General features: G+C 45.1%; 1 protein-coding gene across 1 annotated transcript; it reads left to right on the top strand.

Annotated features, from left to right (window-relative positions):
* Positions 1 to 25,646: 25,646 nt before the first annotated feature.
* GOLPH3 (golgi phosphoprotein 3) lies at positions 25,647 to 89,544 on the top strand. Its single transcript, XM_030193001.1, has 4 exons — positions 25,647 to 26,208; positions 59,360 to 59,491; positions 70,226 to 70,340; positions 87,517 to 89,544. The coding sequence occupies exons 1-4, from the start codon at positions 25,996 to 25,998 to the stop codon at positions 87,939 to 87,941; spliced, it is 885 nt and encodes a 294-aa protein (XP_030048861.1). The 5' UTR covers positions 25,647 to 25,995; the 3' UTR covers positions 87,942 to 89,544.
* The last annotated feature ends 54,635 nt before the right edge of the window (positions 89,545 to 144,179 follow it).

Genomic DNA, 144,179 nt, shown 5'->3' with positions numbered 1-144,179 from the left:
TGCTTTGCATCCCCCCTTTTCAGCCCCAGACCCATTCTCCCACCTGCCCCAGGCATGGACCCATTCTCCCTCCTGCCCCCTTGTCAGACCCCAGTTCCAGCTTCAGACCCCTTCTCCCCCTGAGTACCCCCACCCCTCCCCAATCCCCTTCTCCCCTCTGAGCACCCCTCTCAGCTCCCCCACCCCTCCCCAGTTCCCTTCTCCCCTCTGAGAACCCCTCTCAGCTCCCCCACCCTTCCCCAGTTCCCTTCTCCCTTCTGAGAACCCCTCTGAGCTCCCTCCACCCCTCCTCAGTTCCCTTCTCCCCTCTGCGAACCCCTCTGAGCTCCCCCACCCCTCCCCAGTTCCCTTCCCCTCTGCGAACCCCTCTGAGCTCCCCCGCCCCCCCCAAATTCTCTTCTCCCCTCTGTGCGAACCCCTCTCAGCTCCCCCTACCCCCCCCAATTCCCTTCTCCCCTCTAAACTCCCCCACCTCCTTCTCCCATCTGAGCCCCCCCCTTTGTGGCGAGTGACAGAGCCCTCTTCTCCTGCTACCACCTTGCGTTTTTTTTTAATCCATGCAGCGACGCAGGCAGCGCCTCGTGTCTGCCCTGCTGTGTGCTTTGAAAAAAGAAAATCGCTTCGCTGGCGTCGGGCTGGCTTCTCTCGCTATGTCCCGCCCACTTTTGAGGTAACTTCCTATTTCCTCGAGGGCGGGACATAGCGAGAGAAGGCCGGCCCGACACCAGCGAAGCGATTTTCTTTTTTCAAAGCACACAGCAGGGCAGACACGAGGCGCTGCCTGCGTCCCTTGCTGAATGGATTTTTTTTTAAAACGCAGGGTGGTGGCATGAGACGGCGGAGCACCCCCCCACCCTCCGACACCCGGGGCGGACCGCCCCCCCTTTGTACGCCACTGCAGGCAAGTATGGGCCTTATAGAAGGCGCCACAAACATTGTGAACACCTCTCTTTCTAATGGGCAACTACCAACAGCATTAAAAAGGGCAGTGGTTCGCCCTCTGCTGAAGAAAAACAACCTTGACCTGGACAAACTTGAAAGTTACAGGCCAGTATCCAACATCCCATTTCTAGGGAAACTCATAGAACAAGCAGTCTGTGTTCAACTTAATGAATGGCTAGAAAGAGTAACTGGCTAGATCCATGTCAATCTGGATTCAGACCCAGTTATGGAACAGAAACGTCCTTGTATCCCTGCTAGATGACCTTCACAGAAACCAAGACAAGGGGTTCGCCTCGATGTTAGTACTGCTAGATCTGTCAGTAGCTTTTGACACTGGATCATGATATCTTGCTAGCACGACTGACAGAAACAGGTATCAATGGTACAGAACTTGATGGGTTCAGATCCTATCAGACAGGCAACAATTCATAATGTTTGGCAGCAACTCGTCACCACCATGGACACTGACCTGTGGGGGTACCACAAGGATCGATACTGTCACCTATTCTGTTCAATATCTACCTCAAGCCACTAGCTGAGCTGATTCGGTCAGTGGACACTCAGTTCTTCATCTATGCGGATGATGTGCAGCTACTCATACCCATTGAACCTAACTGGGATGGGCGGGACAAATTGTTTGTTCTTTTGGCCACTGTCGGAGACAGGGTGCTAGGCTCGATGGACCCTTGGTCTGTCCCAGCATAGTGATGCTTATGTACTTATGAACCTGACTTACCTACAGCCTTGAATAAACCGATTACTTGTCTATCATCAATTCAAGAATGGGCTAAACACAACAAACTTTGCCTGAACCCAAGTAAAACCGAGCTTCTCTGGGTCCCTAACACAAATGGATATATACCTGACATCAAAATCCCTTTTGGGAAGTATGAACCTCAAATCACAAATCAGGAACCTTGGAATACAGTTAGATTCAACACTTACTCTGATTCCCCAAATCCAAGCAACCTTCGAGAGCTGCTTCTACTATTTGCGACAGCTACGCTGCCTCTCTCCTTACATTGAGAAGGTAAATGTAAATCCAGTTGTGCATACCATGGTAACATCAAGACTGGATTACTGCAATACACTATACAATGGTCTGACTACAAAGGGCCTGCACCAGCTCCAGTTGATTCAGAATGCAGCAGCAAGACTCATAGAAGGTTGCAAGCGACGTGACCACATCACACCATTTTTGCAAAAACTTAATTGGCTACCAGTACAATACAGGGCTAAATTTTAAACTGTATGTCTGATCCTCAAGGCCCTGAAAGGAAATGGCCCCGAGCATCTGAAGAATAGGATGATCCTCCACACACCCACCAAGGACACTAAGGTCCTCCCAAGGACTTTCACTAACTACACTCTCTCCAAAAGACATTACACAATGTGATACCCGCAAGCGAGCCTTCTCCGGAGTTGCCCCCACAATCTGGAATGCATTGCCTAAAAGGCTCCGCTTAACACAAGACTACCTCTACTTCAGGAAGCAGGTGAAAGCTTGGCTCTTCAACCAAGCCTTTAATGGAAGAAGTAACTAACTTGTTAGTCTCACTCACACACAAGGATTGACTCGGGCTGCACATACTGCAGCGGGACGTGTTTATCCATTCCTAGCCTAACTGAGATAATATTTAACCATCTCTGACCTCATTTGCAACTTTCTTCAAATCAGTCACCTTACTTTCAAATTCTTCCTACTTTCTTACTCATCTATATGTTACAACTTTGCCTTACCCTTCACTACCAATTATAATGGTCTATTACGTATTGTGTAGTCATTGCCAGTAGTATACCATGCCATATTTTGCATTTACTTGAATATTTTTAGTGCTGTAATTGCCTATTGCTCATGTTTGATCTATTCTTACTGTACACCACCTTGAGTGAATTCCTTCAAAAAGGTGGTAAATAAATCCTAATAAATAATATAAATGGAGGAGATAGAAATAGGTTATTACTCTAACATGAGCAGCATTGGATTTAACATTTAGGTTCTCTTGAACCTTATGGCTTAAATACTATTGTTCGATGGACAGCGTTCTTATAAAGTATTTTTCATTGTTTTTTTTTATCCCGCTGAATGATGCCATTCTTAGTTCTTATTTTTATTGGTCCTTTGTGAAGGTATTGTATTTAAATAACAGGCGCCATTTTGTTTTTGTTTAGACACCATACACAATGACTGATTGATAATACTACCAGGTCATTCAAAAAATATACCTTTATTTATTTATTTTTTGTTGCGTTTAAAGTCAGTTCTTAACACAGGTTTTGCCCAATAGGTGATATTTTGGCAAGGTCTCCAGAAGAAGCTACTTGTGGAACAGGTCCCCATCTGGACCTTAGCCAATTTGCTGAAGAGCATTCAGTATTCTACAATGAGAGTACATAACATTTAATCGTTTGAGGACTGAATGGTGTCATCTTTACTTACAGTGAATTCAGTGTCCAAAGCCAAGTGCTTTTTCAATATATTTATCCTGGTAGTTCTATAGATGTAAAATAAAAAAATTGTTTTGTTGGAGCTATCAGATGATTAGGGGAGGTTTTTAGACCCATGATTACTTTTGACCATCTTCATTGCCCAGTGGCCTCATTTATCTGGGAGCCTTAATATTGTTGGCAACAGTATTTATGAGGTCTTTTCCTCCCTCATTTTTACACTTATTGATAGCATTTTTATAGCATCTTGCATATTCTTGTATTTATTTGCGTTATTTAATATAAAAATAAGTACACATTGACCTCCAGAAAAAGGACAATGAAGAATCAATGGAGCAAAGGATACTACGCACTCTTTTCATCTTCACTGTACAGTTTGTCCTGACTGGAAGTGGGACTACGTTACTGTGTTGAATATACAGAACACCTCTTATTACAATTATTTAAGAGTTCTGCAATTCCAGTGACTCCTGATGCAGGCGTGTTGGGTCTTCTCAATAAAGAACTCTTCATTGTCCTTTTCTGGAGGTCAATGTGTGCTTCTTTTTATTAAAAAAACAAAGGTTTGGATAAGTTCCTGGAGAAAAAGTCCATAGTCTGCTATTGAGGCAGACATGGGGAAGCAACTGCTTGGCCTGGTCTTTATAGCATGGAATGTTGCCACAATTTAGGTTTCTGCCAGGTACTTGTGACCTGGCTTGGACACTATTGGAAACAGGATACCGGGCTAGAAGGACAATTGGTCTGACCCAGTGGCTATTGTTATGTTCTTATGTAACAGCAAACCCAGCCTGCGTGTGCACAGGGAGAAGCCACCTAGTTAAACTGTCTGGCTTGAAGCATCCATGGCACCAGATTAGTCCCCAAGACTGGAGCCCACGGCTCAACTGAGACAAATTTAGGGTCTGCATGTGGAACTTCGCCCAAGGCAAGACATCACCACAGAACCAAGATCCTGAGCATAATCCTATGCCCAGGGAAGAGAGAGAAGCTTGAGAATTTGCTGTCTGAGCTTCAGCTGACAATGCTGAGGCAGGAAAACCTTCCCTGGGGTATTGATGCATAATCCCAGAAACTCCAGGATCTGGATGGGGGTGAGATGACTCTGCTGTAGTTCACCACCCAACCCAGCGCAGAAAGAAGAAGGCAGGACTGTCTGTGTACTGCGAAGACTCTCTTGATAAGAAGGCACCCAAATTAGCCAGTTGTGCACGTAAGGATGTACCTGGATCCCTTGCTAGCGGAGAAAAGCTGCCACCACCACAACTTTTAAACATGCGTGAGTGCAATGGTAAGGCCAAAAGGCATGGTGATCTCCCAGGATTGCAAACAAGAGACATTTCCTGTGAGGAGGCCAAATTGGGATATGAAATGAGCCTCCTTGAGGTCCAATGAAGTGAGAAACTCACCTGGCTGGACCAAGGCTATGACATAATGAGAGACTCCATGTGGAAGTGCAGTGCTCTGAGACTTGTTCACCCCTCTGAGATCCAGAGCCGGGCTAAGAGAGTCTTCTTTCTATGGGACAACAGGGTATGTTCAATGATACCTGTTTATATGTGCCATGGCTGGTATAAGGTGTGTGGCTACTGTGTGTGTGGTTACCATAGGGGTAGAGCCATAGATGGTGACCCCCACCTATAATGAGTACCGGTACCTTTTTTCGTACAAAAAAAGCACTGCAAATAGGACAACCCTGCGTCTAAAGTAGGGAGAAAATCTCGAGGCGAGTACAACGTGGACAATTATAGAATCCACGATAAAGAAGCCCTGATCCAAAAAAAGAAATTGCTGCCTGAGACTTTAACACAGCTTGAAAGGCAAGCTTCTCAGCAGCCTCAAGCTTGCGTTCACATATATCCTTTAATGCAGTGCCGCCTTCACCAGGCATAGTGGTATGTTAGTAAACACCGTAATAAGGGCATCCACCTTAGGCAGAGAAAAGCTTTCTGTTTCGCAGGATTTGGAGAATGTTCCTCCTTGGGACTCAGAGATTTTATCTGTGTATTCTGACTGTCCTAGTTCTGCTGATGGCCCTGACTTGGACATTTCAGAGGCAGACGGGAGTGATGATCCTGTATAGTTCTCTTAGTTCCTGGCATAATAGATGGAGTAGGACTTGAGGACTGAGAAGCAAGGGAAGAAATGTTTAAAGCCTCCATCGATTTTGTGAGGAACAGCAGCAACTCTCTCAAAAACAGGAGTGGAGGAGTAGCCTAGTGGTTAGTGCAGTGGAGTTTGATCCTGGGGAACTGAGTTCGATTCCCACTGCAGCTCCTTGTGACTCTGGGCAAGTCACTTAACCCTCCATTGCCCCTGGTACAAAATCAGTACCTGAATATATGTAAACCGCTTTGAATGTAGTTGCAAAAACCTCAGAAAGGTGGTATATCAAGTCCCATTTCCCTTTCCCTCTCTATACTACGTTCTCATTCCCTTGTACTGACCTGTGTTGCAAGGTGCTTGAATTCGTTGCTAGAGAATGTAGTAAAATCAGTTAGCTTAGTGGGGGTTTAAAAAAAGGTTTGGATAGCTTCCAAAAGAAAAGTCTATAAGCCATTATTGAAATAGATTTGGGGAAAATCCACTGCTCAGGGCCGGTCTTAGCAAGCCTGTGCAAACCAACTTGATGGGGCCCCACCCCAGCTCCGCCCCCACCCTAGCTCCAGGGCTGGCCATTCCCTCCGAGCTCCAGGACCATCCCCCCTCCCTCTGAGCTCCAGGGCTCCTCAGTCCTTCCCAGCTCCAAGGCCTCCTCCGACCCTCCCTCCCAGCTTCAAGGCCTGTCCCTCCCTCCCTCCCTGCCAGCTCCAAGGCCTGCCCTCCTCCCTCCCTCCCTCCCTGCCAGCTCCAAGGCCTGCCTGCCTACCTCCCTCCCTGCCTCCAAGGCCTGCCTGCCTCCCTCCCTCCCTGCCAGCTCCAAGGCCCTCCAACCTCCTCCCTGCCAGGTCCAAGGCCTCCCTCCGACCCTCCCTCCCTGCCAACTCCAAGGCTCCCCACCTTCCGAGGCCTCCCTCCCTCTGAATTTTAAAAGCTACCTCGTCAAGTTACAGGCAGCGGCAGGAGTAAAAAGCGTGCGAGCTGCTCGGCGCTTTAGGAGCCTTCCTTTCCCTCGCTCAGCTGGTCCTGCCTCGTGGAAACAGGAAATGAGGGCAGGACCAGAGCTGAGAGAGGGAAACAAACCATACTTTGGGAATGTGATCACATGATTTCCAACTCCAGGTGGGCAGGCTGGACCTGGAAAAAAAAGCAAGTGCCATCCTCCCCTTTGCATACCAAATTAGTTAGAGCTGTGTCTGTCTTCTGCATTCCAACTTATTGTTGTATTTACAAGAAAAGTTATTTTCAGTCAAAGACAGAGTTGAAAAACAATCTTTAAAATTCACTTCCATTACAACACTGCATAGCTGAACTGGTAGGTTCTTTCCTCATGCACTATCCACTACCCCACCCAATTCTGTTTGTACAACCAAGCATAAATTAAAACTCTGTGGAGGCAGGCCTCCCTTACGCCTGCTTGGTTGTTCAAAAACACAGCAATATGTGGGGGAGCAGATGGTGTGGCACGGGCAAGAGCACTTCTGCTGAAGGGGCTTAGGGACCACTGCCAGCCATGCACCTTAATGGGGGGAGGGGGGCTTTGCAAGAGTCCACACTCTACTGTAAAATTACTGTGGAATTTTGTAATCAATGAGCATGCAAATTACTGTGTTAAAATTGTGGCAGTAAGCTGCAGCTCATTGATAAATATCACCTTTCCTGTCAGTGCCTCAGCAGTGATAGGCTCAGGCACTGTCAGGAAAGGTGCCATAGGAGAAGAAAAAAAAAACCTGCTGGCACCCAACCCCTATGCCAGTCTAGTAGGCTCCATTCCTTTCCCTGACTCCTCCCCTTCACAACCATAAAATATAAAAATAACCTGGTGATCTGCCCCCCCCCCCCCCGACATCAACGGCCCTCGTGGCCCTCTTGCCTCCCCCTGACTAGACTCCCATCTCCAATTTTAAAAGAAAAAAATTCCTGATGTCTAGCAGCACCCTGCAACATTTCACCAGCCCCCACCCCCAGAGCTGCACCTCAAAAGAGGCACGATTGATGCTCACTTGCTCCTGCCTGCACTGCCATCTTCAACATGGCAGCACCCTGGCCCATGCAGTGTCAATTTGCCATATAAGGGAATTGAAAAGAGGAGTACCACAAGGGTCACTTCTCTTGCCTACTCTCTTCATTTGTATTTGGTTCCCTTGGCAAATTTACTTCCATTTGTTTTGCTGATGATATTCAACTTGTGATTTTTATGAAATACAATCAGGAAGATGTTTCTGAACTCAATAACAAACATTCATTCATGACAAACTAGATGGGCGAATACAATTTGATCTTGAATGTTGACAAGTCAACTGCAATGTGGATTTCTCATAATCACAGCTCTTATGAACATGTCCTGAAATTTGTGCCAAACATCTGTTGTTGTTGTGTGAAATAAGTACTCTAGGTTTTCATTTAAATGATGCATTGAGGTTTTATCTACAGATTGGTAAAATTATAATTTGAATGATACATCAACTGCAACCAGTCTTGACTAAATGCAATTTGGTAGCTCTAGAGGCCTGCAGATTCTGCACCAAAACTGGCTTGAAATCTGCTGCATTTTCAACTGAAACTCTCTGCTTCCCACACCACCTAACTGACCACTTCCCACCCCTGCTGACCTGGCCCACATCAGTAGGCCCTCCCTGTGCTTACCTTAATAAGTCTTGGTGGTCTAGTGGCCTCTTTGGGGGCAGAAAAAAAACCCCACTCTTCCCGTCCGGTGCTGATGCTGGTTTAAAATGGTTGGCAAGAATGCCCATGGCAGCCTTGCAAGACTGCTGTGGGAAGTCCCAGCAGCCAGTTTGAATTTGGCATTGGCATAAGCAAGAGCAATCTCAAACTGGCCGTCAGTAACTTCTGTGGCAGTCTCGGCAGCCATTTTAAACCTGCAGCGTCTCTGAACAGGGAAGAGTAGGGTTCTTTACTGACCTCAAAGAGGCCACTCAACCAGGCTGCCTTAACCCAGTCCTTGGGGCACATCAAGTCCCATCGGATCATTGTGTATATTCTGTCGTCCTCTAGAATAGTTCATGCATTCATTACTAGCAGACTGGATTACTGCAACTCTCTTTTTAATGGCTTGAGTAAGACCAGCCTTAGTCAGTTGCAGTTGGTTCAAAACACGCAGCTAGGATGATAACTGGGAGCAAAAGGAGCGCTCCTATTAGGCCTGTTCTCTATCAATGACAGTGACCCAGTAGATGCCAGAATTACTTTTAAATCAGTCTGTTCAGTGTTTAAATACTTTCATTTTAATTTTCCTTTGTACCTTGTTAATAAATTGACAAAGTACATTATGAAAAGGACACTGCATTCAGCCCACAGACTCTCTTCAGTTACCTAGATTCAATAGATTAAAGTTTTCAACAAAGACAATGTTGTTCAACAACAACAATGTTGGCCCTTTGTTGTGGCACTCTTTGACAGAAGAATTGCATAATGCTGCTTCTTATTTCAGAAAGCTTTGCTGTTTCAGCAATATTTCAATTATTTATATATTTTTTTGCATGTAGGCTGTATTGTTATACTGCTTGTTATTAATGTCTTTGTTTGTAAACTACTTTAACACTCTGTACAAAGTGGTATTTAAAGTAATCAATCCAATCCCAAGTCCCAGTCCAAAGGGGGGCCACAACCTGCACTAGTTTGTTTTTGTTTTAATATACCAATATTGGGTGAAGAGGAAGCAGAAGGAAGCCTTGCAGAAAGTGGTCAGGGGCAAGATGGTCAGATTGGAGAGAGAGAGAGAGAGAGAGTGCTGTTAGACATCCGCTCCCCCATCAACCAACCCTTCTATGCTGCCCCAGACCTGGTGAAAAGATTCACATAATAAATCTATGTGGAAAACTCTTTCCCCCCATATGGTGGTAGAATTCTTATTGACTGCAGTGGCATGCATTCTAATATGGCCTGTACTAATGGTTTCTGTGTAAGATGATCCCCCAGTGATGCTAAGTCTCACTCATTAGGAGTGTGTCATAGCAATTTGAAAGCTCTTTCACTCTCACTCTCTCTCTTTTTGAGCCCTATTGTCATCAGAGCTTCAGTACCAGTGCATGATCTTGATCACTGTTTTCATGAGTGGGAAGTCATAGAGAAGTAAACCAAGTACTCCAACCGGTAGGAAGAAATCTGAGCACACCTTCCTGCCCCCTGCTTCCTTTTGCCCCCCCCCCCACCCCCCCCCCCCCCCCCCCCCCCCACATGTGCTCTGAAATTGATGTACATGTTTATAACGGCTGGGTTTTAAGACAATTTTCAGCTCAAAACATTTATCCAAATTGTGCCCCCACTTTTTGTTCTTTGAGAGGCTCATTTAATGCTGCCTTTTTTCATAGCCAAAGCAACTCTATTCTTAAATCATTCTAGCTTTATATCTGATGTACTGCCCGAAAAATCTCACTCTTGGCAAGCTCAGTTTTGGTTATGTTTAGTTTCAGATGGCAGTGCCACATCCAGGCAGCAATGTCAGACAGGCAGACTGCTACTTGGGCCTGGATTCCTGCTGGATTTTTTTTAATGTGGAGAGGTAGATCTGGGAATCATCATAAAGGTGATACTGAAAACCATGGGTGAAATCAGAGCGCCAAGGGAAAAAGTATAGATGGAGAAACGAAGAGGTCCCAAGACAGAGCCCAAGGTACACCAACCGCTAGCGGGATAGAAGTGGAGGGGGATCCACCAGACTATACACTAAAAATGTGATGGGGGGATAAGAAGAAAACCAGGAAAGAACAGAGCCCTGAAATCCTCAGACCTGCCAAGTCTCCCGCATTCAGCGGGCCATCTCCCGCCAAAACGGGAAAGACTCCTGCTGAGATGTAATTGGTTTTTCTTACCGCTGCCACTGCTTCTCCCAATGTAGCAGCAGCGGGGGGAAGCAAATGTGGAGCCGCAGCACTGCCTTCAGGCATGTGCTGTCAGTTCTGCTAGTCTTCTGCCCCTGGAACTCAAGGTTGATGTCAGAGGACCAGCAGAGGCGACAGCACATGCCTGAAGGCTGCTTCGGCCCCGCGTTTGCTTTTTTTTTTTTTTTGCAGTTGCTGCACAGAGCAGAGGCTGCATCGTGGAGGGAGACTGTCAGGATGAAAGTTGAAGCTAATGGTTAGTCTCCGTTTCTCCTTCACAAAGTAAGCAAACGGAAAACCTCTGAGCTGCTGCATCAGTGGCGTAGCCAGAAGTCAATTTTGGGTGGGCCAACAGGTTGGATGGGTGGGCACTAGACAGTGGTGTGCTGGTAAATGTTTAACAACAGGCTCTCTCCCCAGTCCACCTCTACACCCCCCCCCCCCCCCCCATCCACCTGTGCACCTCCCCTCAAAATTGCAGAGCTGGCTATAGCCGGGGAGAGAGCCTGGGGGGGGGGGCAATGCATTACTCTCTCCAGGAAAAAAAAATTAAATGATCCCAGGTTCCAATTTAATTCATGTTTAATGTGGGATAAAATGCCATAAATAAGTAAATAAATAAATATAAACTTTTAATGTTGAGCACCTGATTCTCAAAGTGGACATATTCCAACACTATAATGAAAATAAAATGATTTTTTTTCTACCTTTGTTGTCTGGTGACTTTTTCTGATCATGCTGGCCCGTATCCGATTCTGCTGCTATCTGTCCTCTTAACTCCGTTTCCAGGGCTTCCTTTCCATTTATTTCTTTACGTTCCTCCTTTCTCTTTCATTTCTTGCTCTATATCCATAAGTAAAGCTGGGTCCTCCGCAGACTTGACTGTCCAGTGATCCAGCTTCTGCCTATTTTCTTCATCCATGTGCAGTTTTTCTCCTTTCTTCCTTTTCCCTCATCTCATCTCCTTCCTCACTCTTCCATCCCCTCCATCCATGTCCAGTATTTCTTCTCTCTCCCTTCCCTCTCTTCCATCCATATCCAGCAACCTTCCTATCTCCTCTTTCCTCCCCTCCATCCACGCATGTCCAGCAACTCTCCTCTCCCCTCCAGCCATCCATACCTAGCAATTCTTTTCTCTCCCCTGCCCCCTCTATCCATCCATACCCAGCAATTCTCTACTCTCTCCCCTTGTCCCCTCCATCCATCCATCCCCAGCAATTTCTCTTCCCTCCCCTGCCCCCCTCCATTCATCCATCCCCAGCAATTCTCCTCTCTGCCCTGCCCCTATCCAGCCATACCCAGCAATTCTGTTCTTGCCCCTGCCCCCCTCTATCCATCTATACCATACCCAGCAATTCTCTTTTCTCCCCTGGCCCCTCCCTCCAGCCATCAGCGATTCTCCTCTCGCCCCTCCCACTCCCATCCATGTCCTGCGATCCACCTGCCCGCCCGGAGCCCTCTTCTCCCCCCCCAAAAAATTTACAGTGCAGGCTGAGCTCCATTCCCGCATCTGCCTCACTCTCACGGCAGCGCTTCCCAAACGCTGCCCACCGCCGCCACGATCGCAGGATTTACCTCCCTCCGTCTCAGCAGCAGCGGTAGCGAATCATACACGCTGCCTCCTTCTAACACGGAAGCGACGCTTCCGGGTTAGAATGAGGCAGCATGTATGATTCGCTACCGCTGCTGCTGAGACGGAGGGAGGTAAATCCTGCGATCGTGGCGCGGTGGGCAGCGTTTGGGAAGCGCTGCCGTGAGAGTGAGGGAGGCAGATGCGGGAACGGAGCTCAGCCTGCTCCATCCGCTCTGCTGCCTCCACTGCTGGGTGGGCCTGGGCCCACCCATGGCTACGCCCCTGTGCTGCATCCATGTTGTTGTTGTTATATTGTTGGTAGCATTTTTTTTTTGTTACTTATCTCACTTATATTTCAAACATTGCTGGCTTGTGCAGTATACAGATGTACACAGAGGAAGTATAATAAGGGAATATCTTTACAGAGGTAGAGTACGAATTTGTTAGAAAGTGTAATCAGTGTATCATTTGGAGGGGCTGGTTATAGGGAGTGGAGGAGTGGCCTAGTGGTTAGAGCACTGGTCTTGCAATCCGGAGGTGGCCAGTTCAAATCCCACTGCTGCTCCTTGTGTAACCGGACCTAATCAGCAAGTAAATCAGGAGGCCGGACGCTGACTTCCAAAGCAAGGCAACTTTTATTAGCTAGCTGTCACAGTACTAAGTTCAGACTCAGGATACTGCGCCCCGAACGTCCACCTGACACTCGTTCTTATACAAATTAGTGGTCACGCGCATAAACACACCATACATCACACATACACATGCGCAGTACATGCACATGCGCAATACATTAGTAGTTCTGTAGTTCTCACAGAGAAAAGATACGTCAGTTTCATAGCTTTCATAGAAATTGTTACTTTGCAAGAAATGTAACTTATTGCAGTGTTTCAGCACATTCACACAATACAGCCTCTGTACATGGATCACGAGACTGCACGGACAGAGCCAGCTGTCCCCCTTAGAAACCTAAATTGCTGACTACTACAACTTGTTATCTAGCTGCTGGTTAACAATAGATGTTACTAGTAAAAATCCAAACTGCACAGTTTTAGGTTCTAGTTTAGGCTCATCATAGAAAAGCTGAGGTTTTGGTACAATGCAAAGGTGCAAGTGTGAATGCAAGGTCCAAATAGAAAATGCTGCTAGTGCAAAAGTCCACAAAAGTCCAAATAAAGGAAACTTACAAGTTTTGCCCCCTACAATTCCCCCTTTGATACTTTATCAATTGTCCAAGTGAAAAGTATCACAGCAACGGAGGGTGGTGTACATGTAGAGAAGTTCAAGAAGTGATGGGCCCTAAGATTCCTTTCGTGGCCGTTGAGTTCTTCACCGGGGTTGAGACGAAAGGTCCCTATTGGACACTCCCCCCTTTGTAGCCGGTCTTTACCAGGAAAGGTGTAGATGGCCCAGAGGGCAAGTCGCGCACAATATCTGGAAAAATACAAAAGAGGTTAGGTTAGTGTGGGAGGATAGAGGTGTGGTGGAATGTTGCTGAAGTTAGGGGTCATCATCAGAGGAATCAGGATCCTCCTCTACTGAAGGCAGGGAAGAATACATCTGGAGAGACATAATTTGCAGAGCTGCGCACTGATCAGCAATACGTTCCATGGCCCTGCGAGCAAAAGACAAAACACATGGAAGTAAACAGGGTAAGAACACAAGGCCCCCAAACAGGCAGACCCCGAAAAATATTAATTTCTTCCACCACGTGCCCCCAAAGAGAGAATCCCACCAACTATCACCTAGCATAGATGTCCATTTCTGGACGGGAACATGTGCAAGCTTTCTAATGTCAGTAGCTATATTTAGTACCGCAGCTCCAGTATCATCAATTTTCAGGCAACAATTGGAAGTATTCCACTTCCCACAGACCCCGCCTTCTTCCACAAGAAGGTAATCCAGTGCCAACCGATTCTGATAGATGGCAGTTTGCATTTGGGTTTGTTGCTTGGCTATTAGCTCTAAAGCTTCAGCCGTATGATTGGTAATGACTTCTACTACAGCTTGCAACCGGATAATACGATTTAACATATAAATAGGAGTGCGATACCCCCAAGACCCATCCTGGGCCCAGGTTGCGGGTCCATATGTCTCTATGATCCGCTCTGGAGGCCACTCATCCGATCCCCACCTCTGTTCCCCTCTGATGGGGAAGGACCTGCGGGAATGATGAGTTAAATCATCATACAATGGTGTGCCTAAATCTGCAGCCGCAGAGTGAGGCAGCAAGAAAAAACCAGGATAAATTAACCCAATAGTACAAGATCCTGACCAGGTACCCGGCAAGCAGGCATATGCAGTATATCCACAGATCCAGAATAACCCATCAGGTGCTTGCCAATGTGTCGAGCACCCCGAAGACCTGGGTTATTCCAGTGGCCTCTCAACTGAGAGACTCCCTGAAAGGGGTTAGATCCAGAGCAATTAAACAGTTGGATGGTATCAGTAAAATTATAAGGGAAAATATAATTTGTTGGCAACAGAGCCGGGATACCATGTAACAGCGGCCGGCCAGTATTGCACCTGAGTGCCATTAACAGTAAGGATGGAAACACAGGGAGTGTCTCCTACAGGACTAGTGAAATTGCCATCAGGATACCGAGAAATACATTCATGGCCTATCACCAGTGAGCTAAGGGTCCATTGGCCAGCACGCTGTGTATAGGAGGGGCGCTTAGTCCAATTCCAGGCTGCTAGTTGTTCTGGGGTCATGGGGGAACCTCGCCAGGGCCAGGATTCTCCCATCAAGGCTCCCCCACAAATCCAACAATTGGTAACGTTAAGAGCCCATCCAATGCGGGAAGTCAGATCAATAAACAAATTCTTCCCCTGCTTAAAAACATCATCAAAATCAGAAGTAAGGTGTACAACAGAGTCATATAAAGCAGTGCTACGGTTAGCCCCTGTATTGAGGGGTGGGGGAGGAACAGTTCGGGTAAGTTGTGCGACAGCTTTCTGCATCAGTAATTCCTGTACCATATCCTGTTTCCCTCCCCCGTCAGACAGGCCCCACTGTCCAGCATAGGTGGCACAAGCTATCAGTCTGCCTTTAGGACAGGTATGACAGGCGCCTGAGCACACTGAGCCAAACCGGTATGCGTGGGGCTTGAGGTTACCTATCCAATATTTCTTGTTGTTCTCTATGCAGACAGTGGGTGGGGCCAACCAACAGTCTTTGTGAATAGAAGTATGGGCGATAAACATAAGACCCCCTTTACGGGGTCCACTCCGAACCGGGGCAGTACAATTCTGACATATCTTGGAGTGGACTACTGAAGGGTAGGGGGCCGCTACAAGGAATACCCCCCCAGGTCAGATACCGGATAATTATCATTTGATGGCAAGGAATGGCCGCTGTGTGAACTTATGTGTGGGGGCACAGTTATTAACTCCTGGTGAGAGTCAACCGCAGAGGGTGATTCAGGTTCGGGCGGGCCGTCCACTTTCCCTGTGGTGGCGAAGCAGCAGCAGGTTTTACTCTGGTCCAATGTATCCAGACAGGAGTCCCTGCAATTTTAACAGCAGTGGGAGTGGTTAGAATGACAAGAGAAGGTCCCTGCCATTTAGGCTTTAAACAATCAGTATCATCCCATTCTTTTACCCAAACCTCATCTCCTACCTGAAACTGGTGTACTGGGGTGGTTAAAACTAATGGACTGGTGCTCTCAGTATATTGTTGAATGTCCTGCACTGCCTGTCTTAACCCTTTCAGCTGCTTGACAAGGGTACCTTCCCCTTGAATTTGCACCGTTGTTGGGACAGGAGGGCAAAGGCGGTGGTCTAGCGTACATCTTCTCATAGGGAGTAAGAACGGTGGCCCTGGGCAGACACCTAAGATGTAGTAGGGCCAGGGGTAAAAGATCAGGCCACTTGGCTTTTGCCTCCTGGCAGAGCTTAGCTAACTGATTTTTCAGGGATCTATTGGCCCGCTCTACCGCCCCACTACTCTGCGGTCTCCCTGCGCAATTCAGTTTCCAATCGAGGCCAAGTCTTTTACTGAGCTGTTGGGTTACTTCACTGGTAAAAGCAGGACCGTTATCAGAGTTAATCTGCTTGGGGAGTCCATACCTTGGAAGGAGTTGATGGAGGAGGAAAGAGGTGACTTCTTTGGCCATCTCAGTTCATGTAGGTATAGCCTCAATCCACCCAGTATATGTACATACTGCTACAAGGATAGCTTTAAAGCCCTTGGCTGGAGGCATGTGTGTGAAATCAATCTGGCAGACTTGGAAAGGACTGGTACCTCGTAAGATGTTTCCGGGGGCTGGGCCTGGCCCCGTCCTTGGGTTATTCCGAGCACAAGTGAGGCATTGACGAGAAGCATGCTTAGTCCAATGGGACAGATTATTGATGTAGTAGGTTTTTCCAAGTAATCGACTCAGAGCGTCTCGGCCGAAGTGAGTTTGGTCATGGGCCCCCTTGACCACGGTCCAGGCCAACGTCTCAGGTATCCATATTCGATCATCCAGTAACACCCACCAGCCTTGACACAGTTCCAGTGCCTCTCGTCGAGCCCACTCGTCCTCTGAAGGAGCGTAAGTTGGGGTCTCTGTTGGCAAGGGAATTAGGAGTAACATTTCAGAATTGGAAAAATAAGGAAGTTGGCTCGCCTTCTTTGCTGCATCATCCGCTCGCTGATTGCCCCGGGCAATGGGGTCCATTCTACTGGTATGAGCCTTACAGTGCATCACCGCCACTTTCTTGGGTTTCCATACCGCATCAAGCAGTTGGCAGATTTCAGTGGCATGCACAAGTCCCTTTCCTTCTGCCGTTAGGAAGCCGCGTTCCTTATACAGTGCCCCATGTACCTGAAGGATTAAGAATGCATATTTGGAGTCAGTGTAAATATTGACCACCTTCCCTTCTGCCCACTGAAGGGCTCTGGTGAGGGCAATCAGTTCAGCCTTCTGAGCAGAGGTTCCGGGTGGTAAGGCCATTGCCTCTATTACGTGGTCTTCTGATACAACAGCATATCCTGCTCGACGAACCCCTGCTATTACCTGACTACTCCCGTCTGTAAATAATGTAACTCCCCCTTACCACGGCTGATCCTTAAGGTCAGGTCTGCTAGAGTGGACAGTACCCATTACTTCTTCGCAATCGTGCAGTCTAGGTTCGGGAGCTGGCAAGAGAGTGGCAGGGTTCAAGTTGGTGGTATCTTGAATCTGTACTTCTGGGTTTTCACACAGTAAGGCCTGATACTTGACTAACTGGGAGTTGGTCATCCAGCAAGGTCCATGGCTTTCTAATAGGCCCCGAATGGTATGTGGAGCAGTTACGAGTAATGTTTGGCCAAAGGTGAGCTTATGGGCTTCTTTGATCAGCAGGCAGGCAGCAGCTATGCTCCGTAGGCATCCTGGCCAACCTTTTGCTACATTGTCCATGCCTTTAGACAGGTATGCTACTGGTCGTTGCCAAGTACCAACTGTTTGCGTTAGTACTCCAAGTGCCTGGCCCTTCTTCTCATCTACAAACAGGTGGAAAGGCTTTGTTACGTCTGGGAGTCCAAGTGCTGGGGGGGATACAAGGGCTGTTTTCAAATCAGCTAGGGCCCTCAATTCGTGTTTTTCCCACTGGAAGGGTTGGGCCTCGGATTCAGGCCCTTTCAGTTTGGCATACAGGTCTTGGGTCAAAACAGCAAAATTGAGGATCCATATTCAGCAATAACCAGCTGCCCCCAACAATGCCCGCAGTTCCTTTTGTTAGTTGGTGTGGGCTGGTCACAGATGGCTTGAGTACGGGGTGTACCGAGCCTCCGGGTACCTTCCCGGAGGCGAAATCCCAAGTACTCGACCTCGATCTCACATAGTTGCGCTTTTTTCCGACTGGCTCGGTATCCTTGCGCTTCCAGAGTTTTCAGAAGGTTAACAGTTGCCACTGCACAATCATTGTATGTTTCCCTGGCTACCAACAGATCATCCACATATTGGACAACGGGCCCATATTCAGTCTGATACGTTTTCAAATCATGGGCGAGTTGTTCCCCGAACAGAGTGGGTGAATTCTTGAATCCTTGCGGTAGCCGGGTCCAGGTAAATTGTTGTTTAGTTCCGGTCTGGAGGTCCTCAGCAAGTGGTATAGAGAAGAAAGCATCCTTTAAGTCTATTACACTGTACCACTTGGTTTGGGCTGGCACTTGGACTAAAATGGAGTAAGGATTAGGTACAAGAGCAACGATATCCACAACCTGATTATTGACTTTCCTCAAGTCCTGAACCGGTCGGTACTCGGGGGTTCCTGGCTTCTTGACTGGCAGTAATGGGGTATTCCAGGCTGATCTGGTAGATTTCAGGACTCCTTGTTGGAGGAGTTTCTGCAAATGCGTTTGCATACTCTGTCGAGCGGCACACGGTATGCTGTACTGGCCTTGGTTAACGATTTGAGCATTGGGTTTTAGCTCAACCCAGATAGGGGTGGCATTTACAGCCAACCCTCCAGGATTCAATTCTGCCCAAACTCCAGGGACACTCGCCATCAGAGTCCTTCTCTGCTGTGCAAATTGTGTTGTCGGTGTAGCGGCTGGCAGCGGCAGTAACAACCAGAGGAGCGCGTAATCGCCACTCCTCCTGGACAGGACAGATGAGGGATACTGGTTGTTCTTCAAAAGTGGCCTCAACTTCCCCTGTGGCTTTAAATTTCAAGGTGGCTTGCAACTTGCATAACAAGTCCCGTCCAATCAGAGGAACGGGACATCCAGGTATGTGTATGAACTGGTGAGAGACTGTTTTCCCTCCAATATGGACCTGTCATTCCTTCAACAGAGGTGCAGTAATGGATTTTCCCGAGGCCCCCACTATCGGTATAGTATCTTTGGTCTCGGGGGCTATTGCTGTAGTAATGACAGATCTTTGGGCCCCGGTATCTAACAGGGCTTTCATTCGCTGCGTCCCCACCTGAATTTCCACCAGAGGGTCAGTGGGGACTCTCCGCTCCCGGTGCCTTCATGCTGTGTGGGTCTGAACAGCATCCGCAGCCATCTGCCACTCCTGTTGCTCTGACCGTCCACGGCCTTTTTCTCTCTCTCTGCACTCCGCCTTCCAATGGCCTTCTTGCTTGCAGTATGCACACTGGTTCTTCCCTAAGGGAAACTTCCGACCTCTCCCCCTGTACTGTCCCTGGGTTCATCTGGCGCAGCCACTCCTCTACTTTGCCCCCTGTGCTCTTCCAGAGCAGCAGCCAACAATGTGGCATTCTCACGCATCTGTCTGCTCGCTTCTCTCCGGGCCTCACTTTTCTCCTCCTGATCCCGATATCCAAAAACACGATCGGCCATCGCCTTCAATTGACTAATACTCATGCCTTCAAACCCCTCAGTCTTCTGCAGCTTCTTTCTAATGTCTGGTGCTGCTTGGGTAACAAAACTCATCACTACCATTGGACGGTTAGCCGGATCCTCGGGATCGATTGGACTATATTTGCAATAGGCATCCATAAGCCGTTCCAGAAAGTCTCCTGGACTTTCATGCTTCTTTTGTACTATGTCATGAATCTTTCCCATATTGGTGACCTTCCGCTTTCCCTTCTTCAGGGCTGCCAGATAGGCCTGTTGATATTGACGTAAGGACTCTCGGCCTGCTGGAGTTCGATGATTCCATTCGGGTTGGGTGGTGGGCACCAGGGCAGCAACGCGATTGGTTAAATCTGGTTCATTTGGATGCGCCTGCCGAACTGCCTCTTCCATGTTCTGTTGCAGCTGACGGCGTTCTTCAGTAGTTAATATATGGGAACTCAGTTGCCTCAAATCGGACCAGGTCGGATTGTGGCTAAATATTATTCCCTCCACTAATTCGATAAGCTGTTCCGGTTTCTGTTCATATGTGGGCCCATGATTCTTCCAATTCAGGAGATCTGAACTCGAGAAGGGGACATGTTTATAGACTACTGACTCAATTGGATGGTCTGGATTCTCAGGATTTGGTAATTGTACCATGGCTTCTCTAATGGGATACATATCAGCCGTAATTCGGCGGTCAGCAGGTGTTGTAACTGGACTTGTGGCCGGATAGCAAGTGGGTTCCTTGAGGACTCTCTGGCTTTTCCTAAAGGACTTCTGATCTACTAGGGGCTCTGCCTGATCAGGGGTAGGCTGACTACCTGAATTCTCTTCCTGGGGTCCAGGCCCGGCGTCCCCCCGTCTTAGTTCAGCAAGATCCGGATATATCGGGGTATAAGGAGGCGGGGCCGGGCTAGGCATGGGATCCTCCTCGGGTTTCTCTAGAACAGGGACTACTTTCTTTGAACGAATAGGCCTAACTTCACAGCGGCCCTCAGCCACCCCCTCAACTACCGCAGGCAAGGACTGGGATTTTGGTTTCAATTTAGGTCTCTGACTTTTTCTTTGGGCCACCACCATTAGGGCTGCCTTCTCTACCTTCCTTTGGGCCCATATCGGTGGGTTTCGCACCACATCTGCCCACCCCTCTATATACGGAATATCCTCAGGACAGCCAGGATTATTGTCTACTATTACAATATTCTGAACAGCGGCGATCTTCTCATATGCGAAAGTGCCCTCTGGTGGCCAATTAACAGATCGACCCAACCCAGGCCACATAAACTGACAGTGTTGTATCATCCCTGCCCTGGAACAGTGTTTCTGGTCGAACACTTCACTAAAGTGCTCAGTCATTAAATCCAAAGGTGTAGACCCACCCCCGCCCATCCCGTACGACAGTGCCAAAGGATAGTATACAGACAAGGAGGGAAAAGGATGGCAGAGGGGTAAGGGGTCCCGCTCTACCAGACACAGAAGGTTCAACACTCGCCCTGGCCAAGACGTGGTTGCCCGGCTTGAAACCGCAGGGCCAATCACTCAGCTTTCATACAGACAGGAAGCCCGTCCTCCCGTCTCTGCCCGGAGCCTAGTGGGTTTCAGGACCTAGTCCCTACTCGGCACTGGCGAAGGGGGTGATCAAGCCCCTCTTCGACCCTTACTGGGTCGGCTGCTGATTCCCAGAGAGTATAGTCGCCTGATTCAGGTGCAGGATTCAGAAGTCTCCGGAGACCCGAAAAGTTGTCTTGCCCAGGATCGCGCACCCTTTATGCAGGCCACCCAGCCCTGAGCAATTCTCTCACAGCAGCCAGACGCTGAACTCAGCGGTGCGCACTTTCCAGTCAGCTGGAGGGAATCGCCAGTCCCGGCCTAGCCGTGCCACTAACAGGGAGGGGAGTAAATTTCCTCTTCCTCGGCCCCACTTCCTGGCTGGCTCGCCAATGTAACCGGACTAATCAGCAAGTAAATCAGGAGGCCGAGACGCTGACTTCCAAAGCAAGGCAACTTTTATTAGCTAGCTGTCACAGTACTAAGTTCAGACTCAGGATACTGCACCCCGAGCGTCACCTGACACTCGTTCTTGTACAAATTAGTGGTCACGCGCATAAAACACACCATACATCACACATACACATGCGCAGTACATGCACATGCGCAATACATTAGTAGTTCTGTAGTTCTCACAGAGAAAAGATACGTCAGTTTCATAGCTTTCATAGAAATTGTTACTTTGCAAGAAATGTAACTTATTGCAGTGTTTCAGCACATTCACATAATACAGCCTCTGTACATGGATCACGAGACTGCACGGACAGAGCCAGCTGTCCCCCTTACAAACCTAAATTGCTGACTACTACAACTTGTTATCTAGCTGCTGGTTAACAAATAGATGTTACTAGTAAAAATCTAAACTGCACAGTTTTAGGTTCTAGTTTAGGCTCATCATAGAAAAGCTGAGGTTTTGGTACAATGCAAAGGTGCAAGTGTGAATGCAAGGTCCAAATAGAAAATGCTGCTAGTGCAAAAGTCCACAAAAGTCCAAATAAAGGAAACTTGCAAGTTTTGCCTCCTACACTTGTGATCTTGGGCAAGTCACCTAACCCTCATTTCCTCAGGTACAAACTTAGATTGTGAGCCCCCCTGGGACAGAGAAATATCCAGCGTACCTGAATGTAACTCACCTTGAGCCACTACTGAAAAAGGTGTGAGCAAAATCTAAATAAATATTAAACATGAATTGGATTGTAACCTGGGAGCATTTAAAATCTTTTTTGTTTGTTGTTGTTTCCTATGGCTACATCAAAAGAAATTCAAGATGACATAAGCCAGAGGGTGGAGCCAAGGCAGAGTAGCCATGGTTGGGGCATGTACTAAAATATCCCTCTCAAAAATCAGGACCCCTTGGCAGATCTGCAACCTATCACAGAGTAGGCAGTGATCAACAGTGTCAAAAGCAGCAGATCCAGAAAGATGAGGATAGAACAGAAATATGATCAAGTACACTCAAAGGGACTAAGAGTAGGGTTACCATACGTCCGGTTTTAACCAGACACGTCCTTTTGTTTTTTTTTTTGAGGACACAGACGTGCATCCGGGTGGGTTTTGCCAGCCTGTTCATTTGTCTGGATTTGTGGATGGGCAGGTGGGCCTCAGGGTGTCCTCTTCTCCTCCTTTACCTTAGTGTGGTGCCCTGGCCGTCTAGTGACCTCTTCAGGGCTGCAGGCTCTTTCTCTTTCACTGATTCAAAATGGCTGCTGAGAGTTCAAGCGACAGGCCTGTGAGACTTCAGAAGTCTTGCAAGGTCACTGTTAACTCTCGGCAGTCATTTGGAATCGGCACCAGGAGAAAGACAGTCTGCAGAGTGCTCCTGCCCCAAAGAGGTCACTAGGTCACCACTGCACCACACTAAGGTAAAGGAGGGAGGAGTAGTGAATGGAGTCATGGGGTTAGAGGGAGGCTGGAAAATTGGGGAAGGGATATACATGGGAGGGGGGAGAGAGCTAGGGAATCTTGCTTTCTTTGGGGGGGGGGGGGGGGGTCGGTGGGTGCGGTCTGCCCCAGGTGCACGCCGCTGGGGGGGTGCCGCGTGCCTGTCTACTCCGCTCGTTCCATGCTCCCTCTGCCCCGGAACAGGTTACTTCCTGCCGGAACAGGTTACTTCCTGTTCCGGGGCAGAGGGAGCATGGAACGAACGAAACCGACAGGTGCGTGGCACCCCCCCCCCCCCCCCCCAGCAGGTAAAAATGCACCCGGGGGGGGGGTGCATCGGCGATCCGCCCTGAGTGTCAGCCGCCCTAGGACAGGGGCGAAGCTACGGGTGGGCCTGGATGGGCCCAGGCCCACCCAATCACAGCTCAGGCCCACCCAATTTGTCCTGCTCCTCCAATCCGGTGCTGGTCTTCTAGGTGCCGGTTAGGCTGCAGTGAGAGTGCTGCACAGCCTGAGCCTTTCAGTTCTGCCCTGGCTCAGCTGCGCTTCTGGCCCTTTATTCGCCAATTTAAATGCAAACTCACATAACAAAAGTCACTAACAATTACACTCCTTAACGGCCCTCAACACCCCCCCCCCCCCCTTTGCCTTTGCTTTTGCCCCTTTAAAACTTTCCTGCTTCAGCTGCTCAGCAGGCTGGACCCGAGGAACAGCGAGGGAAAGTGATCGGGATGTGGCTCGTGAGCCGACTTTTGTTTCTTTTATTGCAAGTGAGCCTTTGCTGGGGGGGGGGGGGGGGGGGCTCCGAGCCCTACAGGAGGGAGGTGAGTGCAGGGCTATGGATCCAAGTAATCTTCTTCCTACCCACCTCAAAACTTGTAGAAAACTGTGGTCTCTTAGTACTGCTGCAGATCAGAAACTGAAAACCCTTCTCGTCCGACCCCCAACACCTTCAGCAAGGCAGAATTTAACATTAACATCCCCGCCCCCACACCACACACACACACATGTGGGGTAGAATCCCTAACCTCTTTCGGCCTTACAGTGAGAATCTTCTTCGGATCTCGTCCCACTGCCAGCTAAAGTGAAAGGGCTGAGGATTCCCATTCCACCAACCTGTACCTCCTCTGTAATACTCTAGCAGTAAAAGAGAGGGGCATTGCCATTTCTAAAGTAGCTAGAGGGGGGGCATAGGGGGAGCGGTCGCTCCCCCAAATAGATTTGTTGAAAAAATGGCACCTATGCACATTCACCGCCACTTTAGTTCACACGGTGCCGCTGTCTTCCTGCTTGCACACGGTGCCACTTAAACCAGAGAGTGCGCTGTGGTGGCTGAGATGAGCTCTCTCGAAATTCTGCTCCTTGAAGGGAAAAGACGTTATTGGGCCCTTGCTGCCTGGGTCAGCCTTCAGTTGGGAGTGAGACCCCCAGAGTCAGCACTCACCCATGGCCCCAAACAGGAACAGGAGTCAGAATATGGAGCACAGTCTGCAAAGCTCTCGGAGTCTGCACCTGCCCCCACATGCATACAAATTTGGTTTGAAGCCCAGCTGCCCAGGTAAAATAAACACTTTTTAACATGTACACTGAGTGTTTGCTGGTGGTGGGCTTCTGGGTGAGGGTGGGCTCTTCACAGCCTAGGGGAAGAAAGGTATATTGAATCATTAAATATGCATTTTCCCCCTAGGCAGTGTAGAGCCCATCCCCACCCATAAACCCACCAACAATTAATTAATTTTCTGGGTGGGAGTGCACTCAATGCCCAGGTTAAAATAATAATAATAATAAAAAGTTGTATGTCTTTTTACGTTGGCGAGTTTTGCGGTGGGGAAGTTCTCTGCTGTGCCCAGCTTAAAATAAAAAAAAAAAAAGTTTTATATATTAATGTAGGTGGGTTTCTGGGTGGGGGTGGGCTCTGCAGTGGTGTGCTTCAGACATGCCAGACTATGGTGGGATGAGTAGGGGCTAAGACAGGGCTGACACTAGGCTACAGGGAGGGGTGGGGGTAGGTTGGGGCTGATGCCTAGGTACGGGATGGATGTGGGGAAGGGGAGGGCTGATGCCAGGTTATAGGGATAGATGGGGGGGGGGGGTAGTGTAGAGAAAGGAAGGGCTGATACCAGGCTACGGGGATGGATGGATGGGGGGTAGGAAAGGAAGGGTAGAACTAATGCCAGATTATAGGGATGGATGAGGTGAGTAGGGAAGGGAGGGGTAGGACTGATGTCGGGCTACAGGGAGGAATGGAGGGGTAGGGAAGGACAGAGCTGATGCTGGGCAATTGATGAGGGTTGGTCTGTGTTCTGCATGTGACCAAAGTGATTCTTCTGGCATGTGGTTTGTATTGGGATCTATATCAGTCTGAGTAGTTTGACTTTTCCAGTGAGACACATATTGCTGTTGTGTATATTCACTGCTGCCTTTTTAAAGGTACTGTTATTAGTATTTGTGTGTTCAGAATTGGTGGTGTTAAAGTTTGCTACATAGGCTTTGAGTACATATGCGGTTTATATTGCTAGTGGACAGCTGTTGGGCAGAATGTTTATTAGAAATCCTTCATCAAGTGCACTTTAAGGCATTATTTAGGAGTATCTCAAGAAATGCTACTCTCACTTATATACATAGTGCCCACCCATATTAGCTCTGGGCCCACCCAAAATGGCAGGTCTGGCTACGCCACTGTGGGAACACCACTGTGGGGGGGGGGGGGGGGTGACTAGGGGGAAGGGCAAGTGTCCTCTCTTTCCTTAGGGCAAATATGGTAAACCTAAAGAAGAGGAACTTTATATAGGCAGTTTATCAGAGCTACCCGTCCACAAAGCAGAGTTTGCACCAAGGAGATTTGAAGTAGTCCCAGATTTCACTTAATTATGGGCTAAAAGCATCCCTTCTGCAGCTCTAGAAATGGTCCCTTGTAAGCTCGCCAGCTGTAACCCACCCAGGTTTTTTGTAAGACTGAACCGCGAAACCTGTCAGAGGTTGGCTAGGTTTACCTCCCTGCCTGCCCCCGCCAGACAAGTCCAGCCACTTTCATTCTCCTCCTCCTCCCCTGTCGCCGGCCCGACTGCCACATCCTCTGGTGACGTCAGTGGCCGACGCCATATTGGAGAATTCTCGGCCGTTCCGGAGGGCGACGGAGCCGCTGCGGTTGTTCGAAAAGCGCAGACCATACTCCGGACCGCCTGTGTTTCCTGAGGGGATTCAAGCCTCGGTGCGGCTCGTTCAGCTGGAACTAGGCTCGCCTGTAACGGTCTCACGTCACCTGTACGCCTTCTCCCCTACCACCCGCCGCTGCCGCCGTTTTCTTTGCCGGTTTCCCCCTTCCCCCTCCCCGCCGCGGAGCTCGGCAAGAGCGAGCGGAGCAGGGCGGCGGCGGCGGAAGGAGCAGGATGACGTCCCTGACCCAGCGGAATTCGGGCCTGGTGCAACGCCGCACTGAGGCTTCGCGTACCGCAGCAGCCGCCGACAAGGAGAAGGTGCCCGACGGCGACGATGAGGAGGGCCGCCGGGACGAGCAAGATGACGACGAGAAGGGAGACTCGAAGGAGACGCGGCTCACACTTATGGAGGAGGTGCTGCTACTCGGGCTCAAGGACAGAGAGGTGTGGACACGGCGGTGACTCTGCCTCATTATTTGCACCCCGGGGAACCGGGAGTAACCTATCCCTTGTGGAGGAGTAGCCCAATGGTTAGTGCAGTGGCTGAGTACCTGGGGAACTGGGTTTGATTCTCATTGCAGCTCCTTGTGACTCTGGGCAAGTCACAACCCTCCATTGCCCCAGGTACAAAATAAGTACATGTATGTAATGATTGTAACCACAGAAAGGCGGTATATCAAATCCCCGTTGCCCTTACCGGATGTGAAACGAAGACTGGAAAGATGCTGCCCTCGGGCCTAGTCTAGTGTAGCCAGGTAATTGGACATTGCTCCGTAGGAGCAGGATCTGGGCTTTCTCTGGCAGGCCTCCAGAGCAGTGCGATTCCTCAAGCTGGATCTGCAGGTTCCAGGATAATAGTGGCTTTTGCACACTATTGAGCTGTTCCACAAATACCAAGTGTATAGTATTATTGCAAACCATTTTTCTGTATGTATGATTATGGTTCTGTGAAGTGCATTACAGAATATTTTAACTGTAAAGTTCAATATTTCCTTTTGAAGAAAAGGGGGGGGGGGGAACCTCAGCAGAAAGCCCAACCAACCACCCAAAAACAACATCGATGGAAAGAAATCAACGGGCTGTTTAATTTTCACGGGCTCCAAAAAAAACCCTTCTGACTCCAAAACTGTAATGTAAAAATGCTGACTTCACAGAACTGACTTCAAGTGGCTCCCCAAATATGGAAACATTTTTGACTTAATTATCAAGTAGAACAGGTAATGTGCAAGTGGTCAGTCCATCACACCAACTTTGGCCAGAGTTCCGCAATCAGCTGTCTCAAGGCATAGAGGACCATTGATATGAGGCTTGGTGATCCTATTATACTAAGGCTATATGTGCCTCATATCAATGGTCCTCTATGCCTTGAGGCAGCTGATTGTGGAACTCTGGCCAAAGTCTGTGTGATGGACTGACAACTTGCACATTACCTGTTCTACTTGATAATTAAGTAAAAGCTGTTTCCATGTTTGGGGATCCACTTGAAGTTAGCATTTATACACTACAGTTTTGGAGTTAGAAGGGTTTTTTTTTTTTTGGAGCCCATGAAGGTTAAATAGCCCATTGATTTCTTTCTACCCACGTTGTTTTTCAACGTTTTTGGGTGGTTGGTTGGGCTTTCTGCTGAGGCTTTTCCCCCCTTTTCTTCAAAAGGAAATATTGAACTTTACAGCTAAAATATTCTGTAATGCACTTCACAGAACCGTAGTTGTACATATAGAAAAATACTTTAGTGTCAATAAGAGAAATATTAGAGGTTATACAGTAGTGATACTCTCAAATCCTTTTTTGTGATAGAATTATTGCAAAAGCACCTACTGAGCAAGCCTGAAGTTATAGGTGCCGGCTCAACATCTTTTTGGATAGTAGCTTTATTTTTCTAACACTAATGTCTTTTTTTTTAGGGAAGAAAGTGTTTACATAAGAATAGACCTAATGGGTCAGACTGAAGGTCCATCTAGTCTAGTATCCTGCTTCCAGCAGTGGTTAAGCGCATAAACTGTTTTACACAGTTATGTAGGTTACTATCATGCTCATTTTCAAAGCACATAGACTTACAAAGAGGAGCATTTTCAAAACACTTATTCTTAACCTGTATAACTTTGTAAGTCTATCTGCTTTGAAAATGAGCATGATAGTAACCTATATAACTATGTAAAACAGTTTGTGCTTAAATGCAGCTGGAAGCAGGATACTAGACTAGAGGGACCTTCAGTCTGATCCAGTAAGTCTATTCTTATGCAAACGTTTTCTTCTCTAAAAGAAGACATTAGTGTTAGAAAAATAAAGCTGCTATCCAAAAAGAAGTTGAGCTGGCATATATAACTTCAGGCTTGCTCAGTAGGTGGTTTTGCAATAACTTTGTAAGTCTATGTGCTTTGAAACTGAGCACCACAGTCTCTCTGCTGTTGCCTTGTCCTCCTTTGAGTGCCCCCCCTTACACCTTGATGATCAAACTGTCCCACTGACTCTGCTTCTGATATACCTGAAAAAAGTAGTTACGAGTTTTTGCCTTTTCAAATTCTTTTTAGCTTTCCTTATCAGTGCTTTGCATTTAACTTGCCAGTACTACTTCCTATTTTCTTCAGTTGGATCCTTTTTTAATCCATTATTTTGAAAGATGTTCTTTGGCTCTAATTCTATTACTTTACTGTAATTTGCTGCTCTTTCATACTTTTTTAATATCAAACAGTTCACACAAGCCCAAAACGATCAATCTGAAAATCTATTAAAAGAACAGTTCTTTAAATATCTCCTGAGAGAGACAAACACATACAAAGAATGGAGAAAAAAGCCTCTGTTGAACCACCCAGCCAACCTCAGTTGTAAGGCATAGGCACGGCTCACCATTACAGGTCTAAAAAAAACTCAGCTCAAAATAACTGTTAAAATTCTACAACAGAGTCACAAACGCCTGTATACAACCACAGGAAATCGAACAAATAGTCAGTAGTATAACCCAATTGTAGCATGTTGGCAGCTTAATATTTATCCACTTCTTATCCAATGTAGAGCTAACTAGCATGTCCAAGGGTCCAGTATACCCAACAGGGATTCCTTCCCTGTTTCGCCGAAGCTGCGTCAGGGGTAGGGTTAAGGGTAGCAATCATTTGTCATGACCATTGCATTCAAAATTCCAGTAGGTAACTGAAAAACAGACGCCAACAAAATCTTTAAATAGGTGAAGCACAGCCTCCCTCTGCAATATGCCAAATACATCTGGTCTGTGCGCCCAGGATGGTATTTTGAAACCATTCCTGATTTCAACTACTAATCTTTATGACTGCTCCTTTTAGTTGTTTTTTTTTTTTGTTAACATTTTCTGCATTTTATCATAGTCGACTTTTGGAAGTTAAATGCCACAGTACATTTTCTTAGTGTCTTCATTCCAGTTTGTAATAACTTGGGTTTTTGCTTTACTGCCACCCAGTCTTAGTACGTTTAGGGAGCAGTTGATGTCCAAGAAACAGTTTGTTTACAATGCTTTACCATGCATTAGTGCAGGTTATTACCTCTGGCCTCATTTCCTGCAGTGGGACATATTTTCTAATAGATGTATTAAGATGGTGTTAGTGTGTTCTAATGTAGTAGCACATTTTTACAAATCTAGCCCAGAATATGACCTATCTGGTAAGGGTAGTGGATTTGATATACCACCTTTCTGTGTTACAACCAAAGCGATTTATGTACTACTAACTGTTAAGCCTGTAAAAACGGGCAAGTATTGCAGCCCTCCTCTCTCCCCTGGCCTCACCCCGTCCACCGATCCTCCCCCCCTTATCCAGCAACCATCCTCTTTCCCTTGGCCTCCCCCCCTCCCCCCATGTCCAGCAACCCTCCTCTGTGCCCTGCTCTCACCCCAAGTCCAGCAACCATGGCCTCTCCCCCCTGCCCTCCTCCCATGTCCAGCTACCCTCATTGCCGCCGCTCCCTTCCCCCTCTGTGCCGGGCCCCCTGCACTGACCTGACAGCGCCTCTCACCTCCGTGTGAGAGCTCTACAGGCAGCAGCAGATCACTCTGCTGCTGCCTGCAGTGCTTCCACACGGAGGTGAGAGGCGCTGTCAGGTCAGTGGAGGGGGGCAGGAGCGGCGGCGGGAAGGGGGGGAAGTTGTTTCGCACAATGTTCCTTTCCAGGCGGCAGCGTCCAACAATTCGACTCCATTTCCCTCTCTGTTCCGCCCTCTGACGTCATGACGTCTTGACGCGAGAGCAGGACAGAGAGGGAAGTCTGTACTGCGCATTTGCAAGTGAGTACGGTCACTTGCCATTTATATGTTTGATATGCAGGTACTTTCTCTGTTCTTAATGGGCTCGCAATCTAATGCCCTGAGGATTAAAACTCCAGCGCTGCACAAAACAGCCCCGGAGTACCGCCACAGCAGCACCCTGACCTAACTCCCTCATGATTGAAGCTAATAGTATGCAAATGATATGCGCACTATTAGCTTCCATTGTAAAGGAGCAAAGTGAGTGGCTGGTGCGTGGCGCATGTGTTCAAAAGTTGTGCATTAAGCACAACTTCTGAATGCATGCCCAGGACACAAGCTGTCAAGTGTCAGCCCCAGGGGTCTACTGGTGGAAGGATCCTCCCAACCCAGCCCTCTTTCCAGCTGTACCTTAGAAGTTGGAGGAGGAGGGACTAGTACTCCCTTCTCATTCGGCACTACCTCAAAATGGCACCCTGCCTGGTGCATCTTGGGGATGGGGTTTAACTTCCATATGAGGAGAAATTCCCTTATGTGGAAGTTAATCCCCCACCCAGTGCATCCCATGCAGGGCACCGCCATTTTCAGATGGCACCAGACAGGGAGGAGGGAGCGCTAGTCCCTCCTCCAGCTTCTAAGGGGGAGGGGGTTGGGGGGATCCCTCCACCACTAGCCCATAAGGGAAAGCTTTGCAGTGGGAGAGAATCAAGTTGGGCCCCCTGTCACAGGTCACACTGGACCAGCGACGGTGGGAGGGGGGAGTGAGGACAGGGGTTCCACTGGACCACCAAGCTGGGTTTTGTTTTGCTTCCGGGGGTCCACTGGACCTTCAGGACTGATACAGGGTTAAGGTGGTAGGAGCACCTTTGAGCCAGAGCGTCGTTTTCTGATCATGAAGGTGGAATGCTAATGAGTTAATTTAAATGTAATTAAATGAGCTCTGCGGTATTCCCTGGTGCGCTTGTCATTTGCTGCGCTAGAGCCCTCTGATCATTCTGCGCAGGTACATGCAAGTGCTAGAGTGGCACTAGTGCCTGCATTTACCTTTGATCATCTCCCTGCAAGTTTTGTACTTGGGGCAATGGAGAGTTTGTGACTTTCCCTGTGTTACAAGGAACTGCAGTGGGAATTTGAACCTGGTTGTCAGCCCACTGCACTGTAATGATCAATGCATAGTCGTGACTGTTTTCTCTTCTCAGGTGTAGTAAGGGTCTGTCTTCAGTCATCTCATTGCTTGCCTTTTGCTTTCCTGAATTGTGATCATGGTTTAGTGCAGGAGACAGGTCCATATGTGTGGTGAAAGCCAGAATTATTACATGTTTTTTTTTGTTCTCTATTCCTTTCCTAATGTCATAATGCTGCTTTATAGCCCCAAGGTGGGGCTGCACCTTGAATACTGTGTGCAAGTCTGGTCACTGCATCTCAGAAAAAACATATAGAACTGTTGAAGGTATAGAGAAGGGTGACCAAAATATAATTAAAGGGATGGAACTCTTATATGAGGAAAGGTTAAAGAGGTTATTGCTTTTCAAGTAGAAGAGACAGCTGACAGCAGATAAGATGCTTATAAAACTGTGAGTGGGGTGGAATGAGTGAATACTCTTTCAGAAAGTACAAAGACCAGAGAACACACCATAAAATAGTTCTCCTGTCTGTTTTAAATTTACCACTATTTTTTTTTACCCCATGTCTAGTTAAGCTCTAATTTCCAGAAGTATATGGTTACTGCAGTTAACATATCTGTATTGTATTTTTAAAAGTTTGGATAAATTCCTGGAGATAAAGTCCATAAACTGCTATTAAGGTAGACCTGGGGAAAGCCACTGTTTATTCCTGGGGTAAGTAGCATAGAATCGTACTACTTTTTGAGAATCAGCCAGGTACTTGTGACCTGGAATGGCCACTATTAGAAATGGTATACTGGGCTAGGTGGACCTTTGGTCTGAGATTTCCTTAGGTTACTCCTGACTCCACCCTCTTTCACATTCATCCTGTGACTCCTGTGCATTTATTCCTTTGAGATATTTGAATGTTTCTGTCATATCTCCTCTCTTCTGTAAGATATGCTTGTTGGATTTTTAAGACTTTTGTTCTATGCTTTATCATGCAGGACCGGCGGCTGGAGTCCGCGCTGAAGCGGTCCTTTGAAATTGCGGGCCTGACTTTGAGGGTGTCTATTTGCAGTTCCTATGCAGCCTGGGCATGTCTTTCCTGGCTACAGCAGGCGGTGGAACAGCCCGCCGATGGTACGGGCCCCCTTTCTGAGGTTGCCCCGCAGATGGAGTCATTTTTGGCTGACGTCCTTTATGATCTGGTCAGAGCTTCGGCTAAACAGATGTCTGTGGCGGTGTCCGCCTGCCGCCTTCTTTGGCTGCGGCATTGGGCGGCTGACATGGCTTCTAAGCAAAGACTGGTGAGGCTACCCTTTTGGGGCCTCCTGTTATTTGGAGAAGATTGTGAAAGACCTGGGGTAATCTAAACCCCAGCGGTTACCTGAGGATAGGCCGAGGCCTTCTTCCAAGGGTTCTGTGTTTCCCTCCTCTTCCAGACCTCGCTTCCATGAAGCTCGCAGGTATTGCCCGGGGCGCTCTGTTGGGTTTTCTCAACGTGCTCGTTTTCAGCAGAGGAACTCCTTTCGCTCGGACAAACGTTCCACAGGGGCCGGTTCAAGGCCAGGAGTTCAGGGGCGTCCTCCACAATGATGGGACGCCGGTCCACTCCTCCTTGCCTGCAATAGGAGTACAACTTTCCCTCTTTCTAGAGGAGTGGACCAAGATTACCTCGGATCAGTGGGTCGTGGACCTGATCAGAGAAGGTTACCGACTGGAATTCGGTGCCCTGGTGAGAGACATGTTTGTGGAGCCCCGATGCGGCACTGCTGTAAAATGGGCGGTGGTAGAGGAGACCTTACAAGGCTTGCTGCACCTCAGAGCGGTGATCCCGGTGCCTCCCGCTGAACGCGGCCGCTATTCCATTAATTTTGTTGTGCCTCGAAAAGGCGGGTCTTTCAGACCGATCCTCGACTTACGAAGAGTCAATGAGGCTCTCAGAGTACGACATTTTCGCATGGAAACCCTGCTCTCCGTCATTGCGACAGTACAGCCAGGAGAGTTCCTCACGTCTGTGGACCTAAAAGAAGCTTATTTGCACATTTCCATCTGGCCTCCACACCAGCGGTTCCTCCACTTTGCGGTGTTGGGAAAACATTTCCCGTTTCAGGCCTTGCCTTTCAGCCTAGCCACAGCTCCCCGTACCTTTTCCAAGGTAATGGTGGTCGTAGCTGCTTGTCTCAGGCGAGAGGGTATCAGAGTTCACCCTTATCTCGATGACTGGCTCATCAGAGCAGATTCAGCAACCGAGAGTCGTCTTGCCACTGCCAGAGTGGTGGTGGTCCTGCAGGCGCTAGGCTGGGTGGTCAATATACCCAAAAGTCACCTGACCCCCTCTGTCTCTCGAGTATTTGGGGGTCCAGTTCGACACGGCATTGGGGTTTGTCTTTCTCCCCGACCAAAGTCGGTGCAAGCTTCAGAATCGGGTCCGTCTGCTCCTGCGGATGCCTTGCCAGCGAGCTTCGGACTTTGTCCAGCTGCTGGGGTCGATGACGGCCACCTTGGAGGTGGTGCCTTGGGCGAGAGTGCATATGAGGCCTCTGCAGATTGCCCTGCTTCAACAATGGTCTCCGATGTCCCAGGAATATCAACGCAGACTAATGTTGCTCCCTGCGGCCCGGCTCAGTATGGAGTGGTGGCTCTCCAACAGGATGCTGCTCCAAGGAATGCCTCTTGCACTTCCTTCATGGTGCCTGGTGATAACAGATGCCAGTCTTCTAGGCTGGGGAGCACATTGCCAGGGAAGCTATGCTCAGGGTCTGTGGACACCTGTGGAAGCGGGGTGGTCCATCAATCGCTTGGAACTGAGAGCGACATTCCAGACTCTGATGGCCGTTCAAAAGACTCTGAAGGGGCTTGCTGTCCAGGTTCTGTCAGACAACACGACAGCGGTGGCATACATAAATCATCAGGGAGGCACTCAGTGCAGGGCCTTGGCCGCGGAGGCCGCCCAGATTTGCCACTGGGCCGAGCTACACCTGCAGCTTCTGTCAGCAGCTCACAAAGCAGGTCAGAGCAACGTGCAAGCCGATTTTCTCAGCAGGCAACAAATTGACCTGGCGGAATGGGAACTGGCAGAAGTGTTTCTTCAGATTTGTGCCAAATGGGGGACTCCCGGAATGGATCTAATGGCATCAAGTGCAAACACCAAAGTACCTCGCTTTTTCAGCAGAAGGAGAGATCCTCACTCGGCGGGGTTGGATGCTCTTGCTCAGCCCTGGCCCTCGGAGCTCCTGTATGTGTTCCCTCCTTGGCCCCTGATAGGGCGAGTCCTGCTGCGGATTCGACAGCACCGAGGTCTGGTGATACTCATCGCTCCAGATTGGCCAAGGCGTCTGTGGTATGCGGATCTCCGCCGGATGTTGGTGGACGCTCCGGTGCAATTGCCCCGAACCTGTTGGTTCAGGGTCCAGTGTCTATGGAGGATCCCTGCCGATTTGATCTTACGGCCTGGCTATTGAGAGGGCGCAATTGAGAGGCAAGGGCTACTCTTAACAAGGTCATCTCCACTGTCTTGCAGGCCCGCAAGCGGTCCACCTTCGCAGGCGCTGTCCTGTCGGGACCCTTTTCTGCAATTCTCGGAGTCCGGAGTAACGGTACGTACAGTGCCTTCCTTCCTGCCTAAGGTGGTTTCAGCATTTCACCTGAACCAGCCCATTTTTCTTTCTTCCTTTTCTAGGGAAGAATTCCCGGACTCCTTTGGGCAGTTACATCTTCTGGATGTTCGCAGGGTGATGTTGCAGTATCTTCAGATGTCAAATGACTTCAGGACTTCTGATCACCTTTTTGTCTTGTTGTCAGGTCCTCAGTGTGGAGGCCCGGCATCTAAGGCCACTATAGCCCGTTGGCTCAAGGAAATCATTTTTGCTGCGTATCTGCTTTCAGGTCGGTCTCCACCTGAAGCTTTTAAGGCGCATTCCACGAGAGCGATTTCTTCCTCGTGGGCTGAAACGGGTGCACTCTCTCTTCTAGAGATCTGTAGTGCGGCTACCTGGGCTTCTCAGCTCTCTTTTGCCTGGCATTACAGGCTGGATGTTGCAGTGAAGCAGGACGCTGTTTTTGGAGCTCAAGTATTGGCTCGTAGTGTGGCCTGTTCCCACCCTAAGTAGGGATTGCTTTAGTACATCCCATCAGTTAATGGATTCATCTGCTGCTGATGACAAGGAAAGGAAAATTAGGTTCTTACCTTGGTAATTTTCTTTCCTTTAGTCACAGCAGATGAATTCATTATCCCTCCCTGTCTAACTTGTTTTTGTTCAGATCTTTCATGCAGATATAGATCTCCTTGGGAGAAGTTGGATACCAGTTCTCAAAATTTCTACATGATGTTCTACTACAGGAGGTTGAGTTCATCCCTCTTTTGTATGGTTATTGCTCCTGTTCTGGGGCGTTTGTTCGCTGTGAGAAAAGTTTATGTTGTTATACCTTTATGGTTCACTCTGCTTTGGAAATCTCAAATACTGAAGGCAGTTGGGGCTAGCCATCCTAGAGGCACTATGGTTTTTCAGTGTTCTCTATCTCCACCTGCTGGTAGGCGGATACAACCCATCAGTTAATGGATTAATCTGCTGTGACTGAAGGAAAGAAAATTACCAAGGTAAGAACCTAATTTTCCCCTTTTTACCACAGTAGGTGTAGGGAGAGGCGGCGATGACTGAAAGGCAGTCATTAGGGAGTTTCTGTTAGCGAGGAAGTCACTGGAGTGGTTGAAGGCACGTCATTTCACTCCAAAAATTCTGCCTCCTTAAGCATCCGCCTCACTTTGCCTAATGATAGGGCCACCCCTGTATAGATCTACCATTTTAGTAGTGGCTGTCTGGATTGATTCCATTTGGTTTGTATCTTTTTGTACACAGTATTCGAGATTTGGTTTTCAGATTTAATTGCCCACCTTCCAAATATAAGTTCAAGTCAGTTAGGTACATAGGACTCAAAGATTTATTTTGAGTCAGTATTGCTTTCTTCTTTGTCATCTGTATCAGACCAGTCCAGACTAATGGTACTAATTGGTTGTGTCCATCTACCAGCGGAAGGAGACAGAGAAAATTGTTCCAAGTAAACCGCCCCTTAAGGGTATCGTGCAGCCTGGAATGTTCAGTATTTTTTCTGTCTCCTTGCGGATGGTGGATGGATTGTGCAGCCGCTTTGGATTGCTGGCTGGTAGCTGCTGGCCCAGATTCTTCTGGTGACAGTGGAGCCAGGGGTGTGCTAGCAGCTGTGTTGGGGATAGTTTTAGATGATACTCGGTGGTCCTGAGTTCCTCATCTGCCAGCTAGGGTGATATCCAGTGACCCTGGTTCCTCCTACCCTACCTTCCCTGACTGTCTTTCTAGCAGGGTCATGGTTGATTGTGGCATGGAGTAACTTGTCTCCCCTGTGGGGGTTCTTCTCTTTAGTGGTGATAGGTATATCTGAATTTTTGCCTCTGAGGTAAGCCTTTATTCCTGTCACTAGTGAAGAAGGTTGTTTAAAAAAAAAAAAAGGAAAAAGAAGAAACTGGGCAAATGTAACATCTGGTCATGCTAGGGAGGTAAAATTCCTTGACGAAATCAAGGACTGCTTTATGGAGCAGCTGGTACAGGAGCCGATGAGAGAAGAAAAAATTCTAGACCTAGTCCTCAGTGGAGCACATAATCTGGTGTGGGAGGTAATGTTGATTGGGCTGCTTGATAACATTGATCATAATATAATCAGATTTGATATTAGCTTTGGAGTAAGTATACACAGGAAATCTAATATGTTAGTGTTTAACTTTCAAAAAGGAGTCTATGATAAAATGAGAAGAACAATGAAAAAAAACACTTAGGGGAGCAGCTGCAAGGGTCAAAAATGTATATCAGGTGTGGATGCTGTTCAAAAATACCATCCTGGAAACCCAGGCCAAATATATTCTGTGTATTAAAAAAGGAGGGAGGAAGACCAATTGACAAACGGCATGGTTAAAAAGTGAGGTGAAGGAAGCTATTAGAGTGAAAAGAAAATCCTTCAGAAAATGGAAGAAGGAACCGACTGAAAATAATAAGAAACAGCATAAGGAATGCCAAGTTAAATGCAAAGCGTTGATAATGAAGGCAAAGAGAGACTTTGAAAAAAAGATTGCGTTGGAGGCAAAAACACATAGTAAAACTTTTTTTAGGTATATTAAAAGCAAGAAGCCGGCAAAAGAATTGGACCGCTAGATAAATGAGGGGTAAAATGGGCGATCGGGGAAGACAAAGCCATAGTGGAGAAATTAAATGAATTATTTGCTTTGCCTTTCATCAAGGAAGGTTTGGGAGACATACTGGTGCCAGAAATGGTATTCAAAGCTGACAAGTCGGAGAAACTGAATGAAATCTCTATAAACTTAGAGGATGTAATGGGGCAATTTGACAAATTGAAGAGTAGCAAATCTCCTGGACCAGATGGTATTCATCCCAGAGTACTGATAATTGAAAATGAACTTGTGGAACTATTGTTAGCAATATGTAATTTATCTTTAAAATCACGCATTGGTATCGGAAGATTGGAGGGTGGCCATTGTAATGCAGATATTTAAAAAAGGTTCCAGAGGGGATCCAGGAAATTATAGACCAGTGAGCCTGAAGTTGGTGCCGGGCAAAATGGTAGAGACCATTATAAAGAACAAAATTATGAGCATATTCAAAAGCATGGATTTAGTTAAGGGAAATTTTGCCTCACCAATCTATTACATTTCTTTGAAGGGGTGAACAAACACCGGTTGATATTGTGTATCTGTATTTTCGAAAGGCGTTTGACAAAATACCTCATGAAAGACTCCAGAAGAAATTGGAGATTCATGGGATAGGAGGTAGTGTCCTATTGTGGATTAAAAACTGGTTAAAAGATAGAAAACAGAGAGTAGGGTTAAATGGTCAGTATTCTCAATGGAGAAGGGTAGATAGTGGGGTTCCCCAGGGGTCTGTGCTGGGACTGGTACTTTTTAACATATTTATAAATGATCTAGAGGTGGGAATAACTAGTGAGGTAATTAAATTTGCTGACGACACAAAGTTATTCAAAGTTGTTAAATCGCGAGTCGATTGTGAAAAATTACAAGAGCACCTAACAAGACTGGGAGACTGGACGTCTAAATGGCAGATGACGTTTATGTGAGCAAGTGTAAAGTGATGCATGTGGGAAAGAGGAACCCGAACTATAGCTGTGTAATGCAAGGTTCACATTAGGAGTCAACGACCAAGAAAGGGATCTCGGTGTAATTGATGACGATACGTTGAAACCCTCTGCTCAGTGTGCTGCGGCTTCTAAGAAAGCAAATAGAATATTAGGTATTATTAGGAAAGGAATAGAAAACAAAAGTGAGGTTATAATGCCTTTGTTTTGGTCCATGGTGTGACCGCACCTCGAATATTATGATCAATTCTGGTCACCTCATCTCAGAAAAGATATAGTGGAATTGGAAAAGGTACAGAGAAGGGCGGCGAAAATGATAAAGGGGATGGGACGACTTCCATATGAGGAAAGGCTGAAGCAGCTAGGGTTCTTCAGCTTGGAAAAAAGACGGCTGAGGGAGATATGATAGTCTATAAAATAATGAGTGGAGTGGAATGGAATGGGTAGACTTGAATCAGTTGTTTACTCTTTCCAAAAATACTATGACTAGGGGGCATGTAATGAAGCTACAAAGTAGTAAATTTAAAATGAATCAGAGAAAAACTTTCTTCACTCAACTTGTATTTAAACTCTGGAATTCGTTGCCACAGAATGTGGTAAAGACAGTTAGCTCAGCAGGGTTTAAAAAAGGTCTATACGGTTTCCTAAAGGAAAAGTCCATAGACCATCATTATATTGACTTGGTGAAAATCCACTGCTTATTTCTGGGATAAGCAGCATAAAATGTATTGAACTTTTTCGTGATCTTGCCAGGTATTTGTGACCTGGATTGGCCACTGTTGGAAACAGGATACTGGGCTTGATGGACCTTTGGTCTGTCCCAGTGTGGCAGTACCTATGTACTTATGGGTTCTAGAGGGATATAGATTACAGGATATGATTTTGGGATGGATTCATGCTTTATATATTCGACCCAAGGCAAGACCGTTAATTAATGGTAGGTCCATTTGTCCTATAGAGAGGTACCAGATAGAGGTGTCCCCTTTCTCCATTACTTTTTTTTATTGGCTATTGAACCCCTTGCCATAAAACTCAGGGAAACACCATCAATTGTAGGAATAAGGGTGTGTGTGGGGGTGTGTGTGGAATGAAAGGTAAAAGTAGTTATTACCTGATAATTTTCTTTCCATTAGTCTCGACAGAGCAATCCAGACACTGGTGGCTTATGTCCCTCTGCCAGCAGGTGGAGATAGAGAGAACTTCTGAGGTTCACTATATGTGGTCATGTTCAGCCACCCAAACCTCAGTATTGTTGTTACCAAAGCGTTGTGGACCTTAAAACCACAACCCCAGTCTTATTATCTTTACAGAAAAGAAGGAAGCCCTGCAACCGCCAAAGCTGGAGGAACTCATTCAGCTCACAGCGAGAAAAAGACTTGCTCCAACCAATGCTGAACAAACAATCAGCAACCTGTAACAACCAATCCGAAACCGGAAACAAGAAAACAACAGGGTGGGCCTCTGGATTGATCTGTCGGCACTAATGGAAAGAAAATTATCAAGTAATAACTAATGTTATCTTCCATAGCATCCCACAGATCAATCCAGAGACTGGTGGGATGTACCCAAGCAGTCCTCAAGTAGGGTGGGACACAGAGATCCCAGCTTCCAGGATCAAAGCCCCAAATGCGGTGTCAGCCCTTGCTGCCACGTCCAGCTGATGGTCGTCCGTGCATACTTTTTTGAAACACTAAGGTGCTGATCTACAAATCTCCTCTAACAAGACTAAACGCAGCTCTGCCGTCAAAGTTGTTTGCACCCTAGTGGAATGTGCTCGTACCTGAAAAGGCGGAGCTTTCCCCTACGAGATGTACGCTGAAGCGATAGCCTCCCGCAACCAAGAGGCCACCATGGCCTTAGAAGCTTGCTGTCCTTTCTTATGACCCGCGAACAAACATGATCCGAGCGACGAAAATCATTTGTAAGCTTCAAGTAACTGATGAACATGCCACACATCCAGACACCGCAGTGTACAAAACTCCGTAGGGTATCCTCCTTACAAAAAGCCGGAAGACAGAGCTGCTGATTCAGATGAAAATGTGACACAATCTTGGGCAGGAACGAAGGAACTGTCTGCAGCGTAACTCCTGCCTTGGTAAAATGAAGGAAAGGATCCCTACAGGATAAAGCCTGTAGCTCTGAGACCCTCCTTGTGGAAGTAATAGCCACCAAGAACACAGTTTTTAGCGTTAGCTCTTTCAACGATAAACGAGACAGAGGCTGAGCTCGCAGAACCAAATTAAGATTCCAAGTTGGAAACACTGAGATGCATGGCGGACACAGATATTCACTCCCCATAGGAAGTGTATGATCTCTGGGTGAGACGCCAGAGAGGACCCTTTAAGGTGACCCTGAAAACACGCTAAAGCCGCTACCTGAATCTTCAGGGAGCTCAAAGGCATTTATCGAGGCAGTCCCGTAAGAAAGCCATGGTATTAACCACCGACGCCGATATCCGAAAGGCCCGCCTCTGACTTAAAGACTTAAAGGTCCGCCAAACTCGAGCATACGCTGTAGAAGTGGAACGCTTCCTAGCCTGCAACATAGTGGTAATTACCCTGTCGGGGTAGTCCTTCTTCCTTAACAGTGCCCTTTCAATAGCCTGACCATAAGGCTAAAAGGGGAGGGATCCTCTATGGTGTTTGGGCCCTGTTGCAACAACCCTCGACGAGTCGGCAGGCACAAGGAACTGTCAATTTGAAGACGCACTAGATATGCTTACCACGGATGCTGGTGCCTATCCGGAGTCACCAAGATCATCCGACCTGAGTAATGAGCTATGCTCCTTATTATCCTGCCGACCATGGGCCACGGCGGGAACACATACAGGAGGCGAGAGAGAGGCCAAGGCTAGAGAAGCGTATCAATCCCCTGGGACTGGGCATCTCTGCCACTGCTGAAAAATTGCGGTACCTTTGCATTGATCCCCTGTGCCATTAGATCCATCTCAGGAACTCCCCACCAGTCTGTGATCTGTGAGAACACCAGATCAGAGAGCTCCCACTCTTCCCAGATCCAGTACATGGCAACTCAGAAAATCTGCCCCGATGTTTAGTGACCCCGAGATGTGAGCTGTCGAGGGCAGGGGTATGCGCTGTTCCACCCAAAGGCAGAGAAGTGACACTTCCTTGGCCAGTGGGGCACTCCTGGTGCCCCCCTGACAGTTGACATATGCCACCGCTGTCACATTGTCAGAGAGAACCTGAACTGGCCTCCCCTTCAGTAGCGGTTAAAATGCTCAGAGTGCGAGACTGATCGCCCTCGGTTCCAATCGGTTGATGGACCAGGAAGCCTCTGTCGAGGACCAAGATCCCTGAGCAGTCTGGCCCAGACAATGGGCTTTCCAGCCTGCAAGGCTGGCATCTGTAGTCACCACTACCCAATCTGGATCTGCTAGGGGCATCCCCTGACCCAGACTGCCCGAGTGCAGCCACCAACGCATGGCCAGTCGGGCGTATGGAACACAGGGTAGGCGAACTGCGTAGTCCTCCGACAAGGGGGACCACTGGCTCAGCAGCGATTTCTGAAGAGGTCACATGTAACTCCTGGCCTATGGAACCACATCCAACGTGGCTGCCATGGAACCCAAGACCTGCACGTAATGGGCACCTGCAGTCGCAAAAGACCCTGTACCTGAGCCTGGAGTTTCTGCCTCCGACTCTTCAGCAAGAACACCGTGCCCAACCGAGTGTTGAACAGCACTCCGAGGTATTCCATGGATTGCTATGGTACCAAGTGACTCTTGTCCAAGTTAACTATCCAACCCAACGAGCGCAGCAGACTGACGACTTTCTCTGTTGCCTGTACGCTCTCTTTGAAAGATGATGCCAGGATCAGCCAATCGTCCAGGTAAGGGTGCACCAGTACTCCTTCTTGCTGCAGGAATGCGACCACCACCATGACCTTGGAGAAGGTCCTTGGTGCCATTGCCAGTCCAAAAGGTAGGGCCCGAAACTGAAAGTGCTGGCCCAAGACTGCAAAACACAGAAACCGATGAGTTGGAGGCCAAACAGATATGTGAGTAAGCCTCCTTGAGATCGAGGGAGGTCAGGAATTCCCCGGGTGAACCGCGGCAGTGACTGAATGGAGAGTTTCCATCCGAAAGTGACGCACTTGCAGCGCTCTGTTTACGCCCTTTAGATTGAGCACCGACCAAAAGGACCCACCGTTTTTGGGTACCACGAAGTAAATGGAGCCCTGAGAGTCTCCCTGACTGCTGCCACCTTGTGTGGAGCTTTGCAAGGAGACTCTACAAAAAAAATCCAGCGGAGGCCGAAAGAATTCCAGTTTGTAACAGTCTCGGATTACTTCCAAGACCTACTCGTCTGAGGTCACCCTGGCCCATTCTCCCAGAAGAAGGGACAGCTGTCCCCCTATCATTGACGGGAGATGGACCAGGGCCCCATCATTGGGCACGTGTTCCAGTTGTAGTCCTCAAGGAAGCGCTGCCCAAGTGGTGGGCCCCACAAAAAGGCTGCTGCTTCTGAGAGAAACACAGCTGCCTGAAGGAACCAGATCTGCCCGGTGGATAATGGCTGGCCTCCCTAAAACGTGGACTGGAAGATCCCGAACGAGAGCCAGAATTTTGCTTATCCTGGGGTAAATGGCGGCCTCAAATCCTTGACAATTGTATCCAGATCCTCTTCAAAGAGAAACTTATCTCTGAATGACAAACGAGCCAGACGAGACTTAGAAGCTGTATCCGCCAACCAATGACAATGCCACAACCACCGGCGAGCCGTCACCGAGGGGGAGACCTCTTTCACTGAGGCTCAAAGAAGGTCGTGAAGGAGTTCCGCCAGGTACCCTGGTTGCATACGATCTGCAAACCAACGCCTGCAGACACAATGCGGCTACCTTGAATGACATCTTCGGTGAGGATTCCAATTTCCGGTCCTGAGGAATCCAAACTGGCGCCGTTAGAGACCTGCCCAGGAGTAACCGTTCGGAAAGCGAAGCACTCCGAAGCACTGGGAGCCGGAGCTCCCCTGCTGTACCCCGGTCCCACGTAGCAGAAAAAACCGTGTCTGCTGCCACGCACGCAAGAGAGCCAGGAGTGGGGGCCATCGCCGAAGAAGCTGGCGCCGCTCGAGGAGAAATGGCGCTAAAGTCATCCGCCAGCGGGAAGAAGAAAGACCAGAGGAGCCCGGTAATGCCGCTGCCGAGTCCTCTGGCTGCCTGACATGAGACGACCCCGCACCTCAGATGCTCGCTCTCCAGTCAGGGAACCGCGAGGCCAATGCTGCTCTCTGTCTCCCACACCTGGATCCACGCTTAACTGTCTCAGAGGGAGCTGCCATGAGAACTGGGACCCCCCCCCCCCCTTGTGTCGAGCAAATGCACCCCTCACGGCCCCCAGAGAGAGCGAAGCCCTGATACTGTGAGTGCTGAAAAGAGGAGCTTTTTTTTTTTTTTGACAGAAGAAAACACTGATTCATGTGAAGCTGAGAAGCGGGTACAGCGGGCAGGGGGGGGGGGGAAGGGACCTGGCCCCACCAGGTGTACCCCATTCACCACATACGTGAGCTCTGAACCCCCTAAGGGAAGCTCAGATCGGCTCGAGGGAACGGGAGAGGAGCCCAGAAGCCACAGCTTCAGAGTTATGTCCCTCCATCTGCTAGATAGAGAGAATACTGAGGTTTGGGTGGCTGTACATGACCACATACAGTGAACCTCAGAAATTCTTTCTATCTCCACCTGCTGACAGAGGGCCATAACCCATCAGTCTCTGGATTGATCTGTGGGACACTATGGAAAGTTAGCTTATTTGCAGATGATATATTACTGTATTTGGAGTAGGCTCTCTGACATTTAGATCCAGCATTAAACATTGAGCTTTTGGACATTATCTGGACTGCAAGTGAACTGTTCCAAATTGGAACTATTAGCACTTGCAGGGGGTCCTGAAGCTCACTGGCATAGGGAATTAACTGTACCCCCACAGTACAGCCTATTTGAAACAGCCTATAGAAACAGCCTATTCAGTATCTGGAGATCTTCTTGAGCACTAATTCGGCGATACTGTACCACGCCAATGTACAGAGACACCTAGAAACCACTTGTGCATTAAGGAAAGACCTCCCCTTGTTGTTGATGGGTAAGGTAGCATTAGTAAAGATGATAATGGAGCCCAAGCTCCTATACACGTTACAAACCATACCGCTCTGGCTGACACGTAGAGATTATTTTTATTATTATTTATTGCATTTGTATCCCACATTTATCCCACCTCTTTGCAGGCTCAATGTGGCTTACAATTCTTCAAGGGTAATGGAGATAGAAGAGAACATACAATTGGTTTAACAGAGGATTTTGGGTTACATGGTGGTGAAATACATGATGATTTTAGAGCAAAAAACATTAAAGAGCATTTCTGGATATATTAGAGATACGTGAAATACATGATAGTTTAAAGCAGAAGACATTAGAGAACATTTCTGGATATATTAGAGAGAGTGCAGTTATATGTGCTGATCTTTATGATATATGTTGTCAAAGAGGTAAGTTTTCAGTAGTTTGCGGAAGTTGGTCAATTCATAGACCATTTTCAGGTTGCGTGGCAGCGCATTCCAGAGCTGTGTGCTTGTATATGAAAAGGTTGATGCATGCATTGATTTGTATTTCAAGCCTTTGCACTTGGGAGGATGAAGGTTGAGGAATGTGCGAGAAGATTTTTTTGCGTTTCTGGGTGGTAGTTCTATTAGATCTGCCATATATGCTGGGGCGTCACCATGGATGATTTTGTGGACTAGGGTACAGAGTTTGAATGTGATGCGTTCTTTGAGTGGGAGCCAGTGCGTTTTTCACGTAGGGGTTTAGCGCTTTCATATTTTGGTTTGCCGAATATTAGTCTGGCTGCCGTGTTCTGGGCTGTCTGGATTGTACCAGGTTGCGGAAGACACTCCGTGGAAAAAAATGGTCTGATTCTTTTTAATTTCCACATTGAATGAAACATCTTTTTAGTTATGTTTTTTGCGTGATTCTTTAGTGTTAGGTGTCGGTCGATGGTGACTCCAAGAATTTTGAGGGTACCCGAGATTGGTAGACTTAGTTTAGGTGTGTTTATGGTGGTGAATTCAGTCTTGTATTGCGAGGTGAGTACTAGGCATTGGGTTTTTTCTACGTTGAATTTCAGTTTAAATGCGTCTGCCCAGAAGTTCATAATATGTAGGCTTTGGTTGATTTCTTGGGAGATTTCTCTTAGATCTTGTTTGAATGGGATGTAAATCGTTACATCATCGGCGTATATGTAAGGGTTTAGGTTCTGGTTCGATAGTAGTTTAGCCAGGGGTGGTGTCTGTTGGATTATTTGTAGTAAATAATTAGCAGATTTTAGTACACACAGCTTCAGCTTTAGAAATGTTAATTTCTTTCTTCATCTCTCTCTCATTCACCCCTGAATAATTCACTGCTGAGTCACTTTAAAGTTGAAGTAACAAAACATCTGTTTACTCACAGTTTGTAGTTAGATTATAATCAGACAGGCTTATATATACATATTACTATACATTTGTATTATCAGCTCCTTCCATGTGCTTAGATGGTAATGGATGCTCACACCACCATAGATCCTCTCAGGTTAGGAGAGATCATGAGCTCCATGTGCTCCATGTGCTGCATGTGCTGCATCTAACCCCCACAGGAAGTTACATAGCTGTGTGACCTCTCTAAGTAATTCACATCAGAGGTCACAGAGTAATCACAGAGAAATAATAGGTGACAGGCAATGCATGTAAAATACAATACATTCCAACAAACCCCTTCTCATGCATAACTGTCATGCAATTATTTATTCATACAAAGTCCAAGCTTTATACGCAGATTCACAAAATGTTCTCTGGGTAACGGTTTGGTCATGATGTCAGCTGTCATCTCACTGGTGTGACAATAGTGTAGACTGATGACCCCTTCTTTCGCCAACTCTCGCACGTTGTGGTATTTCGTTGCGATGTGCTTGGTGCGTGACTGAACCTTGTCATTCTGTGACAGTCGGATGCAGCTCTGATTATCTTCCATTATCTGGATTGGTCTCTGTTCAGCTATTCCAAAATCCAGCATAAGTTTTTCAATCCACATCAGTTCTCTGCACGCTTCCGATACGGCCACATATTCAGCTTCTGTAGAAGACAAACTCACAATACTTTGTTTATGACTGGCCCATGAAATTTGTACATTTCCATACATAAACACATATCCACTTGTGGATTTATAATTAGAATGATCCCCTGCCCAATCTGAATCACAGTAACATATTAGTTTTGGATTACTATTGGCTGAAATCTTTAATTTACAATCAATGGTACCCTTTAAATACCTTACCATCCTTTTAACTGCAGTCCAATCTGATTTGGTAGGTGAGCTGACCCTTCTGCTCAAAATTCCTACTGCATTTGCTATATCAGCCCTGTATGTGGTAGCTAGATATAAAAGCTTACCTATGGCTGATCTATATTGGATGTTATCTGGTAAAGGTTCTCTTACTGTTTCATCCATCAGAAAATCAGTGATCATGGGAGTGCTTACAACTTGGGCATCTTGCATACCTAAACTTTCAATAAGCTCATTTATTTTCTGCTTCTGGCTTAGAAGATAAGAACCATCATTTGTTTCTCAATTTCTATACCAAGATAGTATGACACATTACCCAGTTCTTTTATCTCAACATTGTGGTTTAAACATTTTACAATGTCCTTGTACTCTTGCTCACTTTTGCTTGCAATGAGCAGATCATCAACAAAAGCCAAAATGTATGCATATTGTCCATTTGTGCACCTAGTGTACAAGCATTTATCTGCTTCACCTTGCTTAAATCCTAAATTTGTCAATATTTCATGCAATTTTTCATTCCAACATTTTGCACTTTGCTTTAATCCATAAAGACCTTTGTTTAATTTACACACTAGCTGTCTTTGTTTTGTATTTATGAAACCTGTTGGTTGTTCCATGTACAAGTCTTCAGTTATATCTCCGTGAAGAAACGCTGTTTTTCACATCAATGTGTTTGACTTGCATGCCTTTTGAGACTGCAATGCTCAGAAGTGTTCTTATTGTCGTGTGTTTCACTACAGGTGCAAACACTTCATCAAAATCTTCTCCATATTTTTGAAGATATCCCTTTGCCACTAATCTGGCTTTATACCTTTCCACTTTTCCTTGTGCATTCCTTTTTAACTTGAATACCCATTTGCATCCTATAGCTTTCTTGCCAGGAGGTAATTTTGTAAGAATCCAAGTATTATTTTTATCCAATGCATCAATTTCTTCTTGTGCAGCTTTATGCCATTCAGCAGCTTCTTCTGCTGGCATTTTCTCAATCTCATCCCATGTTAAGGGCTCTTGAGCTTCTGCTGACTTTGTTAGGTAAGACAGTCTTAGGGGTGGAACACCTTTGTTTTCCCTGGATGAGCGTCTGACTACAGGTTGGTCTGACCTTTCCGCATCCTCTAAATCTGAGAGTCCTTCTCCAATTGATTCCCCTTCTCCAACTGTACTGTCTTCTTCAATGATCCTTTCTGTGTCTGCTTCCTCTGCCTGTTCCTCGTTAGATACAGATGAGTTGCTTTCAGACATCTGCCTTGGTATGGCATTTATATACACTGGCATGTCTATTATGGTTCTAGTTTCATATTCTGGATGATAAGGCTCATCTGGGATAATCCAGCCTTTATCAACCCTTTTGTTTTCATCAAAATATGTAACATGTCTTATGCCAACAATGCCAGTTTTCAGATTCAAAATTCTATACCCTTTGTGTCCTGGAGCATAGCCAACTAAAATGCCCCTTTCTGTTGTGGAATCCAGCTTATGCCTTCTTTGCTTTGGTACATGAGCATATGCTGTACTTCCAAATGTTCTTATGTGTGACAGGTTTGGCTTCCTACCATGCCATGTCTCATGTGGTGTGCGCTCAGCGCCTTTAGTTGGCATTCTGTTTTGTAGGTACACTGCTGTGAGAATGGCTTCCCCCCATAGTCTTTTAGGGAGATTGCTATCTGACAGCATACATCTGGTCATTTCCACAAGTGACCTAAATTTTCTCTCTGCAACAGAATTTTGCTCTGGTGTATAAGCTACTGTTGTGATATGTTGAATGCCTTCTTGTTCTAGAAATGTGCGCATGCTTTGTGAAGTGAACTCACCACCATTGTCGGTCTGAAGAACCTTTGGTTTTCTTTCAAATTTATTGCTCACCATGGTTACGTATTTCTTCAGCATGTCTGTGACTTGACTTTTCTCTTTCAGCAAATAGGCCACACAATATCTAGAGAAATCATCCAAGAATATTAGCACAAATCTGTTATTTCCCAATGATGGGATATTAAACGGTCCACATAAGTCACTGTGTATTAAGTCCAGCACTTTATTACTCCTATTTCCTGTGTATGCAGGAAATGAGGGTCTCACACCTTTTTGAGTAACACAGTCTATGCATTTCTCCATTTTACCAGCATCTGCACTTATCTGAATGCCGGTGGCCAGTTGCTTACTGTAAAGATCCTGGATCACCTTAGAATCACGATGTCCCAGGCGGCGGTGCCAGATTTCCAGACTACATTTACCATCATTCTTCCTTACTTGCGCCATATGTGAGGCTTCACCTGAAATGTTCAGCTTATAAACATCATTATGCATAAAAGCTTCAGCATACACTTCATCATTTTTAGAGATTGTGCACTTACTGTTTTCAAAATGAATCGCAAATCCCTTCTTATCTAATGTAGATACACTAAGCATATTACAAACTGCTTGGGGAATATACAAGACATCACTTACAGGAATTTCTTTAACTTCATTAGACACTTTGCATTTTAAGAATCCAATACCTTTTGCTTGGATCTTAGCAGTCCCTGCGTTTGCAGTTTTAAGAATACCTTCCTCTGGACACATTTCCTGAAAGAAATCCTTACAATTGGTTAAATGGCATGTGCTCCCCGAATCCAAAATCCAAGTACTTTCATTTGAATTATTATTTACCATAGTCAAAGATTTTTCTGCCATTAGAAAACCCTTGTGTTTATCTTTGTCCTTCATACATTTCCTGGTTTGAAAATTCTTTAGTTCCATTGGCTTAGGTGAGCTAGAGGGAGTGTTTTGTGTTTCCTTACACCATTTAGATACATGTCCCTCCTTTCCACATGAGTAGCAAATCAGCTTGCCCTTGGGTGGAGTTTTCCCATAGCTCCGCCTTCCTCTGTTCTTTGCCAAGAAATTTGTTTCATTTCTCTCTGACTTGCTTTGAGAACACATCTCCTCAGAATCATTTATTATGCATTCCTGCCTTAGTTTTGATGTTGTCTGTTCAAAAGATTGCCCTTCAATGGCCTCATTTACAGACCTAAAAACATCAAACTTCTTTGATAGTGAGGTAAAAAGAAATGCTCTTTTCAATGCATCACACATGGGAATTCCAGAAAGTTCTAGCTTTTGAAATGAAGACATAAGATGCATAATGTGATCATTACATTTACTTTTATCCCTTAATTTGGTTTCATTCAACTCTGCCAGCCAAATTGGTTGCTGCTTTGCATATGTAGTTGCATACATAGTTCTCAGTTTATATAAAATGTCCTTTGGTGTATCTTTTCCCTCCACTAATATGGCTTGTTTCTCTGAGAGAGCTTCCAAAAGCATGCACTTCACATAATAGTTTGCATTGTCCCATTCAGCCATATTTTCAGCTGTTCTGTCTTGGTCTAAGCATATATCTAATCTTTTTGCTCGAAGGAAACATATGAATCTTAATTCCCACTGCTGATAATTAAACTCAGTTAATCTAGGCACCTTGAGAGAATAGAAAAATGGTGAATTTCCTCCCTCAGCCATTTTCTTAGCCTTCTGTCTGCTGTGTGGGGGAGAGAGAGACAGACTGAATCTTTCCTTTAAAACTTAAGAGAAAAAATGTGGCCTTTTTTTCTGCCTGGTAATATTTCTCTTCTTTTTCAATTCCTGGACCCTGGGCCCATAACCCTTTTGTTGGATTATTTGTAGTAAATAATTAGCAGATTTTAGTACACACAGCTTCAGCTTTAGAAATGTTAATTTCTTTCTTCATCTCTCTCTCATTCACCCCTGAATAATTCACTGCTGAGTCACTTTAAAGTTGAAGTAACAAAACATCTGTTTACTCACAGTTTGTAGTTAGATTATAATCAGACAGGCTTATATATACATATTACTATACATTTGTATTATCAGCTCCTTCCATGTGCTTAGATGGTAATGGATGCTCACACCACCATAGATCCTCTCAGGTTAGGAGAGATCATGAGCTCCATGTGCTCCATGTGCTGCATGTGCTGCATCTAACCCCCACAGGAAGTTACATAGCTGTGTGACCTCTCTAAGTAATTCACATCAGAGGTCACAGAGTAATCACAGAGAAATAATAGGTGACAGGCAATGCATGTAAAATACAATACATTCCAACAGTGTCATTAGGTTGAATATGGTTGGTGAGAGGGGGGATCCCTGTGGAACTCCGCATTCAGGTGTCCATGTAGCTGATGTAATCAAGTTTGATGTCACTTGATATGAGCGTGTGGTTAGGAAGCCCTTAAACCAATTTAGAACGTTGCCTCCGAGTCTGAAGTATTCGAGGATGTGTAATAAGATTCCATGGTCGACCATGTCAAATGCGCTTGGCATGTCAAATTGTAACAGTAGTATGTTGTTGCCATTTGCTATCAATTGTTTGAATTTGGTCAGGAGCGTAACTAGTACGGTTTCAGTGCTGTGATTAGAGCAAAATCCTGACTGAGAATCATGTAGTATTGAGAACTTGTATAGATATTCTGTCAGTTGTTTGGTCACCACTCCTTCTGTTATTTTGGTGATTAAGGGAATAGATGCTACTGGTCTGTAGTTCGTTAGTTTATTAGCATTTTTCTTTGCGTCCTTGGGAATGGGGGTAAGTAGGATGTTACCTTTCTCCCATGGGAAGAGGCCATTTTGTAACATGAAGTTCATATGATTTGTTAGGTCCGTTATAAAGTGTTGAGGGGCTGACTTCATGAGGTTGTTTGAGCATATGTCTAGTTTGCAGTGAGATTTGGCGAATTTTTTAAGTGTTTGTGAAACAAGGTCTTCTGGTAGTGTAGTAAATTCAGTCCAGATCCTGTCTGCTGGGTAGACTCCAGGGTCTAGTTCCAGGCACTCTAGGAGTGTATTGTATTCGATTGGGCTGACAGGTATTTTGAGTCGCAGTTGTATAATTTTCTCCTTAAAGTATTTCGCCAGGTCGTCAGCTCCAGGTGTGTCTTTGTTGTTGTTAGTGACTGGAGTGGTGTCTAATAGTTTATTCACAAGTTGGAAGAGTTTGTGTGTGTCTTTGTAATTTGGTCTGATTTCAGTTTTGTAGTATTGTCTTTTGGTTTGTCTTATGGTATATTTGTATTTCCTTTGGAGTTGCTTCCAAGCGTTAAGAGCGGGTTCGTCTTTCTTTTTATTCCATGCACGTTCTAGTTTCCTGACTTGTGTTTTGAGTTTTTTCAATTCTTCGTTGAACCATGGTATTGAGTTTTTTCTGTGCGATGTTCTGGTTTGGATTGGAGCAATGTTGTCTAGTATCGATTTGCATCTATTGTCCCATTGTGATAGGAACTGAATTGTGTCTGTCTTTATTGTCCATCCGTCAGTATAGATCTGTTGCCAGAATGTAACCGGATCGATTTTTCCTCTTGTGGTATAAGTTCTTAGTGGTTGTTTGCTAGGTATGTCTTTCATTCTCCATTGGAGGGTGATATGTGCTTTGTGATGGTCTGACCACAGTATGGGTGACCGTTTAGTGTTGGTTAGTATAAAGTTTGCATCATGGTCAAAATTGTGTGTTATGATGTCTAATGTGTGTCCTTTTTTGTGTGTTGGTTGTGTGTTTGAACCTTGTAGATCCCATAATTGTAGGAACTCGTTGAAGTCTCGGGTGCTTGTTATGGTGAGATCTTCCAGATGTAGGTTGATATCTCCTATTATTATGAGGTTGGAGGAAGTGATACAGGTGTTCGAGATGAAGTCCATAAAGTGTGTTTGGCTATCTCGCCAGTTACCTGGTGGTCTGTAAAGTATAACTGCGTTAAGATGTTCCTGCAGATTTGGGTGGCTGATTCTTGTGGAAGCAATTTCGAATTGTGGCAGTATGGATTCAGCTGTGTTTATGACATTGAACTCAGCTTTGTATATTATGGCTATTCCTCCTCCTCTTTTCCCGTTTCTTGTCCAGTGTGTAATTTTGTATCCTGGTGGGCATAATTCTAGGATTATAGGATCTTGGAGGTTATGGACCCAGGTTTCAGTGATGAATAGGAAGTCAAGGTTGTCGGCAGCGATCCAGTCTGTTATGGTCTCTGTTTTGGTTACTGCTGATCTTGCGTTTGCATATCCTATTTGGATTAAGTGAGCACCTATTTAAATCTACCATTATCAAGTTTATTTGGAGAACAAAAGCACCATGTATTAGTATGACAAAGCTCACCTTAGACAAATTTCAAGGAGGGTTAAATGTGCCAGACAGGGTATATAATATAGCAGCTCTTGTTAGATGGATACATGAGACCTATACTGGTAGGGACAGATTCTTCGGGGGTGGGTGTTTTGGTGGAGCTCCTCTTTCGCACTTATTAACCTTATTCATGGTCAGGGAGATGCCACACCCACATCCAAGCAAAGAACACGCTTCTTGGTATCTTTCCGCCAGGCATGGAGGTGGTGGCGGCGGCGGCATAGACGGAGCCAAAGCCTGCAGGCATCCCCGCTTCTATTTTTGGAGGGCATTGTGAATTTCCCAGCTGGCAGGGGATATTCCATCTTCAGGAGATGGGCAGAAAGGTTTGGCAATACATTTACGGATCTTCTTTCAGTGGGGGATAGGAACTTCCCATCCTTTGATCAAGTTCAAGCCACATGGCTCTTGCCTCGCATGTACTTTTTCTCATATTTTCAAGTAATCACTATCGGGGAACATTGCAGAGAGAGTATGGGGATGCCTTGGACTTTGGGAAGTTGGACTCCTTGTTTCATCAGACACCGGCGCCTTTAAACACTTTAGCTTTTTATTCTAAAACTCTTAAATCTTCTGTCGCCATGGGGGGATGCTAAAGTTGCAAGATCAGTGCAACAGAGAATTGGGAACACATTATACCGCGCATCATCAGTTCATGGACTTTTTTTTTTTTACATTGTTTGAATTTACTAAATCAGTGGCATTACAGTACATCTCTAGAGCCAGAGGAGGTCAGTGTAGACTATGGGAGGATGAAACTTGCATTAAATTTAAACACAGCCTCTGGGAACTCTGGTACATACATTTTTAGAATGTGATACTCTGTGTATATGGCAGGAGGTGTAGCACAGGCTGGAGCAAACAGTACAGGGAACTCCAAATTGGGATTATGGTACTTTGCTGCTGGTCTCCCAGCTTCCAAACTGAGTACAGGGATTCTCAGACCTGCAAAGACTGTTTATATATAATGCTTTGCTACTGGTTAAACGCTGATTTTGTCCTACTGGACTTCAGAGGACCCGCCTCCCTTGCGGCAGTGGATAGGTATGAGGGAGTGGGCCCAGCTAGAGATTCACACTTATAAGCAATTCACCCACGTTGATAGGAGGAGATGATATGGCTTTATGGCACTCCTTGTTAGATTTCTCCCTAAAACCAATTGACCTGGAAGTGTGGGGGGGGGGAGATGACATTGGATGTATAGAAGAATCACTGAGTGTAAGAAGAATGGTGTGCCTGGTTAGAGTGAGAGTGTGAGTGATTTGTGGAAGGGACTTTAAAATTGATTTTCAATGGTTGGTATAAACGTGATCCAGTACCTCTTTGAGTTTTTCTTAGCATACAGCAAAGGGTGACGGATACAGTTCATTGTCCTGTTTGGGAAACTGGAGATGCATCTCAACTGTTACATGTTGTAATGTACTACTGAAAGACGCAAGCATACTTTGTGACTGGTGTTGACAATTACGGTTTGTACTGACCATTGCACATAAAGTATTAAAATTAAAAATGCGGAGAAGGCGTTTGACTGGCTTTGTTCATTTCCTATGGTGGATTCTTGAGAGGGTGGGCTTGGGTGACAATTTTTGCAAGTGGATTAAAAGTTTTTCTTTTCAGCCTAGGGCCCAGGTGAGGGAGAATGGGGGTTATTTGGCAACGTTTGACTTTGCACGTGGCACCAGACAAGGATGTCCTCTCCCCCCCCCCCTTATTATTTGCATTGTGTATTGAACCTTTGGATTAGAGTTAATCCAGAAGTTTGGGGCTTCCAGCTAGGTGAGGGAATTGTGCATAAGTTGGCATTATTTACTGACTAGTAAAGAAGGCCCGTTTCTGAGAGCAATGAAACGGGCGCTAGCAAGGTTCCCGGCTCCCTGCCTCCCTCTGCCACGTTGAAGCTGCCTGCCTCCCTCCCTCCATCGTGCACGCTGCCTGCCTCCGTCCCTACCTCTGTCGTTGAAGCTTGCTCGCAATCTCCCTCATTGTCCTGTTCAGGCTGGCTTGCATCTTCGATTTCTCCCTAGTGTCACTTTTGTTTTGTGACGCGGGGGCGGGCTGATGTAACTACTCTGGGTGCTGCAGGTTTTTCGCATTCGCGTTGTTTGTGACGTGACGTTGTTTTGGGCGTCGCGATTTGTTGATTGTATTTGCTCTGCCCTCAACGTCATCACGTTGGACGCGAGGGCGAGGCAACCGCTCATGGGCAAATTCTGGTTTCACCACCATGCATTAGAACGTTGGAACTTGTGGAGGCTTCATTAGAATGTTGGGGTTGCGAATTATGTGCGGAAGGGGCGTGGCTGAGGGCGGGTCTATGAGTCAGAGTGAGTGGTGCATGAGTGACAGTGAGTGGTAGTGCAGGGCTTTAGTGTTTCCCTGCCACAGAGTGAGCTTCAGAATGTTGGAGGTGAGAATTATTTATATAGATGATATTTTGATATGTTGATCATCCACATTTATCCTTTCCAGTGATACTGAAGGAGCTTGGGGAATATGTGAAAAGGGCAAGTTTTAAAGTGAATTTAGATAAAACCGAGATATTGGGGGTCACATTAGAAGCTGGAGAGGAAGCTCTCTTGCAGGAGAGTTTTCCTTTTTAAATGGGTGAAAACTCGTATACAATATTTAGGTATTCATGTCCCTAGAAATCTTTCACAACTTTATTCCCTTAATAGTAACCCTCTCATTAAGAGTCTTCAAGAAAGGGGTATTTCAGGTGTTGCAAGGGGATTTTTCCAAGTTTATGTGGGGAGGAGTTCCTCTAGACTGGTAAAAAAGGTGTTATGGCAAAGTCAGAATGAGGAGGTAAGGCAGGCCTTTATGGTACTATTGGGCAGGCAACTTATGCAATTGTGGGAATGGGAGGGAAATCTCCTAACAAAAGTGGAATTGTGATTAAACAAGAAGGTTTTTCTACTATACCCTTAGGTGGTTTATTATGGCTATCCCAGATGTCTCTAGAGTATAAACAAAGATTTAGTCCTTTTTTTGAGACATCTAATGAGATTATGGAAGAGGGTAAAGAAGAGTTTGGAGATAGCGAGCTAGAGCTAGTCTTTGGCTTCATTTAGATACAAACCAGGTTTTCAGGCAGGGCGTGACACTGGGGTATTTTTTCGTTGGGAGGAGAAAGGACTAACATGTTTTTGTCAATTACTGGATGTGGGAGAGCTTGTTTCTTTTACAGATCTGAAAATACTTATGGGTTATCTGAAGGGGATGTATTCGCTTATCTTCATGTTAAACATCATATGATGGGGCAAGGGTGGCTTCAATCTGACCCTGATAAGACTGAGCATTTTGAAAATTTATGGTGGGGGATGACTGGTCAAGACCTCTCGCTGTTGTTTTAGAGTTTTTTTCTGGGCTAATCTTTTAAAAGGTTTGGATTTATGGATCAGTAGGATCTGGGTATGGAAATTACACAGAGTGAATGGAAACAAGTATTTAAGGAAGTCCAAAAATTGTATATTGATTAAGGAACATACATAGAAGGTGATTACCCGTTGGTATTATTCACCTGTGAAATTAAAAACTGTGTTCCCTAACACTGCTACAGATATATGCTGGAGGTTTCTGCAGGCTAAGGGTACATTTTACCACATATGATGGGAATGTGGGCTTATTCAACAATATTGGACACATATTGGACTCAGGTGGTGTTGGTGTTGGGGCTGACCTGTTCTAAGGCCTGCTTGTTGGGGCTGAACAGTACAGTGGGTTACCACAGGCAGGTTAGACTCAAATGACTTTGGCAACAGCTAAAAGTGTAATTGAAGCACATTGGAAACAAAACTTCTGGACGCACTGATTGGGATCGGCTGAAGCGAGTGGCTCATCTTCGAGATTTGGCCATTTTGACTGATCGGCTCAGAGGTTGCTATGATCCGACCATGGAGAAGTGGACACACTTGGCTTTGTTATTCCCAGCATCTGATGCAATAGTTTATAGGATGAAGTGGGGGGTGGATTTTACAGCTTCTGTACTTCTTGGGTACACGGAGCGTACAATTTATTATTTCTATATATTTGCGACGACCAGTAAGTTTTACCCTTGGTTCCCTTGTTTCATAACACTTCTATTTATATGATACTCTGATTATTCACATACAGTACTTCAAATGTTTGCATTTCGGCCACAGAGTAACTTTTGTAGACATAATTTAACATATCACTTAATACCGTTTTTAGACATTATTTATTGTGACCATTTATATCCCACATAATCCCACCAAGGCAGGCTCTATGTGGCTTACAACGTTGGAGGAAGAGAACAATACAATCAGTCATATGCAAGATGGAGTAGAGAGGGGGTCAACAGGGGAGAGGAATGAGGGAATGCAGGAGATCAAGCAGGAGTGGAGTAAGAACGAGTACAGAGGTAAGTCTTTAGAGATTTCTTGAAAAGGCTGTGTTCTGCTGTCTCTTTTAACGTTGATGGAAGAGCGTTCCAGAAACGGGGGCATGTGTAGCTGAACGACGAGGCAAAGAGCAGCTTATATCTCAAGTTCCTGCAGTTAGGAAAGTAGAGAGTCAGATACGTGCGGGAGGACTTCACGGAATTCCTGGGCGGGAGGTCGATAAGACTAATCATGTAGGTTGGGGCCTCCCCGTAGACAATCTTGTGAACAAGAACACAGACTTTGAATTCAATTCTTTCTTTGATCGGGAGCCAGTGGAGCTTTTCCCGGAGGGGCTTCGCTGCCTCAAACCGCATTTGCCAAATAGAAGATGTGCCGCTGTGTTCTGCACAGTCTGAAGTTTCTTAAGGAAGTGCTCCTTGCAACCAGTATAACTCCCATTTCAATAGTCAAAGTGGCTTAAGACGAGTGAGTGGATTAGCATCCTGAGTAGGTCAAAAGGTAGATACTGCTTAATATGCTTAAGGTACCTCATGGAAAGGAACATGCGCTTCGTGACGACCAAGACTTGGAGCTCAAGGGTCAGATGGGGGTCCAGAATGACCCCAAGGAGTCTCATACTGGCAGCGACAGGAATGGAGATGTTCTGCGCAGTGACCGACGCCGGGATAGATTTGTTAAACTGGGAGGAGAGTATGAGGCACTGCGTTTTTTCCTGGTTGAGTTTGATATTTTTACTTACAACCATAGTTATATTATATATTAAATTGACCTGTTTTACATTGGGTTATCTGTAATAGAGTCACTTATAAATTGACACCATATGAGATCTCCCTTATATCAAATATTGTTTGGCATTCTTCTACTGCTTTGAATTATTACTTTGGAAAATCCAGAGAGGCTTCACATACAATATATATTAATTTTTGTTATACCTTTTGTTAGATTTTTCAGATGGATGACATTATTTGATCTAAGAAGTATTTGTTTCTCTATTTTCACATATGTATCATGTATCTTTTAAATATTCATGTTTCTAAGACGTCTTCATTATTAAATTGAGAGACTTTGTCAAAGTTTCTTTCATTTATTTAATTTGAACCTTATTTTACATTATGTTGTATACTTGTACATATTTTTTATTTGTATTTTAATAAACTCCTGATGCAGGCCTCATCGGCTGAACACAGCTCTGTTGAGTCTCGATTCTCCTTTAATAAACTGTTTTATCAACTGGAGCATTGTCCACCTTTTCTTGAGTCTTCGCTGTTTTGCTACATAGGCCTTACTGAGGTGACATCAACACTTTAATTTAATTTTAGTTTGTCATATCATCAGACATGGTTTTAGAATATTTTGGAGAATCTGATGTTGAATTGTTCCATAGATGTGTATGTGGTTTAGTGCTGGTAAGTGCTTGAAATGGATGGAAATAGCAGTGTTTAATAATTGATAACATTTTTAAGTAGTATACATTGGTTAATATATGTTTTGAGCCTTGAACGTATCCATCCATAGTTTGATTCACATTTATCCTTAATTTCTAGTAATAAATTGGTTAAATAGCCACATTTAAATTTTTTCTTTGTAAATGTCACATGATCATCTTACCATTTAAGATCTACAGGAAGGTTATTCCTTAACTGCGGTGCCTTTCCTGATTGCCTGCTCATGAGGAGTTTAACATAGGAATAGTCATACAGAGTCAAACCAATGGTCCATCTATCCCAGGATCCTGTTTCCAACAGTGGCCAGTCCAGGTTAAGTACCTGCAGAAACCCAATATCTGTGGGAGATGAAACGGTTAAATCAGTAACCATCTTCTTGTGGCTATGACCCAATGATTGCAGCCAAATAAAATTGTGTGCCGTTTCCCCCCCTCCTTGAGCAAGGCAGGACTTAATTGCAGCATCTAAAAGTCTTCTCCCTATTTCTTCCTTGTCCTGCAAGGACCTCCTTGTCTGGGTAAGAGCTACGGGGTCCTCAGCGCAGAAGTGAGAGCTGTCCCAGACAGTACCTGTCAGGGAAGATGACTGGAGGTTCCAGTTCATCTGCCGCCTTCCCTGACGAGCACTATCTGGTGCAGTTCTCCCTTCTGTGCCGAGGACCCTGTAGCAGTGAGCAGGTAAGGTCCCTGCTCTCCCTTAGACACATTCTCTTTTCCCTGGTCTCCTTTTGGGGGGGGGGGGGGGGGTAAAACAAAAGAAAATTTCCAAGGGAAACAACTGGACATTTTATTATGTGATTCATGGGCAACAATACTGATTATTATCTATTTATTTCTTCCCCAGGGATACACATCTTTTTGGAATGACTGTATCTCATCTGGTTTACGTGGCTGTATGTTGATTGAACTGGCACTAAGAGGTCGTTTGCAACTAGAGTCTTGTGGTATGAGGCGTAAAGGCCTATTAACAAGAAAGGTAAGAGGAAAGGAATAGGTCTTTAGATTGGTGGGGGGGACTCAAGGGCTAGATATACTTAAAGGATTTTTTTTCAAGTTTGTGTTTTGTTTAGGTATTGCGTAGATTCCCTGAAGATATGAGAGACTTGTTTTCTAGATTATATATTTTGATGAATGACTTTACTACCAGTGTCACTTTAGATCTGGGACTATAGATTTCATGAATCAGGTGAAATGGTAGAGATCTGGTATTGTTCTCTGAGGACAAGCGGGCATAATTTATTTTCCGCACTTGATATACCGCAAGAGATTCCTGAGGTGACTATGCAGTTTACAATTTCTATTATAGGTACTTTGCAGGGTCCCTAATGAGCTCACAATCTAAGTTATATATTGTACCTGGGGCAATGGAGGGCTAAGTGACTTGCCCAGGATCTCCTGGCGCTGCAGAGGGAATTGATCCTGTTCCTCATGATCTCAACCCACTGCCTACCATCAGGCAACAGCGGGAATCGAACCCGGTTCCCCAGGTCCGCAACCCGCTGAACTAACCATTAGGCCACTCCGTATTATTGTCACATGTGGGTGACGTCATCCATGGAGCCTGGTGAGGACACTGCCTAGTGCACTGTCACTTTAAATCTTTGAAGCAGTGTTCCCACCGCACATACATAGGTACCTTCCCGTCTGTTGCTCAAGCGTGGCTCCAGCAGTCTATCATTTTCTGCAGAGCTTTTGCCTTTCTGGTGCTTTCCCTTTTTTGGGATATTTTTCTATATTGATTTGTTCAATTTATTCCTTTTTTCAGTTTTAATTTTTTGGGGCCTCTGAGCCTTTCTTTTGCCTAGGAAGCATTGACCATTTTTGGGTACGCGACTACATGAGCTCCCTGGGCCATAGAGTCTTTTGACATTGCAGGCCATTTTTCCTCCATGTCAATTAGGGTGCCGAGTGGCTTTAAGAAGTGTACTTAATGCAATAGGACTATTTCATGCACAGACCCTCATAACTGGTGTGTTCAGTGCTTAGATCCAGAGCACCAGGACATACAGTGTAGCCTCTGCCTACATATGCAAGTGAGAACCCTTAAAGCCCACAGAGTCCAGCATGAAAAGCTTTTTGGTTCCGCATCTGCATTGAGTATGGTAGGGGACTCAGCACTCGACGCGGAACCTGCATCAGCATCGACATTGGGTGTACTGATGCAACATTGAGATGGTCCGACCTTGGACTGGTACAGTGAACATGTAAGGACTCTACATCCTTGTTGTCATTGGTGCTGTGTACATTGAGGGACCTGCAGCATAAAAAGCCTAAGAAGCATTGCCACACGACATCTTCGATGCACAGGAAGCATCAGTGCCGCAGTGACCGCTATCCTTTTCTCCAACTTATTTTTCATAGAGAGCCATTGAGGTCTTCAAGGTCTCCTATGCCTGCACAGGCTATAACTCAGGCTGTGTTCACACTGCTTTCTCAGGTGGTACCAACACATATTCTAAATGAAGAAATCCGGGCTGTGCTTAAGGAGGAACTTTCAGAGCTGCTGCATTCACAGTCTATACAGGCTTGCAAGGTGCTTGCGCCAGCCTTAGCCCAGCCCATTGATACATTGGAGAAACATTCATAGGAGAGGTCCCGCACACTGGCTCAATTCCAACCGTTGAGGGCAGCACAAATCCGACTGACACATGCGTCAGCAGAGGAATTTTCTCTAACCTTGGAGACTCATCTGCCTCAATGCAGAGCCAATGCTCTAGTTAACAGGGTCTTTCACATACTTCCTAGGAACAGCACTTTGAAGAGTCAGACTCGGATCTCTTCTGGAAGACTGATTAGGACCCAAAGGACCTCTCTGCTGTGGAGTCCTATGGCATCCCATCTGATCCTTCTCTGCCACCTGAGAGACGTAGGTCTCCCCCAGAAAGTATATCATTTCCTGGCTTTGTCCATGAGATGACTCAAGCCATACCTCAAATTAGAGAGCTGAGGAATCTCGTTCAGTACTGTTTGAGGTCTAGATTATGACTCTCCTCCTAAAGAAGAAATCACAATTCCACTTTTTCATACAATTTACTTAAAATTTCTAATACAGAGTATGCTTTCCTTTGTAGAATTCCTTCCTTCTGAGAAGGCTAATGAGTTCCATAAGCTTCACAGGAAACTTCTGGACTGTCGTAAATATCTGGCAAGGCAAGCCTTTGATGCCTTTGATATCTCTTCATGCATTTTTGCCTTAGGAGTAGCAATGCAACGTCTCTCCAGGTCAGGGCTCTGACCTTGAATGCTATCCAGGAGCATCTAGTGAATGTCGTGGAAAAAACCTAGTTTAGTGACAAATACAGATAATATAAAAACTCTGTCTAGGCCACAGATGTCTACTATCTCTTAGAGGATTTCAGTGCTCCAATTACTATATGTCTAAGCGCTATTACACTCCTACTCCACCTCAAAGGAACCCCAACGCTCACATCCAAGACAGCAGCAGGGTCAAAAATCCCAGACACCCTCTTAGTCTAAACAACAACCCAGTTTTTGACTCCTTCCTAGAGAACATTGCCACCATACAGTTGTTTGTGCCAAGGGATCTACCGGTCGGAAAGAAACTCATTCTTTTTCAATAGAGGTGACCTCTCATAACCTCTGACCATTGGGTGCTACGCACCATACAGCACCAATACGCTCTGTGTTGGGAGCAAAAAGATCTCCCGACCATCTATTGAGAGTCTCATTTGAACTCCCGCTAAATGACACTACTTCTAAAGGAGCTCTCAATCTTCCTCCAGCAGCAGAATGCAAATGAGTCAATTCCTCTTCCGGACAGGAGTTGAGGATTCTATTCCAGATACGTTCTCATGCCAAAAAAGACAGGGGTAATACGACCAATTAGACTTAAAAGAAATTTCTACTTACAAAAATTTTGCACGGTTTCCCTGGGATCCACAAAACTTAAACAAGTTTCTACTCAAGAAAAATATTGCATGGTATCCTTCGGATCACTTTTTGCTCTCTAAATCTCAAGGAAGCTTACACGTATATACCTATTCTCCCTGCGCACAGAAGGTTCCTCTGCTTCCCCTGTGGGACTCTGCGTTATCAGTACAAGGTCTTAACATTTGGCTTGGCTTCAGTTCATTGAGTCTTCATAAAGTGCATGAAAGTGGTAGCTGCAACACTTAGGAGATGGGGCATACACATCTTCCCCTACCTAGACAACTGTTAATCAAGGCATCATCCTGGGAGTCGGCACACACCTCGTTTATCCGCCATCAGGCTCCTAGAACTCCTCGAGTTTGTGATTGCTTATCCCAAATCACATCTTCAACCAGTTCAGACCTTAGACTTTTTAAGGGTCCTCCTCGATACTACTTGGGGATGGGCCTTCTTTCCTCAACCAAGGGGAAACAATGTACTACATCTCTCTACTCAGGTGTTCAGATCTACTCAAGTATCTGCTGATCAGATGCTCCGCCTACTCGGTTACATGGCCCAACTCTACTTCAGCATTCCTCAGTGACTGCTGTCCTCTCAGTGATCCCAAACCACGGGATTACTCTTGGCCCATATTCAAGTCGCTTGACAGCTACACCGCTGTATAGTGGTCGATGGTGTCCCAGAATCTCACCTGGGGTCTTTGAGTGGAGGAGTAGCCTAGTGGTTAGTGCAGCAGACTTTGATCCTGGGGAACTGGGTTTGATCCCCACTGCAGCTGTTTGTGACTCTGGGCAAATCACTTGAACATCCATTGCCCTAGGTACAAATAAGTATATACTATGTAAACCGCTTTGAATGTAGTTGCAAAAACCACAGAAAGACAGTATATCAAGTCCCTTTCCCTTTCAGCCCGGTCCTCATCACAGATATTCCATGGTAGGTTGGGGGTGCTCACCTTGATGGTCTCCATGCACAGGGTTCTTGGAATTGTGATTGGTCTAGAACGCTCTCAGAACCTTCCAAGACCGCATCCTTGTTCAGGTAATGCTCGGTCACACAGACAATCAAGGAGGAATAGGTTCTTACCACCTCTGTTACCAACCAATCCAGATATGGATTTGGGCAGCTTGTTGAAACATCTCATGACTGGTCCCTCAGCACCTCTGTAGTTTGTTGAATATTTCAGCAGTGGGGAACCCCAGCAATAGACCTATTTGGTTCTCCACAGAACAAGCAGCTTCCCCACTTTCATTCCAGGGTACATACTCTCATCTATATAGCCCCAGATACCGCCTTAACTCCAGTGGGAAACAGACATTCTATATGCCTTTCCCCCACTACCGCTCATAGTTCTCAAACTACTTCAAGACCAAGGCACCATGATTCTTATTGCTCCCTACTGGCCATGTCAAATCTAGGAACAGAGGACCATTAAGGTTAAATCCTTTTTCAACCCCAATAACACAGAACTCGATTATTTGATATTGGAGTTTACAGTTTTTTGAGGAGAGTCGAACCAGTCAGCCCATTTCAATGATTTAATGCTACACTGTGAATCCAAGGTCCGTTGAGAGCGACAGTAAGAGTGTTTCATATTTTCCTGGAGGCAGTTGGCTAGTTCAAAATGTAAACATCCATAAGGGACTCCTGAGGCAGGCCAGTTTGGCCAAAACACGGCTCGTGTCGAGACCTGGATGTTTTAATAAATTTGTATTTATTTTTTTTAAACATCGACAGAGACTTTTCTTGTCACCTTCACTGTGTTTTGTTCATGCTTGCGTTTAGAAGGCTTATTTTCTTCTGTTTCTGTGGGCTTTGTTTTCCGCAGATTTTTTAAAGTTTCCATTCTTTGCCATCACCTCGGGAACAGCACACACTCCACTGCCAGATGCTTTGTTTGAAGCAGATAGATTTTTGTTTGCGTGATGACTATACAAGATGTTTAGACCATTGGTGTTAAGCATATTTATTTTAAGTGCTGGGCCCTTGCCCTTGAGCCTGCTTTAAAATAGGGTCAGACACTTTTAACACAAAACCCTGGAGAAAAACACTCAAAACCTATACAGACAACTTAACACACCATAACAGCCCTAACCCACACATGAAAAGACAGCTGTCTTGAGCAGGGACTGTCCTTCCCCATGCTAAACTTGTACAGCGCTGCGTAACCCTAGCAGCGCTATAGAAATGCTAAGTAGTAGTAGTGCAGTAAATATTACACTGTGCCTTAGATCACCAGTATACTTGCTACTAGGAAACTGGAGCAAGCTGGAGTGTTACACATTCTGGTCCAAGAAAACAAGAAGGCAGATGATCCGCAAAATCCAATGTGGAAGCAAACAAAAGAGCAGATCACTAGGTGGTATTAATAAGACTTTATTGGAGAAAAAATCACCCGACACAGACTGTGTTTCGCCCACAAGGGCTGCGTCAGGGGCTCTAAAATAACAAACAGTAATAAAATAAATGAATCAACAACATATATAACACCACTCATAATACCCTGTTTCCCCGAAAGTAAGACATCCCCCGAAAATAAGACCTAGTAGAGGATTTCCTGAATTGCTAGATATAAGGCCTCCCCCGAAAGTAAGACCTAGCAAATTTTTGTTTGAAAGCGGGGCCGCCGAGAGCCGGACAAGGCCGCCCCCGGGCGGCCCCCCCACCACCCACCCTTCATCGCTCCCGGAATTAACCGTAAACGCCTCCTTTCACCTTCGCAGCAAGCAGCAGCAGGGCAGACCTCTCCTTCCTTCCGTGCCCCACCCTCGCAGACGTTACATGAGGCGAGGGCGGGACACGGAAGGAAGGAGTGGCCTGCCCTGCTGCTGCTTGCTGCGAAGGTGAAAGGAGGCGTTTAAGGTTAGTTCCGGGAGCGACGGCGGGCGGGCCAACCCCGATCCAACCCAATGTTTCCCCGAAAAATAAGACAGCACCTGAAAATAAGACCTAGTGCATTTTGGGGGGCAAAAATTAATATAAGACAGTGTCTTATTTTCGGGGAAACACGGTATATATAGAAAAATAAATAAAGAACTTAAGAAAGAAAGTTAAGAAAAAAGTAATTAAGAAAAAAGAAAGAAGTACATAGGATACCATGACATGTGCAATAACAGAATCTCAAATAAATACATCTAAATATTCACTACAAAAATACATACTCATAATTAAAAAAATAAGAAATACAAATTATAGGAAGACTACTCAAAACAATAATCCTTCTAGTAAAATGATCACATATTCAAATTGTATATCCATAAATATAAAAGACAGCCTAATGACCATATACAAGCGATCATATACTACAGCATAGCGCAATAAAAATATCAAAATTACAACATATAATAAAAGATATTGGACATTCTTCTAAACTAGTATAGAAGACAGTAACGTTATCCATAAATATAAAGGACAGCCTAATAAACGTATACAAGTGATCATGTACTACAGCATATCGCAATAAAAGTATCACATTTTAAACAAATTTTAACAAATAATAAAATATGTTGGATATTGTTCTAATCTAATATAGAAGACAGTGACATGAGAGGAAAAATAATTAATCTAAAAGTATGAAAAAGTATATAATGTATAATGACTCACTTCAGTTGCCTTGTGGGCAAAACACAGTCTGTGTCGGGTGATTTTTTTCTCCAATAAAGTCTTATTAATACCACCTAGTGATCTGCTCTTTTGTTTGCTTCCGTGTTACACATTCTGACACAGACACTACATGCCAGCAGAATCTATCTCAGTTGCAGAACATGGACAGACCCTGGACCTCTGAGTGGACTCAGGAGCAACTCGGCTGGAAGCGCCCCTCAGGTTGGACTCCAGCTGAACCCAGAGCATGGGATTTCTAAGACTCCTCCTTTCAGTGACAGCTTCAGGAGTATCCCGCAAAGCTGCATTCAAGACAAGTTTGTGGTGGTTTTCGAAGAGCATGGTAGAAGGGTCAATGGCACGAGCTCAAGCTGTCAGACACGCTTTCTCTCTGCTGCTGCTTCAGGAGTTTTCTTCAAACCAGGATCAGACAACAGTTTACCACGATACTTATGAAGTGTCATGAAAGGATCAAGAACAATGACTAAGCTGGAACCAAACTTTGAACTGGAACTAGGAGCTAAACCTGGGCGGTGACCCAGTTTGCCAACAGGAGAAAAAGTCATAGGCTGGAAACCCAGCTGGTAGGATGATCTTGCCGAGCTCATGGCCTTTGCAATCTGTCATGGACCCACGTGAGCCCTAACAGCACACCAAGGCCATGGGTAAAGCAGGGAAGCCAAAAGGGTAAAGCAAGGCAGAAGTGCTTAACTGCACACACACTAGCCTGGACCTTTGGCGTAGCAAAGGCAAAGCCCACAGGCACTTAAAAAGACCATCACCAGCTGAGGCTCAGCTGCAGTAATCTCAATGCAAGTAAGGGTGCTGCTTAGGTACAAACAAGCCAAGCAAGTCTGGCAGACCGGAAAATCCGGACCGGACTGGCCTCTGGAACAATTTTAGAAAACAGCAACAGATAATCTAAAGCAGTCACCGGTACTGGCCACCAGAGGGCGAGGCGAGCACAGACCAAGAAAACAGTCACAATCGTGACAACTGTTTCCTGCCGTTGGCCTTGCGTTGGCTCCCAAGGTTTTCACAAAATGTCTAGCAGTAGTTGCAGCTTCATTATGCAGACAGAGGCTCTGTGTGTTTTCCTATCTGGATGGTTGGTTGGTGAACAGCACATCGAAGGAAGGCACTAAGGAGTCTATGCAGAGAACTATTTGGGTACTAGAGCTACTAGGGTTCGTTCTTCATAATGGTTCCCCTGCTTACCTTGCTTTCCAAGTGATCCTCTATGCACCCTCTTGTACTTTTCGCTTGCTGAAAGAGAATAGATTGGTACTCCCACATCCTTCAAAAGCTAGATGGGAATCCACTAGATCCAGTGCATTCTATTTCACCTCACCGGAATTATGGAACACATTACTGCAACACCTTTGGCTCGAAACATCCTATATGTCTTTTTGTGCTTTATTATTAAAAACCCACCCACCTTTTCCAACAGGCTTTTGCTGTCTAGGAATGGTTGGATTCTGCAAGGAGAGACCATGGTTGTTTAATACTTTCTGTGTATTTGATTTTATCTGAAAGGCTGAAGCGGCTAGGGATCTTCAGCTTGGAGAAAAGACGGCTGAGGGGGAGATATGATAGAGGTCTATAAAATAATGAATGGAGTGGAACGGGTAGACTTTAATCGTTTGTTTACTCTTTCCAAAAATACTAGGACTAGGAATCATGCAGTGAAGCTACAAAGTAGTCAATTTAAAACGAATCAGAGAAAATTTTTCGTCACTCAACGTGTAATTAAACTAAGGAATTTGTTGCCAGAGAATGTGGTAAAGGTGATTAGCTTAGCGGGGTTTTAAAAAGTTTTGGACGACTTCCTAAAGGAAAAGTCCATAGACCATTATTAAAATGACTTGGTGAAAATCCACTGCTTATTTCTGGGATAAGCAGCATAAAATGTATTGAACTTTTTTGGGATCTTGCCAGGTATTTGTGGCCTTGATTGTCCTCTGTTGGAAACAGGATGCTGGCCTTGATGGACCTTTGGTCTGTCCCAGTGTGGCAATACTTAAGTACTTTTGTACTGCTACAGCCTTAGAGCACACAACAGACTAGCGTCGGATGCATTCCTTCTCCATTGGGGCAATGGTCTTCTGTATGCATATCCTCCCATTCGTTTAATTGGGAATATGCTGAAACTTAAGCAAGACTGGGGAACAATGATCCTATTCGCCCCATATTGGCCCAGACAGATTTAGTTCCCTCTTCTTTTGGAGTTATTCTCCAAAGAACCTTGGAGATTGGAGTGTTTTCCGACCCTCACAACGTAGTCTCTGGCCCTCAGTCTGTATGAGGGCTTAGATTCTGCTAATATGTGTTATTCTTTCAAATGGAAGAGGTTTGCCATCTGGTGTGAGGGCAAGGCCCTAGGTTCTTTCTTGCCCTACACAGACTCTGCTTGAATACCTTCTACACCTCTCCGAGTCTGGCCTTAAGACCAAGTCTGTAAGGGTTCACCTCAGGGCAATTAGTGGGCACCATCACCGTGTAGAAGGTAGGCCCATCTTTGGATAACCCGTAGTTGTTCATGAGTGGCTTGCTGTTACCAAACCACCTCCATCAAACCTCCACCTGTGTCATGGGACCTTAGTGTCATTCTTACCCAGCTGATGAAAGTTCCTTCAGCTCGTAGGGTCAGTGAGCTTCAGGCCCTAGTAGTGGATCCATCTTACAGTTCTCTGTACGTACCCGAAGTTCTTGCCTGAGATAGTGTCAGCGTTTCATTAAAATTAGTCTGTCATCTTTCCAACATTCTTTCCCAAACCTCATCCCCATCCTCGTTAAAGTGCACTTCACACTTTGGACTTGCAAGCGAGCATCGGCTTTTTACCTGGAGCAGACTAGGCCCTATAGACACTCCACACAACTTTTTATTTCTTTGGATCCCAACAGGATGGGGGTGCCCAAGCTGCTCATGTCAAGGCTCACAATGTCTGAGCCATGGAGGCGTCAGTAGCCCACTTGAGATCGGCCTCTATTGAAGAGACTTGCAAGGCTGCAACCACTGTTCCCTGTAAGCTAAGCAGGAGGCTTCTATTGCATTGCTGCTGTTGCGTATGGGAGGTGGAGGGGCAGTGCTTCAAAATTATGCTTTCAACTGCTAGGGACAGGCAGGTTCCCTGCAGTTCTGCAGGGCTTGCTTGCTTCTCTCTCACTATTGCAAATCTGAGAGTGAAAGAGCACCACCCACTGTAAGGACTTTAGGTGGAGGACTGTCCCTCAGCTTAGAGGGAACAGTGGCTGCAACCTGGTCCACCCATTCACATCCCACTTTTGCCGTGACCAAAACACCCAATGCGACAGTCCTGCAGAATTTGCGGTCTAGAATCCAATTCCACCCTCCTAGGCCCGTTTTATTCAGTTCTAGGTTACACTCTCACAACCAGTATGTGTTAATTTCAGGTTACTTGACTTCTTTGACCTCGCCATTGCGAGTTCCTAACGGATGTTTTCCGTTAGCCTGGTAGCTAGGGATTTCCATATGTGAGAATTATCTGACCTGCTTGTCTTCTTAGAGAGTGAAGTTACTTACTTGTAGCAGGTATTCTCCGAGGACAGCAGGCCACTTACTCTTATGTACCATCCCACCTCCCCTTTGAGTTGTCTCATTTAGCTATATTATTGTACTAACTGGTCCCGTGCTGTGAATTGGGTGGGAAGACACCCATGCATGTGCTGTGGGAGGCTGCCTCAAGCTTTTAAAGATACAGTTCACTGGGCAGTGTTTCCACGCTGGGTGCCGTGGATACATCACCCACATGTGAAAATAAGAGGCCTGCTGTCCTTAGAGTACCAAATAACTTTGTTTTACACTTTGTGAATGTGATACCCGATTATAAACTTGTTTTGGCAGGCTTCTTCAGAAAGGCATGCATTACCTCCAGGGAGGTAGATTTGGCACTTAAGTTGCAAAGAAAATATGGGTGAGAATGAGTAGGTATAAATGCTGACTGTAACGGTGTCACAGTATACATATATTGCTATTATTGAATAATTGTATACCACATTTAGTCGTATCTCATTTTTATACAGAGGCAACCCTAATGCCTTATCTAAAATTATTATTTATGAACTTCTTGTTTTGCATATAAGTCCACTATCTATGCATGCAAACTGCACCTGATGTTTCTAAAATTACCTCCTAAATGTATTAATGTAATCTATATGTGATCTTATGAATGAGTTCTATTTTACTTTTTCCTAGGTAATTTGCAAATCTGATGCACCAACAGGGGATGTTCTGCTCGATGAAGCTCTAAAGCACGTTAAGGAGACTCAGCCTCCTGAAACTGTACAGAACTGGATTGAGCTACTCAGTGGTGAGAGATCAAACTTACTTGTAGAAGTTTTTGCTGTATTCTCCAAATTTATTCAGTTTTAGTGTAAGTGCTTTTATTATCCATGACATTATAAAGCAGGTCTCTTACATGATAAATTAAATTCCTTTCCTTGGGGAAAAAGACTGTAGAAAACAGTTGAAAACGAAAACATAGGATAACTTGTTTTCCATATTCATCTCATCCCCCAGCATATTTTGTTTTGATTTTTACAACAGAAGCTAAGATAAAGACTTTGGCACAGTTCAAAACTAGTATTCTTGCAAAGATTAAAAACTTTGCAAGGGCACTGCTTAAACAATTTCAAACATAATTAAGGTGTAAAACTTGAAAGTGGTTAAATGAGGTACTGTTTTTCATTGGTGTGTACTGCTTTGACAGGGAGCCACCCCTTTCTAAGAAAGTTAAGGAGCATTTGTAATTTCTTAGATTTCAGAGTTTTCCAATCAGTAGTGCAGAGCCTGCTGATGTGTCAACTTCAACTTGACCATAGTAATGTTCTTTTCTTAGTCTGGTTCCATTGTTATGAACAAATGAGTTTATCACCTCCTACCAGCAGATGGAGGTAGAGAAAACTGAATTCTACCAGTGACATTGCCACATAAGCTGTGGTGCTCCCTGGAGCAATCTAGTATTTTTCTCTACTTTCCAGCAAGTGGTAGGTTGGTTGTTGGTGCTCCCATGGGCGTAGCTTGACTGTTTCATTTGGGAGGGCAAAGGATGGGACGGGGCATATTAGCATAAATTAATATGCTAATATGAAGGAAGGAAGGAAGGAAGGGAGAAAGCTGGCTTTTTTGCGAGTAACCATAATGAATATGTATGAGATATCTCATACATATTTATTATGGTTATTCCAAAAAAAGCCAGCTCTTTCTCCCTTCCTTCCTTCCTTCCTTCCTTCCTTCTTTCCTCCTTATCCAGAACTCCCTCTTCCTCTCCAGTAGTATTTCCCCACCCCCATGCCAATGTAGACCTTAGAAATGCATAAGCTCTCTATATGTAGATCCTTCAAGAGGTAGTGTGTCATGATTTAGGCTCTACACCCTTTCTGATGTTTTGGTGCCACCTCAGTAAGGCCAACACACAATCTCTTCACTGCAAAACACTATACACAGACTTGTGCAAAAACACACTCATAACCTTACCAAACCATAACAGCACCAATTCCAAGGACAGGACGAGCGACAACCTTATGCGTGGAAAGGCAGCACTGTAATTACACCAGGCTCTAAAACACCAATACACTACCTAGTGACCAAAAACAAAAAGGGCTGCAAATACTACACACTAGCAGAATATTGCACCTTGATCACACAAGACACAATATATATGACACAAGGAACTAGAAATAAAAAAAAAAATTTGAAGGCAAAATACTGAACTGGAAAGTTACCTCAAGAAGTCTGACTCAGCATGCAGCAATACTAGAAAAATTGAAACTTAGATTCAAAATATCACAGATGCACATTTCCAAAAGCTGACATATTCCAGTTAATAAATTCTGAATAAAATACTTTTTTCTACCTTTGTTGTCTGACCATTTAGTTTTTCTATTCGCTTTGGTCCCAGTGTCTTCTGTTTTATGCAGTGTCTTCTTTCCATTTGATATTTTTCTCTCACCATGTCCACCATCCTCCTGTGTCCTTATGCGTCCTGTCTACCATCTGTAGCCCTGTCCCTATCCTTCCTCTAGTTTCAGATCTACCCTAAGTGTTCCAATCCAACCCTTAAATTTAGCAGTTTGCCCTCTATCCATATCCAGCATTTCTCCTCACTCCCCTCCCCTCCATCCATGTGTATCTTCTTCCTTTGTGTTTCCTTCCCGCCATCCTTTCCAACATTTCTCTTTTCTTTCTTCCCTGCCCTCCCCTCCATCCATGTGCATCTCCTTCCTGACTTCCCTCCCCGCCATCCACCCATATACAGCAAATTTCCTCTCTCCCCTGCCCCCATTCATCCATCTATGTCCAGCAATTCTCCTTTCTCCCCTGCCCTGCCCTCCATCCATCCATGTCCAGCAACTCTCCATTCTCCCCTGCCCTCTCCTCCATCCATCCATGTCCAGCAACTCTCCATTCTCCCCTGCCCCCTCCATCCATCCATGTCCAGCAATTCTCCTCTTTCCACTGCCCTCTCCATCCATCCATGTCCAGCAACTCTCCATTCTCCCCTGCCCTCTCCTCCATCCATCCATGTCCAGCAACTCTCCATTCTCCCCTGCCCCCTCCATCCATCCATGTCCAGCAATTCTCCTCTTTCCACTGCCCTCTCCATCCATCCATGTCCAGCAACTCTCCATTCTCCCCTGCCCTCTCCATCCATCCATCCATGTCCAGCAACTCTCTCCATACCTGACTTATGTCACGGTCTGGAGTGTGTTTGAATTCTGGTTCAGGAAACGATCCCTATCTCCCTAGAAGGCTGAGGTTCCTGATGTATTGAGTTTTCTGCAGCAGGGCCTGGAACAGAGACTGGCCTTGAGCTCCCTGAGAGTCCAGCTTTTGGGGGGAGATGAAGGGCATCTCTCTGGCTTTGCATAGAGAGGTGCAACATAAATAGATTTATCTTACCTTTATCATCTGGTTATTTTACTTTTCTATTTGTCTCGCTCTCTGGTTCTGCTTCCCTGTGCTCTTGTTTCCCGGGCCTCCTATCTAGTCACATTTTTTTTCTCTTCCTTTACTTCCTGCCCTATATCCATGTTTCACATTCTGCTTTTCTTCCATTTTTCTTCCTCCTCAAATCTATCCAGTTTCCATCTCCTCCCTTCCACAGGGCACCATCTATTCCTTCCTCGCTTTCCTCCCCTCCCCTCTATGGGCACCATCTTGCTTCCCACATTCAACCCCTCTGGAGATAGGATGCTTTGGTCTGAGTCAGTCCTACCCCCACCCCCCCTTTACAGTGCATGATTTTGACCATATGAGATCTTGTCTCTTTAAAAAAAAAAAAAACCTGGAACCAACAACTTGAATTCCAGATTCATGCAGGATATATAACAATAATTGATAGTCAGCCAAGTCAAAGGCCACTAGTAAGATAAAATTGTATTATGAAAGAACATCACCTTTAGTGATACGAGTTGATTTGCATTGTTCTCTGAGGACAAGCAGGCTTGCTTATTCTCACAAGTGGGTAGATGCCAATCCGCGTCGCCCGGTCCAGCATAAAAACTAGAGCTTTAAGCGTAAGCTGTGCTCCAGCATTCATGTGCGAGTGCCTTCCCCTTGTTCACTGGCTGTAGACAATTCTGAGTGACCTTTGTATTTTGGCTCTGTTTGTGTATGCAGCTTTTTGTTCTACTTTTCATATAATTAAAAAAAAAAAAAAAAGCATACCTGACTCAACATCCAGTTGCCAAGAGCAGTCAGTAGGGCCATCACTGTTTCTATACTGAACCTTTATCGGAACCCAGATTGGGAGATATGAAGTACCTGAAATTACTCTGAGTAAGAGTCCAGTTGACCGGTAACCTATCTATATATATAAAAGGCACCACCAATGTTCTAATGAAGCCTCATTTCCGTTTTGCATGGTGGTGTAGATATCCGGTTTCACGAATCACAGGCAGGAGTAAGGAGTAGGGAAACATAGCCAGCAAGCTTTGATCTGCTCCTCTCCTGCCCGGGTTGCTCCCCTCCCCCCCCTGCTCTATTGTCAGGGCATGGCTGAGGATCTGAAAGCGCAAGCTCCAATCTGCTGCTCTCCTGCTGACTCTGTTGCTCGGCCTGCTCCCCTTCAACCCCCCCCCCCCCCCCCCCCCCCCGCTTCCTCTCAGTTGCTGTGTCAGAGAAAATGAGTGCAGGGAAGGTCAACCACTCCCTCCCTTTGCATTTAAAGCAACACCAGGGACTTGCATCTCTGCCTCTCTCTGCTTATTGTCTCCCTTCGCTGGAGAACTAGCATTAAATAGCCCTTGCGAGTGGAAATCGAAACACACACACACGGCCGCATGGAGAGGGGGGGAGCAGCGGCGGCGACTTGGTGAGGGCAAGGGGGACAGTGGCAGCACAGACATCGTGGGGGGGGGGAGCGGTGCTAGCGCCCGTTTCATTCCTCTCTGAAACGGGCCTTTCACACTAGTCCTTCCATAATTTTTTATCAGAAGGGGAATCGAGACAACTGGGACCATAACTGGTAACATTGGAAACGTCCCCCTTTTTATTCTTCAGTATAGGTGTCAAAACAATTTTGCCTCCAAAGGGAGGAAAACTGCCAAATGATTATCCAGTCTGAGATAATAACAAAAAGAAATGATGGGGAAATTAATTTCATCAAATAAACTGGACAAGAGTCTAAAACAGTTAGATTTGGTATATCTGAGTAGTAGAAACAAACAGGAGACAGTTTACTGCAGGAGCAGAACAGGCAACCAAACAGCAGCAGCGATCCAAGGAAGGACAAACACTGCAGGAGTTTATCCAAATATCAACTTTAATGGAAACAAGACCCAACCTGGCCAAGGTTTGGAAAAACTTTCGTCAGGAGTCACATAGGTTTCCACAATACATTCACAGATTTAATGCATGCACTGCAATACCTGCATAGAAGAAACCTCTGGTCCATTTCCAAAAGTCAGTATCCATCAAGTCTTGGTTCTTCAAATATAGAGCTAACTCAGTTGATCTAGGGAATATGGTCTCATTAGTAGATATCAGACATCATTCAGCAGAAAATCTAAGAAGTTATATAATTTCTTAGGATTTAAACAATCCGACCAACTCATTTAAAATAGTATTCTTTTCTACTAACAGCCTATTTTAATTTATAGTTTAGTTGCTATTCTCCAGTCATTCTTATTGGCCTTGGAAGGGGGTTTTCTCCATTTCCTCTCTAATTTCTGACTTAAACACTTCAGAAGAAGTAGCTCAGAAGCAGGGGTGTAGCTACGGGTGGGCCTGGATGGGCCCAGGCCCACCCAATTTCAGCTCAGGCCCGCCTGGCCGCCCGCCCACCCACCCAAGCGCATACACACTGCAGCAGAGACGGTACCCGCTCTGGCTCATCTGATCGCTGAGCTCCAGACTCGCAGCGGCGAACTGGTGCAGGTGGCGCCAGTAAAAGCATAAAGCAGCCAGGCTCTTCGACTCCGTCCTTCGCTTCCCTGCCCTCCCAGCGTCCCGCCTTCCTCTGATGTCATTTCCTTTCGGGTGGGCGGGACGCACTGAGAGGGCAGGGAAGCGAAGGACGGAGTCGAAGAGCCTGGCTGCTTTATGCTTTTACTGGCGCCACCTGCACCAGTTCGCCGCTGCGACTAGAGAAGGAGGGAAGGAACTGGAAGCTATTTAGAAAATCTCTACTCCCCCGCACAGCCGTCGCAGTTCACTCAAATCACAGGAAGCAAACCTGTGAGCTGCTGCCTGCATCCACGTTGTCGTTCTTTATTGTTGGTGAGCAGAGGGAAGGATGGGATTGGGAGGGGTGGTGAGTACAGAGTATGGGGAATGGGTGACTAATGAAGTGGGTGAAAGATGGGGGAGGAATTTAGGAGACTGGATAAGGGAGAGACAGAGGGGGGAATGGGAGTGCTGGAGAGGGAATGAGAGGGAGATGGTCAAAGGGGAGAGAGGAGCATCGATGGACATGGATGGGAGGACAGAGCCCAGGGACAGAGGAGAAATTGCTGGACATGGAGGGGAGGGCAGGGGAGAGAGGAGGGTTGCTGGACATGGGTGGATGGAGGAGAGCGCAGGGAAAGAATTGTTGGTCATGGATGGATGTGAAGGAAGGGAAGACAGGAAGGAGATGCACATGGATGGAGGGGAGAAAAAAGAAATTCTGGACATGGATGGAGGGGAGGGAAGACAGAGAAAGGAGATGCACATGGATGGAAGGAAGGGAGAGAGAAGAAATGCTGACATGCATGGAGAGGAGGGAACAGAGAGGAAGGAGATGATATGAGGGGAAAGGAAGAGAGGAGAAAAACTGCACATGGATGGAGAAAATAGGCAGAAGCTGGATCCACTGGACAGTCAAGGCTGCGGAGGACCAGAAATGAAGAAGAAAGGAGGAAAGGAAAGAAATAAATGGAAAGGAAGCCCTGGAAACAGAGTTAAGAGGACAGATAGCAGCAGAATCGGATACTGGGCCAGCATGATCAGAAAAACAAAGTCACCAGACAACAAAGGTAGAAAAAAATCATGTTATTTTCATTATAGTGTTTGGAATATGTCCACTTTGAGAATCAGGTGCTCAACATTAAAAGTTTATATTTACTTATTTATGGCATTTTATCCCGCATTAAACATGAATTAGATTGGCACCTGGGATCATTTAATTTTTTTCCCGGAGAGAGTAATGCATTGCCTCCCCCAGGCTCTCTCCCCGGCTATAGCCAGCTCTGCAATTTTGAGGGGAGGTGGACCCGGGGGAGGGGGTGCAGAGGTGGACCGGGGAGAAAGCCTGTTAAACATTTACCAGCAAACCACTGTCTAGTGCCCACCCATCCAACCTGTTGGCCCACCCAAAAATTGACTTCTGGCAACGCCACCACTGATCAGATTTCCTACAAATTCTTGTTTTCAATTTAATTGGTGCCAGTTCTTCTCATTGATCTGGCACCAATTATAGTTTCAGGGAGATCAATTGAACTATCCTGTATTGTTTCATCCATCTTTGACCAAAAAAAGTCAGGTTCCACTCTATCTCTAGAATAATAAAGTGATTTGCCATTTACACCCAGAGTTCCCTGTTCTTTCCAGAGAATTATGAAATGGTCAGACCATGGCACTTGTTGACAGGAGTTAAATTGAAAAGGAACATCCTGAAATTCAAAGTTGGTATATGCCACCAAATCAAGTAAATGGCCATTGTTGTAAGAAACTGTAATATTGGGCCAACTAAGGCCCAAGGATTCTACAAAAAAGAAGAAAATCTTACATACTTTAGAAGAATCAACAACACTTTCCAGACATAAATGAAAGTCACCAATAAGCAGGTGGTGATCACTATTAACTTCCTGTCTGGACATACAATCAAAAAAATCCTCTTTTGCCAGGTTCAATTTGCCTGGAGGACAATAAGCTAAAATATAACAAATGGAATCTGATAAAGACTCATCTCAAATAGCACAGGAGATAATCTCTAAAGAGGGGGAATTATATGAATCTATTAAAATTACTTTTATGTTTAAATCTGTTTATTAAGGTTTCCAAATATTCAACACATTCGTAGCAGAACTAACAACAGGAATCATAGAGTCATGTTGCATGAGTCAACATACACATTTACAAAATATGCCACCACGGGCCTTGTTTCTTATAGCCCCCGGCATAAACGCCACAGCTCTCCCATGCACACATTCACTATTAATTAAAAAACACTCCCAGTGCATCATGAAATGCTTTGCGCTAGTTATACATGCAACACTGCGAGAGAAGTCGTCGGGAGCGAGTGAGCAATGTAAACTTTGCCCGACGACTCCTCCCACAGTAAGGCACTGCGCATTGCCACCCCACTGTGAAAGCAATTATCCTGTTCCCAGCCCAACCTGGATATGCCAGGGACCCAGGAACAAAATAGAATGCTTAAAAACTTATAGACCATCAAACAGTCTGGTGGCAGAAACACCTACCACCAACCTCTCTAACATGAAACATACAACGCAACCCCCCCCCCCCCCCCCCATCCCTCTGCTCCCTTCCCCCCCCCCCCCCCCCCCCCCCCAATGCTCCATGATATACCCTTTAAGAGTTTAATATTCTACTACGTGCTACAGGGGAGAGTCCCAGAATGGTGACCACCTTTGACAATATGCCTCCCCTTTATTCGAGGCAAGATCTTCTACCACTTTACATTCCAACGCACACAAATGTATCATCCTGGACCGCCACTGCTGAAACGTTGGCGGCTCTACTCCTATCCAGTGCTGAAGAATTACCTTTTTCCCCATTAGAACCGTCTGTTTCAAAAAGGGTGTGAGAACTGTTACCCCCTTTACAGAGAGTTTAAATTGATCAAATAATTGCAATGCGTGGGTCGTCCAGGTAACTCCCCAGAGAACCAATACATGACCACACACCCACTTCCAGTACTGTAAAACATACGGGCAATGCCAAAACATATGGCCTAGGTCCGCTGGAGAGCGACCACACTTGGCACAAATATCATCTTCTCGCGTGGTTGCCTTCATAGCCCTATGTGGCGAAATATAAATTTGCATTACAAACTTGTAAAGAGTTTCCCTTAGCGTCACATTCTTGGTTAGCCTTGCAATATTCAGAACATAGGTCTTCAAATTCTCACCCCGAAGGCTAATTGACAACTCCCGATTCCACTGATCAGCTAACTTTACATAATCCACCTCCCCCAATTGTTCCCTCAAACACAAGTGAAAATATTTAAGGGGGACTGCCAGCTGCGCCTCCAGAGCAAATATAGTGAGCAACTTCTCCCACACCCCAGGGATCAGCGATGCAGCCGGAATCGATCTAATATAGTAACATAGTAGATGACGGCAGAAAAAGACCTGCACGGTCCATCCAGTCTGCCCAAGAAATGTGCCACTTTTTTGTGTATACCTTACCTTGATTTGTACCTGTCTTTTCAGGGCACAGACCGTACAAGTCTGCTCAGCACTATCCCCGCCTCCCAACCACCAGCCCCGCCTCCCACTACCGGCTCTGTTATCCAATCTTGGCTAAGCTCCTGAGGATCCATTTCTTCTGAACAGGATTCCTTTATGTTTATCCCACGCATGTTTGAATTCCGTTACCGTTTTCATCTCCACCACCTCCCGCGTGAGGGCATTCCAAGCATCCACCACTCTCTCCGTGAAAAAATACTTCCGGACATTTTTCTTGAGTCTGCCCCCCTTCAATCTCATTTCATGTCCTCTCGTTCTACCACCTTCGTATCTCCAGAAAAGGTTCGTTTGCGGATTAATACCTTTCAAATATTTGAACGTCTGTATCATATCACCCCTGTTTCTCCTTTCCTCCAGGGTATACATGTTCAGGTCAGCAAGTCTCTCCTCATACGTCTTGTAACGCAAATCCCATACCATTCTTGTAGCTTTTCTTTGCACCGCTTCAGTTCTTTTTCATCCTTAGCAAGATACGGCCTCCAAAACTGAACACAATACTCTAGATGGGGCCTCGCCAACGACTTATACAGGGGCATCAACACTTCCTTTCTTCTGCTGGTCACACCTCTCTCTATACAGCCTAACAACCTTCTAGATACAGCCACCGCCTTGTCACACTGTTTCGTCGCCTTCAAATCCTCAGATACTATCACCCCAAGATCCCTCTCCCCGTCCGTACCTATCAGACTCTCGCCGCCTAACACGTAACATCTCACGTGGATTTCTGTTCCCTAAGTGCATCACTTTGCATTTCTTCATATTGAATTTTAATTGCCAAAGCTTAGACCATTCTTCTAGCTTCTTCAGATCCTTTTTCATGTTTTCCACTCCCTCCGGGGTGTCCACTCTGTTGCAGATCTTAGTATCATCCGCAAATAGGCAAACTTTACCTTCTAACCCTTCGGCAAGGTCACTCACAAATATATTGAACAGAATCGGCCCCAGCACCTATCCTTGAGGCACTCCACTACTCACCTTTTCCTCCTCCGAGCGAATTCCATTCACCACCACCCTCTGGTGTCTGTCCGTTAACCAGTTCCTAATCCAGTTCACCACTTCGGGTCCTATCTTCAGCCCATCCAGTTTATTTAAAAGCCTTCTGTGAGAAACCATGTCAAAAGCTTTGCTGAAATCTAAGTAGATTACGTCCATAGCTCGTCCCTGATTCAGTTCTCCTGTCACCCAATCAAAGAACTCAATGAGATTCGTTTGGCACGATTTCCCTTTGGTAAAACCATGTTGTCTCGGATCTTGCAACTTATTGGCTTCCAGGAAATTCACTATCCTTTCCTTCAGCATCGCTTCCATTACTTTTCCAATAACTGAAGTGAGGCTTACCAGCCTGTAGTTTCCAGCTTCTTCCCTATCACCACTTTTGTGAAGAGGGACCACCTCCGCCGTTCTCCAATCCCTCAGAACCTCTCCCATCTGCAAGGATTTATTAAACAAATCTTTAAGAGGACCCGCCAGAACCTCTCTGAGCTCCCTCAGTATCCTGGGGTGGATCCTGTCCGGTCCCATGGCTTTGTCCACCTTTAGCTTTACAAGTTGTTCATACACACTCTCTTCTGTAAATGATGCTGTATCCGCTCCATTTTCATTTGTACTTTTTCCAGTCCATCGCGGTCCTGCTCCAGGATTTTCTTCTGTGAAAACAGAACAAAAGTATCTATTTAGCAAATTTGCTTTTTCTTCATCACTATCTACATAGCGGTTCGCAGTATCTTTTAGTCTCACAATTCCCTTTTTAGTCATTCTCCTTTCACTAATATACCTGAAGAAATTTTTGTCACCCCTCCTTACATTTCTAGCCATTTGTTCTTCCGCTTGTGCTTTCGCCAGAAGTATCTCTCTCTTGGCTTCTTTCAGTTTCATCCGGTATTCCTCCCCGTGTTCCTGTTCTTCAGTTTTTGTGTATTTCTGGAACGCCAACTCTTTAGCCTTTATTTTCTCAGCCACTTGTTTGGAGAACCATATCATATAGTGCTGCAACTGAAACCATGCAAAAAAGTCTCCCGCTACAGCCCCAAACTCCCTTCGCCAAGCCTCCAACGACTTCAAAGTTCCCTCCTCCGTATACAACTGGTGTAAATAATGAGCCCCCTTCACTGCCCAGGCCACAAATGGGGCAGAAGACGAGCCCGGTGAGAACTCTGGATTACCCTGTAGCGGCAATAGGGGGGACGAAGTCAACGAGAGCCCAAAGAAACGACACACCCATCTCCACGCCTTCCTCAAGGGTTGAATTATTACTGCATAAAAGCCATGCATGCGAGACTCGAGGGGCCATGCAACCCAAAGCTAACGTGTTGATCCCAAAAACAGCTTCTCTTCCTCCGTATAGGAAAAATAACTTGTGTCTCGGAACCAGTCCAAGATGTGCCTCATATTGCCCGCTACGGACAACAACTTATCGTTCAATAATTCCCAGCCGCCCTGCCTCCGAGGTAAATAAAGCTGAGATGCCGCCATCCACGGTCTCTTTCCCTGCCAAATGCAACATGTCACCAGCCGCGTTACCAATCGGTCATCCTTTCAGCTAAGCAGTATGGGCAACATCTGTAAAATATAGGTCCACTTAGGCACCAGCACCATGTTATAGAGGGCAACTCTACCCATAGTAGACAACGGCAACGACTGCCACACCTGTAGCGTAGCTCTCGTACATACTCTTAAGGGCTCTAAATTCACTTCATAAAGCTGCGATAATTCCGACGGGATCCACAACCCCAGATATTTTAACGAGCCCGATGTCCAAGACAAGGGAAATTCACCCTCCCACCTTCTCCTTATTTGTTCCTGGATCGGAAATGCCACTGATTTCTGTAGGTTTAGTAAGAAACCAGAAAAATAACTAAACTCCTCTATTTCCTCAAGAAGAGGAGAGACCGATTGTTGTGGTTTTGTCAAAGTTACTAAAACGTCGTCAGCAAATGCTAAGGTTTTCATGGAGAACAAGGAAAATACCACACCTGAAATCTCTGGAATCCGTTGACTAGAGTGCAACAGGGGTTCAAGATAAAGAAGAAATAACAAGGGGGACAGAGGACATCCCTGCCGAGTACCACAAGCCACCAGGAACGAAGCTGTACATAGTCCATTAACCACTAAAGACACTGTAGGTTGTTCATATAATGCCTCTACTGCTTGCAAATACCATCCCGTAATCCCTACAAATTCCAGAACTGAAAATAGATAATCCCACCGCACCTGGTCAAACGCCTTCTCCGCGTCTAGGCTGACCAAAAGCAACGGGTCCTTACAAAAATGGCTCTGTGCAATTGCTAAACATACTTTCCGCACATTCAAGGAAGAATGCCGACCCCGTACAAATCCCCCCTGTCCCTCTCCCACCAAAGATGCTATGTGTGGCGCTAGGCGGTCTGCCAGTACACGGGCCAGGATCTTCAAATCAACATTTATCAAGGAGATCGGCCTATATGAACCTGGAGAGTCTACCGGTTTACCCGGCTTGGGTATTAAGGTGATCACGGCTTCGTTCGAGTACCTAGGAAAGGACCCCTGAGAGAGCGACGACTCAAAAAAATTCCATCAGCGGTCCCCCAATCTGCTGAAGCATGCACTGATAGAACTCTGGCGCATATCCATCTGGGACAGGCGCCGTGCCCCTCTTAAGTGTTTTAACAACCCACTATATCTCCTTCCCCCCTAACGGAGCATTCAGTTGCGCAATAGCCGCCGCTGTTAAAATTACTTTTAAAATAATTCTTATATATTAATGACACTCCACCACCAAGCTTATCTGTTCTAGGGAGTTAAATAATTTTATAATCAGTTGGTCAAAGATATTTAATCAAGGGTCATTGGCTAAAGCAAGCTATGCTTCTGTAAGAAATAAAAAGCCAGGCTGATTATCCACTAAAACATTTCTAATTATATGTAGCTTGTTTACCACAGATCTAGTATTGCTACAAAAAGAAGGAATTGACAAGAAAAAATCGGTTACTTCTCGAGTGGGGGAAATTTAAATCAATTTACATTGTAGAATTCTCCCTCCACTGGTATTTGAAAACACTTAGAACACTTAGAAGTAAGCGATCTGAGATGATTATAGGAATAAAATTAGGCATATGAGCAGAACAGTCAGTCAAATTAGGATAGAAGTATTAGCTTAAAAACTATTGACATGAGTAATAATTATTGAGACATACACTGGGATAGTCAAGCACAGGGATCCTATCAGCGGAGGCCCCCACCCCAACCACAAGATGAAAAACAGCCCAAAACAAAGTAAATCATCATAAATTCCAGTTAACTTAGAGCACTGATTCAACTGAGATACCAGAACTGTAAAATAAATAGAAACAAAAATATTATATAAATATTGCCTTATTTGATTGCTTCACCAAGGAGTGCTGTGTTGGCGACGTGCTGATAACTGCACGGTTTTTAACATGATAGATAGGCATTCTCCGATGGAGTTAGTGGTAATTTCCTTTAACATTTCTGCATCCATCTGTTCATCCTGGCCAGGCGGACGATAGTACACTCCTATCTCTATCCTTTTCCCCTTTACACATGGAATTTCAATCCACAGTGATTCCAAGAAGTGTTTTGTTTTCTGCAGAATTTTCAATCTATTGGATTCAAGGCTCTCGTTAATATACAATGCCACCCCTCCACCAATTCAATCCACCCTATCACTACGATATAATTATATCTAATTTTTCATTTAGTGCAATACATTGTAACTCTCCCATCTTATTTCTTAAGCTCTTGGCATTCGCATATAGACATTTCAAAGTATGTTTGTTGTTCCTATTTACATCATGCTTAGTACTTGACAGTATTAATTTGCAATCTTTTGTCTGATTTTTATTTTTATTTAAGGACACCTGATCTACTTACGGTCTCTTTTGCAACCTCACTATCAGGATACCCTATGTTTAAAAGCTGCTCTATCTCATTTTTAAATGCCAGTGCCAGCAGCCTGGTCCCACCCTGGTTAAGGTGGAGCCCATCCTTTCGGAATAGGCTCCCCCTTCCCCAGTATGTTGCCTAGTTCCTAACAAATGTAAAACCTTCCTCCCTGCACCTCCCTGCACCTCTCGTCCACGCATTGAGACTCCGGAGCTCTGCCTGTCTCTTGGGCCCTGTGCATGAAACGGGTAGCATTTCAGAAAATGCTACCCTAGAGGATCTGGCTTTGAGCTTTCTACTTAAGAGCCTAAATTTGGCTTCCAGAACCTCTCTCCCACATTTTCCTGTCATTGGTACCCACATGTACCAAGACAGCCGACTCCTCCCCAGCACTATCTAAAATCCTATCTAGGTGACGCGTGAGGTCCGCAACCTTCGCACCAGGCAGGCAAGTCACCAGGCGATCCTCACGTCCACCAGCCACCCAGCTATCTATATGCCTAATGATTGAATCGCCAACTACAACAGCTGTCCTAACCTTTCCCTCCAGGTCAGCACTTGGAGGCGTATCCTCATTGCGAGAGGATAGTACATCCCCTGGTGGGCAGGTCCTGGCTACAGGAGTACTTTTTACTTCACCAGGATGATGCTCTCCTTCTAAGAGACCTCCCTTCTCCAAGGTAGCACAGGGGCTACCAGACTGGAGGTGGGACTTCTCTACAACATCCCAGTAGGTCTCCTCTATGTACCTCTCTGTCTCCCTCAGCTCCACCAAGTCTGCTACTCTAGCCTCAAGAGAACGGACATGTTCTCTGAGAGCTTGGAGCTCTTTGCATCGGGCACACACATATGACATCTGACCAACTGGGAGATAATCATACATATGACACTCAATGCAAAAGACTGGATAGCACCCCTCATCCGAGTGTTCCCAGAGCTTGTTCGCTCTCTTCTGTGGTGGACCATTCCAACCAGTTTGACTCTGGGACTTCCATTCCAAATTCCTCAGCCTCAAAAGATGCTGATGTCGGATGTATCTCTTCTGGGTTGGGGAGCTCATATGGATGGGCTTCACACTCGAGGAGCTTGGTCTGCCCAGGAAACATCTTCAGTTCAATCTTCTGGAGCTCCATGCGATCTGGAACGCTCTAAAGACTTTCAGAGATCTGCTGTCTCACCAAATTGTACTCATTCAAACAGACAGTCTGGTTGCCATGTATTTCACCAACAAGCAGAGGGGCACTGGATCATGCCCTCTGTGACAGGAGGCCATCCGGATGTGACGCTGGGCTTGCCGGCATGTCATTTTCCTTCAAACCACTTATCTGGCGGGCAAAAAGAACAGTTTGACCGACAGGCTGAGCAGGGTTATACAACCTCATGAGTGGTCTCTGAACATAGACATTGCCCACAAGATCTTCTGAGTATGGGGCACCCCCTCAGTGGATCTCTTTGCCATTCAACTGAATCACAAAGTTTCTCGGTTCTTTTCCAGTCTTCAGGCCCACAACAGACTAGTGTTGGATGCCTTCCTCCTTCGTTAGGGAACAGGTCTTCTGTATATGTATCCTCCCATTCCTCTTGTGGGGAAGACTTGAAACTTAAGTAAGACCACAGGACCGTGATCTTAATTGCACCTTACTGGCCTTGGCAGATCTGGTTCCCTCTTCTTCTGAAGTTATCCTCCAAAGAACTGTGGAGATTGGAGTGTTTTCCAACCCTCATCACAAAGTCTCTGGCCCTCACAGCCTGGATGTTGAGAGCCTAGAATTTGCTTCCTTGGGCCTGCTGGAGGGTGTCTCCCGGGTCTTGCTGGCTTCCAGGAAAAATTCCACCAAGAGGTGTTACTCTTTCAAACTGAGGAGGTTTGCCATCTGGTGTGAGGACAAGGTCCTAGATCCCCTTTCTTGCCCTTACCCAGACCCTACTTGAATACCTTCTACACCTTTCCAAGTCTGGTCTTAAGACCAACTCTGTAAGGGTTCACCTCAGTGCAATTAGTGCTTACCAACATGTAGAGGGTAAGCCCATCTCTGGACAGCCACTAGTTGTTCGCTTCATGCGAGGTTTGCTTTTGTCAAAGCCCCCTGTCAAACCTCCTCCTGGGACCTCAACATCGTACTCACCCAGCTGATGAGAGGTCCTTTCAAGCCACTGAATTCCCGTCATCTGAAGTACTCGATCAGGAAGGTTATTTTCTTGGTGGCTGTAACTTCAGCTCGTAGGGTCAGGGAACTTCAGGCTTTAGTAGTGGTTGCACCCTATACTAAGTTTCATCACAACAGAGTAGTCCTCCGCATTCACCCCAAGTTCCTGCCAACGGTTGTGTCGGAATTCCGTCTGAACCAGTCTATTGTGTTGCTAACATTCTTTCCCCGACCTCATATGTATCCTGGCTAAAGTGCCTTGCACACCTTGGACTTGCAAGCAAGCATTGGCCTGCTAAATGGAGCTGACTAGCCCCACAGATAGTCCGCCCAACTTCTTGTTTCTTTTGATCCCAACAAGATGGGGATCGCCATCAGGAAACACACAATCTCTAATTGGCATGCAGATTGCATTTCCTTCAGTTATGCTCTCAGGCTGGGCTGACTTTGGAGGGTCATGTCACGGTTCACAGTGTCTGAGCCATTGGTTCGTTGGTAGCCCACTTGCCGTCAGCAATTGAAGAAATTTGCAATGCTAGTGCATGGTCTTCAAAACACATATTCACATCTCATTACTGAGATTATTTGAGCACAATAGCAGACGCAACAGTTGGTTCGGGCAGACAGTGTTACAGAATCTGTTTGGGGTCTAGAATCCAACTCCACCCCCCTCCTCCTTTCCCAGGCCCATTTTATTCTGTTCCAGGCTGCACTCTCCTTCAGTTTGTATATATATATAGTTTCAGGTTAATCTGCATTATGTCCTCACTATTGCGAGGCCCAATTGACCAATGTTTGTTGTTTCCAGTGTGCCTGGATGCTAGGGGTACCCCACTTGTGAGAATTATGGCCTGCTTGTCCTCGGAGAAAGTGAGGATACTTATCTGTAGCAGGTATTCTCCGAGAACAGCAGGCCTTATATTCTCACAAATCCTCCGGCCTCCCCATGGAGTTGTCTTCTACTTTTTCTTTTTTTATGCTGTATTGTCTAACTGCAGTAACTGCTCTCCTGCGGCGAGAGGGAAGGCACTTGCACATGCGCGGTGGAGCATCTCTCACGCTCCACAAGGCTCTGTTTATTTTAGCTTATTACAATCTCTGGACTGGTCAACATGGGATTGCTTTACCCACTTGTGGAAATATAAGGTCTGCTGTCCTTGGTGAACATCTTCTACAATTATCTTCGCTTTACAGTGTCAAAGTGAGCAGTACAGGTAATGGCAGTTCTTCTTGCTTCAGAAGTCATCGCTGCTATATGGCACCAGATAATGTCATCAGCACGATTGCATCTGAACACTTCCACTATTTCACAGTATGAAATAATATGATATAGCAAAATAAGGTTGCAATAGAGTAGTTCTATCTTGATATCCATCAATGGCCAGCTTAGTTACAGCATCAAAGTGAGCAATGCAGGTAAATGGGAGCAGCAGCGGCCTGGTTAAAAGTATCGACACTAAGTGAAAGCTGAAGTTAAAACTGTAGATGTGACTGAAGTTAGTGACCTTTACTTGTTTTTTTTTCTTTTGATTTTGTGTTTTAGGTGAGACATGGAATCCACTGAAACTGCATTACCAGCTAAGAAATGTGCGTGAACGATTAGCTAAAAACTTAGTGGAAAAAGGTGTGTTGACAACAGAGAAGCAGAACTTTCTTCTTTTTGACATGACTACACACCCTCTCACCAACAACAACATTAAGCAGCGCCTTATCAAGAAAGTGCAGGAAGCAGTTCTTGATAAATGGGTTAATGATCCACACCGTATGGACAAACGTTTGTTGGCCCTGATTTACCTAGCCCATGCTTCTGATGTCCTTGAGAACGCTTTTGCCCCCCTTTTGGATGAGCAGTATGACTTAGCCATGAAGAGAGTGAGACAGCTTCTGGATTTAGACCCTGAAGTTGAATGTACAAAAGCAAACACAAGTGAAGTCCTCTGGGCTGTGGTTGCAGCCTTTACAAAATAACTATAATAGGACAGACATGTTCGGGTCTTTTTTTTTTTGTTTTCATTCTGTTCTTTAATGTAAAGCAGTCATTTCTCTTTTATTTGAGTCTTCATGCAGTTCTCTGTAATTTGTACCTTCTCATATTACAAATCGGCTCTTGTCTCATAGGAAAAGAAGTATTTACCTTTTACTTATGCCAGCATTACAGGTTTCTGCTGGAAAAACATTTCCTTTCATAGGGTTGTTTTTTTTTTGGGAGGGGCGGATGGAAGGAAGTGAAGATCAGTGAATTTTAAAGTTTAATGCCATATTGGCATTGCATTTCATATTCTGATAACAATTTTGTAAGTTGATTACTGGAAGGTTTTAGTTAAACTGCACATCAAACATGAAATGTGTATTTTAGCTAACTTTCAATTACTCAAAATGTACTTGTGTCACAGTTGCAAGTTAGAAATGTAAACAATTCAGAAGAGCCTTCTACTTGCCAAAGTTTAGTATCTGTTCATGTACCCCCCTCCCCCTCTCAAATATCCTGTGTAGAACATGGTCTCAAATGTGTAATTAGCAGTTTGTTTTAACATCAGACTACAGGTTCAGCTGCTGGGTGAACAGCAGATGTAAAATAACCCAAGTATATCTGTTGTACAAGTTAGGTTTTAATTAAGCCCCAAGGTTAGTATAGGAAGGTCCTGCTGTTTCAAAAGCCGTTTTGGGATGGGATACATTCCAATGTATTGTGTATATAGTTTCAGTTGTATATTAACATACCCATCTTAAAGTTTTGCAAGATTTAACTGGTTGTACACCCGGTTGCCCCATTGTTTAGGGTTGTTTCGGCCATTGATATTTCATATGTGTGTTTTATGAAGGACCTGCTATAATTCAAGACTGTTTTTAGCAGTCAGTGAGTAAACATGTAAACTCAATGTGAAGATCTATGAATTTGGAAATAGTATAATATTCTTAGCCTTCTATTTTTTAATCATGTTTTGTTGGACAAAATGAGGTGACTTATGTTCTTCAAGTCACATGGTTACCAGTCTCTTCCAGACAAACAATAACAAATCTTGAGTGCTGGGTTTAAGTTTTTTATTTTTATTTTTTTTGCTTGTATTTTCTTAGTTTTTTTGTTTCTATATGAGTTCTTACGTTACATACTATTCATCTACTTATGCTTTTTAAAGAAAAATAAATAGAAAGTGTCAATCTTAGCAAGTGTTGCATGTGAATGGTTAGCAAGTATAATTACAGTTCCAATGACTAAAAAGTCTGTAACAAAAGGCTCTCACATTTTAATTTTTATATCTATAAAATTATCCTGGTTAGCACACACATAAAGTTTTGGCTTTTTAAATTTAATTGCATCTTTACCACATATTGCTTACACTTTTTTATTGACTTTACAGTGTAAATGTACATTGAATAAATCACTTTTTTTTTCTCATGCATACTAATATTGGGGCTTACAGGTGTGTAAAGACCTTTTTGGGTTAATCTGTTCAAAGCAAAAATACTAGGTGGTGTATAATTGTATAATTGTAGAGTTGAAGTTTATGGGATTCCTCTAAATCTGTATACTAGCTTTTTACCATACAAATAAATAATGATCTTGAAAGTGCCTGAAACAGAGCTAGTATGTTATTTGTAACTTTGATGACTTGAGTATTTCTGTTTCCCATGTTTATTGTATTATTTTCAATTAGAAGCAAAGCAACATAGAAACAGTATCATTATACAAAATATGATTTACAACACTCCTTCTTACCCCGTTCACATGTTTCCATCTTTTCCTTCTCTCATATGCTTCCCCCCCCCCCCCCCCCCCCCCCCCCACACACACTTATCTCTCCCCCTCTACCTATGTCTTCGACTCATTTTCTATAGTCATGTCTATGTATAACATTAGTCAGGAGTGGCTTGGGAGGACAGCCATTGTTCACATGGATCCCAAGTTTTATAGTGTTGTAGCAAATGACCAGTCCGGAAGGCCGTCAACTTTGACATCAGGCAGATGTGGTCTAATTTTCGTAGTACCGTCTGTAGTTCTGGTAGGGATGGTTGTTTCCAAGCCGCCGCCAGCACCAACTTGCTGGCCACAAACAGCTGAACAGCAAAGCGATGTATGGAATTCTGTATTCCCACTGGTTTAAAGTGAAGCAAACAGTGGTTCATTTTCAGCGGGTATTCCATCCCTGTTACTTCACTTAAAAATTTCAGTTACCGTGTCATCAAGCAGATGAAGCCATTACGTATGGGTTGTGTCCATCAACCAGCAGGGGGAGATAGAGAGCACTCAACTTTTCACAGTGCCTCATGGCCAGCCAGCTCCACTGCCTCTTCAGTATTCTTTATCTCCCCAAGCAGGGTGGCTGCTCCATCAAAAATCTGCCTGGGGGTGGCGCCTGGCTTGCCAGTTGTTAGTTGGGGTGTTAGAGGCTATAGCAGCTTCACTTTGAAGGCACATAGGTTAGCCCTTTCCCTGCCTTACCCATGCCCCCGTGGATGTGGACATATTAGCTTGCTTCCCCCCCCCCCCCCCCCCCCCCCCCCCCCCCCCGTGGTCGGGTGGTCTGAGGAGCCAGAGTCAGGTGCAGAATTACTACAGGATCTGGATGATCCCTCTGCGGTGAGGATTTTCCACCGTGATGAGCTGCCAGCACTTATTTCAGATTCCCTACAGGTCCTTTCTATTGAAGAGCCTGACAGTGGCACGGCCTCCTCTGTGAATCCTAGGATGGCTAGTACCAAAAAGCTTGCTTGAGCCTTTCCTTTGCATGACTCCATCCAAGAGCTTATTTCCGCTCAGTGGGCTGACCCCGAGGGACCTTTGAAAGTTTCCAGGGCTATGGGGCAATTATACCCTCTGCGTGAGGAGCATTTGGCTCGCTTTGCAAGGCCTAAAGTAGATGCCCTAGTCACTGCAGTGACAAAGAGAACTACCCTCCCTGTGGAAGGAGGAGTTGCCCTGAAGGATCTACAAGACCGTAGGCTGGAAGCAGCACTTAAACGGTCCTTTGAAATTGCAGGTCTTACTGTTCGGGCATCTGCATGCAGTTGTTATGCTGCTAGAGCCTGCCTGGCGTGGTTGCAACAGGCAGTGGAACAGCCTGGAGATGGAGCGGAGCCCTTCTCGGATGTGGCTCCGCGGCTGGAGTCGATCTTGTCCTTTTTGGCTGATGCCATTTATGATATTGTCAGAGCTTCGGCTAAACAAATGGCAGTAGCAGTGGCGGCTCGCCGTCTTATATGGCTACGACATTGGGCAGCGGACATGGCCTCTAAGCAAAGGTTGGTGAAGTTGCCCTTTCAGGGCCTTCTCCTATTTGGTGAGGAGTTGAAAAAAAAAATTGTTAAAGGCCTGGGAGATCCTAAACCCCAGCGCTTGCCCAAAGATAGGCCGAGGCCTTCCTCCAAGGGCCAGGCGGTCCACTCCTCTTATAGACCTCGCTTCCGTGAAGCTAGAAGGTACCGCCCGGGGCGTTCTGCTGGGTTCACTTCTCATGCCCGTTTTTCAGCAGAGGAACTCCTTTCGCTCGGACAAGCATTCCGCAGCCACCGGCTCTAGGCCTGGAGTTCAGGGGCGACCCTCTCAATGATGGTGCGCCGGCCCCCTCCTCACTTCCTGTCATCGGAGGACGTCTTTCCCTCTTTGCCGAGGAGTGGGCCAATATTTCCTCAGATCAGTGGGTTCTGGACCTGATCAGAGATTGTTACAGAATAGAATTCAACACCCCAGTAAGAGACGTGTTTGTGGAGTCCCGATGCGGTTCTGCTGCCAAACGGGCGGCGGTAGAGGAGACTTTGCAAGGTCTGATTCAGTTAGGGGCCGTGTCCCCGGTACCTCCCGCCGAACACGGCTACAGCCGATACTCCATCTACTTTGTGGTGCCGCGAAAAGGTGGGTCTTTTCGCCCTATTCTGGACTTAAAAGAATTAAACAAGCCCCTGAGAGTGCGGCATTTCCACATGGAAACCCTGCGCTCCGTCATTGCTGCGGTACAGCCAGGAGAGTTTCTCACGTCTCTAGACCCGAAAGAAGCTTACTTGCACATACCAATTTGGCCCCCGCACCAGAAGTTTCTGAGGTTTGCGGTGTTGGGAAAACATTTCCAGTTCCGGGCCTTGCCTTTTGGCCTCGCCACAGCTCCCCGAACCTTTTCGAAGGTAATGGTGGTAGTAGCTGCTTTGCTCAGGCGAGAAGGTATCAGGGTTCACCCGTACCTAGACGACTGGCTCATCAGAGCAGACTCTGTAACAGAGAGCTATCAAGCTACAGCCAGAGTGGTCTCAGTACTTCAATCTCTAGGCTGGGTCGTCAATATGGCCAAAAGTCACCTGACCCCTTCGCAATCTCTAGAATATTTGGGGGCCAGGTTCGACACAGACTCGGGCTATGTATACCTACCCGAGCTAAGGTGGTGCAAGCTTCAGAATCAGGTCCATCTGCTCCTGAGGATGCCCCGCCCGTGAGCTTGGGACATTGTCCAGCTGCTGGAATCGATGACAGCCACATTGGAAGTGGTGCCCTGGGCGAGAGCGCACCTGAGACCTCTACAGTATTCCCTACTTCAAAGATGGTCTTCAGTTTCTCAGGATTATCAATGCAGACTTTCTTGGCTCCCTGCGTGGAGTGGTGGCTCTCAAGACAGCATGCTGCGGCGAGGAATGCCGCTGGCACTCCCCGATTGGTGTCTAGTAGTGACAGATGCCAGCCTGAAGGGCTGGGGCGCACATTGCAAGGGGAAGCATGCCCAGGGTCTATGGACACCCGAGGAGTCGGAGTGGTCCATCAACCGCCTGGAGTTGAAAGCGGTGTTTCAGGCGCTTCCGGCCTTTCAAGTGACCCTGGAAGGATTGGCTGTCAGAGTGATGTCGGACAACACGACATCAGTGGCCTACATAAATCGACAAGGCGGCACTCAGTGCAGAGCACTGGCCGCGCAGGCCGAACAGATTTGCCACTGGGCCGAGCTGCATCTTCAATTTCTGTCGACAGCTCACATTGCAGGTCAGAGCAACGTGCAAGCTGATTATCTAAGCGGGCATCAGATCGAACCAACAGAATGAGAACTAGCAGACGAAGTATTCCTGCAGATGATATGTGCCAAATGGGGCAAGCCCGTGATGGATCTTATGGCGACAAGTCAAATGCCAAAGTCCCGTGCTTCAGCAGACGGAGAGATCCTCGCTCGGCAGGGTTGGATGCCTTGACTCAGCCCTGATAGGGCGCGTGCTCCTGCGGATTTGGCTGCACCCAGGAGAAGTGGTCCTCATCGCCCTGGATTGGCCCAGGAGGCCTTGGTATGCGGACCTCCGACAGATGCTAGTGGAGGCTCCCCTTCCTTTACCTCTGGTACTGAACCTGTTGTCACAGGGCCCGGTAGCCATGGAGCACACCTGCCGCTTTGGTCTTATGGCATGGCGTGCTCCAAGGCTATTCAAACACAGTCATTTCCACTCTCCTGCAGGCCCGCAAGCGTTCCACTTCCGTGGCTTATGCCAGGATTTGGCGCCAGTTTGAGTCTTGGTGTGCTTCAGAAGCGATCACACCCATGCGGGCTCCTGTCTCGCCGATTCTGGACTTTTTGCAGGATGGTGTACAAATAGGCTTGGCTTATAATTCCCTGCGGGTGCAAGTGGCAGCGTTGGCCTCCCTTTGTGGTAAGGTTGAAGGCGTGTCTTTAGCTGCTCATCCAGATGTGGCACGGTTTCTTAGTGGGATGCTTCGGCTCCGGCCTTCCGTGCGAGCACCCTGTCCAGCTTGGAACCTGGGGCTAGTTTTGAAGGTCCTGCAGGCTTCTCCTTTTGAGCCGCTTTGGCGAGCATCGGAGAAAGATTTGACACTAAAGGCCGTTTTTCTTGTTGCTATTACTTCGGCGAGACGGGTGTCAGAGCTCCAGGCGCTGTCCTGTAGAGACCCATTTCTGCAATTCTCAGAGTCCGGGGTCACGGTTCGGACCGTGCCTTCCTTCATGCCTAAGGTGGTTTCAGCGTTTCACCTAAACCAGCCTATTTTCTTGCCCTCCTTTGATAAGGAGGAGTTTTCAGAATCTTTTGGGCAGTTGCACCTGTTGGATGTGCGCAGGACTCTGCTGCAGTATCTGCGAGTTACTATCTCTTTCAGGATCTATGATCATCTGTTTGTTTTGCTATCAGGTCCTCGCAGAGGGTCTCCAGCATCTAAAGCCACTATTGCCCGCTGGCTCAAAGAAACTATCTTTTCAGCTTATCTGCTTGCCGGCCGGTCTCCGCCTGTAGCCTTTAAGGCGCATTCTACCAGAGCGATTTCTTCCTCTTGGGCTGAAACTGGAGCACTCTCTCGTCAAGAGATATGCAGTGCAGCAACATGGGCTTCTAAGCTCTCTTTTGCCCGACATTACAGACTGGATGTGGCTGCTAGGAGGGATGCGCGTTTTGGAGCACAAGTGCTAGCGCATGGTGTGACCTGTTCCCACCCTATATAGGGATTGCTTTGTTACATCCCATACGTAATGGCTTCATCTGCTTGATGACAAGGAAGGGAAAATTAGGTTCTTACCTTGGTAATTTTCTTTCCTTTAGTCATAGCAGATGAAGCCATGAGCCCTCCCTGTATGATTGTCTGTATGCTGTGAATCTGTTTCAGGTTCTGTTCTTGTTTCCTGAAGTTCCTTCCTTGGGAGAAAGTTGGAAAACAGTCTTTAGGATTCATGTTCACTTATAGGAGGATGAGTCCATTCCCTCCAGTTTGTTTTGGAGGATGAGTTTATTCCCTCCAGGAGGTTGTGTGTATCCCCTCCAGTTATACAATAAGTAGGACGAGTTTATTCCCTCCAGGAGGATGTGTTCATGCCCTCCTTTTGAGTTCATGCCCTTGTTAAGGGGCCATCATTCGCTGTGAGGAAAGTTCATGTTATTCCCATTGCGGTTTGCCATACTGCTTTGGAAGCTTCAAATACTGAAGAGGCAGTGGAGCTGGCCATGAGGCACTGTGAAAATTTGAGTGCTCTCTATCTCCCCCTGCTGGTTGATGGACACAACCCATACGTAATGGCTTCATCTGCTATGACTAAAGGAAAGAAAATTACCAAGATAAGAACCTAATTTTCCCCTCCCCCCCCCCCCACACACACAATAACACTGTGTATGTTTGCAAGCCCACCACACGTGAAACATATCCCCTATTTCACCACATTGACGCCAGCACAAGGCTGACCCGGTCTGAAACATTTTAACTAAGCGTTGGGAGGTATAGTATGACTTGAGTATTTCTGTTTGTATTAGAGCAAAACTAATATCTTTTGGTTTAGCACAGAACAATGTAGTCATATCAACATGTCTAAAATTAGTAGCTTCAACATTTTTCCAGTCTTGGGTGTGAATTCCAGGGTTCTTCACTGTCAAAGTGGTAGTGATCAAATTAGAGGCTGACCAAAACTGTGGCCCTGCTGCTGCAGACCAGCCTCCCCTCCCCCACCCTTTACAGTAAGCCCCTTGTAAGGGCTCTGGTGGTCTAGTGGTGTGTTTGGGGTAGGAGCATCCTGAGTTGATCCTGCCTTGTCCATTGTGCTGAAAAAATGGTGCATGTACTCTTTCTTCCCCCCACCCCTTTTAATTTTATCCAGAGGCTGACGACCGAATTTCAGTTTTGGATTTGGCACCAAATTCTGAGTTTGGGTTTTTGCCAAAAATGTCTGTGCAAAACTGTAGCCCCTGCCAGTGCTGCTGCAGGCCAGCCTCCCCCATCCCCACTGACAGAAAACGTCCCCTTCCAGGCCACCCACTACTCTTCCCTTCCCCCACCCCCTTGTAAAGTCCCTGGTGGTGTAGTGGTGTCTTAGGGGCAGGAGCATCCTGAATGGCACCCGCCCCTTCCGAGCTGAAAAAATGGCAGCCGTAACTTCCTAAAGCAACCTCGCAAGACTGCTGCGGGAGGTTGCTTTTGCCATTTTAGAATTGGCAGAAAGTCACGGCTGTCATTTCTTGAGGGTGGGAGCTATTCAGGATGCTCCTGTCTCAAAGACACCACACCACCACCAGGGCCATTGCAATGTAGCCTACCACGGTGGAGAGGGACGAGGGCACAGTGCTGGGCAGCCTGGAATTGGGCATGTTTTCTGTCAGGGTGGGTTTGGAGAGTCTGGCCTGCAGCAGCAGTGGCAGGGGATGGGGCTACAGTTTTGGGTTTCCATCGAAAATGCACAAGCATTTTTGGCAGAAACCCAAACTCAGATTTTGGGTCAGTTTTGGTGCCAAATCCAAAACTGAAATTTGGTCAGCCTCTGGATAAAATTGGGTGGGGGAGGTGGGAAAGAGTGCATGGTGTCTCTAGTAGTTTATTTTGGCTGGTCTGAGTAAGGGTAAGGGGTAGGATAGCTTTTAAGTTATGCATGATGACCTCATTCACTTTCCTTTATGTACAGCAATAATAATTCTTAACACCTAATAGACATTAATTTTTTAGATACATTTTATTGCTGTTTTGTTTTAACAAAATGATAAACGTAGTTTGTCTTGATGTTATGTATTGTAACAGCAGCTGACTCTGAGACCCCTCTGATTAGCTAGAGATTTGCTGCATCACTTGTTCAGAGTTTAAGCACCACAATATAGATGTAGATGAGCCATGGGAATATATATGACTTGATTAGAAGCTGCATTCCTTTAGCACCCACAAAATACACACAGCCTGTCAAAAATAACTACCTATAGGGAGGGCAATATTTCAAGTAATCTATCCAATTAAATTGGCTTGCTGAAAGTTGCTCACCCATAGCACAGCTTAAAGCTTGTTTTCTTTTAGCTGGTGAAGGCAAGATGTTTCCAGAGCCATATTTTGGGCCCGATATAATATGCTTCTTTTCCCGAACAGGTAGGGTTTGTGAAAGGCCGCCAGTCCGTACATAATATTAGGAAAACTTTGATGGCCATGGCGCTCAGCCAACAACATGGGGCGCCCACCCTGGTATTAAGTTTAGACGCTGAAAAGGCGTTTGACCAGGTTGGGTGGACGTTCATGTACCAGACACTGGCGGCCATGGGTATAGAGGGCTGGTTCATGTACGCAGTTCAAACGCTTTATTGTCAGCCCAAAGCGGGAGTGTTCATTAATGGTGTCCGGGAACCAGAGTTTGCAATACAGCGTGGTACTAGACAAGGTTGTCCCCTATCCCCTTTGCTGTTTATCATGACCCTGGAACCTCTACTGCGTATGGTCTCTTTGGCTCCAGATCTTCAAGGGGTTAAATTAGCAGGGCAGGATATCAGAATATTAGCTTATGCAGATGATTTGTTAGTAATCCTACGAGAGCCCCCACGGACCTTACCAAGATTGTTGCAGCAAATTGAACAGTATGGGAATTACTCAGGTTTTTGTCTAAATCTACATAAATCTATGGCATTGCCAGTGTTGCCAGAAGAACAGATAAATTGGCTGGGGACTTTCCCATTACAGTGGACACAAAACTCTTTGAAATATTTGGGAGTCACTATCACCAGGGATCTAACAAAACTTTATGGGCAGAATGTACAGAGATTGTTGCAGGATACCACCAAACAGTTGGAGGCCTGGGGGAACCTACCACTCTCACTCATGGGAAGAATTGCGCTATTTAATATGGTGATGGCCCCCAGGTGGTTATACACATTCCAATCACTCCCACTGTTCCTAAAAAAGGTGGACGAACAGAAGTTGATAAAATTGGTGCAAACCTTCCTTTGGAGAAAGAAAAAGCCACGACTGTCTTACACAGTGTTGACTGTCCCGGTGGAGTATGGAGGCCTGGGCTTGCTGAATATTAAATATATGACGGTGGCAAGTGGAATGCGTCATATAAATGATTGGTTTCGTGGAACCCAGGATTATTCGGATACTCATATAGAGTTACAGCTATGTCCTGAGACGCACTTCAGTGCCTTTTTACATACGGCGGGGCCTTCCCTACCATATATCCTACAACGGACAGGAATATTGAGGTCGGCGAAAGCGGTGTGGCAATGGGTTTGTAAATTGCACAAATTTTCATCAAAAACTACCCCATTTCTGCCGATTTGTGGGAATCCCGCCTTTCCACCTGGAACTTTGTACCCAACTTTTCAAAGATGGAAGCGTAAAGGGATGGTATACCTATTACATGCAGTTACCCTTGAAGGACGGATAAAACCGTTCCAAGAGCTCAGGGAGGAATTTGATCTGCTCCCCTCAGATGAGTTTCATTATGGTCAGCTAAAACACTACATACAGTCCCTGCCCTGGGAGGATTTAGCTGAAGATGTTCAAGAAGAGCTAGCTTCGGCATTTTCTCTAACAGCGCAGCAACGGGTTCCACTAAAATTCCATCATAGACATATCAGGGATACTATTCAGGAACCTGATTTTGTAAAGTTGTTAACGCAGTGGAAAGAGGATATTCCGTTGGACCTTACAGTAGCGCAATTTAAAGCTTATATCTTGACTATGAAGAGACATACCATCATGATGTCGCATTGGGAGACTCAATATAAAGTGGCACTCAGACTCTATATCCCCCCCAGGAGGGCTTTTCATATGGGGGTCTCCCCGTGGGGGGAGTGCCCTAAATGCAAGGAAGCTGGAGCCACCCTGGGGCATATGTTTTGGACATGCAGAGGCACAGCTAAATTTTGGAAACAGCTTACACAATATGTCTCTTCTATTTGGCGAGCCAGATGGACATGTAAATCGGGATTATTGCTGGGACACCCGGAGTTTATCCATCCAATACCAAAAGGATTCACAGCTTTTGTATACAGGGCTACTGTGACCGCCATGCAGGTGATTTTGTCTGAATGGGTGACCAGTCAGTACCCGTCATACTCTCAGTGGCGGTCACGAATGATTTTGATGATGCGGATGGAGAGGATGGGAGTGGTTGACTTTAGCTCCAGGACAGGGTTGCGGTTCCAGAATATATGGAGCCCGCTATTAAATACACTGACCCCGGTTGCGAGAAGTAGATTGTTGAATTTCTAGTCTTAAGTTTTGTTCTCACAGGAGAGAGGGAAGGGAGGGAGAGGGAGGGGATTATTGGGGAAAGGTTGGGGGGGTTTGTTGGGAAGGGAGGGAATACAATAAAAAACAAAAATAAAAGAGAAAAATAATTTGTTTTTGTAGATTCCGGCAAACTCACATTACCTGTAATAAATAAGGAATTGTTATTGAGAATGCAAGTGACAAAGTTGTATAGTGATATATGTACAGGATACTGATTTTGAATAAAAATTATAAATCATAATATGCTTCTTTATTGTCCCACCAGACCAGTTCAGACATTTGTTGGGTTCTCCTGCCAGTAGGTGGATACTGAGATCTACTGAACTATGATGTCATCACTTAACCCTGTTCAGTCCATGACCAGTTAGTATTTCTCAGTCTCCAACAGATGGTAGACTTCTGTCAACTTCTGGTCTAGTAGGGCTGTATTTCTGACTGACAAAGAAAATAGAAATAGAGATACATATATAGAGAGGGAGATAAAAGGTAGCAGCAGCAGCCTTGGGTTGATGGGGGAGGGGGGGAGTTTGGGTTTTTCTTATGCCTCTAACCTTGCTGCTCAATACAGTTTGACTAATGATTGCATGTTTTACTGTTTTGTCAGATTAACTCTATGCAGGGTTGCTGGTTTGTTTTCACTATGGCAGCACAGCAGGATAAAAATGAGCATTGTTCCACTTGTGGGGTATGAAGATTGACTAGAAAGGTGGTAGGAAAATGGTGGGCCAGATGCACTAAACTTAATGAGCCATTAACGAGCAAGTAGTAAACCCTGGCATGCACTAAAGACTTTTTTCCCCGACGACGGTAGCAGCTAACGAAAATGGAATGCAGATGAGCAAATTGTAGGAACCCTATTGTAATGAGATGCACTAACCTTTTCCGATTACCTTAACGCTGGAAAATCTAACATGAGGTCTGTACCTCTCGTTGGGGCTGCACGGGATAAAATTTGGGCCAAAATAACAAAAACGGGGAACAAAAAAGCGCTCCGCTTAAAAAAAAAAAAAAAAAAAAAGTCATCCCCCCCCCCCCCCCGCAGTCTTTAACCCTGCTGCTGAACCCTGAAGAAGAAGAGGTTTCCCTGCTCATCACCCCCCCGGCAATAATAAAAACATCTTTTTAGGCAGTGCTTCACTCAGTTGAGAGACCTGGAAGTCTCTGAGCCAATCACAGCGCGTTTAGCTCAGAGACTTCCAGGTCTCAGCTGAGTGAAGCACTCCCAAAAAAGACGTTTTTATTATTGCAGGGGGGAATGACGGCCAAAATGGGTGCCCATCCAAAAAAAAAACATCCATTTTGCCGTCATTCCTCCCCACCCCGGCAATAATAAAAACGTCTTTTTTGGCAATGCTTCACTCAGCTGAGACCTGGAAGTCCATGAACCAATCACAACGCGTTTAGCTCGGCTGAACGCGTTGTGATTGGCTCAGAGACTTCCTGGTGTCTCAGCTGAGTGAAGCACTGCCAAAAAAATATGTTTTTATTATTGGGGGGGGGGGGGGGGAATGACGGCCAAAATGGACGTTTTTTTTTTTTTTTTTTGGATCGGCGTCCTCAACTGCACTGTCGGAGGGGGGTGAGCAGCGTGGCTTTTTCGGGCGGCACAGGGAGGCTTATTTGGCATGCGCAGAGCAACCAGCATAACGCTTGGCTGCTCTGTGCATGCTCAACTGCCTGACTGGCCGTCTGTTTAATGACGGAATAGAGAATGCAAGTGAGCTACAACGAGCAGCTCATTTGCATTCCTATTCCTTGATGCATGCCCGTTCCTTACCGATTCTCTTAGCGAATCGGTAAGGAAAGGGCTTTAACGAGTCTTTAGTGCATCTTGCCCAGTGTGAGGAGGAAGCTGCTGTCTTTTTCTCAGTGCTAATGAGCAACACTCATTCTTGTGGGTATGGGTGAGGATGGGTAAGATTCCAGTGGGGATGGGTTAGATTTTTGTCCCCGTGCAAGTCTACTTTGGGACTGTCAGCAGTGTCAAACTAGATGCAAAGCATTGTTACAGAAGTCTAAAAGAGAATATGAAGAAAAAAGTGCCATGGGTACTAGAACTCAGAGTAATACCTTTTTCAGGTACATCAGAAGCAGAAAACCTGTGAGCGAATCCACAGAACTGTTAGAACATGAAGGAGCAAAAGGGGCACTCAGGCCATAGCGGAGAGGTTACTACTACTACTTATCATTTCTATAGCGCTACCAGACGTATGCAGCGCTTCACACTTGAACATGGAGAGACAGTCCCTGCTCGATAGAGCTTACAATCTAATTATGACAGACAGGACAAGTAAGGGATAAGGGTTAGGACAGACAGGACATATCAGGGATAGGGGACAGTTGAAGGGTTAGGTTTAGGAGTTAAAAGAAGCATGAATGAATTCTATGCTTCGATCTTTTTGGAATAAGATGTAAGAGATCTACCTGCACTGGAAATGGTTTTCAAGGGTGACGACGTGGAGGAACTGAAAAAAAATCTAGGGTGAAACTGGAAGACGTACTGAGCCAAATTGATAAATCACCTGGACCAAATGGCATATACTCAGGGTACTGAAAGAACTCAAACATGAAATTGCTGATCTATTGTTAGTGATCTGTATCCTGTCATCAAAATTGTCCATAGTACCTGAAAACTGGAGGGTGGCCAATGTGACACTGATTTTTAAAAAGGGTTCCAGGGTGATCTGGGAAATTACAGACCGGTAAGACTGAGTTCAGTGCTGGGGAAAATAGTGGAAACTATTATAAAGAATAAAATTACAGAGCACATAGACAAATATGGTTTAATGGGGCAGAGGTGGTATGGGTTCAGCCAAGGGAAGTCTTGCCTCACCAATTTGCGTCATTTCATTGAAGGTGTAAATAAACATGTGGATAAAGGTGAGTTGGTTGATGTACATAAGAACATAAGAGTGCCATACTGGGTCAAACCAATGGTCTATCTAGCCCAGTATCCTGTTTTCCGAACAGTGACCAAGCCAGGTTGCAAGTACCTGGCAGAAACCCAAATTGTGGCAACACTCCATACTACAAATCCCAGGGCAAGCAGTTGCTTCCCATGTGTGCCTCAATCGCAGACTGTGGACTTTTTCATTTGTCCAAACCTTTTTTTAAACCCAGCTACGCTAACAGCTGTTAAAACATCCTCCGGCAAAGAGTTCCAGAGCTTAACTATTCGTTGAGTGAAAAAATGTTTCCTCCTATTTGTAACTTCCTCAAGTGTCCCCTAGTCTTTGTACTTTTGGAACGAGTAAAAAATTGATTTACTTCTACTCGTCGTACACCACTCAGGATTTTGTAGACCTCGATCATATCTCCCCTCATCCATCTCTTTTCCAAGCTGAAGAGCCCTAACCTCTTTAGCCTTTCATCATATGAGAGGAGTTCCATCCCCTTTATCATTTTGGTCGCTCTTCTTTTAACCTTTTCTAATTCTATATCTTTTTTGAGGTACGGTGACCAGAACTGAATGAATACTCAAGGTGCAGAAGCACCATGGAGTGATACAAAGTCATTATAGTGTTTTCAGTCTTATTCACCATCCCTTTCCTAATAATTCCTAGCATCCTATTTGCCTTTTTGGGCGCCACTGCACACTGAGCAGACGATTTCAGCGTATTATCTACAACAACACCCAGATCTTTTTCTTGAGCACTGACCCCCAAGGAGGACCCTAACAGGTAACTATGATTTGGATTATTCTTTCCAATTTGCATCATCTTGCATTTTGTCCACATTAAATTTCATCTGCCATTTGGATGTCCATTCTTCCAATTTCCTAAGGTCTTCTTGCGATATTTCACAGTCCACATGTGTTTTAACAACCTTGAATAGTTTTGTATCATCTGCAAATTTGATCACCTCACTTGTCATTCCAATTTCCATATCATTTATAGATATGTTAAATAGTACCGGTCAGAGTATGGATCCCTGCGGCACTCCACTGTTCACTCTCCTCCACTGAGAGAAATTACCATTTAACCTTACCCTCTGTTTTCTGTCCAATATCCAATTCCTAATCCACACCAGAACCTTGTCTCCTATCCCATGACTCTTTAATTTTCTCAGGAGTCTTTCATGAGAAACGTTATCAAAAGCTTTCTGAAAATCTAGATACACTACATCAATCAGCTCACCTTTATCCATATATTGAGTCACTCCTTCAAAGAAATGAAGCGAATTGGTGAGGCAAGACTTCCCTCGGCTGAACCCATGCTGACTCTGTCCCATTAAACCATGTTTGTCTACATGTTCTATAATTTTATTCTTTATAATAGTTTCCACCATTTTGCCTAGCAGCGATATCAGGCTTACCAGTTTATAATTTCCCATATCACCCCTAGAACCTTTTTTTAAAAATCTGTTTCACATTGGCCACCCTCCAATCTTCAGGTATTACAGATGTTGAGTCACAAAATTTTAGTCACTAAAATGGTCAACTTTACTTCAGCCAGTGTCCCATCAATTACTTTTTTTTTTCTCAACCATGGGATCAGATGGAAGTTAAATGCAAAACTGAATATCAAACGACAGATGAAAATTCTTAACACTGACATAATTCAATCACTAAGCTGAAAATAATACTATGCCATACTTTGTATTATTTGAATGTTTTTACAGCTGCACTTGTCTATTGCTCATGTTTGATTTATTCTTACTGTACACCGCCTTGAATGAATTCCTTCAAAAAGGTGGTAAATAAATCTTCTGTGTGTGCCTCCTATAAATAATCAAAACTATTCAGTATTACTATGCCCATTCCTTTATCGGCAAGTTGGATAAGTACATAAGTACATAAGTAGTGCCATACTGGGAAAGACCAAAGGTCCATCTAGCCCAGCATCCTGTCACCGACAGTGGCCAATCCAGGTCAAGGGCACCTGGCACGCTCCCCAAACGTAAAAACATTCCAGACAAGTTATACCTAAAAATGCGGAATTTTTCCAAGTCCATTTAATAGCGGTCTATGGACTTGTCCTTTAGGAATCTATCTAACCCCTTTTTAAACTCCGTCAAGCTAACCGCCCGTACCACGTTCTCCGGCAACGAATTCCAGAGTCTAATTACACGTTGGGTGAAGAAAAATTTTCTCCGATTCGTTTTAAATTTACCACACTGTAGCTTCAACTCATGCCCTCTAGTCCTAGTATTTTTGGATAGCGTGAACAGTCGCTTCACATCCACCCGATCCATACCACTCATTATTTTATACACTTCTATCATATCTCCCCTCAGCCGTCTCTTCTCCAAGCTGAAAAGCCCTAGCCTATCATTTGTAATATCCCACAATGTATGGCGTTGATGAGGTGTGCATTAGTATCACATCTTTAAGTCTTAAATATTTAGTATGATATGTGCTCAGACTTTCAAGGAGACCAACATGGATCAAAAGATCTATAATCTAGTCTCATTTTCATTCAAACATTGCACTTTTAAAAATGTAAGTGATTTAGCAAAATCTTGTGCATTTCAATCAAACTGGGTCTCAATATTACAAAAATAAAATAGTTCCGGGTCCCACCACGGACCATGTTTCACTAATTGCTGCTTCAGGGAACCCAAGCTAAATCTACATGTTGTAGAAACAGCGGTCTATAAAAATAAATAAAAATGAAAAAACATATCAAAATGTAATATGGCTATTATGAAAGCTAATTTATGAAATATTAAAAAAATATTGGATGCAGAAGGATAGATGGTTTCTCTTTCAAAATTCATGTCTTAATATATGACCAAACTGTCTGGAATCAAATGCTGTTTATAACCAAAGGGGAAATGACATAAACTGGAGGAGATGTTATTGGGCTCTTATGACACTGGTCCTTTTACTAAGGTATGCTGAAAAATGGGTTGCACTAGTATAGATGCATGTTTTGGGTGCGCACAGATCCATTTTACAGCATACCTGTAAAAAAGGCCTTTTAAAAATTTTTGCCGAAAATGGACGTGTGGCAAAATAAAAATTGGCATGTGTCTATTTTGGGTCTGAGCGCTTACTGCCACCCATTGACTTAGCAGTAAGGTCTCATGTGCTAACTGGGTGGTAATCATCTACATACGTAGAATGGTGATTACCGCCCAGTTTCTGCTATGCGCCAGAAAGAAAATTTATTTTCCAGCGCACATAGCACACACGTGTCAAAAATGAAACTACTGCAAGGGCTACACAGTAGCTGGGCGATAACTCCATTCTACACACATAGCCGGGCAGTAATGCAGCTTAGTAAAAGGGCCCCTTACTATCTGATGGCATCAAAAAATGCCAAAATTCAAAAATGTACACACAAACCATACTGAAAAACTTTTTTAAAAAAGTTTTAAAATGTGGGTTTATTTCACACAGAACTTTTGTAAAAACCATTAATCTAGTGCAAAAATGCCCACCATTTTACTTCTGGATTTAAACCCACCAATTCAGTAGTTTGCCAGTGGTAAACCCATGTTTGTTCTTTTTGCCACAACAGAACTGATAAATTACCCTTATGAGGAAGAGCTGGAGCTTCCAGAACCATATAACACAGATCAAGTGGCATATAATGACACCTAGATCTTTTTCTTGGGTGCTGACTCCAAAGGTGGACTCTATTATTCTTCTCAATGTTTATCATTTTGCATTTGTCCACATTAATTTCATCTGCCATTTGGACGCCCAGTCTTCCAATTTCCTAAGGTCTCCCTGTAATTTTTCACAGCCCGCATATGTTTTTTTTTTTAACAATTTTGAATAGTTTTGTGTCACATAAGAGAAGCCTCTATAATTTGGCTTCAGATGCGGCTCAAATGTTCAATCCTGCAAACCCGAATCTTCCACATTGTATGTCCAATGTTCAGCAATGAACAGGAACAGTGTGTCACATACACAACTCCACTGATATTACAATCTTTGTACTGATACTGACAAGCTGATTCAGCACAAAGATAAGGGCTTTCACTCCTTTACTTCCAAGTTCAAAAAAAAACATTAGAAAAATTGAACACAAGAAGAATTCAACATAATAAAACATTTCAAGTCTTTGATTTAAGACTGATATTTGGAAGGAGGGAGTTTTTGTCAATGATTATACAAGTCACAAGAGGATACTGTCTATATATCAAGCATGGATCTAGACAATCGTATGCCAGTCCTCGTGATATTGTTTTATTTATTACATTTGTATCCCACATTTCCCCACCTCTTTGCAGGCTCAATGTGGTTTACATAGTACCGGAGATGCGTTTGCAGACTCCGGTGTAAACAAATACAAAGTGATGTTGAGATAAGATAAAGTTCATGTGGTACAGCCACATAAGGGAATCGTACAACAGAAGAGTTGTGTTATGTTCATTACGTATTTTGGTTTTGTTGTGTTGCAGAGATCAGACATTTATGGTGGATTGTTAGGGTATGCCTTTTTAAACAGATAGGTTTTTAGTGTTCTCCGGAAGTGAAGGTGGTTGTACGTAGTTTTCAACGCTTTTGGTAATGAGACCTTTTCTCCCCCCTCTTATCAAATTATAAATTGAGTGAACTAGTTGTCTATTCTCCATATTAAGTTATCTGTTTGCTGTTAATAGACTTAGGTTGCACTGCATTTGATCTAAGAAGTTTAAAATTAACGCACAAGATATGTGGCAACAGTTTGTGGAATGAGGCTACCTGCAGTATGTTATAAAAAATCATACAAGAGAGCTTTGTGTGCTCAAAGAGTATTTTTATTCCAACCAGCCCTGCAAGAAAAAGAAATTTCATTGGTTTGCATTCTGCCTTATTTTAGCTGAGCCTTCCAAATAAAACAAATTGTTAAACGTTATTGGCATGTGTTACAATATTATGATGTATTCCAGCAAGTTCCTCATTTTGTGGTTTCCAGGGGCCGCAATTTGCAGGAGCGGCTGACTCAATCCCATTTCCAAGGTTTGATTGCATCATCGTCTGGACAACAGAGAGGACATACTTAAGTGTGGTCATTATTCTACATGTCAGTTGACTATTGTAGCAGACAGTATACAACATTCTACTTGGCAGTCATGTTTGTGATACGCTGCCCTGTTCACTAAATGAAATAGTACACATTAAAAAAAGAAGAAAACTGTATAAAATGAAAATGCATAGCCCAAAAAGGAATGTGGTCTCATTCAGATCATTTTAATTGAAAAAGTTCTACTGGAATACCATTTCCTGTCTGAAGACAACTTTTGCACTAAATCCCTAAATGCCATAAAGTCAAGTTTCCTTCACTATTTAGAATGAGGTCTGGATCTGAGTTGAGTTTTATCAGCCTCAGCCCCAGGGTGATCCCTTTCTCTTGTCCTATCTTATTAAGGATATAGTATGTAAAGGTTTTGCTCTCTGGAGGTGGCTCACCATGCAGTTTCTACCAGGAAATTATTGAGAAAAAAAAATACCGCTTATTGTAGTAAGCAATGAGCATGCAAATTAGTGCCACATTCATAAAACTGGCAATAATCTGAAGTTTATTGCAAAATGTTACCCTTCCTGTCAGTTTTTGAGTGGTGAATGGCTCACATGCTGACAGGTAGGGGGACAAACATTTAAAAAGCAAGCCATGGGCATTCTGTATTGACTGCCCCCCAAACCAGCACCCCAACAATGGGCACCCATCAACTTCCTTCCCCTCCTTGACCCCCTCCCCTCAATATTTAAAATGGTGGTGCCTGACTCTGCATGAGCCTGATTGGTCTGTCCAATAAGAAAGGTTTTCCTTTATTTGATAGTGTGGACAAAGAAGTAGAAGTGAGTATATTGGTACATGTACTTTCAGTAGCAAGCACTAAACTGAAAACATGCCTAAGCTTAAGCCTATAGTTCTACGTTACTGGATGTCCAATTTCAATACTGACTAAAATAACTAATAATAAAGAATAAAAGTTTTTCAATCATTCAACTTCAATAATTTTTGAAAATATTTTTTGTTTACACAACTGCCAATGACAAAGTACCAACAGTATAGCCAATCAACTAGACAAAAGTTTAGAAAGAACAATCTAAGCAGCAGCAACCAACCAATAGAATACAAGCAGCATAAATGAACAAATGAACTGAGAGCACCAACCCATTCCTCCCATTTCTCCACAAAAATAAAATAAAAGCATTCATGAGTGTTAAGGAATCCCAAAAGGGTTCCCAAATTATACAGAGGTATTTTCCAGGGATCGAATCCATGTTGGACACCTCACAAGGTTCTGAGGAAGCTTGTGTAATCATCAAAGTTCACCATTGTGAAAGAGAAGGTGACTCCGGCTGGAGCCACCATGGCAGGATACATTTTTTCCCCATCAAAGTTGAACGCTTAACTAAGTTCAAAAATCATGGGGTGGGCAATATCCAAAGTCCAACAAATTTTCCACATCAACAAAACGTGCTACCAACACCTCCCAAAAATGTTGTATACCAGAGCAATGCCAAAATAAGTGGCCAAGGGATGCCGAAAGTCAATGACACTTCAATCATTTTTATGTTCACAGACATCCAGTGTTTTATTAAAGCACCAATGAGCACTGCAAGGAATACCCACTATACCTGCATGTGGAGCACAATAAATTATAGATCTTGTGGCATCATAGTTAAAACCAGGTTCTTGGCTTTATGGTGAAGTCTCGGGCTTTTGTGCCAAGCACAGCATAAATATTTTTCTTTTTTAGGAGACTGCAAGTTGCATTATGGGCAGTAGATGGCAGTTAACTTCTCTTTTCTCAAATGTGCTCTTAGTACAAACAGGATAGTAAAATACAAAGAGCTAGAGTACTTATTGAATCGCACATAAACCTCTCACATTATCAAATATTCAACAAAAACTTTTAGTTTATTGATTATTACTGATATATGCCACTTTCTCTCTCTTTCTCTAATATTAATTTGTAGGGCAGTTTTCAAAGAGATCCAAAAATACTAAAGTAGGTGGTGTTTTGGGGTTTTTTTTTTTTTTTCTTTTAGCGTTGTTTGGATCAGGAAAAAGTTTGGTGATCATGGAACAAGAAGTATGCATGTAGATTTGCCCAACCATTAGGCAAGACTAGGCAATTGTCTAGGGCAGTCACTTCCAGGGCACAGCAAAGATCAGGAGAGGGGAGAGTCATATAAACTCCAAGAACCAACAATACATACTTTTTACCTGTAAGAAAGACGGGCAGTTTTCAAATAGCCCATTTTACCTGGGTAAATGGCTTTTGGAAACTGCCCTCATTATTGGTGTGTGTGATCTACACAGACACAGCAAAGTTTAATATTTTTAAAAAGCATGATGTCTTGGGGGGGGGGGGGGGAGGTTAGGGGCCTAAAAGCCTGGAAATTATTGTGGGTTGGGCTAAAGCTGATGGTTCATCTAGGGTGCCCAATACTTTTACACCAGCCTAGTTTTCACTTCATTTCTCAAGGAGCCTGTCTGGTTTCCTTCCTTTGAAGTGTGACTCTAGAAGCAGCAGAGGCTGTGTTTAGCTTTGTCTTCCACAGAGTATATGCTAAGCTTTGCAATTTAATTTCTTATTAAAGAAGAATGCTTCAGTGATGGGGAAATTTTCTTTACTAGAAGAAAAGCCTCCAGAATGCTTACATTGTTGATGATTTTTCAGATTCTCACATTACCTCCTAACTATGGGTCATGAAGTAGGAAAGCGGAGTTATAAGAACTGCATTCAATTTCCAACTGTGAAGTTGAATGCACTGAAAACTTTGGAGTCCATAGGCGGTCGGTGGCCCAACTGTTTGGGGAGGCTAAATGGGGCAGGATTAGAGGTGGGGCCAGGGGTGGAGCTTAAATCCATAATTGTCTGATAACACACAGAAAAAAATAAATAAAAATAAAAGTCACAATACCTTTTATTAAATTTAGATATTAAATATGTATCATATGTCAAAGAATAAAGTGGTTGCTGAAAGCATATTCTAAGCACAATCGCTCAACTGCAAAACACTATGCACAACTTAGTGCAAAAACACACTCAGAACCTTACTGTACCATAAATATTACACTGGGCAGAACCTAATACACCAATATACCACCCATACGGAAACTGCAGACCGTCAACAATATGAAACAAGGAATCATATTATCACAATTCTCATGTAGAGCCACAAAACACCCTAATTCATGTTTAATGTGGGATAAAATGCCATAAATAAGTAAATAAATATAAACTTTTAATGTTGAGCACCTGATTCTCAAAGTGGACATATTCCAAACACTATAATGAAAATAAAATGATCTTTTCTACCTTTGTCTGGTGACTTTTTCTGATCATGCTGGCCAGTATCCCATTCTGCTGCTATCTGTCCTCAGTGCAGGTCAGAAAGTCATCCTTGTTAAATATCTCCCTGGCAACCCAGGACACCTCCAGCCAACCCCCCCCCCCCCCTGCTCTCCCAGCAGTAAGGTAAACAAATTAAACCATAAACCAATTTCTACAACTGGACAAGGCTAGAGGGCTTTCACTGCAGCTCCTGCTGTGAGGATGGAGGTAAATCAACAATTTAAACCCCTCAGAGCACAGCAGGGGAGGCTTAGCCTCTCCAAGCCTCTTATACCGGGTGCCTATGTTGGAGTACTTAAATGTTGGTGCAAAAGGGCAACGAGCATAGTGCTACAAGGTCTGTCAGTGCATGAAGGCTTGCACTGAACTTGGTCATTTAGGCATTTGCAGATTATGTAAAACACAGCAGTGTGTATTACTGGTGGCCTTTGGGTACAGGATCATATACTATATTCCCCACAATGCAAGTTCTTCATTGGTTATATATAGTTTATCAAATATGATTTAAACTACTACTACTACCTTCCATTTTTAAGCACTACTAGACTTATGCAGCGCTGTACACTTGAACATGAAGAGACAGTCCCTGCTCCGCAGAGCTTACAATCTAATCAGGATAGACAAACAGGATAAATAAGGCATATGGGAAATACTAAAGTGGGGAAGATAAAACAAGCATGGGTACTGAACAAGTGAATAGGGGTTAGGAGTTAAAAGCAGCATCAAAAGATGCTTATACTGATTTTTAAGATCTTAAATGGACTGGGACCAACCTGTTTACTGAGTTAAGGTGCAGTATTATATTCCAGGCCATAGTTTGTGATCACAAGGTAGAGGGGTTGTTGATGATCCTTAGAACCTATTGCTGGATAAAAGAAGGCTATGTGGGACACTCGCTTGCTAAATGAGATGAGAATATCCACGAAGACACTGCACAAAATAAAAGGAGATCATAGGGTGCAATGTTCAATGTTGTGGAGGAGGAGGGTGAATAGTAGAGTGCCCCAGGGATCTGTACTGGGACCGATGCTATTTAACATATTTATAAATGATCTAGAAATGGGAACGACAAGTGAGGTGATTAAATTTGTAGATGACACAAAACTATTCAAAGTTGTCAAAACACATGCGGATTATGAAAAATTGCAGGAAGACCTTAGGAGACTGGAAGACTAGGCATCCAAACGGCAGATTAAATTTAATATAAAGTGATGCACATTGGGAAAAGTAATCCAAATCATAGTTACCTGATGCTAGGGTCCATCTTAGGTGCAGGGCCGCTGAGGGGGGGGGGGCAGGGGGGACAAAATTCCCCGGGCCTGGGCCTCCAAGGGGGGGCCTGGCACCGCAGTCTCCTCCACCCGCCCCCCCTCCGTCCACCACCGGGCCCGGGCCCCCCTGAATTCAAATCATAGCACCTCACCTCGACCTCGCTCCGTGTGAAAGAAGCGCAGCAGCAGCAGTCTGCAGATCGCCTCCATTCGGGCCTTCCCTCCCTGTGTCCCGCCCTATTCTGACGTAACTTGCACGAGGGCGGGACACAGGGAGGGAAGGCCCGAAGGGAGGTGATCTGCAGACTGTCGCTGCTGTGCTTCTTTCACACGGAGCAAGGTCGAGGTGAGGCGCTATGATTTGAATTCAGGGGGGCCCGGCCCGGTGGTGGACGGAGCAGGACGGCGACGATGATGACCTCGGGGGGGGGGGGGCAGCCTTGCCCCAGGTCCGGCCCAGTCTCTCAGCGGCCAGGGATAGAAAATAGGACAGAATATTATAATGCCTATGGTGCAACCTCTTCTTGAGTATTGTGTGCAATTCTAGTCGCCGTATCTCAAAAAACATACAGCAGAATTGAACCTAGGTCACCAGGATCAATGCCTGCTGCACTAACCATTAGGCTAGTCCTCCATTCCATGGTATACTTTTAAAATTAATAGAAGGAAATGTTTTTTCACTCAACAACTTGTTAAGCTTTGGAACTCATTATCAGGGGATGTGGTAACAGTGGTCAGCAAATGTAGGTTTCAAAAAGGTTTAGACAAGTCCATAGTCTGCTATGAGGAAGCCACTGCTTGCCCTGGGATCGGTAGCATGGAATGTTGCTACTCTTTGAGATTCTGCATGGATTGACCACAGTTGAAAGCAAGATACTGGGCTAGATGGGTCATCCTTTGCCCTAGTATGGTTATTCTTATGTTCTTATGACACTGGTAGTTGTAAAAACTAGCAAATATAACCAGTACAAGAAAAGTAAAGGGTCCTGGTGGAACAGGAGAAACAAAACCTCAAGGCCTAAGCTGGAGTGAAGAAAATATTCAAAAGCTTTCAAAGAAACACTTGGACACCAAATGTTTCTTTGAATAAAACACCCTTAATGGAGATCCTTAAAAGCAAATGTATACAATACAAAAGCAAGTCCCAAAGAATTCTTATTTCAAGTCCTGAGACATGATAGAGAGCTGTGAGCTGTTTATGAATTATAAATGTCTACCTAACTGCAGGTTTGCCTGCTTTTTTGGTTAGTCACAACCAACTGAGGTCTTTTTCCTCCTTTTTTAAGAAATACATGAAAGTAAAAAAATATATATAAAACAAAAAATATAGAAAGTAACTATGCAAAACTACACTTATGAAATGTTATAAAGGCTGTGTGGATGTATGACCATTGTAGAGTACATTTGAAGTATTATTGATCCACTAATTATATTTTTGGTGTAAGTCCTGAGACATGCAATACCTTCTATGAGGATGTTTTCTCTTCCTGGGCTACCAGCTTGGAAGTAACCTCAGATTTCTTCAGGTGTCTCTATAAAATACTTGCAAAAACTACAAAATGCCCAACCGTGTGTACCTTAAGAAGGCACAATCAGTCTCTTTGTTTTGAATAATCATCTTAAACTCTAAATATCTACCTGGAAATACTTAAAAAACAGAGAAATTCAGAAAATTCAAACCTGCAAAAAATCTCAAAATCCTTCCTGAACAGAGTGTTTATTTGATATGTAATATATCTGTCATCCAAGCAAACCTAGCCAATGGATGCACCAAGAAGATTGTTGCCTGGTGTCATAGTTCTGGGTCTCTCAGTGGTGGAGATTGTGTGCACCTTCCAGGTCTCACTTATCTAACAGGAAAACAACTCCTAGGGAAGATGGACTCTCTGACACTCTTCAAATGAGTTCTTCATACTGTCTGCTTTCAGGATTTCTCCTAGGCTGCTCCTTCAGCCAGATCTCTCTGTCTTTCTCACCTTTTCCACCATTTAGCCTATCTGGTGTAGGGATCACAGAACGCCCTATGTGATATGGCCTAGACAGCCATTATTGAGGTTACCTCCCAGGCTGCATACTGAGCCCACCTTGGGCTCCTGCAGCTATTTCTCTTCCTTTAGACTCCTGTGGAGGACACAAGAAGACTATGGGCTCCTAGAAACAGGGTCTCTTCTACTTCCCTCCAAAAATAATGCAGGAGACACCCAATGACCAGTGACTGGCAGACCAACCCATCCTCCGTTACCTTACACTGTAGTAGGGTCAGAATAGGAGCAGGGATGATAGAATTGTGGTGTGCTGCTGCATTTACAATTATAGCGATTGCCTGAAACTTGGCTATTTCTGCAAGCCTGTGCTAGATAATGTAGCATACAGTGATGGATGGGAAAGATGGCTGAGAAAGTATTTTATATTTGTGTTCTATTGTACATATTGTGTATGGATGGATGGATATTGGTGGAGTATGAAGTACAGAGAAGGGAAGGATTTAACTCATGCCTTTTCCAGTTATAGTTCCAGGTAAATTACATTCTGGTATAGTAGGTATATTCCTGTCCCTGGGTGGCTTATCTGGAAGTCGCGGCAGCCATTTTGACCGCAGAGACAACATGGGCAGGAGTGAGTGGGGATCGCTTCTGCCTCACCAGCTACTAGACCACCAGGGCAGTACGATAGACTGGGGCGGGGCTTCTTCTGTTCAGGGGGGGAAGGAGGAAGGAAGTGGGAGCTCTCTCTGTTTGGGGGTGGGGAAGGAGGAGGAAAACCACAGGACAAAGCAAAAAAAATTCAGTTTCACCAGAAAATGCACTGGTATTTTCAGCCGAAACCAAAACAAGGCCAAATGTGAATTTCAGGCCGCTTTTGGCACTGAAACCAAAACCGAAATTCTGTTGTCCTCCAGCTCCCACTATGCATCCTTGGAGGCAGCCAGTTATAAAATTGCTCCTCTATGACTCTGTTTTCATTGCTCTGCTTTTGTATGTTTTTATTCACTTGGGAAGGATTCAATAAAGAGATATTTTTACACAATCCTTTCAACCTCCCTTAGTACTTTGTCAGGCATCATAACCTCACATGACCCACCCCTTTTGTATAACCCTACCGCTTATCCCACCTTATTTGCATATTCCCATCCCAAACCCCAACCTCTTTTGCATAACCCCACCCATTTTAGTGATGTGTCAAGAAGTAATATCATAGCCATGCCCCTTTTCCCAAGATGGCGGCAAGCACTGTACACATCACATCACTTTCTGTTTCACACTAGCTGCCATCTTGGATGGGGTCATGTGATGGGAAGTGATGTCAAATGCTCCAACACTACCTTCTACAGCCTTGAAGGAATGTGTGCAGCTTAATTTTTTTCTCACAGGAAAGAAAATAAAAAAGCAAGCAAGATGGCCACATAGCTTGGAAGCTCCAAAGTGAGGTCCTGGAACTCTGGATGGTCCTACTCACCCCTGCCATGGATGGTTGCCCTGATCAGGGGCAACCAATGAGTGGAGAACCAAAGGGTGAGTGGACCAGATAGGGAGGCATCGAGCTGACAACTCTGAGGAGAATGGAGGCTGAATCATTTAGCCAAAGTGGAGTAAGCTCTTTGAGCAGGGACTGTCTTTCTTCTATGTTTGTGCAGCGCTGCGTACGCCTTGTAGTGCTATAGAAATGCTAAATAGTAGTAGTAGTAGAGCAGTAAGACTCATGGCTGCCTACATACAAGGCATTGGCTGCAGTAATCAAATGCAAGAACACACTGTGCCACCACTGACTAAGGACTAAGGTCTAGCGAACACAGGATCACAAGTCCGAGGAGTGGCATCAGCTGCAGAAATTTAGTGCAGGAACCATCATGGTGCCACGATGACTGGGGCCTGGCAGACACGGGATCATAGGTCCGAGGAGCGAACTGCGCCAGAGACAACACATGCCACATCTGACCCGAATCTTACGTTCGACCTGACGGTGCCAGGGCATGTGGCTGACAACACGTGGCAATTGGCAACTGCACCTCTGCACTGGACTGAAATGGTGAGAGCACAGACGGAGACCTTATAGACGTGAGACCACGAGTCCCAAGAGTGAACCCAGAGCCCCCCCTCAACCGGCATATTCTCCCAGACTGAGGAGGCATGAGTACAGATGGAGATTTGACCGCGGGTCCCGAGAGCAAATCCCAGATTCCCCCTCAACCGGTCAAGGGTGGTGAGATGTATTATTTCAGACATACAGCAGAAGCAGGGAAGATAGACTTCATAACCACATGGCATCAATCCCTCATCATACTCACCCATCGACGTCTGCCTGAATGGAAAGTTGGAATGACGGAGAAACCATGAAGCCTCATCAGCAACAAGGTAATAAATGATACTCTCCTAGTCCCCCCCCCCACACACAAATACAAACACCCCAGAATCCCAAATACACACGCAGACATACACTTTTCTAAAAAAAAAAACCCAACACATAGCAAACAAATCCAACCTGACTGGGAGATACGAACACTGAGAACAAATACAGAAAGACTCCACCTTATGCCTGAGCACCCCTCAAAATGGCCAAGCTAAGGATATGGATTTTCTATTACATAATAACAATATGGATTATGGGGACACCAGCTGCTTCACCTAAAGAATGGAACAAACTCCCTATACACATCACTGTCAGATGTCGCTCACATCAACAACTGGAAGCGCCTAATCATAACCCCCACAACAAAACAGAGACCAAACCAACAACGCAAAGCTAAGCCTGAATAATAATCAACAAGACCACAATCCCAAAACTAACAGACCACACACAGACAACTACAAACGGTCAAAACCATCAACATCAAATATGATAAATATGTCCCGATATCCAGAGGATACATAAATGCGAGATCGGCAGTTAACAAGACAGCATTACTCAGAGATTGGATAGAAACTGAACAATTAGGATTACTGCTCATAACAAAAACATGGCTACACCTTGAAGATAACCCAGCACTGAATGACCTATGCCCACTGGGATACAAAACAAAACACATCAACAGAACTAAAAAGAAGGGAGGCGGAGTTACAATAATATACAAATCCTTCTTTAAAGTAGAGCCTGTTGCTAAACATATTCTCAGCAACTGAAATCTTAGTGGAGAACTGAGTTCGATTCCCACTTCAGGCACGGGCAAGTCACTTAACCCTCCATTGCCCTGGTACAAAGAAGTACCTGTATATGTAAGCCGCATTGAGCCTGCCATGAGTGGGAAAGCGCGGGGTACAAATGTAACAAAAAAAAAATCACTGACACAACACTAACTGATCAACTATGTATCATACTGTTTTACCATCCCCCCAGAAAGTTGGTCAAACGTTCAAGAAGATTTCATGAATTTCGTATTGAACATCTGTAGAAACCAAACAAATATCCTACTACTAGGAGATATCAATCTACACCTAGAAAAACAAAACAACACCAACACCAGAACTCTAACAAACTTCATAAACCAATGGAACTTCAAAACAGCACAAGGTACCTCAACTCACACAAAAGGCCACATATTAGAAATACTAGCGCACAAATTCTCAGCAAACAATCACATATTAGAAAACCACTGGGTACCAATCAGCGGCGTAGCGAGGCCGGCTGACACCCGGGGCGGGTCGCCGTTGCACACCCCCCCCCCCGGGTGCAGCACGGCGCACCCCCCCTCGGCGCGCGCAACCCTCCCCCCCGGAGTGCATCTTTACCGCTGGCGCTCCGCCCCGCCGAGTGCACGTCATCTCTGGGAGCTGCGTCGGCTCCATTGGTTCCCTGCTTTCTCTGCCCCAGAACAGGAAGTAACCTGTTCCGGGGCAAAGAGAGCAGGTAACCAGCAACGCCGACACCCCCCCAGCGCGTGCACCCGGGGCGGACCACCCCACCGCCCCCCCCTTCCTACGCCACTGGTACCAATGACAAAGGGAAATGTGGCAGGAGGTTCTGGAAGCCAAATTTAGGCTCTTAGGTAGAAAGCTGAAGTCCAGATCCTCCAGGCTCGCATTTTCAGGCGCAAAACCCAAAAGGCAGGCAGAGCGCCGAAGTTTCAATGCGTGGTTGAGATGATGGTGCAGGGATGAGGGATTTAGATTTGTTAGGAACTGGGCAGCATTCTGGGGAAGGGGGAGACTGTTCCGAAAGGAGGGGCTCCACCTTAACCAGGATGGAACAAGGCTGCTGGTGCTAACTTTTAAAAAGGAGATAGAGCAGTTTTTAAACTACAATGGGGGGGAGCCAACAGTCACCCAGGAGCGCATGGTTCGAAGTGGAGTATCCTTGAAGGATACTATTGAAACAGGACATTTAGGGAATCCCAGTAGAGAGGTTTCAACAATGCTTAAAGTAAGCCAGGTGTGCTTAATGAGAGAGCAGGATAAAGGATGTGCATTATCCCCTTCAACTTCTAAGCAGCTTGCAGATCAAAGGAAAATACACAATTTGAAGTGCCTGTATACAAATGCAAGAAGCCTAAAAAATAAGATGGGAGAGTTAGAATATATAGCACTAAATGATGTGGTAGATATAAGAGGCATCTCAGAGACTTGGTGGAAAGAGGACAATCAATGGGACACTGTGTTAACAGGGTACAAATTGTATCGCAATGATAGAGAGGAACAAATTGGAGGGGGGGGGGGGGTTGCGTTACCTGTTAAAGAGGGAATTGAGTCAAATAAAATAAACATTCCACATGACACAGATAGCAGTGTGGAATCATTATGGATAGAAATTCCATGTGTGAAGGGAAGGAGTATTCTTGTAGGGCTGTACTACCGACCGCCGGGACAGAACGAACAGATGGATGAAGAAATGTTTACAGATATTAGGAAAGCTGGCAAATTGGGCAATGCTATAATAATGGGTGATTTCAATTTCCCTGATTTTGACTGGATAAATGTTACATAAGGGAGTGCCAGGGAGATAAAATTTCTAGATGCAATAAACGACTGCTTCTTGGAGCAGCTGGTCCAGGAACCGACGAGAGGGGGAGCCATTTTGGATCTGGTCCTTGGTGGCGTACAGGGCATAGTGCAAGAGGTGGCAGTATTGGGTCCCCTGGGAAACAGTGACCATAACATAACCATAAACACCCCAGAACACACCCTCCCTACCTCAGACAGCCTAAAAATACTTGGCGTCACAATTGACCGCAACCTTACCCTTGAAAGCCAAGTAAACTCCATAATAAAGAAAATGTTCTACTCAATGTGGAAACTTAAATGAATAAAACCCTTCTTCCCAAGGGAAATCTTTCGAAACCTAATACAACCAATGGTCCTAAGCCATGCAGATTACTGCAACGCAATCTATGCGGGATGTAAAGAACAACTCGCAAAAAAAACTCCAGACCACCCAAAACACAGCTGCCAGGCTGATATTTGGTAAATCACGATTTGAAAGTGCTAAACTCCTTCGAGAAAAGCTGCACTGGCTCCCAATCAAATATGTACCTTTGTCCACAAAATTATCTATGGCGTAGTCCCAGGATACATGACAGACCTCACAGATCTACCAACCAGAAACAGAATCGGATCATCACGATCATACCTAAACCTACATTACCCAAATTGCAAAGATCTTAAATACAAAGCAACGTACGCATCCATCTTCTACTATGTAAGCACACAATTATGGAATGGACTCCCAAAAGCTGTAAAAACAATCAATAACCACCTAAACTTCAGAAAATCACTAAAAACCAACCTCTTCCAAAAGGCTTACCTCACCGATCCAACGTAAATCCCCACATCCAGCAACACAGCTCAACCAATGATTGTGGACAATATACAATCTTCATTCCCTTCGACCTTCACAGTGCCTGACACACATCTACCTCATTCGACCACAATACAACCTTGTATTTGTTATCAACCGACTGGCGAACGCCTTTACGGTACTATGTAAGCCACATTGAGCCAGCAAATAGGTGGGAAAATGTGGGGTACAAATGTAACAAATAAATAAATCAACAGCCGGTTAGATGTGAATATTCAGCACTTAACTGGTTATGTTCAGTGGTTAAAATAGGTCTGCTATTTAAGTGGCCTATCTTTAAATGCTAAAAAGCTAACTAGTTAGCGCTGGATATTAGCTTACCTGGTTAACTTTTTAATGGTTAAAAACCCCCCAAAGATATTCAATGCTGGTTGCCGGAAACTTCCCGGCATTGAATATCTGGGTTTAACACCAGCAGTGGACAACAATAGCACTGCCCGCCACCAGTTGAATATCAGGCCCATTGTGTTTGCTCACATTGAAAAACAAGGACCCCTGACTCAGGCAGAACAATCCATACTCTCCACACTCTACTGGCACACAGTAACTCGGCACAGTCCAAACTGATATCTGGGCAGACCATCGTGGCACTATCTGGTTCGTGCCGGGGTGGTCCTGGGGAAGAGTTGGGGCAGAGCCAGATGTTACCAGGGCAGTGCTGATATTCAGCGGTGGTACCCAGATAACTATCCAGTTAACTTAGTTTAGCAACAAGGCTTCCTACGTTAAACATGTATCACCAGCACTGCCTGGGAAACATCTGGCTGTACCTCAACTCTTCCCCAGGACCACCACGGCATTAACCAGATAGTGCCACGACGGTCTACCCAGATACCAGTTAGGACCTGGTCAGTGCTAGTTATCTGGGTAGGAGCCTCTCCTACCTGATTTACTAGTGATGCATATCAGCGTCTCTATTCTTTAAGTAAACCCTCTGGTTGAGAACCCCAATTCTGGCCTGTACTGAGTTACTGTGTATCAGTAGAGTGTAGAGAGTGTAGATTGTTCTGCCAATGGCCACCCAGTGATTACTGGTCCCGAACAGGACCCACTAATAAAACAAATATGTTATGTAAGTGCCTCCCTACAACTGAGCCAGGCAGGAAGGGGTTACTCAAATATATTGGAAGTTATGCAAATCCACATTTCCCTCTTCTTTCAGCTTTCTCAAAGTATGTTTTCTTCCAATACACCCAACAATAAAATGAGTTTAACACTCCTGCTCTAGTGTGTTCCTCTCCTCAACTGGGAGAGTTAAGGAGATAAGCTAAGAGCAATACTTATATTTTTGTAACCGAAGGTTTGTATACTTGTCTGTGTAAGATTATAGAGTTTCTCCTCCAGTTGTTGGGAAGATAGTTATTTGCTTTTCTGTGTCTGTTTTTCAACATTTTTTAAAGTTAAAATAAGATGATTTTAAAATATTGAGATTTGTCTGTGCTCCAAGCCTTGGGGCTAGTTTGCTAGTATGTTAGCACACACTAACATGCGTCACTTATTGCAGGTCCCATTTTATTCAATGGGATCTATCTACTAATTGAGGGGCCTTTTTACCAAGTGGCAGTAGGGCTACCGCTCAGCAAACCAGTACTACTGCCGGGTGCACCCAGGAGCCCAGCGGTAGTTCTGAGTTTTCTGCGTGCCGTTTCCCACACTAGAAAATAATTTTTATTTTCTTGCACGGGGGAGGGGGGGAGTAGGCATTCCTGGCTGTAATCAGGCAGAGCGGACACATTGCTGCGCGCTGCCTGATTACCACCGGGTTAATTAATGCCTTACCACCTGCTAAATAGGTGGCAGTAAGGGCTCAGGCAGTAAAATGGCCGCATGCTAATTTTGATATTAACGACTCAAAAACAAAAAAATGCCTTTTCCCTACCGTAGTATATAAAGTGACCTCAGTGCACGGCAATTCCACATGCCCACACTACCACAGGCCACTTTTTACTGTCGCTTGGTAAAAGGGCCCAAGAATGTGGTAATGCTATAGTGCATTTTAGTAAATCTAGCCCTTATTTTCATTTTTGGACGTTTCATGTTGGCATTTGAATGCATACCTTTTCCTGAAAATAATTTGCCAGGCTTGGTCTTACTTAATTGCTTCTTTCAATTTTACACATGTATACATTTGTTTTATAAATAACAAACATTGATAGTATATAAGCGGATTTCACTGCTATAATTATAGCACTATGCTGTCTATCTCCACACGTGTGATGTGAGTTAGTGCAGTATCGACAGACCACATGACATAACCTGCAGTATTTCCATAATAATAATTACTGCAGACATTCAAGGGTAAAGTGGTTTTCAAAAGGAGTTTGCACATTAACTTTCAAGTGTACTGCAGCAATGTTGCTCAAGCTGATTTCATCTTCATTCCAAGGCTCCAGGGATAAGAGAGAAGGGCAGATATGGCAGCAACCAGAATGAGATAAGCACCTGCACCAGCTCCAGTGAAAGCAAAGCCCTTATAAAACTCACTTTTCTAGATTTGCACAGTTGCAAGTTCCTTCAGTGCTTGTGTTTATAATCCTGAGACTGAACCGGCTGGAAAAAAAAGCTAACCACCACACTGCTATTATTATATCAAACAAAATGTTGTCTGTTCTGTTCAAATGATCCCAGAGGCTTAATCTGACAGTTTATGAGAATTTATTCAATTAAAGTGGAACACATGGACGTTGTACTGTTTGAAGGATGATTTTGGATTTGATGGCTTCATGCCTTTGATTATGCTCTGTGGTTTTACCTTCATTTTTTATTTAGTGAATGTATTTCACAGTTCATAAAGGGCTTAAATAACTTATTTGCTTCAAAGACTGGTGCTATCAATGACAAAGCACTAGCCCCATCATTCTTTAACATGCACGTAAATTTAAGAGCTAGTTGCACGATAAAATTTATAGAATACTACCACTTATGTGTATGAATGTGCACTTATAGAAGCATAAAAACAGAGAAAATGAAGGAAGATAAGGGCTAACCCCTAAATTCTGTAAATGGCACCTTAAGCTATGCGCTCTAATTTGGCCGCATGGCCGAATTACGTGCACTACTTAATTGATTAAGAAAACAATCAGCACTGATCATTTGTACTTAACAACCAATTAGTGGTTTTAATTTGAATTTATGCGCACAACTTTCTAGGCATATTCTATAACATGGTGCGCATAAATTCTAATGCACGCAGCTAAAAATGGAGTGTGGCCATGGGCAGGTCATGAGCATTTAAAAAAACTAGGTGCACTATTATAGAATATACCCGCTCTGCACCTATGCTAGGTGCAGGTATTTAAGTCTGGTTTTAGGTGGCCTAAATGAGTGAGCCTACATTTTAGTTGCAAGAACAGCCGCTAAGCATATTTATTTATTTAGGGTTCATTTGTATCCCACATTTTCCCACACATGCAGGCACAATGTGGCTTACAGAAAATTAGGAAAAATTACAAATTGCGAAGATACAGATAAAGTGAACAAAGGATATGCAAGGGGAGCATTAACTAACAGTAGAAAGCTAGGCAAGATGGGGAATGTATTGGGGAATATTAATCAGCAGAGGAACTAGGAGATTACGGTTTAACAAAGAGGTAAGTTTTCAGCAATTTCTTGAAGAGGGTGTGGTCCATCTGCATTTTGAGGTGCTTCGGCAGAGCATTCCGGAGTTTTGGGCAACAATAGAGGAAAGAAGAGGAAAAAATCATCTTGTATTTGACGCCTTTGCAGTTAGGAAAATGTAGTTGAAGATATGACTGTGCAGCAGGCACAGAATTCCTTAGTGGAAGATCAATCAAACTGAGCATATAGTCCGGGGCAAGCACATGGATAATTTTATGGGTTAAAGCACAGATTTTAAAAGTGATACATTCCGATTCAAAATGGCCGCCGAGTAGAGCAGACGTGTTATAGAAGCTCCTGCAATTTTTCCTTTTTTAAAAGGCTTTTTGTGTTAGCCATACCTTAAAAATGCCTAAGAGAAGGGGAAAAGCTGCTGCTGCAGCCTCCCAGCGGCTTAGTACCCCAACTCGAAGTGGTCCAATTGATTCCTTTCTGCAGCGAGTTTTGGACGCCAGAACGCCGGTGAGCGGCTCGCTGTCGTCTCCTGTGCTGGTTGAAGGAGCGCAGGAGACCTTAGAGCGGGAAGTTTCTCTAAGCCCCGACGCCCGAACACCTCCTCCTCCTCCCGTGCCTTGTGAGATTGGAGTTCAAGGTATGGCGTCTCCGAGTCTTACCCCGGAAAGGGGGATAGACGACGGACGACGGGAGGCATATGAAGATCACCAGAGAGCTGGATTGATCTCACAGGCTGAAACATCAAATGAGGAGCAAAATGCCTCGATTATGGAAGGAATGTCCTTACAACAAACGGGGGTAGGTGCCTTTTCACTTGCAGTTTTTCAAGTTAAACCTCCCGAAGTTACGTTAGACTGTTTGTGGACACTTATTGCAGATTTGGGCAAAGCACTAATTCCTCAGATTCAAAAAGTGAAACAGGGGGAGGAATGCTGGCTTCGGCCTAACCCCTGGTAAGCCTTTCCTCAGCTGAGAGGTACCCACCTCTACCACCGGCTGCCTTTCAGGTGCTGTGGAGGACTTGCAGCTCATCTGCATATCCTTACAGCCTTCTCCGGGGTGACACCCAGGTCCACCCCGATCCACTCAGGGCCTCCGCTCTAGGTGCCCAGCGCTCCCACCAGGTGCTGTGGAGGACTTGCAGCCCTTCTGCATTTCCTCATAGCTGTATCCGGGGTGACTCCAGTTCCACCCCGATCTTCCCAGGGCCTTCTCTCCAAGTGCCCAGAGTTCCCAGGTGCTTTTTGGCTAGGATCAGGCGACCCTCAGGGGGAGGAATGCTGGCTTCGGCCTAACCCCTGGTAAGCCTTTCCTCAGCTGAGAGGTACCAACCTCTACCACCGGCTGCCTTTCAGGTGCTGTGGAGGACTTGCAGCTCATCTGCATATCCTTACAGCCTTCTCCGGGTGACACCCAGGTCCACCCCGATCCACTCAGGGCCTCTGCTCTAGGTGCCGCGCGCCGGGCATTTTTCTCTTTGTATCTAATCTTTTTCCAGTTGCTAAGTACCTTAATCGTTTATGGCCCCTATTCACATTCTCTTCCTAGCTCTGTCCCTTCCTAATCTTTCCCTCACCCCCTACCTCTCTCCACTACAGGAACTCACTTCCCATCCATTGACTTCATCACCTCACCTTCTCTCCTACCCTCTTCCTCCCTCTTGGCTTTTAATCTCCGTCTCTTTCTTCCCTCCATTTTGCCTTCCCCATTCCACCTAAATACCTCTCGCCTTCGACGCCTTCGTGGCCACACCTCTCCTACTCTCCTCCGCTCTCTTTTACTCCTTCTCTTACTCTCAGCTGGTGACATCAATCCCAATCCTGGCCCTCCTCACCAACTATTATCCAAACTCTACAGATCTCACCGTGACCTCTCTAACCTCATCTCTATTCCTCTACTCCCCTCCTCTTCTCTGCCCTTCTCTTGCGCCCTATGGAATGCCCGCTCTATCTGTAACAAACTCCCCTATATCCAGGACCTCTTTATCTCGCGTCACCTCCATCTGCTCGCCATAACAGAAACCTGGCTCTGCCCTGATGACTCTGCTTCAGTCGCAGCCCTATGCCATGGCGGTTATCTATTTTCACATACTCCTCGCCCTGCTGGCCGTGGGGGCGGTGTTGGACTACTTCTCTCTCCCTCCTCCAGATTTCAACCCCTTCTTCCACCTCAATCTCACTGTTTTTCCTCCTTTGAAGTCCACTCTATCCGCCTTTTCTCTCCTCTGCCTCTTCGAATAGCGGTCATTTATCGTCCCCCTGATAAGTCCCTTTCATCCTTTCTCAGTGACTTTGATGCCTGGCTTGCCTTCTTCCATGATCCTTCCTCCCCCTCTCTCATCCTTGGTGACTTTAATATTCCTGCTAATGATCCTTCCAACTCTTATATTTCCAAGTTACTCGCTTTAACGTCGTCCTTTAATCTCCAACTATGCTCCACCTCCCCCACTCATCAAAATGGTCACTGTCTTGATCTCATCTTCTCCTCCAACTGTTCACCCTCTAGTTTCCTTGCCTCCGATCTTCCCCTCTCTGATCACCATCTTATAACTTTCACACTTAAATCTCCTCCCTCCCAGTCCCGTCCTATCCTATCTAATTTATCTAGGAATCTTCACGACATTGACCCTTCATCTCTATCCTCCCATGTTTCAAACCTCCTCTCTACTGTGGCACCATCCACGTCTGTCAACGAGGCTGTTTCTTCTTACAACAATACTCTATCCTCTGCCTTAGACACTCTTGCACCTTTGATGACCCGCCCTGTAAGGCGTACAAAACCCCAACCTTGGCTGACTTCTAATATCCGCTACCTACGTTCCTGTACCCGCTCCGCCGAACGCCTCTGGCGGAAATCTCGGGCCCTTGCTGATTTCTTACACTTTAAGTTCATGCTGACCTCCTTCCAATCTGCTCTTTTACGTGCCAAACAGGATTATTATATCCAACTGACCAACTCTCTTGGCTCTAATCCTCGACTTCTCTTCACCACATTGAACTCTCTCCTCAAGGTGCCCCCTCCCCCAACTCCACCTTCATTATCTCCTCAGACCCTTGTTGAATTCTTTCACAACAAGGTTCAAAAGATAAACCTTGCTTTCTCTACCTCACCAGCTCTCCCTCCACTAGTCCGTTCCCCTCTCTCTCCTTCCCCTCATTCCCTTTCCTCCTTTCCTGAAGTTACTATTGAGGAAACTACACTTCTCCTTTCTTCCTCAAAATGTACCACCTGTTCCTCTGATCCCATTCCCACCCACCTTCTTAATGCCATCTCTCCTACTCTTATTCCTTTTATCTGTCACATTCTCAACCTCTCACTTTCCACTGCGACTGTCCCTGCTGCCTTTAAACATGCTGTGGTAACACCTCTCCTTAAGAAGCCTTCACTTGACCCTACTTGTCCCTCTAATTACCGACCCATCTCCCTCCTTCCTTTTCTCTCCAAATTACTTGAGCGTGCTGTTCACCGCCGCTGCCTTGATTTTCTCTCCTCACATGCTATTCTTGACCCATTACAATCTGGTTTTCGCCCTCTCCACTCAACCGAAACTGCGCTTACTAAAGTCTCCAATGACCTATTACTGGCTAAATCCAGAGGTCAATATTCCATCCTCATTCTTCTTGATCTTTCCGCTGCTTTTGACACTGTCGATCACAGCATACTTCTCGATACGCTGTCCTCACTTGGATTCCAGGGCTCTGTCCTTTCCTGGTTCTCTTCCTACCTCTCCCTCCGCACCTTTAGTGTTCACTCTGGTGGATCCTCTTCTACTTCTATCCCTCTGCCTGTCGGCGTACCTCAGGGTTCTGTTCTTGGTCCCCTCCTCTTTTCTATCTACACTTCTTCCCTTGGTTCATTAATCTCATCCCATGGCTTTTCCTACCACCTCTATGCTGATGACTCCCAAATCTACCTTTCTACCCCTGATATCTCACCTTGCATCCAAACCAAAGTTTCAGCGTGTTTGTCTGACATTGCTGCCTGGATGTCTCAACGCCACCTGAAATTAAATATGACCAAAACCGAGCTTCTCATTTTCCCCCCCAAACCCACCTCCCCGCTCCCCCCGTTTTCTATTTCTGTTGATGGCTCTCTCATTCTCCCTGTCTCCTCAGCTCGAAACCTTGGGGTCATCTTTGACTCTTCTCTCTCCTTCTCTGCTCATATCCAACAGACCGCCAAGACCTGTCGTTTCTTTCTTTACAACATCCGTAAAATCCGCCCCTTTCTTTCCGAGCACTCTACCAAAACCCTCATCCACACCCTTGTCACCTCTCGTTTAGACTACTGCAATCTGCTTCTTGCTGGCCTCCCACTTAGTCACCTCTCCCCTCTCCAGTCGGTTCAAAACTCTGCTGCCCGTCTCATCTTCCGCCAGGGTCGCTTTACTCATACTACCCCTCTCCTCAAGACCCTTCACTGGCTCCCTATCCGTTTTCGCATCCTGTTCAAACTTCTTCTACTAACCTATAAATGTATTCACTCTGCTGCTCCCCAGTATCTCTCCACACTCGTCCTTCCCTACACCCCTTCCCGTGCACTCCGCTCCATGGATAAATCCTTCTTATCTGTTCCCTTCTCCACTACTGCCAACTCCAGACTTCGCGCCTTCTGTCTCGCTGCACCCTACGCCTGGAATAAACTTCCTGAGCCCCTACGTCTTGCCCCATCCTTGGCCACCTTTAAATCTAGACTGAAAACCCACCTCTTTAACATTGCTTTTGACTCGTAACCACTCGCCTCCACCTACCCTCCTCTCTTCCTTCCCGTTCACATTAATTGATTTGATTTGCTTACTTTATTTATTTTTTTGTCTATTAGATTGTAAGCTCTTTGAGCAGGGACTGTCTTTCTTCTATGTTTGTACAGCGCTGCGTATGCCTTGTAGCGCTATAGAAATGCTAAATAGTAGTAGTAGTAGTAGCGTAGAGGAGAAGGTAAAGCAATTGAATGCTAAAGTTGAGAAACAAGATAAGGAAGTACAACGACTGCAAGAAGTTCAAAATAATATGGTGAAAGATTTAACTAATCTAAGAAGAAAGGCAGAGATAATGGAAAACTTTTCAAAAAGTAATAACTTGCGATTTATAAATTTTCCTTTGTTGGATAATGTGGCTCCTAGAGAGATGTTGAAAACATACTTTAAAGATATTTTACAGATTAGTGAAGAAAATATACCTCCTTTAGCGCAAGTTTTCTATCTTCCATCTAGACAGCAACAAACATTACAAAATCAACTCTTGGATGTTACAGCTTTCTTAGAAACTTCAGATTCTGAACAAGTAATACCAGCCACATTATTGGCTACAGTTGTTTTGTCTTCTGATAAACTTTGGATATTAAAATTGTTTTACAAAAATCGTGAAAAAACTTTCAAAGGGTTAAAAATTAGTGTATATCCTGATGTATCAAAGGACACACAAGTGCGCCGGAAAAGATTTCTTCAGAAAAAGCAGGAAACGATTCAACTGGGAGCGACTTTCTTTTTAAAATTTCCATGCAAGTGTTTGGTCACATACCACTCTGAAAAGTTTGTCTTTTATGATCCATCCCAACTCGAGACATTTATTACATCTAGGAAGACTGTTGGAACAGTAGTTCCAACTAGTGATGTTGTTTGAAATTGGAATATAGTGTCCTTTGCACGTCTCTGCCACTCTTTTTGAAATTGTTTATTTCTTAGTAATATACCTTCAATGATGTTTGTATTTTGAACTCCCTATTTGAGGACTTGTATTGGTTTGAGGGAAGTTTCATGTATGATATATTTCCTTATATTGTAACCTCATTATATCCAATTTTTTTTAACAAGTTTGTATACTTGAAAAAATTGAAATTCAATTAAAAAAAAAAAAAAAGTGATACATTCCTGTACAGGTAGCCAATGGAGGTTGTAACGCAGAGGCTTTGCATGTGCACATCGTTGTTTACCCAAAATCAGTCTCGCGGTTGTGTTCTGGACTGTCTGGAACTTTTTTAATAGAGAGACTTTGCAGCCCGCATAAATCCCACTACAGTAATCAAGATAGGACAGGACCAACCAGTGCACAAGGGTACAGAACAGCTCTTTGAGAAGGAAATATCTTATGCGCCGGAGCCTCCACATAGCATTAAACATTCTTTTGGAGACCATTTGCACGTGATTGTCTAACTGTAGGTGCACGTCCAGATTCACTCCCAAAAGCCGCAAACTGTTGGAAATTGGTAGAACATAGTCTTTAACTGGAAGTGTAGTTTCAGTGAGTGGGCAATGGGGGGACGAGAGTATAAGGCATTGGGTTTTGTCCCTGTTTAGTTTAAACCGAAACACCTGAGCCCAGTGTTCAATAGTGGAGAAGCTAGCTTCAATGAGATCAGCTATTTCGGATACGGTGGTATGAAAGGGGATGTAGATGGTTATGTCGTCGGCATAGATGAACGGATTGAGGCCTAGGTTCACTAGAGCTGTGGCTAATGGTATCAGCATGATATTAAATAATGTTGGAGAAAGGGGTGAACCCTGGGGTACCCCACAAGAGGCATTCCATGGAGCGGAGATGGCTGAATTCACTTTGACCTGATAGGATCTGGAGGTTAAGAAGCCCTTGAACCATTGTAAAACCGACCCTCCTACGGCGAAGGAGTCTAGTAGATGAAGTAGTATGTCGTGGTCCACCATATCAAAGGCGCTTGACATGTCAAATTGAAGCAGTAGTACTTTCCGACCAATGGATAGCTCTTGTTTGAAGTTTGATAAGATGGTGACTAGAACTGTCTCAGTGATATAATGGGTACGGAAACCTGACTGCGAATGGTGAAGGATGTCAAAGTTAATCAGGAATTCATTCAACTGGGTGTTCACCATACTCTCCATTAATTTGATAACCAATGGTATGGAAGCCACTGGGCGATAATTGGAAATAACATCAGATTTAATCTTAAGGTTTTTTGGAATGGGTGTGAGAAGAATATTACCATGATCTGGCGGGAAAGTCCCAGAACTTAGCATATAGTTTAGATAGGAAGTCAGATCTTCAACAAAGCATTTCGGAGCAACCTTTAAAATGTGGTTCAGACAGACATCCAATCTGCAGTATTTGTTGGAGAACTTTTTTAGGGCGGTGGATACGTTGTCAAATGATAGATTATTGAAGTTGGCCCATGTACAATCAGCCGGGCAGAAATCCTCGCACATTGCCAAGGAGCCTAAGAATGCATCCACATCTGAAATACTACTAACTGATGTTGAACGTAAGGCTAAGATTTTCTCTTTGAAGTAAGGTGCAAGTTGAGAGGCAGAAGGAAGTTCATCACTAGAGACTTCTAACCTTCGGGTATCAAGGAAGGAGTTTAGAAATTGATGCACCTTTTTAATGTCCTGGCCTGCAGACTGTAACTTAGTGGAAAAATAAGTTCGTTTTGCTTGCCTGATGGCATACTTATATTTTCGGTGACAGTTTTTCCAAGCTTCTAGCGCCTGATCTGTTTTCCGTTTACGCCAAGCTCTTTCAAGTCTTCTGGTCTCAGATTTTAAGGCTTTAAGACTGGCGGAGAACCATGGTGTGGAACTGCGGATGTAGGAAGTTTTGAGGTGTAATGGCGCAAGAAAATCTAGCACGGCCTTACATCTATTTTCCAGATTAATAAGGTAGTGGAATGAGTGTGCATGTAACACCCTATCATCACTATAAAAATACTTCCAGAATAAAGAAGGGTCAATGGCATCTGTAGAATAGTACGTGTGAATCTTATGAGGCTGGGGGAAACCTGAGGTTTGCAAACGTAAGGTGAAATGTAGTTTGTAATGGTCAGACCAGGAAGTCTCGAACCATCTAATGTCACGCAGGAGAAAATTGGCATCATCTAAAAATTTAAAAGAGAGAAGATCTAATGAGTGCCCTTTACAGTGGGTTGGGCAAATGTCAGGGCAGTTTAGGTCCCAAAGACGAAGAAAGTCTAAGAATTGAATAGTATCAGGCAAACTAGAATGATCTAAGTGGAGGTTAAGATCACCCAGTAGAATTATATTCAATTCGCCATACAGATGTGGGAGATAAAGTCCAGTAGATCGGATTGACTACTATACCAATAAACTGGTGGTCTGTAGAACAGCACACAAACTAGGTGATTATGAAGTGATGAGTGATGCACGGTGACTGCAGTGATTTCCAGAGAGGCAGATAGCAGCTCTGAACTTGGCTCTACCTTGAGGTAGGAGTGATATATAAGTGCTATACCTCCACCTCTTCTGTCTTTCCTGTCCCAGTGGATGATCTTGGGCAGAGATCTAGTAAGATGGGGTCTAACATCTAACTGATGTTGAACGTAAGGCTAAGATTTTCTCTTTGAAGTAAGTTGCAAGTTGAGAGGCAGAAGGAAGTTCATCACTAGAGACTTCTAACCTTCGGGTATCAAGGAAGGAGTTTAGAAGTTGATGCACCTTTTTAATGTCCTGGCCTGCAGACTGTAACTTTAGGCGTAGTTTATAGAATCGCTCTAAGTGCAGGGTTTTCCGGCGTCATTTATAGAATTTGATCCTATATAGCCTTTATTGTAACCATCCAAACCAACTACTAACTTCTACTACTCTTTCCTCTCCCTTAGAGATCATATATATGTGCCACAAGCTTTCTTGAATTCAGATAGTCAGTGGTGTGCTGGTAAATGTTTAACAACAGGCTCTCTCCCTGGTCCCCCTCTGCGCCCCCCGTCCCCCTCTGCGCCCCCCCCCCCCCCCAGATTGCAGAGCTGGCTATAGCCGGGGAGAGAACCTGGGGGGGAGGGCAATGCATTACTCCAGGAAAAAAAAATTAAATGATCCCAGGTTCCAATCTAATTCATGTTTAATGTGCGATAAAATGCCATAAATAAGTAAATAAATATAAACTTTTAATGTTGAGCACCTGATTCTCAAAGTGAACATATTCCAAACACTATAATGAAAATAAAATGATTTTTTTCTACCTTTGTTGTCTGGTGACTGTTTTTCTGATCATGCTGGCTCAGTATCCGATTCTGCTGCTATCTGTCCTCTTAACTCCGTTTCCAGGGCTTCCTTTCCATTTATTTCTTTCCTTTCCTCCTTTCTTCTTCATTTCTGGTCCTCAGTATCTGCCTATTTTCTTCATCCATGTGCAGTTTTTCTCCTCTCTTTCTTTTCCCTCATCTCCTTCCTCACTCTTCCCTCCCCTCCATCCATGTCCAGCATTTCTTCTCTCTCCCCCCTCTCCATCCACCCATGTCCAGTGAACCTCCTCTCCCCTGCCCTCCATCCACCCATGTCCAGCAGTGACCCTCCTGCCTCCTCTCCCCTGCCCTGCATGCACCCATGTCCAGAAGTGATCCTCCTCTCCCCTGCCCTGCATGCACCCATACCCAGTGACCCCCCTTTCCCCTGCCCTCCATCCACCCATGTCCAGCAGTGACCCTCCTACCTCCTCTCCCCTGCCCTGCATGCACCCATGTCCAGAAGTGACCCTCCTCTCCCCTGCCCTGCATGCACCCATGTCCAGCAGTGACCCTCCTGCCTCCTCTCCCCTGCCCTGCATGCACCCAGCCATACTCAGTGACCCTCATTTCCCCTCCATCCACAAATGCCCAGCGACTCCCTTGTCTCCCCTGCCACCCCCTCCCGAGTTGTTGGCGAATTCTCCTCCCCTGCTCCCTCCCTCCCGATCCGATTTGGTCACTCCCTCCCGATCCCTCACATCACCGACCCGACCTGACTTTTCGCATTCTTCGGGGCAGGCAGTCTTGCCTGCCCGCTGCCAGAACTGACTCTCCCCCACTGGCGCTGCCGGCCAGTTCGCACTTCAAAATGGCCGCCGAGACTTCAGCAGAAGTCTCGCGAGGCCGCCTCTGGAAGTCTCAGCGGCCATTTTTAAAGTGCAAATAGGCAGCGCCAGCAGGGGAGAGTCAGTTCTGGCAGCAGGTAGGCAAGACTGCCTGCCCCGAAGAATGCGAAGACTCAGGTCGGGTCGGTGACGTGAAGGATCGGGAGAGACCGAATCGGATCGAGAGGGAGGGAGCCAGGGATCAGATTGGGAGGGACGGACGGGACCGGATTGGGAGGGAGGGAGGAGAAGAGCCGGCTCGCGCGTTTCAACAACCGGCTTGCAAGAGCCGAGCAAAGTTAACAACCAGTTCTTGCGAGCCGGTGCGAGCCGGCTCCAGCACACCACTGGATATAGTTTTTATTTCTATCACCTCTACTGGGAAGCCGTTCCACAAATTTACCACTCTTTCCATGAAGAAGTATTTCCTTAGGTTACTCCTGAGTCTACCCCTTTCATCTTCATCTTATGCCCTCTGATTCCAGAACTTCCTTTCAATTGAAAGACTTGCCTCCTGTGCATTTATGCCATTGAAGTTTTGAAATGTCTCCTCTCTCCCACCTTTCTTTAGTGTATACATACTGAGATCTTTAAATTTGTCCCCATATACTTTATGACAAAGTACTACTACTACTACTTAACATTTCTAAAGCGCTACTAGGGTTACGCAGTGCTGTACAATTTAACATAGAGGGACAGTCCCTGCTCAAAGAGCTTACAATCTAAAAGACAAGTGAACAGTCAGTCCGATAGGGGCAGTCAAATTGGGGCAGTCTGGATTTATTGAATGGTAAGAGTTAGGTGCCGAACGCAGCATTGAAGAGGTGGGCTTTAAGCAAAGACTTGAAGATGGGCAGGGAGGGGGCTTGGTGTAAGGGCTCAGGAAGGGTTGTTCCAAGCATAGGGTGAGGCGAGGCAGAATGAGCGGAGCCTGGAGTTGGCGGTGGTGGAGAAGGGTACTGAGAGGAGGGATTTGTCCTGTGAACGGAGGTTTCGGGCGGGAACGTAAGGGGAGATGAGGGTAGAAAGGTAGTGAGGGGTGAGGGTAGAAAGGTAGTGAGGGGCGAGGGTAGAAAGGCAGTGAGGGGACCACTGACCATTTTAATAGCCACCATCTGGACAGACACCGTCCTGGTTATATCCTTTTGAAGGTACAGTCTCTAGAATTGTACACAGTCCTCTAAATGTGATCTCACCAGAGCATTATTCAGAGGCCTTATCATCTCCTTTTTCCTGCTGGTCACCTTTTCTACCTGTTTGGCTACCTTAAGATCATCACATAAAATAGAGGTGTAACTAGGTTTCGACATCAGGAGGAGAAGGCTTTTGTAAAATAGGCGCCAGCCAGTGTCAACCAAGCAGTGGTACCAGTGTTGTCACTCAGGTGCGGTGGCTGTGGCCAGCAATGATTAACACAGGCTGCCTCTGCTGCATCCCGCCTTTGAAGAAACAGGAAGTTACATCAGGAGGCATGATCCAGAAGAGGTCCCATGACGGGCTGGAGCAGGCAGCCTGTCTTCTTAACTGCAAGAAAAAATATACAAATTGTAACCATCACCTCAGGAATAACATACACACTCCTTCCACTGCTAGACACTTTGTTTAAATCAAATGGGCTTTTGTTTGTCTGGTGACTCTACAGGATGTGAAGACCACTAGTCCTGAGCATTTTTACTTTCAAATAGGGCCAGACACTGCAAAATAACACAAAACCCTGCAAAAAGCCTATACAGAAACCTTACCACACTGTAACAACCCTAACCCACCTATGAAAAGATAGTGCTATATAATTATTACACTGGGTCCTACAGCACCAAACGTAAACCATAACAGCCATATCCCATCTAATTTATTTATTTATTTGTATTTATTTGTTACATTTGTACCCCACATTTTCCCACCTATTTGCAGGCTCAATGTGGCTTACATGGTGCCAAAGAGGTGTTGGTAGACTCCGGAGTAAACAGTTACAAATACAAAAAGACAGTGCTGTAAATATTACAGTGGGTCCTAGAGCACCAGTATACCTGCTACTGGGAAACTGGAACAAGCTAGACTGTTGCAGATTCCTACACAGACACTACATGCTAGCAGAATCCTTCATCTCAATTGCACATGCCCCAGCTCCATCCCTGTCTCTCCTTCCTTCCCTTGCCTCCAGGCCATTTTTCTATCTCTTACCATTTACCCCATGTCCTACTGCCTCTTTCATTTTCTTTTTAACCCCATTTCCACCATCACTCAATCCCTTCAGAGACCCATCCCCTTCCTCCCATACCCCTCTCCAGTACCCCCATACTTTTTCAGTGCCTCTTATTCTCTCCAGTCTTCCAGGTCATTCACATTATGTTTCAAAACATCTCCCAAACTTCATCTCTTTTTTGCTACTCTTCTTATCCCTCATTATACACCCTCACTCATTCTCCCAACCAATCAACATACTCCCACTCATATCTTCCAGTGCCAAGTACGAATATCCCCTCAAAATTTCCATGTCATCTGTCCTATCTATAAATCCCTGCTCTGCTCCTCAACATTCTTTTATTCAATCAGCAAGTCCCAGTCATCTTCTGAGCTTCCCCCTTCTCCGTTCATCTCATCCATCTTCTGATCGTCCCCCTTCTCCCTTAGTCCCATTCACCTTCTACTTTCCAATGTCTCCTGTCCATTTGACATTTCTTCTTTCTTCATGTCCACTACCTTCACTCTGTGTCCCTTCCCTATTTCCCTCGTGTTCAGTATCTGCCCTCTGTGTCACCATCCCTCCACTGTCCAGCTTCTTCTCTACTCCTCTCTCTCCCCTTTCTCCTGTACCCCTACCCCCAGCCAGCACTCCCTCTCTCTCCCCTGACCCCTCCCCATGGTACCACATCTCTCTCTCACTCTGGCTCCAGCATCTTTCCCACACTCCCCCCAACCCATCCCATCTTTCTCTTTCCCTCGGCTTAACCCCTCCCATTCCAGCATCTCTCTCTTTCTCCCCATGGGTCCAGATTCTCTTCCCCTCTGTTCCTTGTCTCCTCATCTGAGCTTGCTTTCATGTTCTCCTTCCCCACTCCCTGTGGTCTAGTAAGGATAAATTACTTTCAAGGGGAAAAAAAAGCCAAAACGCAGCAATGTCAAACTTCTGCCATCTTGAAGCCCTGACGAGTTGATGGCCCTTTAAGAGAGGGCCTGGTAGCACTGTGCCTTGTCTTGGTGGCTCAATGCTCCAGGGCAGCTGGAACAATGATGTTTGAGAGGTGGCTCGCAAGCAGCATTGTTCATTTACCACAGGGGTCGGTACCACGGGTATTGAGATAACATGAGTTAGTGATACCCGGGGAAATCAAGGTACGGTAAAAGTTAACCTTTTACCACACCTTGATAACTTTCCCCTAAAATATGAAACTTGAAACTCTGAGGAAGGTATAACTTTGTGCATGCATTTTATTTGCCAGCAAGAATAAGTGCTTGTGTGTGTGTATTGTACAGATACATGCATAAGTGCTGATCCCTCACCCGCTCCACTCTGGCCTCAATATATATATTGCATTAAAGTAGGTTTTTTGGGATAATTATGTAATGTGTTATTCTACACATTCAAATAATTTATAAAATTATAAGGCAACGTTTAAAAGCCATTTACGGGTCAACAGGCTGTCTGAAAATTGGCCACCCTATATGCAGGTAGAAGCATATGCATTGCTGCGCATCATCTGTACTTTTACTCACACTTTTTGGTGCAAATCTGTACAGATACTTTTTCCTCAGGCAATCTTCAAAGATAAAATACACCCATATTGGTACAAAATGCAAGGGTGAAAGTACCTGTGGATTCTGCACCTGTCTGCACAGTTGTGAAAGTTGCACTATAAATATGAACCAGAAAACTCCAAGCATCTTCTTTCGGAAGTTGAGAGACACAGGAAAGATAATTTTAGAAATGGCCACCTAAGTGGATGCAGCCGATATACACGGAAAAAGCAAAACTTTAATAAGGAGAAAGTACTTGTATATCTTCTCTTATAAAACTGACACTTGTACTTGCAACCTGTGGCAAAGAAGCATAACATATATATAAATATTAGGGATGCATTTTGATTAACATTTTTGATTGTGATTAATCATATGATTAACATTTTTTAATTATAATTAATTGCACAATTAAATGTGATTTATTTATTTAACATCGCTCCTGCTTGTGAATCTGGGGAAGTCATTTAACCCTCCATTGCCCCAGTTACAAAATATGTACCTGTTTATAATATGTAAACTACTGATTGTAACCATAGAAAGGCAGTATATCAAATTCCATCCCTCTTCCCTTCCCTAAAGGACTAATAATCTCCCTCCCTCCCATCCCCAAATTCAACATCTCTTCCTTCCTTCCATCTCCTCTTCCCCCATGACCATTAACCCTCTTTCTTTCCTGGGATCTATTCTCTCTCTCTCTCTTCCCTTTGTCCCTCTCCCTCCCATTATCCAATGCCTCTCTTCCCTTTACTCCCATGAGCATGGTGGTGAGCAGCACCAAGCTCTTCCCATGGCTACTGGAGCTCACCACCTCAGCCATAGCTTCCATCGGTGGCCCCTCCAGTTCTGCTTGCAGGTCTGCAGCTCACTCCTCTCACCCCACCCAGGGTGTGGCATCTGCTCCCCTTTCAATCCTCCCCCCCCCCCCGCCAGTCTACCTTAAAGGTGATCTTCAGTTGGAACCTGACAACGGCAGCATTGCACATACACTGGCCTGCTCTGAAGCTTTCCCTCTGGCCTGTCCCCCCCTCCTCCTTGTAGCGTTATAGAAATGCTAAATAGTAGTAGTAGTAGTCGTCCTCTGACATCACTTCCTGTTTCTGCATAAGCGGGTTGGGTCAGAAAGAAAGCTTCGGACCAGGCCACAGGCAGCATATGCGCAACGCTGCTGCTGCCAGGTACCAACAGAAGATTACTTTTAAGGTAGACTGGTGTGAGGGTGGGGGTAATGTTGAACCCCGGGTGGAGGGAAAGATGCTGGAGCATTACAATGACAGGGGTTGGGAGTGGAAGAGTAGAAGAGATGTCTGGAGGAGACAGGAGACACTGCAACGTGATTAATCTTTTAAATTGTGATTAACAATTAATGCATTAATCAGTGGCGTAGCCACAGGTGGGCCTGGGTGGGCCAGGACCCATCCAATTAGGGCTCAGGCCCACCCAACAGTAGCACACATATTAATGGTAGCAGGTGGGGATCCCAAGCTCTGCCAGCTGAAGACTCCCCCCTGATGGTAATGAAAACGCTATTCTCCAGGATACAAGCACCTGCGCATGCTCAGTTTTCAGCACGTGCCTGCTGCAGACTGCTAAGGTGGAAAGAAGTGTTTTCCCGCCAGCTGAGATTTTTTTTTGGTGGTGGGTGAAAGGGAGAACACTTGGTGCCCACCCACTTCTTGCCTAGGCCCACCCAAAATCTGTTGTCTGGCTATGCCCCTGGCATTAATTGCAGAGTTAACTGCAATTAACTTGCAGCCCTAATAAATATACATGCCTATGTCTACTCATTATACTGGTATACGTTATATTTTCTAAAGCATAAGTGTAACACCAAAGCTCTACCCACATTAATTATATGCAAAGAATCACTCCCTACATATAATTGTTATATATTAATTTTATCAAATGTTCTATACATGTAAAAAGTCTTTATAAAATTAGCTCCTCAATTGACAATGAACATTTCATTGATTTTGAACAATAGTTTCTGCTTGCATTCCCAGGCTATCAGCTCAGCCAGAAATGGCCTTCTCTGGGCCACAGTGCCATTAGACCTCATTCACAACTTCCTGGGTGTTTGTTTCCACTTTATAACTTCTTGTTGAGAGCCCAGCTATTTCTAGTGATGGACCTTAGCCTACACACCAAGGCTGGTCAGTAGATGTCAGCATTGTGCAATGGTTTTGCTCTGATAATGCATTCAATGCTGTCTGTGAAGCATTCCCAGCCCTATCAAGCTTAAGGAGCAGAAATTAAATCTGAAATTTTCCAGGTCTTCTACATGGCAGCGAGCAGCCCTACCAATGAGCCACTGGGCAAGCCTAAGTATCCTATTGATTGATAACATCAGTAGCTCATTACTACTATATAGTTTGATTAAATCAGCATTAGAAAAAAACAGTTATGTTTCATTTTCATTACACAATAACAGAGTGCAAAAAAAAATGTGATTATAGTTTACAGATTAATGATGTCCAGAAATCACAGAACAGTCACATGCAGACAACCAGACATTCGTATTCTTAAAAAGTGACATTACTGGAACAACAATACATTCTCGATATAAACATAGGGCTCTATTGTCAAAAAGTTTCTCTAACCTTGTGTTTATGCCAAAACTCTTATAAATAAAGCCAGATGAGTTAATTATGACATGGTTTTCAATATATAGAGTCCTACACACTAATGCTTAGCACTCCTGCTAAGGTCATTTAGGGGACTTAAGTCCATGGTGGGCCTGATAGAGTGGAGCCACCTTGGGAAATGATAAGGAAGAAATAGAAGTAACGTGAAGGGACATTTTCGATATCATGTCTAAGTTGGACTTTGGACGTTTTGCACTTAAAGTTCCAAATCCAAATCTCGAAAAAGCAAAATGTCTATTTTTTTTAATTATTTTTTTTTTATACCGTTTGTAACAAGGTTTTGTGCTCTGTGTGTTTATCTTTTCAGGCCATTAAAAAAAAAAAAAATGCACAAGTGAAAAACGTAGAAAATCCAGCTATTGGGATGTAGGGGGAGGCAGCATTTTTAGTAGACTGATCCCCCAGACATCCCAGGAAAGCAATGGGCCACCCTAGGGGGTACTGCTGTGGACTTCATATAAATGTTTCCAGGTACACATTTCACCATTGCTCCCTTATGTTTTTGTTGAGCCCTCCAAAACCCACCCAAAGCCCACTACCCCCAACTGTACACTACTACAATAGTCCTTATGGGTAAAGGGGGCACCTATATTTATTTATTTATTTGTTGCATTTGTATCCCACATTTTCCCACCTATTTGCAGGCTCAATGTGGCTTACATAGTACCGCGATGGCGAACACCAATGCCGGTGTCAGAAATACAGAGTAGTAATTGCGTTAAAGTTCATGAGTAACAGGGTGTCATTAGGTAGTTGAGGAGGGAGAATTAAGTGTTCTGTTCTGGTACAAGTTTCATTGTGTTGCAGGGTTCGGGTGTTTAGGTTGGATTGTTGTGGTAAGCCTTCTTAAACAGATTGGTCTTAAATGATTTCCGAAAGGTTGCTAGGTCATGCATTGTTTTCGTGATGTTTGGTAGTGCATTCCATATTTGTGTGCTTATATAGGAGAAGCTGGATGCATATGTTGATTTGTATTTTAGTCCTTTGCAGCTTGGGTAGTGGAGATTTAGGAATGTGCATGCTGACCTGTTTGTGTTTCTGGTTGGTAAGTCTAAGAGGTCTGCCATGTAGATCGGGGCCTTACCGTGAATAATTTTGTGAACCAGGGTGCAGATTTTGAACGTGATTTGTTCTTTGATTGGGAGCCAATGCAGTTTTTCACGTAGTGGTTTGGCGCTTTCATATCTCATTTTTCCAAATATGAGTCTGGCTGCGGTGTTTTGAGCAGTTGTGGGTACAGTGGGTTTCTGCTGAGTTTTGGAGGGCTCACAGTTTCCACCAAAAGTGTAACAGGTAGGGGGAGTTATGGGCCTGGGCCCACCTGCCTACAATGCACTGCATCCACCACTACACTACTCTGGGGATCTGCATGCTGCTCTTATGGACCTGGCTGTCATAGAGGCTGGTGAGTACTATTTTTATTCACATTTTTGGGGGTTGGGTGGGGGTGACTACTGGGGGAGTAAGGGGAGGTCATCCCTGAATCCCTCCAGTGGTCATCTGGTCATTTAGGGCACCTTTTTGTGTCTTATTCATTAGAAAAACAGGTCTAGACCAAAATGTTGAAGTTTTTGCCCTAAATGTTTTGGTTTTGTTCCTTTATGGCTGTACATAAGTACATAAGTAGTGCCATACTGGGAAAGACCAAAGGTCCATCTAGCCCAGCATCCTGTCACCGACAGTGGCCAATCCAGGTCAAGGGCACCTGGCACGCTCCCCAAACGTAAAAACATTCCAGACAAGTTATACCTAAAAATGAGGAATTTTTCCAGTCCATTTAATAGCGGTCTATGGACTTGTCCTTTAGGAATCTATCTAACCCCTTTTTAAACTCCGTCAAGCTAACCGCCCGTACCACGTTCTCCGGCAATGAATTCCAGAGTCTAATTACACGTTGGGTGAAGAAAAATTTTCTCCGATTCGTTTTAAATTTACCACACTGTAGCTTCAACTCATGCCCTCTAGTCCTAGTATTTTTGGATAGCGTGAACAGTCGCTTCACATCCACCCGATCCATTCCACTCATTATTTTATACACTTCTATCATATCTCCCCTCAGCCGTCTCTTCTCCAAGCTGAAAAGCCCTAGCCTTCTCAGCCTCTCTTCATAGGAAAGTCGTCCCATCCCCACTATCATTTTCGTCGCCCTTCGCTGTACCTTTTCCAATTCTACTATATCTTTTTTGAGATACGGAGACCAGTACTGAACACAATACTCCAGGTGCGGTCGCACCATGGAGCGATACAACGGCATTATAACATCCGCACACCTGGACTCCATACCCTTCTTAATAACACCCAACATTCTATTCGCTTTCCTAGCCGCAGCAGCACACTGAGCAGAAGGTTTCAGCGTATCATCGACGACGACACCCAGATCCCTTTCTTGATCCGTAACTCCTAACGCGGAACCTTGCAAGACGTAGCTATAATTCGGGTTCCTCTTACCCACATGCATCACTTTGCACTTGTCAACATTGAACTTCATCTGCCACTTGCACGCCCATTCTCCCAGTCTCGCAAGGTCCTCCTGTAATCGTTCACATTCCTCCTGCGACTTGACGACCCTGAATAATTTTGTGTCATCGGCGAATTTAATTACCTCACTAGTTATTCCCATCTCTAGGTCATTTATAAATACATTAAAAAGCAACGGACCCAGCACAGACCCCTGCGGGACCCCACTAACTACCCTCCTCCACTGAGAATACTGGCCACGCAATCCTACTCTCTGCTTCCTATCTTTCAACCAGTTCTTAATCCATAATAATACCCTACCTCCGATTCCATGACTCTGCAATTTCTTCAGGAGTCTTTCGTGCGGCACTTTGTCAAACGCCTTCTGAAAATCCAGATATACAATATCAACCGGCTCCCCATTGTCCACATGTTTGCTTACCCCCTCAAAAAAATGCATTAGATTGGTGAGGCAAGACTTCCCTTCACTAAATCCGTGCTGACTTTGTCTCATCAGTCCATGTTTTTGTATATGCTCTGCAATTTTATTCTTAATAATAGCCTCCACCATCTTGCCCGGCACCGACGTCAGACTCACCGGTCTATAATTTCCCGGATCTCCTCTGGAACCTTTCTTAAAAATCGGAGTAACATTGGCTACCCTCCAGTCTTCCGGTATTACACTCGATTTTAGGGACAGATTGCATATTTCTAACAGTAGCTCCGCAAGTTCATTTTTAGTTCTATTAATACTCTGGGATGAATACCATCAGGTCCCGGTGATTTACTACTCTTCAGCTTGCTGAACTGACCCATTACATCCTCCAAGGTTACAGAGAATTTGTTTAGTTTCTCCGACTCCCCCGCTTCAAATATTCTTTCCGGCACCGGTGTCCCCCCCAAATCCTCCTCGGTGAAGACCGAAGCAAAGAATTCATTTAATTTCTCCGCTACGGCTTTGTCCTCCTTGATCGCCCCTTTAACACCATTTTCGTCCAGCGGCCCAACCGACTCTTTGGCCGGTTTCCTGCTTTTAATGTATCTAAAAAAGTTTTTACTATGTATTTTTGCTTCCAACGCTAATTTCTTCTCAAAGTCCTTTTTTGCCCTCCTTATCTCCGCTTTGCATTTGGCTTGGCATTCCTTATGATCTATCCTGTTACTTTCAGTTGGTTCTCTTCTCCACTTTCTGAAGGATTGTTTTTTGGCTCTAATGATTTCCTTTATCTTACTGTTTAGCCACGCCGGCTGACGTTTAGTCTTTTTTCCCTTTTTTCTAATACGTGGAATATATTTGTCCTGAACCTCCAGGATGGTGTTTTTAAACAGCATCCACGCCTGATGCAAGTTTTTTACTCTGCGAGCTGCTCCTTTCAGTCTTTTTTTCACCATTTTTCTCATTTTGTCGTAATCACCTTTTCTATAGTTAAACGCTAGCGTACTTGATTTCCTAGTTTCACTTCCTTCAATGCCAATATCAAAACCGATCATATTATGATCACTGTTATCAAGCGGCCCTCGTATCGTTACCCCTGCACTAGATCATGAGCACCACTAAGGACTAAGTCTAGTATTTTTCCTTCTCTTGTCGGCTCCTGAACTAGCTGTTCCATGAAGCTGTCCTTGATTTCATCAAGAATCTTATGTCCCTTGCGTGTACAGATGTTACATTACCCCAGTCTATATGCGGGTAATTGAAATCCCCCATTATTATTGTGTTGCCCAGTTTGTTTGCGTCCCTGATTTCCTTTAACATTTCCGCATCCGTCTGTTCGTCCTGGCCAGGCGGACGGTAGTACACTCCTATCACTATCCTTTTCCCCTTTGCACATGGAATTTCAATCCACAGTGATTCCAAGGAGTGTTTTGCTTCCTGCAGAATTTTCAATCTATTTGATTCAAGGCTCTCGTTAATATACAATGCTACCCCTCCACCAATCCGATTCACCCTATCACTACGATATAATTTGTACCCCGGTATGACAGTGTCCCACTGGTTATCCTCCTTCCACCAGGTCTCAGAGATGCCTATTATATCTAATTTTTCACTTAGTGCAATATATTCTAACTCCCCCATCTTATTTCTTAGGCTCCTGGCATTCGCATATAGACATTTCAAACTATGTTTGTTGTTCCTAAGTACATCATGCTTAGTACTTGACAGTATTAATTGGCAATCTTTTGTCTGATTTTTATTGTTATTTAAAGATACCCGATCTACTACAATCTCTTTTGCAACCTCACTATCAGGATACTCTATCTTCCCTGTTATGGTGATATCTTTGAAAGATACCTTATCCCGAACCATGCTCTTTTGAGCGACTGTCGGCCTTCCCCCCATTTCTAGTTTAAAAGCTGCTCTATCTCCTTCTTAAACGCCGATGCCAGCAGCCTGGTCCCACTCTGGTTAAGATGGAGCCCATCCTTTCGGAATAGGCTCCCCCTTCCCCAGAATGTTGCCCAGTTCCTAACAAATCTAAAGCCCTCCTCCCTGCACCATCGTCTCATCCACGCATTGAGACTCTGGAGCTCTGCCTGTCTCTTGGGCCCTGCGCGTGGCACAGGTAGCATTTCAGAAAATGCTACCCTGGAGGATCTGGATTTCAGCTTTCTACCTAAGAGCCTAAATTTTGCTTCCAGAAGTGTTAGACATGTCCTAAGCATGCCTTTGAAATGCCCCAATACACCCCCCTTGTGATTTGGACGTACTGCAGACAAAATGCATAGCTAGACATCTG

The sequence above is a fragment of the Microcaecilia unicolor genome, chromosome 2 (genome assembly GCF_901765095.1).
Source record: "Microcaecilia unicolor chromosome 2, aMicUni1.1, whole genome shotgun sequence".
Taxonomy (NCBI): Eukaryota; Metazoa; Chordata; class Amphibia; order Gymnophiona; family Siphonopidae; genus Microcaecilia; species Microcaecilia unicolor.
This window is presented reverse-complemented; position numbering and strand designations above follow the sequence as displayed.

Excerpts from the sequence above, each read along its gene's own strand:
- GOLPH3 (XM_030193001.1), top strand. The coding sequence starts at position 25,996 with ATGACGTCCCTGACCCAGCGGAATTCGGGCCTGGTGCAACGCCGCACT. Across the intron at positions 59,492-70,225 it reads AAGGCCTATTAACAAGAAAG|GTAATTTGCAAATCTGATGC; the intron begins GTAAGAGGAAAG and ends ACTTTTTCCTAG. Across the intron at positions 70,341-87,516 it reads CTGGATTGAGCTACTCAGTG|GTGAGACATGGAATCCACTG; the intron begins GTGAGAGATCAA and ends TTTGTGTTTTAG.